The 114,772-nt window shown below is 37.9% G+C and overlaps 19 protein-coding genes and 2 long non-coding RNA genes across 33 annotated transcripts; 12 read left to right on the plus strand and 9 right to left on the minus strand.

Moving 5' to 3' along the window:
- Positions 1–14,544: 14,544 nt before the first annotated feature.
- On the minus strand, positions 14,545–16,945 carry LOC118434548. Its single transcript, XR_004834102.1, has 3 exons — positions 16,829–16,945; positions 16,238–16,765; positions 14,545–16,168 (listed from the first exon to the last, which is right to left on the minus strand). It is a non-coding gene; the product is annotated as an uncharacterized LOC118434548 (long non-coding RNA).
- A 661-nt stretch (positions 16,946–17,606) lies between these two features.
- Positions 17,607–18,753, plus strand: LOC110844063 (60S ribosomal protein L35a). The gene is made up of 4 exons (XM_022090176.2): positions 17,607–17,746; positions 17,973–18,297; positions 18,410–18,571; positions 18,652–18,753. Exons 2-4 carry the CDS (start codon positions 17,992–17,994, stop codon positions 18,673–18,675), a joined length of 492 nt encoding a protein of 163 aa, XP_021945868.1. The 5' UTR covers positions 17,607–17,746; positions 17,973–17,991; the 3' UTR covers positions 18,676–18,753.
- Positions 18,750–20,716, minus strand: LOC110844062 (mitochondrial chaperone BCS1). The gene is made up of 7 exons (XM_022090175.2): positions 20,491–20,716; positions 20,198–20,409; positions 19,978–20,117; positions 19,719–19,913; positions 19,409–19,642; positions 19,229–19,346; positions 18,750–19,157 (listed from the first exon to the last, which is right to left on the minus strand). Exons 1-7 carry the CDS (start codon positions 20,599–20,601, stop codon positions 18,842–18,844), a joined length of 1,326 nt encoding a protein of 441 aa, XP_021945867.1. The 5' UTR covers positions 20,602–20,716; the 3' UTR covers positions 18,750–18,841.
- A 95-nt stretch (positions 20,717–20,811) lies between these two features.
- On the minus strand, positions 20,812–28,281 carry LOC110842917 (tetratricopeptide repeat protein 14). Its single transcript, XM_022088786.2, has 15 exons — positions 28,127–28,281; positions 27,564–27,910; positions 27,123–27,250; positions 26,966–27,042; positions 26,574–26,902; positions 26,261–26,413; positions 26,004–26,195; positions 25,563–25,685; positions 24,958–25,469; positions 24,798–24,878; positions 24,308–24,725; positions 24,119–24,217; positions 23,904–24,040; positions 21,389–22,008; positions 20,812–21,253 (listed from the first exon to the last, which is right to left on the minus strand). The coding sequence occupies exons 2-15, from the start codon at positions 27,821–27,823 to the stop codon at positions 21,077–21,079; spliced, it is 3,306 nt and encodes a 1,101-aa protein (XP_021944478.1). The 5' UTR covers positions 27,824–27,910; positions 28,127–28,281; the 3' UTR covers positions 20,812–21,076.
- On the plus strand, positions 22,035–24,282 carry LOC110842918. The gene is made up of 4 exons (XM_022088787.2): positions 22,035–22,197; positions 22,263–22,764; positions 22,822–23,168; positions 23,233–24,282. The coding sequence occupies exons 1-4, from the start codon at positions 22,147–22,149 to the stop codon at positions 23,887–23,889; spliced, it is 1,557 nt and encodes a 518-aa protein (XP_021944479.1). The 5' UTR covers positions 22,035–22,146; the 3' UTR covers positions 23,890–24,282.
- Positions 28,282–28,766: 485 nt separating the features above from the next.
- On the plus strand, positions 28,767–34,480 carry LOC110842632 (G2/mitotic-specific cyclin-B3). 3 transcript variants are annotated; one of them, XM_022088401.2, is made up of 11 exons: positions 28,767–28,883; positions 28,964–29,107; positions 29,194–29,274; positions 29,692–29,867; positions 29,949–30,400; positions 30,475–30,736; positions 30,827–30,964; positions 31,080–31,139; positions 33,062–33,157; positions 33,236–33,516; positions 33,593–34,480. In XM_022088401.2, the coding sequence occupies exons 4-11, from the start codon at positions 29,703–29,705 to the stop codon at positions 33,642–33,644; spliced, it is 1,506 nt and encodes a 501-aa protein (XP_021944093.1). In that variant the 5' UTR covers positions 28,767–28,883; positions 28,964–29,107; positions 29,194–29,274; positions 29,692–29,702; the 3' UTR covers positions 33,645–34,480. The 3 variants fall into 3 exon arrangements, with proteins under 3 accessions (XP_021944093.1, XP_021944094.1, XP_021944095.1); XM_022088402.2 differs by lacking the exon at positions 28,767–28,883 and having other exon boundaries at positions 28,960–29,107; XM_022088403.2 differs by lacking the exons at positions 28,767–28,883; positions 28,964–29,107; positions 29,194–29,274 and adding an exon at positions 29,420–29,551.
- LOC118434564 lies at positions 31,136–33,025 on the minus strand. Its single transcript, XM_035848355.1, has 4 exons — positions 32,897–33,025; positions 32,674–32,836; positions 31,991–32,610; positions 31,136–31,917 (listed from the first exon to the last, which is right to left on the minus strand). Exons 1-3 carry the CDS (start codon positions 32,900–32,902, stop codon positions 32,270–32,272), a joined length of 510 nt encoding a protein of 169 aa, XP_035704248.1. The 5' UTR covers positions 32,903–33,025; the 3' UTR covers positions 31,136–31,917; positions 31,991–32,269.
- Positions 34,481–34,735: 255 nt separating the features above from the next.
- Positions 34,736–40,072, minus strand: LOC110842634. Of its 2 annotated transcripts, none has more exons than XM_022088404.2 (6): positions 39,923–40,072; positions 36,354–36,481; positions 36,198–36,281; positions 35,850–36,128; positions 35,686–35,734; positions 34,736–35,265 (listed from the first exon to the last, which is right to left on the minus strand). In XM_022088404.2, exons 2-6 carry the CDS (start codon positions 36,472–36,474, stop codon positions 35,133–35,135), a joined length of 666 nt encoding a protein of 221 aa, XP_021944096.1. In that variant the 5' UTR covers positions 36,475–36,481; positions 39,923–40,072; the 3' UTR covers positions 34,736–35,132. The 2 variants fall into 2 exon arrangements, with proteins under 2 accessions (XP_021944096.1, XP_021944097.1); XM_022088405.2 differs by lacking the exon at positions 39,923–40,072 and adding an exon at positions 36,595–36,763.
- A 2,923-nt stretch (positions 40,073–42,995) lies between these two features.
- On the plus strand, positions 42,996–46,440 carry LOC118434222. Of its 2 annotated transcripts, XR_004833838.1 has the most exons (4): positions 42,996–45,195; positions 45,269–45,364; positions 45,458–45,670; positions 45,794–46,440. It is a non-coding gene; the product is annotated as an uncharacterized LOC118434222 (long non-coding RNA). The 2 variants fall into 2 exon arrangements; XR_004833837.1 differs by having other exon boundaries at positions 43,001–45,364.
- A 3,814-nt stretch (positions 46,441–50,254) lies between these two features.
- LOC110842931 (transcription initiation factor TFIID subunit 9) lies at positions 50,255–51,863 on the minus strand. Its single transcript, XM_022088806.2, has 5 exons — positions 51,713–51,863; positions 51,206–51,373; positions 50,997–51,133; positions 50,664–50,892; positions 50,255–50,590 (listed from the first exon to the last, which is right to left on the minus strand). The coding sequence occupies exons 2-5, from the start codon at positions 51,360–51,362 to the stop codon at positions 50,475–50,477; spliced, it is 639 nt and encodes a 212-aa protein (XP_021944498.1). The 5' UTR covers positions 51,363–51,373; positions 51,713–51,863; the 3' UTR covers positions 50,255–50,474.
- A 71-nt stretch (positions 51,864–51,934) lies between these two features.
- On the plus strand, positions 51,935–55,741 carry LOC110842929 (nibrin). 2 transcript variants are annotated; one of them, XM_035847612.1, is made up of 11 exons: positions 51,935–52,238; positions 52,310–52,440; positions 52,537–52,649; positions 52,716–52,769; positions 52,869–53,281; positions 53,377–53,499; positions 53,578–53,902; positions 54,207–54,363; positions 54,446–54,811; positions 54,890–55,376; positions 55,462–55,741. In XM_035847612.1, the coding sequence occupies exons 1-11, from the start codon at positions 52,202–52,204 to the stop codon at positions 55,650–55,652; spliced, it is 2,397 nt and encodes a 798-aa protein (XP_035703505.1). In that variant the 5' UTR covers positions 51,935–52,201; the 3' UTR covers positions 55,653–55,741. The 2 variants fall into 2 exon arrangements, with proteins under 2 accessions (XP_035703505.1, XP_021944497.1); XM_022088805.2 differs by having other exon boundaries at positions 52,537–52,645; positions 52,712–52,769.
- Positions 55,621–59,207, minus strand: LOC110842774 (ALX homeobox protein 1). 2 transcript variants are annotated; one of them, XM_035847613.1, is made up of 6 exons: positions 58,121–59,207; positions 57,085–57,392; positions 56,867–56,931; positions 56,722–56,792; positions 56,589–56,658; positions 55,621–56,516 (listed from the first exon to the last, which is right to left on the minus strand). In XM_035847613.1, the coding sequence occupies exons 1-6, from the start codon at positions 58,544–58,546 to the stop codon at positions 56,041–56,043; spliced, it is 1,416 nt and encodes a 471-aa protein (XP_035703506.1). In that variant the 5' UTR covers positions 58,547–59,207; the 3' UTR covers positions 55,621–56,040. The 2 variants fall into 2 exon arrangements, with proteins under 2 accessions (XP_035703506.1, XP_021944265.1); XM_022088573.2 differs by having other exon boundaries at positions 55,621–56,498; positions 58,121–59,200.
- Positions 59,208–63,917: 4,710 nt separating this feature from the next.
- Positions 63,918–64,634, plus strand: LOC110844193. Its single transcript, XM_035848504.1, has 3 exons — positions 63,918–64,077; positions 64,162–64,320; positions 64,384–64,634. Exons 1-3 carry the CDS (start codon positions 64,047–64,049, stop codon positions 64,524–64,526), a joined length of 333 nt encoding a protein of 110 aa, XP_035704397.1. The 5' UTR covers positions 63,918–64,046; the 3' UTR covers positions 64,527–64,634.
- LOC110844192 (nicotianamine synthase) lies at positions 64,619–65,901 on the minus strand. Of its 4 annotated transcripts, none has more exons than XM_035848501.1 (2): positions 65,778–65,901; positions 64,619–65,548 (listed from the first exon to the last, which is right to left on the minus strand). In XM_035848501.1, the coding sequence occupies exon 2, from the start codon at positions 65,525–65,527 to the stop codon at positions 64,688–64,690; it is 840 nt and encodes a 279-aa protein (XP_035704394.1). In that variant the 5' UTR covers positions 65,528–65,548; positions 65,778–65,901; the 3' UTR covers positions 64,619–64,687. The 4 variants fall into 4 exon arrangements, with proteins under 4 accessions (XP_035704394.1, XP_035704395.1, XP_035704393.1 ...); XM_035848502.1 differs by having other exon boundaries at positions 64,619–65,558; positions 65,753–65,898; XM_035848500.1 differs by having other exon boundaries at positions 64,619–65,558; positions 65,778–65,890.
- Positions 65,902–66,807: 906 nt separating this feature from the next.
- LOC110843829 (very long-chain specific acyl-CoA dehydrogenase, mitochondrial) lies at positions 66,808–70,745 on the plus strand. Of its 2 annotated transcripts, none has more exons than XM_022089874.2 (11): positions 66,808–67,205; positions 67,628–67,780; positions 67,869–68,175; positions 68,252–68,377; positions 68,454–68,649; positions 68,709–68,944; positions 69,012–69,114; positions 69,195–69,355; positions 69,434–69,602; positions 69,677–69,867; positions 69,938–70,745. In XM_022089874.2, the coding sequence occupies exons 2-11, from the start codon at positions 67,695–67,697 to the stop codon at positions 70,286–70,288; spliced, it is 1,926 nt and encodes a 641-aa protein (XP_021945566.1). In that variant the 5' UTR covers positions 66,808–67,205; positions 67,628–67,694; the 3' UTR covers positions 70,289–70,745. The 2 variants fall into 2 exon arrangements, with proteins under 2 accessions (XP_021945566.1, XP_021945564.1); XM_022089872.2 differs by lacking the exon at positions 66,808–67,205 and adding an exon at positions 67,256–67,480.
- Positions 70,746–70,900: 155 nt separating this feature from the next.
- LOC110842777 (SET domain-containing protein SmydA-8) lies at positions 70,901–72,650 on the plus strand. Its single transcript, XM_035848499.1, has 2 exons — positions 70,901–72,329; positions 72,401–72,650. The coding sequence occupies exons 1-2, from the start codon at positions 71,015–71,017 to the stop codon at positions 72,622–72,624; spliced, it is 1,539 nt and encodes a 512-aa protein (XP_035704392.1). The 5' UTR covers positions 70,901–71,014; the 3' UTR covers positions 72,625–72,650.
- Positions 72,651–72,763: 113 nt separating this feature from the next.
- Positions 72,764–82,071, plus strand: LOC110842781 (GRIP and coiled-coil domain-containing protein 2). Of its 2 annotated transcripts, XM_022088586.2 has the most exons (16): positions 72,764–73,279; positions 75,331–75,457; positions 75,533–75,679; positions 75,769–75,932; positions 76,027–76,336; positions 76,427–76,922; positions 77,040–77,246; positions 77,322–77,807; positions 77,905–79,779; positions 79,853–80,369; positions 80,439–80,492; positions 80,584–80,958; positions 81,021–81,223; positions 81,299–81,430; positions 81,507–81,767; positions 81,841–82,071. In XM_022088586.2, exons 1-16 carry the CDS (start codon positions 73,082–73,084, stop codon positions 81,893–81,895), a joined length of 5,607 nt encoding a protein of 1,868 aa, XP_021944278.2. In that variant the 5' UTR covers positions 72,764–73,081; the 3' UTR covers positions 81,896–82,071. The 2 variants fall into 2 exon arrangements, with proteins under 2 accessions (XP_021944278.2, XP_035703040.1); XM_035847147.1 differs by having other exon boundaries at positions 76,427–77,246.
- On the minus strand, positions 82,003–90,719 carry LOC110842782 (protein ELYS). 2 transcript variants are annotated; one of them, XM_035847146.1, is made up of 16 exons: positions 90,564–90,719; positions 90,211–90,473; positions 89,844–90,136; positions 89,482–89,776; positions 89,190–89,397; positions 88,906–89,110; positions 88,405–88,834; positions 88,127–88,317; positions 87,725–88,040; positions 87,436–87,647; positions 87,135–87,352; positions 86,819–87,064; positions 86,630–86,742; positions 86,197–86,547; positions 85,450–86,105; positions 82,003–85,380 (listed from the first exon to the last, which is right to left on the minus strand). In XM_035847146.1, the coding sequence occupies exons 2-16, from the start codon at positions 90,344–90,346 to the stop codon at positions 82,267–82,269; spliced, it is 6,984 nt and encodes a 2,327-aa protein (XP_035703039.1). In that variant the 5' UTR covers positions 90,347–90,473; positions 90,564–90,719; the 3' UTR covers positions 82,003–82,266. The 2 variants fall into 2 exon arrangements, with proteins under 2 accessions (XP_035703039.1, XP_035703037.1); XM_035847144.1 differs by having other exon boundaries at positions 90,211–90,453; positions 90,564–90,712.
- A 68-nt stretch (positions 90,720–90,787) lies between these two features.
- On the plus strand, positions 90,788–92,022 carry LOC110844051 (60S ribosome subunit biogenesis protein NIP7 homolog). The gene is made up of 4 exons (XM_022090162.2): positions 90,788–90,970; positions 91,056–91,281; positions 91,371–91,511; positions 91,604–92,022. The coding sequence occupies exons 1-4, from the start codon at positions 90,915–90,917 to the stop codon at positions 91,721–91,723; spliced, it is 543 nt and encodes a 180-aa protein (XP_021945854.1). The 5' UTR covers positions 90,788–90,914; the 3' UTR covers positions 91,724–92,022.
- A 4,129-nt stretch (positions 92,023–96,151) lies between these two features.
- LOC118434478 lies at positions 96,152–100,428 on the plus strand. The gene is made up of 7 exons (XM_035848147.1): positions 96,152–96,881; positions 96,943–97,250; positions 98,511–98,782; positions 98,842–99,030; positions 99,110–99,179; positions 99,279–99,349; positions 99,437–100,428. The coding sequence occupies exons 1-7, from the start codon at positions 96,835–96,837 to the stop codon at positions 99,533–99,535; spliced, it is 1,056 nt and encodes a 351-aa protein (XP_035704040.1). The 5' UTR covers positions 96,152–96,834; the 3' UTR covers positions 99,536–100,428.
- A 5,128-nt stretch (positions 100,429–105,556) lies between these two features.
- On the plus strand, positions 105,557–107,915 carry LOC110844410. Its single transcript, XM_022090602.2, has 5 exons — positions 105,557–106,241; positions 106,334–106,704; positions 106,806–106,973; positions 107,296–107,442; positions 107,568–107,915. The coding sequence occupies exons 1-5, from the start codon at positions 105,908–105,910 to the stop codon at positions 107,688–107,690; spliced, it is 1,143 nt and encodes a 380-aa protein (XP_021946294.1). The 5' UTR covers positions 105,557–105,907; the 3' UTR covers positions 107,691–107,915.
- The last annotated feature ends 6,857 nt before the right edge of the window (positions 107,916–114,772 follow it).

Raw genomic sequence — 114,772 nt, forward strand, 5'->3', positions numbered from 1 at the left:
ACAAACATCGACCCACCAGACCAACATAACACCGAACGAACCGAATTTTACCCACCCAGTCAACAGCAGCACCCGGGTATTCTACAAACGCTATGAAGGTTAGGTTTAGGTATTGGTAGAAGGGTGACGTGACGACTACGATGGTGGCCCATGTTTTTGCTTGATTTGCAAGAAAATAGATATTGCTTTCACCTGGTCTGCAGCACGTATGTGTGTCCTTTTGTAGTGGCAGGTAAATACATGAGTTAGAAAATAAAATATCGACCCGATCTATTTTAGGTGCATATGAACATATCGAATAGGTTGGCATATGTATGAAACTCATGAAATTTTGATACAATTATTACGGTGTCACGATAATTTTACAAATTTTATAAAGTCCATGTAAAATTATGTCTTTAACCTTGTGTTTTTTCTAAATAATAAATATATTTTAAAATGTGAAACCAAACCACTTCTCCTCCAGAGAAGAGATGAAGTTAGTAGTTTTTATTCCATTTTGGTAATAATAATCTACACTAGAATCATCATCATCATGGAGTACGTAGCCTTCAACTTGAACATTTTTTAGTGGTCAAACCACTTTCAGCTTTTTTATCATCTAGTCGTCTACTTGTAGTCTCTTGATCCCACCACCATTCTCATTTTCTTAACCAAACCAACCAACGCATGTGTGTGTAGGTAGATAGATAATAAAAATGATACTCGTTTTATCATGGTACCTGCCCTACGTACCTGCATGTGTACAATCAGAATAATTGGTTTTTACAGGAAATCCTCACAATTTCCAGAAACAGATGGTTTACTCGAAAACGAACGGGATCCTCAACTCGTTTTAGGTGTTGGATAACTTGTAATTGAACACACTTTTGCTACTTCATGATAACAGATCTGAGTCCCTGCACCATTGTGTGCAAACAATTGAATAGTTGTATTTAACACGAATATTACAATACAATGGTCCAGCCAGAAACACCCACCCACTTCTTCTTATACACACTTTTGTGCTCTTTTCTACCAAGTACCAAGTAGTGAGAGAGGTAATTATCACCTCCAGCCTCGAGGGAGTGGCAATACCTGTCAATGATGAATACAAATGGAATCTTTAAATCTTTTAACTACCAATTACGCACCTGGAAATTACAAACATTGCATCATCATAACTTACATAAATATATTTATTTATTATTACTCGTCATAAACGACACCACAAAAATGTATTTAGAGTTTAAATTGAGATCTGCTATTTATTTAGCATTGCAGAAGTAGAAGCAATCTATTTTTATTTATTGGAGATTGACGTTAAAGTCAAAATGAGCAATAAGGAAAACAACCTCATTGTAAAACAATAAAGAAAATATGGCTTATTATCAAATAGCAGCTAGTTAAAGGAAGGTAGTCTCGTCATAAAATTAAATGGTTATGTATGTACAACCCAACATAAAAATTTAATGGAGAGAGAAAGAGAGACGTTTAATGCGGAATATTTTTTTTCAATTATGAAATGGTTTTATCTAATTTTTGAAAGTGTTAAAAATATCGTGGCAGAGAGAATTATAGGATTTTTGAGGAGGAATAAGGGCGGTTAAATGTCAGTCGTGGGTTATGGTTATTAGACAAATTATAGGTTTTCTCTCATAGTGTTTGCTCAACACTTCAACATCCCAACTCATCAAGTATCTAAGTAACCCAATCGGAGAAGGAACGCCCTTGAGGGCCATTAGCGATACAGATTATTAACTTTTACTACCACATCTCTCAACTAAAACTAAACTCACTCCCCATAAACACACACATCTTTATTAACTAATTATGCAAAAAGCTAACCTTATCAACATTTTTTTAGCCCCACAATTAAAAACGAATCCTCAAAAAATTCCTAACTTGATCTAAATTCCAACTCACTCTCCAGCTAAATTGACTTGTGTCCGCAAGCTGTGCTGCAAGTTAAACAAGTTGTGCTGCATTGCTCATTTTCCTTTGTGCACATAATTAATGTGTGAGATATGGTCCGTAAATCATAAAATCGAGGTAAAAATATGGAGTAGCAGCAGGAGACAAAAGAATTAATCGTTTTTTTTCATATTGTTCCCTTCAAAAGAATTGAATAGAAGATAGATGATTGTACTTCGTCTTGACTTGGAGTTGGAGAATAAGAACAACACAATACATATGAACACGGCGTGGATGAGTAGATATACTCACTCACTTGTTAGCTATTCATATCTTGTAGCACTTCTTCTTAGCTACGGATAGAAGGATCCAACGAAGGGACATGACAGTTAAGGGTCTCTCCAGAAATTAAAGACCTCCTACTGCTTCCTATTCTCCCAAGACTTTTGACCTCCTTCAATCTCTCTCTCTCGTACCAAGTACCAACCACACAACTAAATATCCTGGCATGTTATCCTCTACGTATGTGAACCAACATAACATATTTATACACGTACACGTACCGATCTTCGCATAACTTAGGTTCGAAACGTACAGAAATTCAAAATAGACAAACACTCTGGTTAACTTTTTACTTTACGAGCATCATTTCTCATTATGCATTGACTTTCGATTCATATTACAGCCACGTCGTCACAATGGGTGCGAGAATTTAATCGGCAAAAAGAAGAAGGTAAAAGTGAACACAATGGTCACGGGGTTTACTGTTCTTCTTCTTCTTCTTCTCCGGTTGGTCCGTAAATTAAGCAAGAAGAGCAAAATTCTCACGGTTCCTTTACGCACTTCCTATCCATGAGAAGAACCATTTATTTTATTTTACTGAATAGGTCAAGTGTGCACCAAGAATGGGATGAAAGTGTAATATCCATCACCCATTGTTGTGTCATCTTCGGTTGCCAAACTTAATTTTACATTACGTTACGTTATGGGTGGGAGGCTGAGGAGTGTAAGTAAGAAGGTGGAGATTTCTTATGTTATGTATTTCTGCCTATAATTTTTTTACACCCTTCGTAAACCTCAAGAAAATCTGTGGAAAACGGTTTCCTTCGGCTTGAATGCACTCTTTCATACGACGGTCAAATCTCCTCTTCTGTCATGTCAACCCTGCGATCGCTAATCCACATCTTGTAGCCAAACAGTGAGAGATGAAATGAAACAACGTCTGTCACTGTCTGTCATTTCAATCAGGTTTAACATCACGCAACTCTACAACGGTTTAGAAAAGTGTGTAACGAGATGAGGACGTATGTGCATGCAAAGTATTTGTAAATGAAATCTCGATACTTTTTGAAGAACTTAAAGCCTACGCACTTGAGCTAACTATGCGCTTCAGATGAAGTTGACGGTGAATGGTGGGTGACACATTTATTTATGGATTATGTAACACATCACACTAAATTATTGCGTCTCATTGACTGACAAAACAGTGGACAATGACACGGCTTGAATTCTAAATTATTCAAGAGTACATGAGCTGGAATTTGAAAGAGTTGTGCATGCATCTAAATAAATTGTGTGCTATTTCCAATCAATCAAAATTATTGCTCAACGTGTTGAAATGGTTGAAATAAATGTAGTCCTATGCCTTCTGAACCAATCGATCATCATTTATCCCATCATGGATTCTGTAGATTGAAGATTTCAGCAAAGTTTTTTCTCATCTCGGTTTTTGAAACGAGACCATTTTTTACTTTTTTTTCTATTATCGTCATCATTGACTTGACCTATCCCAATTCACGTACATAGTTTTAACTAACTGCACAGGTGAGAGGCAAGGTTTGAGATTAATTGTACCAGGATAATTTGACAGAAAAGAGCAGAGGGGCTTACTACATTCCTGGTCAAATTTCTTGAGGATTCCCCCGTGGTGTCTGTCCATTAGTCAAAGTTCAACCTTTGCTGCCTTGTTTTGTGGGTCTTTACGAGTTGAAATGTTATGTTGTCTTCTTGTCTGGTCAGAGAAAGGTGTAATGGCATCAAGTTTTGTCCTTTGAGAGATATTACGATGTACTTGTGGTCCATCCACTCCGTACACCTCAATTCTTGACCCTAGAATATTGCGGAATTGGTGTAAAACATAGCTGGATGTTCCCTTTGTGTATTTTTAGCTTTATCCCAAATGTGCAGGAAAGTAAAAATAAAATAAAAGTCAATCTCTAACCAACAACAACAGCAAGGAGGAAAGGAAACGAACGGGTTGCGTGGACTGGACTGCACATGGCGTTTGGAATTTGAGAATTAAATGAGAAATTCCACTTTATAGTTCATTTTATACTTGTTTTATGGATTTCAAATGGAAAGGTTGGAATAAAATAAAATAAAAATTTCTTCTCCTTAAGAAGAACACAGGGCTGATGATGCATGCATTGGAGTACTTGAGTTCAGGTTTAAAACCTAAACCACACCTGATTTCGTATATAATATTAAGATTATAAATGCATGGAAAAAACATAGCAGGGAGTCCCCAAATCAAAATTTTATCATATCCTGCTGAGTGACTCTCTTAAAAACTCAGTTAAGGCAAACTGCTCTCCATCGAAATTATTTCAAATGCTCTTTTATCATCTTACATATACTCCTTTCCTTTGATTTTGCTCTTTCATCTCGGCACAAAAACTAATTACTACTATTTTGTCTTAAATTATGAAAGTTCGGAAAAGTCTGGAAATTTCTTAAAAACAAAATGTGCATTAAGTTCTGTTCTGAAGGAACGAAAATCTCCCTTAAATAAATAACTTACCAATTTTATTAATTCTCAAAAATCAGACTCCAACAAATGGACAAATGCAAAACCAACCCGACCAGCTAGCTTGTCTTTTATGCCAACTTTTCAAATTGATCCACATACGTACACACATACATCGTGAGGTACACATAATATAGGATATGAATTATGTCTGTTGCGTGATCTTCTCCTCTCCAGCAGGCCAGCCAATAAGATGTGAACATAAATAACCCTTCCATTTTGAATATCAAAAAATTCTTGTCCGTCGTCCGTATATCCCACCTGCCCTCCCTCTTCTCTCTCTCATTCATCCATCCACACCGGAATACGTAACAGGGACAGTTCGTCCAAAATGCTATAATGAAACTAAACCTAATGTTCATCAGCAGCAAAGCCAAACGCTTTTATCCATCCAATCCACCATTGAACCAAGTTGGATTATGTATTTTATAATTCAACCATGCACACGCATTGCATCGGAAAAAGTGTACAACTCGGCTGGATTTTTCGACAAGGACCACCATTCGAAAGTCTCGTCACCACCACTATCATCATCCAGTCACATAAAATAATATTTAATCCAGGCCAGTCCAGCCTGCGAGAAACAGATGCTGGTTTTTACGTATCTACTTCTTGTTGAATATTAATATGAAACAATCAATTTTAACGTGTATGTAATTGAACAGGAATGGAATAAATTATTTTTTAAAAGAGCCACACAATCTTATTTATTTACAGTTTCATTATTGTCTTTACAGATTTACTCACTCATCATTTGCTTTAATTCATGATGTAAAAGTTAATCGAGCATTGTAAACTTCAATAAGTGAATTACTTACATACATGTCCCAATATAATCAATCAATTCAGCATGGCTAAATCCTATCCCAATATTTAATACCACCACCACCAACGAGTATTTGAAGCTAATAAGAAAAAAAGGGTTAAGTTAAGGTAAGAAAAACACCAATCAATCCATCGATTCACGATTACATCGATTGAAGCAGCACATCCAACGGACGATGGCGATCCAATCCAACCAAACTGCATCCCGAAAGAAGAAGGGTCTGAACATAAATATGTACAAAAAACACACAAAGTCATTGAATCTCTCTCATCCCGATCAGAATATGTACAACGTCATCCCGTATCAAGTTCGTTAGTCGATTTTTTCCACAATATTTAATAATTAGGGGATGAAAGGGTTCTAAATTAGCTCGTTTGACAAGTGATTAAGTCAGGAACAAAGGGAAGCCTGCGACAACAGGCATGGAAATGGGAGCCGATACGACACAGCGTATATACATACACCGATTTATTTCCATTATCATCCATCCATCCATTCTTTACCGAATTATTATTATTATCATATTTACGACGACGACGACCCTGATGCAAAACAAAGTCGGGAGAAACAATAAGAAAGCTTGAGCGACAGGCCGCGATGGGACGCGTTCGTAAATCTTTTGTTTAATTCGCTCAGATTTTTTCCATGTAAAAAAAAGAATTTTAAATGAATTGAACAATTCATTACGGGAATATGGGAAGTAGACCTCGATCCAATTATTGCACATATTCAGGTAGGAAAATTTTGAAAAAAAAATAATTATGCATAATCATAAAACGAAGTATGTAACGCAATCGTGATAATTAAGGGAGAATTTAATTAACAATTTTCATACCATGTATTCTACTCTACTTTCACCAACCATGATAAGCATTGAATTACATATGCATATGCATAAAGTCTGGACACGCACATCCTTCAAGGTGGACGTTTCTCTCTCACGGATGAATTTATTTCCACTTTTCTCAGCCAGCGTCACGTCAAGTTTTCCAAGACGTCAAAGGCAAGTCAACAAGGATGACATGGCATGCCAAACCAAACGAGAAGAAATGGACGACGATGAAGATTGGAGATTTTAGATTGGTTGTACTGCTTTGGGTGTCAGTCACTCGGTTTAATTTCCGTCCGTCGTCCATTCTCGACTTCCATTAATGATTAATTTCATTTCTTACACGTAAAGGTACATACCCAGCCATGCCATGCCATGCCTTGCCCTCACTTCATTGTTTGCTCGTAATTGGATCAATAAACCTGAACTTGAATAATGCAAGTAAATGATTCGAGCTTTTGAGTTAATTAAAATTTTAAATTAAATCCCATCCAATCCACCACTTACTTAACTTGTTTTGAATATGAACTCGTTTTTGTAGTATTTTTGTTGTTATTATTTTTCTGACTGCAACGCATAATGGACAGTTTATTTAATTCTCTGTATATAATCATTCATCATGCAAACAAAGAATGTAATGTAAACCAAAGGGAAAAAGTATTGCATAATTAATTCCTCCATTGTTTTCATCCATCTTGTAAATACAAGAACGACTTTCAGTCGTAAAATTTTTATAGCAAAATGCGACAAGAAAGACAAATAAATAATCAAGAAAAGAGAGGCAGAGATAATAAAATACACACTTTATGCATTTATTTCCACCACGAGAAGAACTGCAGCTCGAGAGGGAACATAATGATTTCGAGAATGCGATGAAACAGTGCAGAGATAATAAAACACAGCGTGATTTTCCCGTTGTAAATTGACCCCGACAAAACCAAAGACTGCGGGGAAAAGTGGTGGCATGGGCTTTGCTCGGAGTACACAAAACATGGGGGATGAAAAGCAAAAGCAATGTGGGGAATAATTTTTTTGGAAAAAAACTAGCGCAAAGTCTCAACTTTCGTACTGTTTTGGAACATAATTTTGATATCATTAATTGTTTGTTACATAAGTCGAGTCCACGATTTGCAGTTGCAGAACTGTACGAAATTCGGGTAAAAACCCGCATCCACCTAAAACAGACTACGTATCTGGTTGGAGAAAATACGTACGTATTTACAACAAACAGCCCACCGCCATGGATGCCAAACCCACAAAACTACGAAACTTATTTACTTTCTCCCGTATATAACTTTGCCGCAGGAGGAGGAATACAACCTTTTTCCTTACTTTAGCCCTAGTAGACCACTTACTTGGCAAACTTCCATCGTCGTTGGCGGACGTTGCCGTGTATTGATCGGGACGACGCGAAACCATGCGACATGACATCACGTTCCCGTAATAAGAACACCTTTTACTCAAGAAAGCCAAGTTTCCGGGGATGAAAAAGGTTGAGAATTTGGATGAAATGAAAACCACGACCAAAAATAAATTTTTATTCTTGGATTAAACTCAAACCCATATTTTATTCTGGTGTTTTTAGCTAATGGGAATAAGACAAGATAAGGTCAGTCTAGCGTAGTACTTAATGTTTTGTAACAAACAAATGTATTTATTTAGATACAAAGTTTCGGAGTAGGAGATAAGTAAATACGACTAGAAAAGAAAAATTGGAGACTTTTCTCTTCTTCTTCTTGGCCCAACCCAGTGAGTGATAAGTATTCCTTCGTTGTCTTATTTCACACATAACTTATCGCGGACTATTCCATTCTGTCGACAATAATAAGGGATGGGCCATTTCCAGCCAGAAACTTTAATGCTTGGTCTCCCCCTCGTATACGTATCATTTATTTTGTTTCCCTTCTCCTAGCCAAGCCCTGTATCAAGCGATGGATGGAAAATTCGAAAAAAACATATTTATTAATACAAATTTCTTATGAAAAACGATGATTTTCAGAAAATTGTAACTCCAAATTCAAAGTCACTTAGTGGATGAGTCGCAACAGATTTTAACACAAACATCAATTTCAGTCCAGATTTTGATTCTACGGCCTGATGGGCACTAGTCCTGCTTCGAGGCGACATTAATAATCCTGTTCCTGTCGATCAGCTCCGATTGCGGAGAGTGTTATTTATTGTCCGATCATCAGCAAAGGTAGGGCCATGCCATAATGTATGTATTGCTTGATGGATGTCATATACACACAGGTAAGATATGAACGAAAAGGTAACTATGTAAGTACGATAAAGCAATACCATTTTTTCCAAACAGGATGAAGATGAGAGAGACAAATGGAAAACACTTATTCAAATGCACAAATAAATAAATGCATCCATTGTTCCATCATGAAACAAATCAGACATGACTTTAGGACTTTTAGATTTATTTATTTTCCCCCCAAAGATAATTGAAAGTGGCTAAAAATATCTTTTAATAAGAAAGTTTGCTACGATGCAGTCATCTCATTTCGAATAAAAAATGAAAGTGTTCGGGCACTACATAAATGAATTTTTGCTGATTAAAGGAAAAACCCGCATGGATCATCTTGAAAAACAGTTCCATCACATAAAACGAGTGTACATTCATCCACAGAAATGCATGCAGTTGGCTGGATGGTTGTGTTTCTAAATAAGTAAGTAAGCAGAAGAAGAGTCAGAAATTCATGACTCTTTTTTTCGATTTTGTCGCAGCAGGGCGTCATTGCGTTGCATTATTGCATCGCTCGCTCGAATCCCATCCGTCCGTCCGTCGGTGATTACGACTCTTCGACTTGGATTCTCGTTGTGTTGGATGTGCATCCAAAAAGCGAGTAAAGTTATCCAGCCATATATTTCATAACTTTTGTGCCTGCTTGCCTGATATATTATTTATTCTTTTGTTATACTCGTATAATAATATTTATACTCTTCTTCGTTTAAATAATAATATGGGGCTGGATGCATGGCGATGACGGGTCTAAGTAAGCGTTCCGCTAGTTTGATAAATAAATTGAACTCATCTCCATCGTGCGTCACAGTAAAAGAGCGGACTAAAATAAGTACAATCTTCTCCTTCTTCTTAAGTCGTTCAATAATGTGAGATTACATTTTGAATATTTGCGTTGCTATAAAATATGTAAGGAGTAAAATCAAACTGGGTTTGGTTTTAAGAAGAGATGGAATGACATAATGTACAAAAAGAGTTTCTTTTTTCTTATTATCCGTTCCATCCGATCGTGCCGTGGTCATTTAGTTTAGAAGAATCAAAAAGTCAACTGGTATAAGGATAAGGAGTAATATGCGTATAGTACATGCACTTTGTTCAACGTCGCCTTTTTGTATGGATGTCCATTGTGGGGTATGGATGCTTGGCGTGAAGAAATATGTAGGTTGGACGACGACAAAGTTTGGTTGGTTGGATGGATTGAGGTTCAAAGTCACAACATTCAACTTGAAAATGTGTATATTTTTCTGGTATATTACTTATTGCGTTCATAGATTGCTTTATTGGATCATCGCGTCATGTCAGTGTGGAAAGGTTCCTTTGGTAAAGGGTCCATTGAAGGGTCCACAATTGACGGTATTGTCCAGCCTATAAATTAATAAGAGTCAGTTGAGATATCACTTCATCCGTAATATCATTTGAACAAATGTTTGGTACGTACAAAATTGCGAAAACCGACTATCGTAGCGTAAGTTCAGTCGATCAGTCTCATCTTAACAAATAGTATCGTAGTATCCTGAATTCTGCATACATAAGTGCAGGTTCCCTTCAATTCAACCCTCTTTGTTTGCCTTGACGGGTAATTTTTTCAGTTGCTGAAATAACAAAAGAGTTTTAAAAGTTTGTCTTGACTTTTCGGCAGAATATATGACTTTCTCCCCATTCTCTCCATTTCCTTCCTTCTTTTTCTAAAGAAATAGAAGATATCGACTGGTCCCAAATCCCCTCATATATTTATCCAGATAGCTGCGTCATTCAGACGTATTACTGGTTATTTTATCTTTATCCTATTGAATACATACACTCCAGTTGGTACATAATTTCCTAAACCTTTGGTCTCCCTATTACCTATCCAGGTTGGGTATACAGTTTTCCGTGAACATGACCATTTGTGGATACTTTACTCCATTGTGTTGATACTTTTCAATTTTTACATCACATTTCATCACACAAAAACTATCCAAATATCTGTATTTCAAATCCAACAAACAACAATCAGCACCACTCGTACGTACGTACGTACGATCTGTGTATAATAATAAATAAAATGGGTATTGACTTTTATACTTTCCTTTGTATTGTGTGTGGATAAGTGCCACTTAAGTTAAGCTTTGAGCACAAACGCAAATATATAAACAGAGAGGAGGACAAAAAAGAGAGGATAAATGGTAAATAGGTGAATTGTAGTATTCGTACATAGTAAAAGTCAGAATTTGATGTATAAATCACCCACTAACATACATCACAGGAAACGAAACAAGGTGACATTTTTGGCTTGTGGGAATTTTGTGCAATATGATTTCATGAAATAATTTTGCAAAATCAGTGGTGTATGTACAAAGTGGTCGTATATTGTAGTAGCAATTCTGTCTCATTGTCATCATTAAGCCCAAAGGGACACTTAACTCGATTTAATGTTATCATGTAGGAGGGGACCCTGTTGTAACATAACTTTGTCCCAAATCGGTTTACTTGTGGTTGGTTGTTTTAACTCATTTAGCGTCCCTGGAGAGAAGTCCTCTCAAACTTCACAGTTTACCCTTCATCATATTTACGTGTAACAACGAGTTGACCCAACTTTCAACTCGGGATCTTATTGTTTGTCTCGTTCTCTGAGATTTCATTTCATTATTATTGCTTCTTCCCTTTGAAATTAGATGACTGCCTGACGCAGAAAAAAAAACAAATTGCCACCTCTAGCCAAATTGAATTCCTCCTTGTAAAACAAGTCCCATAAAGTTAATTAATATGAGGAGGATTGACTGACGTATCGTTATCGTATGTATCGTAAACATTTACAAAAGGCGACTCATCCTAAAGCTTGGAGAGTAATTATCTATGTACGTACGTACATACAAACCTTTAGATTATGCAGTAGCAGTGGTTTTCCGCATCCAAAATGGAGAAACGTAATAAAAGACCAGACCACCCATAATTATTATTGTCTCCAAAACCAGTGTCACCGTTTTATTCCAAAATATTCTAAATCCTCTCCCACATACAATAGTTTGAACTATTTATGATAATTCCGAACAGGAAGACGCGATACATAAATAACTCTCGATGGCTTAAAGTGTTCCAACTTTTTTCTAAAAAAAACTTTTCCATGTAAATATTTAACGTTAAAAAGTAGGAGAAGATCATAACACGTTTTGAATAGCACAATGGCCACGATATCACATCACATCACACACGGGAGGAGAATGTAAAATTCATTTTTCTGAATTGTCCCCGCTGTGATGCGCTTGTGCTCAGCTGTGACCTTCTGACCTCATGCTGGCAAGGCTACTGTTAAATGTTGAGGTAACTCTGGCGTTGGCACTACTGACATTGAATTCTCAATGAATTCATGTAATAATGTGTGTGTGTGTAATGAAATGAAACCACCAACCAAGGAGGACGGGTCAGAGGAGAGGCATCAATTTCATGTTTTATATCATTTATTTAATTCAACCCGAAAAAAAAGAGTGGAGACCAACTGGAGTGAAGATGTGAAGTGAATTGATTCACTGGTATTGCATACTTGTAACAAATATGTGTGCAGTAGTGACCTTTGACATTTCATCCACTTTTAAATTCTATGGCTTCTGTGTGGTTTCCCCAAATATTCATATTTTTATGGAAATATGCACCAAATGTAAAAGGTTAAGGTTTTGAGATGTGTGGTTGCATTTTCAGGAATAATGGAGGCGTTTTGTTGAATGGGAAAGGTGACCACTGGGTGGACCTAGGCTCCATGAAGTTGCCAACCTACCACAGGGAGGCAACAATGAGATTCAATCGGGGGCTAAGGAGGGGAGGTTGTGTACTATCAACTCTCGGATCTCGATGCCCTTTGGATATTTTGTAGTGTCCCATGAATGAACAAGAACCCTGAAGTGGTTTAATGCCATGGCCACATTTGCGCCCGCCACACCCACTCAAAGGTGCCCAAAAATCGCTTTCACTCTAGCTTTCACTCATTCGAAATAACGCCAAACATCCAATTTTACTCCGATTTTCAAATTTCTTTCACCATTATACTCCCAGATAGTTGATCTCTTATATACAGCATCAAACTCAACTTTTTTGATGATTATCTCGCAGAAATAATTTGTTTTGTTGATTTCTACAACAATGCTCATTCAGAATTTTAAATTTTAAAAATACTAAAAATTCTGAAAAATATCCAAAGGGCATCGAGATCCGAGAGTTGATAGTACACAACCTCCCCTCCTAAGTTAAACGGATCAATTAACTGACAAATGAATTAGTACAACAACTCCCACCCATCACAGCGTGAATGCGCACCCAAGTTTCATCGTAACGAGACAATCCTAAAGAATATACTTTAAATACCATTGCTATTTTGAATAATTTTATTAACGATATTGCATTTGCACCAAATATGTGCTACATTTTAAGTGAGAAAGAGAGGAAATGGATAATTTCGTCGCAGTATAAAACGAAGCTGCAGCATCTAAAGTGCACACTCTCCCCGATAAATAATGACGAGGCCAAACTTCCTCCAAAAATATAATGCACAAACAACCATAAGACCAATAAATAAATGGCTTTTGTCTCCCTTTTCCACCACCCCACCAACCGACCAACCAAACATCACACCAGAACCACCCCACCTCCCCATCCGGCACAAGAGTGAGTGAGTAACAATGTAAAGTCACACTTCAAAACGATGGGTTCCAATAATAGTGGGATGCATACATATTTACAATAAGCCATATTTTTAAGTCATTCACTTCCGAATTTTGAAAGTCAACTTGTGTCTGGTTTCTAAAATCCAGTCCAAGAATTATAACATAAATGAGACAATTCAAGTCAAATCTGTCCTTTGATTTCGTGTGTTGATGATGTAATAAAAGTGCGGAAGTAGAAAGTGGTGGTAGGTGAAAGGGACCAAGTACCAAAAGTTGGCCGGAGAGCGAAATTACTTGATTGTACTTTGTGTCGCTCATCTCTAAAATTCGTGTTCTCTGTTCTTCTTAAAGGGGGACGAACGGACTGCCGATCTGCCTCGTTGACTACTTCCTCTTCTCCCCTCCTCCTCCTCCCCATCATTATTGTCCCGGGTGTGAGAGGAGAAAGTTAGTGAAGCTGGTGAAATAAGTGTGATTCTGCTGATGATTATGTTTTGACTGCAGTACGCATTTAATGCTGCTGCTCCATTCTCTCTGTCCCCACAATTCGGTCAATTTCACAAAACCGAGGGTTTTCTGTGTATAAATAAACGTTAAGGGCGATATCTGGAACGGACGAAGGGAAAATACATGGGTTGGGATACAGTCGTATGAATAGCTTTTAATGGGACCGGATAACCTTGGTTTGATTTATGAGAAAAGTCGAATGGCAGAGAAAATATGTATATATTGAAAATTGCAAGGTTCTTAGAAAGTATGCAGAACACATAAAAACATAGTAATTAAATATGTACTCAGTCAGTAAAAAACGCCAAAATTTTGAACTTGAACTTGAAGTAAATGAGTTAATCGAAAAATGCATGCAAAATATTAGACAAACAAACCTTCTATGAGATTCACAGAGTATGAGATTTACAAAATTATCTCTAAATCCCCTTGGTCATATTCAATCCTGTCAATTTAACATCCTAATAAAAACGGATGACCCGCATTTCACTACTAATCCACTCCGATAATTATACATAAATCCGACAAAGAAAAATCCATCGCCTCATTTAAATACGACTCACACAATGCAGCAGACGAGGCAATTAAGACCTTTTTCACTAATACATACATTATTCTTGATGTATTTAATCCCTATCTCCGAAAATCAAATAAACTTCAATACATATTTCTTCCAGCCTCGTGTTTGTGTGCGGTCGGGTCTCATTTTAGAATAAAACAGTTGGAGATCCCAGTGACAAAAAGTAATGCGAAATAATTAAATAAACAAAACTCAGCACACGTTTTGCGTGGGGACGATTTTATTAGATTTCATATTACACACGACGAGATTCATGTGCCTTTGGGATTGTCAACCAAAAACGGTACGACGAGGCGAGTTTATAAAATCATTACAGGATTACATTACAGGCTTATTGCTATATTTACTTTGAATATTTTATTTTATTTAAGTAAGGCACACAACACTCGCCGAGAGTCAAGTCGTCGTCGTCAGGCGTGCGTTATCTTCCTTCCCCTCCAGATTGCTTGATAAAATCATATTAGCGTTGTGTTTGCTAGTTTATGATGCGATTCCGGTGGTTGAATTGTATGCAGGCAGCCAGAGGTTTAGCTTTTCTCCCTCCTTTCTCTCGCCCAGATTTAATCAAAAGGCGATTTGGAGGAAAAGTGAATTTTCATTATGTGTACACACAGATCAACACGAACAATGGAAATGCAATGCACTCCTTCCTTCTCTCTAACCCTTCCGGATTTTCTGGCTGAATTTGACTGCATATGCACGAGAACGACGCCACGCCACACCAGAGACCAGACCACCGAGCAGATGAAATCAATGAGACGAAATCACACCGAAATTTAATAGTAGAAAGAACTCAGAACGATCATTCAATTTGAATTACACATGGGAATTATTTGATGCTAAATTGTTTGCAAAAAATTGTTACTTATTTGCAACACGCAGATACATTTACGGGGAGGACGTGACCAGTAATTCAATGAGATTATCTTCCCCCAAGATAAATTTATTCATTTGTATCCATTACCACGAAATGAGTGAAAACTGTCAACCCAATCCATCAGATTGGAATTGATTGCATGCACAGATAGGGTTCAATAAACGGTAGTGGGGTAATATCAACATAGATATTAACATATTATTGAATACTAACTAATACGTGTTACTGCGTACATACGTCGAAAAGAAACTGCCTGCAACAACTAACTAAAAGCTTGATTATACTGATATTTTACACGCATTACTTCGACGCATAAACAAATATAGCATTGGTCACTGGCTTCACGAGGTCCTTGAAAAAGTTCCAAGGCGGTTGCAGTTGCATCTTCATAATCGTCAATGAATCAGGATGCAGTCCCCCCGAGTGAGAGTGCACCGTGCAATTAAAAATGTTGCGTTGAATCGGAAATGAAAGTCTCCCACTGCGCTCCCCATGCGTCGCGGTGGCGGTGGCGCAATATGGACCAGCAAAAAAACAGGTGAGAGAGATCCAACTGCAACTGTTTCTTTCTGCCTGGCAACTTTTTTTTTACTTTTACATCTCGTCCGTGTAGTACATTACATTGTGTAAATAAATTCTATTCTAGTCTGGAGGAACAGATTGAGAGAGGCGTGTTTTGTGTATCAGCCAGGACTTCCAAGAATAGTATGCCACACTTTCAAAAAACAATTAACACACACATCATGAATATGACGACAAGGACAGAATTATGCGTGCATAGTATTATTGATGATTTGCTGACGAAACGGTTAAGTTGACATCTGCATGATTTGGTACAATAGGACTTCTCGAAATTATGGATTCGAAGGTTTTGATGCACGACGGGGGGATTTTATTTTGCCTTTAGTACCTTTCGGTTTAGTGGGTTTGGGTTTAACTTTCTTTTTCTTGTAAAGTCCGTGTTGAATCTAAGAGCAATTGATGGAAAATTAAAATTAAGTATTTTTTAATGGCATAAAATATGTAATTAACCGCACCATATACTTTCTCCACCATCGTTGTATCTTTCTACAACTGTAATACCTCCGCATGTGCTGAATTCTTTCTAAACGTTCCTGATTTTTCTCTTCTTCCCAAGGAATCAGTTCTTCAATTTGTCGGTGGATCTGTGTAATGGTCAATTTTTGAGTCTTAATTAAAGAAATATAAATTAATTAAAATTGGTACCAATTCCTCCAAGGCTGTAATTTTCTTCTCCTGCTCCGCAATGCTTTCCTCCTTTCGTGCTATCTTTCCCTTCATTTTGCTATCATCCAGTGCAAATTTTTCCTTCCATTGGGCAATCTGCTTATCCAACTGGGAGCACTTGAGCTTCGTCCAAGCCACGACGTTTTCGTACGCTTCGCAATCTCGTTCTTCGTACTCGCTGAGGCCCTCGATTTGCAGTTTTCGGTCCAAAACCTCTGACTTTTGGAGTCCGGAGGTGAAATCGTTGCGAGCTTTGAGCCAGACTTTGGCGAATTGTGAGTCTTCTTCTCCCTTTTGTTTGGCAAGATGAATTTGATCTTGAGGGAGAGAGGTTAATTTTATTAATTTAATTTTAATGATTTTCGAAAACTTTTAGATACCTTTAAGCTCGTTTAGAAGACAGAGTTGGTCCCTATTCCTGATTCTGCAATTTTCTTCTTCTTCTTGAAGCCGTTTCTCAAGTTGTTCCTTTATGGCTTGCATTCTTCCGATGTCCGATTCCAACATGACTGATCTGTCCTGACGACGTTCTTCCTCCTCGACAGCAATGCGTAAGGTGGAAAAGCTATTTTTATTTTCCAACTCTTCTCTCACATTTTCCACCGTTTGCGTGAGAAATTCTAAATCGTTTTTGAGTTTTATGAGACTATTTGTTCCCTTTTGCTCTACATTTTTACTAGCTTGTTCATCTTTTGATGCGATACTTTGATCGGAAAAGTTAATAATATTTGAATCGATAATGGAATGGTGGAGGCCTAATTGGTCACTCAATTCGGAGAGAATTTCCATCAAGGCAAATGATTCAAGTGGATTTAATTCCGTTTCGAAATGATTTTCAAGGTTATCCATGATTAAAATTTAAAATAGTATGAGCGACAAAGTCAAAATTATTTTATAAAACTGTTTGATCAATACGGTCTCATCGTCCCTTCCCCCAAATAAAACTGTGAATACACGGGGGAATTGTTTCGAGGTGGCGTATCCCGCAGACAAAAATTTCAACAGAGCATCATTTTATTTCCAATTAATTAAAAAAAAGTGTAATAAAAATTTTGAAAATTCTCATATTTTGATAATTTCCACAAAAAATATCAGAATTGATGGCCGTAATTCCCCACGGTAGACTGGAGCACCATCTTTCATCCAGTTCCGCTGGTCTCAACTCGCCTTCGTCGCCTCCCAGCACCACCTGCGCCACCACGACGCACTAACAAGCCGACCAACGTGCTCACTTTCAACTCTCCGCTCGTGTGTATTCATACCGAAGTGCACGTCTTTTTATCCTTTCCAGCATTTCGGTAAGTGTCACCGCTTTTTTAAATTGGTCAGATAAGGGTACGGCTAACGATAAGTGGGTGTAACGTTAGGCTTTGTTGGAGAAGCGCATATTTTGTTGCGGTCGCATCTTAGATTTATTTTTGTAAATGGTTTAGTAATTCTTGGTTTTGGTATCGATAAAAGGTTTTTGGAGATGGTAATAAAAACGAGAAATTAATCACTGCTATTTTTTCTTGTTGATTGCAGACGTATTTAGCCCTTAGAAATGGAAGACACAGCGAAGAAACCGGCCGGTAAGAAGGCCCCAGCCGCCAAGGCGGCCGCTCCAGCAAAAAAGGCTGCTGCCAAAACGGCAAAGACAGCCGCCGCTAAGAAGCCCAAGGTCGCAAAGCCTGTGCTCCCCCGTCCCCACTACAAACCAGGGAGGATGTACGCCAAGTCTGTCTTTACCGGATATAAGCGAGGTCTCAGGAATCAGAGAGAAAACACGTCGCTTCTGAAGGTAGAAGGAGCTAAGGACCAGAATGAGGCAAAATTCTATGTTGGCAAGCGATGCGTCTATGTCTACAGGGTGAGAATTATGAAGAATTGTGCATTTTTAAGGGGATAAATAGTGGATGAACGTTTGACGCAATTTGGGATTTGTACGATTGACTATAAGTGAATGTTTGTGTTTTTAACAGGCCAAGGTAAAGAGGAACGTCTCAGGAAGAAGAGATAAGCCCAAAACCACCACCAGACTTATTTGGGGAAAGGTCACACGAACACACGGATGTTCAGGATCTGTTAGAGCGAAGTTCCGTCGTAACCTTCCCGGTCAAGCTATGGGCCATCGTGTCAGAATTGTAAGTAGCTAATTTAATATTTAATTAATGCATAGTCATTCACTCCTCAGATAAAACTGATTTCATATTCATTTTTGCAGATGTTGTACCCTAGCCGGATTTAAAACATTCAACTTTTTAATAAATCCTTGTTTATAAGTTCGGGAAAAAATAAAGTCTTGTAACGGAGATGAAAAAATTAACTTGGGTTCTGGAAGTTTTTTTTTATTTGTCATTCATCGTATAAAACAAAATTCCTTGATTGGACTATTAGTATAATAAATTATCAACTCATTGACTATTAGTTAAGCTGCTAGCTATACTTTTTGCCACCATATGAGACGGAATAAGCAATCTAATTTGTTCTGCACCATCAACTGCAGAATTTGGAGAGTTTTTATGCATGAGAAAATGTCCTTGTAATACTGCAGGACTAACTCTAGAGTCCAGGCCGAGTTCTTTCAACTTGTTGATAAAGTTTTGTGCTTCCGACTTGCTGCTTTCGGGATAAAAATTATAAAACAGGTCTTCAATCTGTTCATGCGTGCAGTAGGATATCAGGGCTTGAAAGTCGATTCGACCAGGTCTAATGAGGGCAGGGTCCAACCTTAAAGATTACCAAAGATTAATAAATTTTAATATATCTCTTATTTATAATGCATTTTTGTTTAATCATACCTGTCTTTATAATTGGTCGTCATAAATAATATACGACCCTCTGACGATGCTACACCGTCAAGAACATTAAGAAATCCACTCAGCGTGACTCTATTCAGGCCTTGGTATGCCGTTTTTACTGAAATTCATGAACCGTAATTAGTGATATATTTACAAAAACTCAATGAAAAAATTTCATACCATGCTCCGTATCCTCTCTCGACACAAATGCAGCATCCACATCTTCTAAAAGAACAATGGTTTGTTGGGGAGCAGAAGAAAGTAAATGATTCAGTCTATCATCTGATAAACTACGATCTGATAAGTTTAGAACACAAATTCCGAGGTCCAAATGCCCAGCCAGGGCTGTGATAAAAGACGATTTTCCACAGCCGGGGGGACCATACAGCAAATAACCTCTTCTATAAGGGATCCCTAAAAAATCAGACAACAAATAATAATGTTTCCATATCTTTCAGAAGAAACTCAATTTTGTGAATGTGTCATATACCTCGATCATGGTACCACTGAGAGGTTTTAAGAAATTCGCTAATATCATCAGTAATCTTTCGACTAAGACCGGGCGCTAAAACCACAGATTTGATGGGTCGCTTATTCTTTGGATGTCCAAACTGCCTCCACTCTGATCCAACTGCGACATAAGTTACCGTCTTTCCTTCGAATTGTTTTAACGCAATGACACGAGCTACAAGACGGCACGAGATACGTTAGAATCGTAACAGTGAAATTATACCCAAATTAAGTAGTACCTTCTTCTAGCATGTCGTAGAACATTTGTCGATTTCTTCCAATCGCTGTGAAGGTAACCGTTTCCCATGGAACGCCCATGTGGAGATCAAGCGTGTGCTGCTCTCGCGTCCTTTCGACTCGAATCCAATTACCCTGATACCTATTTGATCAATAATTCATGAACCATTAAAAAAGCTATGTACACACTAAATATGGACTATTCAACAAATGTTTCAATACGTGAAAAAATGTGTCCCCACACTGGGCACGAAGGCGAATTTGGTCAACACCTTTCCCGTCTCCTTCTGTTCGTAGGACGTCTCGACGGATAAGTGCTGCGTTCCCTTCGCCCCTTTTGTCGTCAGCCAGTTAAGAACCCAGGAGTAGCTTTTATCCCGGCAAGGAATTTCCAGCGTGACCATGTAATGCCGTCGGAAATAGATCATTCCAAACTGTGTCAGAAATTAAAATATTTAACGTAATCTAATCTGCGCTCCCTTAACTATAATTTGTGCTGTATAAATTATGCATACCTGAGTAAACTTTCGGAACACGGCCGCACCCACGCCGACCCCAAACAAACCAAATCCAGCCCCAAAATAGGGGTTCTCCGATAACCCGGTGACCAAATCCGTTAACCCCATCTAAAAACTGACTAGATAAAAATGCAGTAAATAAATAAATATGATGTGAAATAATTTCTATATTTTTGGTTGAGTAAAAATTGCCGACTATTGCATGTGCTTTCCAACCCGCCGTGGATCACTTATGAACCAAGTCGAAAACAGGTTGACTATGAGAATTTTACATGAGAAATAAATATCGGAAAGTTTCCGACGGAAACTGAAGAGATAGCTTCACAACATTTATTATGTAAATTAACTTTTATTTAAAATGCTCATCTATAAGAAGAATAAATCTAGGACAATATAAACTAAACAGTTTAAGAATACAACAAGCGAACGCGACAAATTAATTAACTATTATGGTAAGAACAAATTATGAAAGTGTAATCACTAGCAAAGGAAAAAATGAATTATGTGTTACCAAATTTTTGTATGTAGATAGTTCTACCACTCAACTCACAAGTCATCAAGTCAAAAGATTCTACTGCTATTCCTACTTTCGAAAGAATTCAGGATTACTCTTCCTCAACTCTTCTTTCTTTTCGGCATTTCTTTTATCAAGCAATTCCTCAACATCAGACGCCTTTGTGGTTGTTAATTCTCCAATCTGAATTTCACTAACTTCATCTGCACGACTTTTATCTTCCCATGAGGCTTCGTCATTATTGTTCTAAAATTGTTAAAATTTAAGGGGTCTGAGAAAAATAGTTAACATAGCATTTCATTTAGGGATCCAACTGTGCAAGTGTGTAAGCACGATTATTCATGTAAAGTTTAATTAATTCCTGAATTATTAAGGTTCTACCTTCTTTTCCAATTCAACAGAGTGACGACGAGCATCGGTACTACGTTCTACAGAACGGGACCTTGATTTAGACCGAGAATTACTCCTTCGATCACGACGATCACGAGGAGACCTTGACCTGGAAGGGCTATGACTGAATCGATTTCTAAACTTGCTATCCCGAGGTCCATTAGGTCGATAGTCTCGCCGCCCTCTTCCTCTTGGAACATATGCTCGCCGACTTCCACCTCCACGATTGCTGTTAAATCCTCTAAAAAATCGAACTCCTCCTCGACCTCGATCCCTATAATCACGACGATCGTAGTGATCACGGTCATAACCGCCACGTCGATCTCCTCTGTATCGGTTAGTATTTCGACTGCGGGGGGAACGACTCCGACTTCGGCGTGGTGAACGAGATCTACTCCTGGAATACGAACTTGATCGTGAGCTGCGAGAATGTGATCGTCCACTGCGACGATGACCACCACGACGAGGTGATATTGACTTCCGTCCACGATAGTTTCGATCTTTATTGTTGTCATTGTCAAACTTTTGGACCTCGAATGGATTTCGAATGGCTGGCTTAGCAGGGGAAGCCGCTTTTGGGTCGTCATCTTCAGCCGGGCTTGGAGCGGATCCTAATGGTTAAAAAAAATATAAGTTAAGTTGAGTGAGTGCCATAGAGCTGTTCAACCGGGAATAGTAAAAAGTCGAGTCAACTCTGTGTTTTTTATACTTTTTAACAAATATTATTGACATCAATTCGCAAATGCACAATGTCCTCGAACAAGGTAACCACACCTTCTCCTGCGAATGAAACTGATAAGGTAAGCCAGATAAGGATAGGGTATAATACAGAAATTATCAAATAATAATAATGTTGTCTTCATAGGTTTCCTCCTCCTTCTCTGCAAAGAAGGCAAAGTATTCATGGGAGATGCTTCCACAAGAACCACCAAAAACTGATGACCTCCCACCGCAGTACAAAGACCGGACCATTGTTGTGAGAGAAGTAAGAAAGGAGTGGTGCTCAGTAGGCAAGATCGTCAACATGGATAAGAGAGTAAAGCGTATGGACAAATCAGACAGTGGGGTTGAAAAAATAAGGAACAAATTCTACGCTCTTGTTCGTCCAGAAGAAAAAGAGGAGGAATTTGACTCTCCCGAATTCGACAAATGTACTCCAGAAGGTTATACCGAGAAGGTGGTGGAGCCATTAAGTGACGACGAGAAGCAGGAGGCGACCAGGAAGATCAAGGCTGCCAAAGGTGGAATAAAAGTGGACGGAACAAATTTTCATCTCGTTTGGCGAGAAATTGCTGGTTACGAGAGACTAGTTCTGGATGATAAGACGAATGACCAGACTGGAGGGAGAGTTGTTTGCACGTTTGAGGGTGAGAAATTTGGTTTCTGTTTAAAAAACTTTATTTTAAGTATGCAATTGATTTCAGACTGTTTCAAATATCTTGGGACGTCTGGTGTAGCCCCATTTTGTAGCGCCCATAGGAGTCACTGGGAATATGTGGTGTCAGATTATGAAGATAAAGGAAGCATCACTCCAATATTTTTTCACTCCATAACCCCCTTTACATACGAAAATGAGGAAAAGAAGGCTGAACGAGCTAGTACGGCTTTGAATAAAGCAATTTCTACCGGTACCGATTTGACTCCCTGGGACTGTTACGCTAAAGAATTTACTGATGCCAAGCTACCTCCTCCGACTTATACTGAAATTCCTGGTCGTAGACGATACTTTACAACAGAACAAGAGGCCAACAAGGTTTATGCAGCCAGACAGGTACATAATTTACACAATTATGATTAGCTCATTCTGTTGTTTAATATTTTGTATCGTTTTGCAGTATGTCACACTTCTACGGAAACTAGTCCCAGCCACATCAACATTTCGATATTTGAACAAGAATGTAGCATTGCCAAATGGAGCAGAGACAGCAGTATTAGAAGAGATGAAAAATTGGGGAATGCAGATCGGTATCTCCAAGTACTTGGACCGTGAGTCCAGAGCCTCCCTCCCATACCCATTCGGTAAAGAACGAGAAGGAAAACAAGTGGCTTCCTCAATGGTGGTGGCCAAAGAGCATGGGGTACTCTACGTCGTGTCCAACCCACATATCAATTATTTTGGGAAGACCCTGACTGGTGATAAGCTTCATGAAATAAAAAACCAGAATGACACTGTTGCCAAATACAGTTTGATGGAAGGTAACCTTCCCTGGGAATTGATTCCCTTGTCATCTTGTCCTGTGGATGAATTGGAGGCCAATGAAGCTCATCTCCACCTCGCCAACTCTTTCGCCGACCTTCTTCGTATACATCAACAATTTGTCTCAGACCCTCCTTACACTTCTCCAGAAGGATCCACTCCTTTTGACGCCTATCCTATCTGTCTCAACAAATTCACCAATGCCAAATACTTTGACGATACTTCTTTTACCAAAATCAATCAGTTTATGTTAAAGCGTTATGGAGTTGAGATCTACATTGGTCCAACGTATTAATTTTAATGTTTTACCTAACGGTCTCCATTTGGATCCTTGCTCATTTTCCGACTGAGGAACCACTGCATTCGCTTTAAATTTAATTTCAAACTTTATAGGCTTCGGCTCTGAGGAGGTAGGTTCTGAGGTAGTATTGAGCACAGTTCTCACTCTGTAATTTAAATTAAAAACATTTTCTAGATTATAGTTTCCTGCACAAATCGTCAAATTTAGAGATCAATATGAATACATTTTCTCGGGTTGAATATAATTTCCATAGTCATCAGTGCGCAGCTCAATCTTATTTCCCCCCTTTCCCCCATCATGCCATCCTCCACTGTTGTATAAACTAGAAAATAGAATACAATTTGTTTGAACACCAATTAAAAATCCAAGACTATAACCACCTATTAACTAAAAATTAGTTATTAATGCTTACTCGTGTTTTAAGTCTGCATTAGATTTCATCTCAACTTTTCGAGCGGGTTCATTATACGCATCCCTGTTTTGTTCCCATCCACCACTGTTGTTTCTTTCAACAGTTATCTTCACGGCTTGTGGAGGAACAATAGGCTCGAGTTTTTCATGTTCAATCTTTGAATAATATGCGCTCAACTTGGCCTCCAAGTCTCCAAGGTCAGGAATAACTGAAGAAATACTGCCCCCCAAATTAAGAGATGTATTGGCTGACGAAAGTTTTGAGGATTTCCGTTTGTCCTTAATTCTCGCAGAGTCGTCTGAATCAGACTCCGAAGAAGATGAGGAATTTCGTCGGCGTTTCTTACGCTTGTCCTTCTTCTTTGATCGTTTCTTATCTTTAGACTTTTTACTCGATCGTTTTGACTCGTCGTCAGAATCTGAATTAGAAAAAAGTTTAGTTTATATTCGCATTTGACACTCAAAGTGAAATGGAAATAAATAAATTATACCATGAACTTGATGTACTGTTTGCTGCTGCGATAATCCTAATTGTTGACCCCATTCGGAGAACGAGGATTCATTAAACCCAGCTGAAAGTTATACGTACATTGTTTATTTGATAAATTGGCAATTTTTAATTAGACTTTTTGTTAATATTTTGTTAATTACATAATCCAGAACCTGACACCCCTTGTCCGCGGGGATCCACAAGGCGTTTAGAAAATGGACTTAACGACATTGGTCGCGCCTCCTCTCTCGACTTTTTACTTTTCTTACTCTTTTTCTTCTTGCTTTTCTTACTCTTCTTGCGCTTTTTCCCCTTGTCCGAGTCATCAGAAGAGTCTGAATCCGACTCCGATTCACTAGTTGATGAAGTAGAAGAGTCATCATCAGAAGCCGACGACTTTCTACCCTTTTTCCTTTTGGACTTTTTATCTTTTCCTCCAATTTTTCCCCCGTCCAAATTCATCCTCATTTCAGTCTGCAGTATTAACTTTAACCTTTCCTTTAGTTCAGCAGCCTTCAAGGCGGCGGGTGGAACGAGTTTCGTTAGGTCGAGTTTATTGGTTCGATCGAATAAGGATAACAGAGCGTCCCTTGCTTCTTTGTGGTCCTGTTTAACCGCGAGACATTTAGAATAGGAAGAGACTGCATCCTCTAGTTTGGCAGCTGTTTCTTGTCTATTTCATAGTCAAATGATAAAGTTAGATGCATTACAACTAAACGACTTTAAAAAAAGTAAAAAAAAAAAATAATAATAATTAAAAACTTACTGTTTTCCCAATGCAACTAAAGTTTCTGCAAGATACTTTCTGGCATTGTAATGATTGGGATTAAACTTCAAGGCTGCTTCAAAGTCTTCAATGGCTTTTTCAAACCCAGCGTTGTTGGCATACCTAGAACAAGGTCAAATTAGGCAAACATAAGATTATAGTGATCCAACAACTAAATAGTAATAGAAGATGATTTTAAACCATAAAAGGAGTTCATTCTCGTCGTTCTTAAATCTTTCATCGCATCATCATCATTTGTTTGTTTGTACCTCCCTCATCAATTCATTCCCATATAACATTTCTTTCATCATTTCCTTTCATATCTTTGAGTTTGATTTCATTTTCTCATTATCTTTACCAAATTAATATAATAAATCATCAGAATTTGAATTGTATAAAATTCAAACCCATGCCACTACTAAAACTTTTAGTTCTACTCACAATGCGCCTCGTGCAACGAGTCCTTCAACATTCTCTGAGTCGATGCTGAGAGCTTTATTCAAACATTGGAATGCTTCTGTAAACTTTCCCATCTTAAAATATTTTATCCCATCTGCCACATTTCCATGTGCCCATTTTCCATTTTGGATTCGGCGAAGGTATGCGGCTCCCTCCTTGACTGGAAATTCATTCCTAGAATTTAACCCATCAAAAAAAAGTTTAATGACGAGTAAGTCCAATAAACAGCAACAACTCACCTCAATCCAACCATCAAACTGTTTCTGTTGCTCAAAATTCCCATTGTTGATGCTAAATGACCGATATTTGTTGGATTTTGAAACCCACTGCTGCGAGTTAACATATCTTCGTAGCTCCTTCTATATCGCGAGTCAGAGTCATTCGTTGCCAGCCTGCAAAGGCAAACAGAGGCTCAAGATATATATTTTTTGTACAGATAATCTGGCAATATATTTTCTACTAGAAATGAACCAATTGCTAGTTATCTCCACAATTTACAAAAAAAAAACAGACAATATGTTAAAAATATTTCGCCAGGTGCTGTTATCATACGTGAATTGACGAGGAAAGTCGTGACGACTGATTTTTCCGAGGTGGAAAGTGTGTTGCATTTCTGGGCTTAACGTTACGCCTTTCATCCCACAAACAAGTTTTTCTGAATCGGCTGAAACTTCGAGTACTTCAACTCTCACGGTATCTCCAATTTCGTAATCATTCTTCTCTCGAGGAGGAACTGTGTGACTCGCTGGGCAAAACGCTTTGATTCCGAGATCCTCTAATACGATGTGTTTTCCACCGTCGGTCGATAAAAGTTTCAAATTTATCCCAGAGTTATTTTTGGTGTAAACTGAAGCTATCAAAATGTCACCAACTTGTAGGTTCTGAAACAAAAAATGATAGTATTTCTGAGTAAAAGTACATGGGTTTTATAATAAATCAAATACTTGAAAGAAATAGCTTCGAATTTCTGGACCATCAACGTGGAGATAGTGATCCAATGATGGGACAAGTCCGTAATGATCTATAAGTCACATAGCAATGTTTAGCAATGAACCAACCTGCTGGAACATAAAAATGCACGGAATGTTGTAAATTAAGTACCTTCGGAATTATGCTGAAATCCTTTCACTTCCGCGAGAGGCATTTCATCTGCCGTCAACGGTTTGAAAAGCAAGTCTTTTTTTCTCGCGATAAATTCGTTCATTTTTAGATTCAATGAACGCTCCAATCTGACAATCATTAACATAACTGAATATTAAAATATTCTTCCAAAAAAGCAAACACAAACACAATTTGTCAAATTGTGTTTGTGTAGTAGATATGCGAGATAGTACGAAGACTAATAAGCTGAAAATTAGACAAGACGAAGTTTGATGAAAAATCGGGTAGTTTACAGTTTAAAAGTAATACTTTTAAGCTTTATAGGATAGTTTTACAGAAATAACTTCCACTAACACAATCGTGGCTCAATTATGTAATATGTATAATAGTCCCCAGCAAAACAGAATAGTTAGCTTATAGAAATATCAGCAAAAGTCTCACCTTCCATCACTCCCTAGTCCGACAGTGGGCGAAGCGCCAGGAGGGCCGAGACCTCCTCCTCCACTCTGCATCACGTTCATCCAGTTAGTCGTTTCCCCATTTCCTCCTCCTGAAGAGTTTCTATGATTTAGGCGTGGGTCCCCAGGTGCCATTTCCGGAGGTGCTCCTCCCGAGAATCTGGACGAAGAGTTGCCATCCCGGTTTTTCAATATTCCCCGTGGTGGTGCGCCCCCACTGTTACTGAAATGATGGTCAGCCATTTCACATTTGCGATGTATTGTCTTTTCCTTCAATTATGCGCAATGTTGCGGCGTGAGTGTTGGAAACTGTGAACTGTACGGGAAAACCTGTAATTTTAATAGATAAATATAGACAAGAATTCATACGAAACCATCAATATTGAACTTTAATAGCGCCTAAACTACAAGCAACGTATGCATTGTTGACATTTAATTTACCATTTGTAATCTATCAAGCAAACAAACAAAAACAATGCGGAATGTTGAAATAACAATTAACCACCTCCAGAATTTCGCAGTAAATCTTTTCAAAAAGCAACTTACCACTTGCACCTTAATCTCTATAATTAAATGGCACGATACTTTAACTTTTGTTATTATTATTTTGACAAGTACATTTTACGAAATTTCCGGAAAACCCGTGTATTTATTTTCCATGATCTGCTTCTCCACAAATTCAAAGTTGGCGCGAGTTGTGGGCTCGTAGCATTTCTCCAGTTGCCCATCTGTCACATATTTCTTATTGCATTGCATTCTCATTTTCATACATTTTAATTATGAATTTGTTTTATAAAATACCAAAAAGAAGACAAAGTTTCCAAAATTTTATGATGAAGGTTTATGAAAACCGAAAACGCAATATTTATACGATGCAAACGACAAAAACTGCTCTATACACAAAACGTGCCGCAATTTAATGCAAAATCCTTAACCATTCATTAATTATCACTGCAAATTTCAATTTTGATTTAAACTCATAAAAGTACTCTCAAACTTTTCATTTTTATCGGAATTTCTTTCATTTTTCATACATTTCCATACAGATTCTCAACTGGGACATAGCCTGAGATTAGCATCGATGAACGGAAAGCCCAGCCTTCAAAAGGCGAGGTTTGACAAGCTGCCCAATGGATTTGTGGAAGCGACCGTTGATTTGAGCTTGAGCTGATGTTGGGGAATGTGGACCGTTTCTACTGGTTTGCATAGCACACTGACTTTCAACTGCTGCTGCTGCTGCTGATCTGCAATTAGGAAGGGTCCCTTCTGCTTCTCCACAATAGAAGGCCGATAAGATAAAAAGGTAACCACAAAAAAAATATTTAGGCAACCAACGGCTCCATCCATCCATTCTTACAGTTTCTTTCTTCTCTTCCAAGCCAGGTTTGAACTCGTCTTTCTTCTTAAAAGTCTTCGGTTAGGTGACTTGTCTATTTCCTGCCTGGTGCAAAGTCAAATTAGGTAATTTTGCATTATCAATTAGCTGGGATAATCTACATGAGACGCGGTTGCTAGTGTGTAGGAAAGGTAAGGAAAGATCTTGATTTTTGCTTATCTAAAATCTAAAATTGGTTTGTAGAAAGACGCAGGTTTAAAGGTTTTGACTTTTGTAGATAGGACTAGGACCGAGACCAACACATCCTGACCCTGACGAATTATTTGACTAAGCATCAAACACGCCAATCTCCGGCAAGGTAAGTAAAATTCGGTATAACTAAGCCAAGACATAAAATCTGTAGTGTTTCGTAAGTAATGCACGAGTAAGCAACTTTTGGTCGGTTTATGTAAACTTGACTAGTTGCTCTAAAGTTGAGGATATGATACCAAATTGCATAAATGTGTGGTCGTACATTACCTGTTCCCAGGCAGTCCTGTGATATTCAAAATTGTTCACCATTTACATAGCATTGCTGGCTCTAGTTTAATTCCTCATGACGACTATCCTTGCACCTTGAAACTACGAACTCTGTGGTATTTCACTTTGATTTATTATTATTTGTTGTGCAATGAAAGCCTGACTCTTATTTGACACTATCATTTAAAATTAAAAATATCGACTAAGCCAACGAAACAAGTGCTCAACAATTAACTACATAAAACAACTTTTACAGATTTCAACTATATGTTTTCCAACCTCAATATGAACCGTTTTGGAGGAGGGTCCAAATCAACATCGACAGGAGCAAACAGTAAAGCGGCCGGTGGGGGAAAGAGGAAAGCTGAAGTTTCGCCACGAAAAATGGAACCAATAACCAAGAAACGATCCGCCCTAGGAGATTTGACCAACGTAAATATATACTTATTATTGATGGATCCACTAATTCTTCTTTTAATCAGATTACTAAATATGAATCCTAATTAATTTTAGGCCGTCAAGAAGAAGGCTCTTGGGGGTGGAACAAATAAGGACAAACATGCAAAAGCAACATTAGCAGCAGTAGCAGCAGAAAAACCCGTTGTTCGAGTCACTCGCTCCAAGAGTTTAGTTTCCGAAGAACCAAAAGAAACAGCTCAAGTTGTCGCCCCAGCGAAAAAGGGGAAAACCAGCCAAACTGTCGACAAGGATGTACCCGTGCTCGTCAAAGCCAAAATCATTGTCCCAGAGAAATTGTCTGTCGGTCCTTCCAAATTGCCAGTCAGACAAACCAGAGCGAGTCGTACTCGGATTAGTGAGGAAAAAGAAAATTCAACAACAGTTCAAGCCCGTCGTGTTACCAGAAGTTCTAATTCTAAACCTACTGTCCAAGACTCATCCACGTCCGCTGACGATGAAGAAGATTCTTCTCTATATAAAACTGCTGTCAGTACCCCGGAGTCTGAGTAAGCTAACTTCTAATATCTCGAATGATGTTGATAAATGCAACTTAATTTATAAATTCACTCATTAATCGTAGTTTAAGTCAAAGCGTTGAAGACCAAAATCGTAAGAATGAACAGCTTTCACTCCAGAAAAAATCAAAGTTGCCTCATGGCGTCGTTGACTTTGATGCTGAAACGGTCAAGGATCAGTATCAAGTTGGGCTGTATGCTGAAGAAATATTTGCGTACTACAAACGACGTGAGAATAGGTTTCACGTTAAAAAGTATTTGGATGAACAGACTGAACTTAATCGTAACATGAGGTCAATTTTGGTGGATTGGATGGTCGAAGTTCAGGTAAGCACTTGTAATATCATTTGAATGCATATAATAATATCTACATTTTGATGGTACAATTCAACTAAATCTATCTTAATATGATTCCAGGAAAGCTTTGAGCTCAACCATGAAACAATGTATTTGGGCGTTAAAATTGTCGACTTGTTTTTAAGCAAGACAATCGTGAAGAGAGAACAATTGCAGTTGGTTGGAACTACGGCTTTATACATTGCAGCAAAATATGACGTATGGAGACAATAATTAATTTCATAATAATTTAATCATTCATTCCATGACCTCAAATCAGAAAAAAAGTGTTTAGATATTTCACTAATAAAATTGGAAAATTAATAATCAACAGGAACGCTGTCCTCCAGCCATTGATGACTTTTGCTACATTTGCGACGACGCTTATCCTACGGTAAGAGTTTTATTTAGATTTATTATTTTTTTAATACAAAGTTAAAACAACCTATTTAACAAACTTCCAAATGATATTCCCATCCTCATCCTTAACCACCGGTGGGATCTCTACCTCTACAACTTCACCAAACAAGTAACCAAACACATCGTCAAACAGAGATTTTGAAAAAGAATCATCGAAATGGGAAAACTTTTGAGCTATAAAAATAATGTCGTGTCCATTGATTTTCAAACCCAGCATCCGGGTGAGTAGTGACGAGACGTGTCCGAGTGTTTCGACGCGCTGAGCTTGTTCCTTCATTTCATCATGTATCTTTTTCTCCTCAATTGACAACCTGGTGAAAGTCTTCTCCTTGATGAGATCAGCTTGGGGGTGAGCAAACTGGAAAACCCTCTTTATCTGGCTTTTGTCAAAATCCGTCAGCCCCGTCTTTCCTCTTGTGTGGCTGTATGATCCAGCACTTCTTCCCCTCCCCATCGCCCACTTAACCCCAGAGTATTTCGCCGGTGTCGTTGTCCCTTGCGAGGTACGAGCTGGACAGATAGTCGTAGGAGACTGATGGGTTGAGAGACTGAGGCAGAACTGTCGTAGACTTCTTGTCCCCCGTGATTTTGAAAATGAAGCCATTGGTCTCAAAAACTTGTCCCAATTTCACGAAAAAGTCCTTCTGGAAGCCATCACCGTAGCGGAAGTAAATCTCCTGATTGATAAATTTTACTCGATCTTTCACATTACACACCGAGTTGTGCCACGTGGTCATGATGCTCATAGCGACCTAAATGATTAGATTATGACAATATTTATGGTGGTGGTGGTGGTGATTATGACAATATTTAATATTTGCATACCATGTTGTGAAGATTCCCCTCTCCAGCTAACAAGTCGTTTGTCAAGTAAACCAAGTTATGGAATGACCGAAGGACAGCACTTTTATGGGAATTCATGTAGTAGTAGAGGGATTTCGAGTTGGCCTCGGCAGTTAATGATTTCGAATAGACTTGCAACTCTTTGTTAGTGTGTCCTTCTAGTTTCTGATTATTGGGAATTATTATTGAAACTGTGGTGACATCAGCTTTAACGTCCCGAACAAAATACACCGTTTTGTCGCCGTGAGTCTTGCAGTAGTTCTACGCTGGCGATTTCTCATCATTCCAACAGAGATCCAATTTACATTTATAAATGTGTGACCCATTTGGGCGTCCAGTATAAGGGGTAGAGTCATGAACACCCAACCGTGACCGTTTCTTGTCCCATAACGCGGTGAGAGTGGCGCCTTTGAAAATTGTGGTGATCGGATTCTTCTTGAGCGACTCCATCGCCACTTTAAACTGAGAATCTTGAACTAAATCTTTATCCTCCCCCCCAAATGAGATCCTTATTTTGACTGCCTCCCTTATAGATTTCAAACGTAATGTTGGGACAATAACAGCAGTGGTAGCAGCAGTGGTCGATGGCCCAGCTTTGACAACTGCAACCACAGTTTAATTTATTATTTTAAATAAAATAACAAGACAATAATAAGACAACGTACCTTTTTTATACTTTTCATCTCTTTCATCAATTTTTTTTAGGAGAATATTAAAAAACTGGGTCGTTGTGGTTTGAGAGAGCCCACCCTCATCGATCTTCCTTTTCAGTTTCTGGGTCGACATATTCTCGTACTCTTCGTCAGAGTCGGATTCTGAATTGTTCCTCTGCAGCACAATAACAATTATTAGATATTAGTGTAGTAAAAAATTAAATGAAAACCTTACCTTCATTCTTCCGGTGGGTGTGGTTTGGGAAATTTTGAAGAAAATATATAAGAGAGATCAGAGAGAGAGAAAGCTAGATGAACGACGGAGAAAGAGAAACATGAGTTGTTGTCGTGCTCTTGGTTGGCAAGGTCATTGAACTTTACATAATTTTCTAATTTACAGAAAGAAATCATCAAGATGGAGATGATAATTTTGCGATCTCTCAACTACGATATTGGCTTTCCATTGTCATACCGCTTTGTTCGTCGTTATTCCAGAGTGAGTTGATTTGAAACAAAAATGCAAATCAAATTTATAGTATGCCATATGTTTACCATAATTCAATTTTAACCTCAGTGTGCCAAGTTGGACATGGACACTCTCACTCTTGCTCGTTACATTTTGGAAATGTCGCTCATGGAGTATGACTTTATTGACGTCAAGGATTCCATGCTTGCCGCAAGTGCTCTGCTTCTTGCTCTGGTAATGAAGAAAGTGAAAGCGCCATGGAGTAAGACGTTGGAGTACTATAGTGGCTACAATAAGGAAGATCTCTTCGACTTGACTCACCGCTTGCATGAGTATCTCACAAACGTTCCAAGTCATCTGAAGACTATACGATCTAAATATTCCCACAAGTGAGTCAAATAACAAATTCGCATTTCAGTAGTTCTCCCATTTCAATTTATAAACTAATTCATAAATGTATTACAGAGTGTTTTATGAAGCTGCCAAGGTTCCACTTCCGGATGAATTGAAATTATAAAAGTATACATATGTCCTGCATGAAAATGTTAACTACTGCCTCCCTATTAAATTCACAAGTGTCGTCGTCCCGAATAATTGAACTTCTTTTCTAATTTAAAATAGACAAATATTCTGTGTCGCCAACATATAAGAAATCGTGTCTCGTAATGCAATTATTTATCTGTTATGATACAAATACGTTGACGATAAACATATTTATGTACACGCATATTCCTCAGGATTTTATCCCATAGTTGGTTTCTGAGCATTTCCGACTATTGTCTTATTCACTGTACTCCAAGAAATGGTAAATAATGCAATAATTTTATGAGAAGATGAAGATGAGTTATTAGGAGTTGCCACTCATGGATTGTAATAATTTGGCATAACTCCTTATTTTTAAAGTTCGAACGGCATATACAAATCTAGAAATGTCATGCATTTAAAAATAATTATGTAAATTCAGAGTTGGAGATTGCTGTCTTGTAGCTAAAATGATGTATCGTGATGTCTGGTTTTTGAATAATAGAATAATAACCTGTCTCCTACATATTTTTATAATTGATTTAAACCCTCTAAATTCCCTTTTACCAATTAATTGAATTTTTTTTTCGATAAGTTGTGCTCTCTTAACCGTACAAATTCCTGGTGATCTTTGACACAGGAAGATATAATTCTAATACATTTCAGCACTATTTATTCAGATTCAGACAAGTTTGTTATTATTTTTGTTTTTACGTATACCATTGATTGGTTTTGTGTTATGCAGGAGTTGTTCCTGTTCTCACGTGAATATTCTTTATTTCCAGTAAAATAAAGTTGTATGGTTTTGTAACAAATGACCAATTTCATGAATGAAATGAGAACTGATTTCCAACCTTTTTACAAAAAATATACTTTATTACATATTTGACAACACAGCAATTTGCATACACTCACTAATTGATAATCACAAATCCGAGTTTTAATGTTGGTTAGTAGTTTGTATATTTTATTTTATGTACATTTAACACATCCCTTCCTTCTTATCATCTAAACAAATTTACTTTTTGGCATGCTGATGATAAGCAGAGAAAAATATGTGATGACGATACATAAAAGTAATGAAAATTCAATGAGTATTATCATTTTTTTTTATTAAAAAAGGAATTTTATTTTTTTCTTCATCAGACTTCGTTCGCACACAAGAAGGGTCTCTTTTGTATTATCAATAGTCAACAACAAATATATAATTTAAATAGGCAATTTTTTTATAAGTAAGCAAGATAATAAGTTTGAACAAACTGAGCAATAAAATTAAAATAATTATTAATAATCAACAACAATCAATAATAATATAAGCAACAAGTTCAACAATCAATATCATGAAAATACATTTGAGGCTTGATGAGACCGTGAGTGTTAAATATACGCGTTTCCGCACTACTCGACATCACCGATCTAACATATTTCCTTCTTCTTAGGTCTTCGTTAAATTAGAGTTAGTTAGTTAAGAGTGGAGTACTAATTAGTTCGTGGCCCATTTTCCGACTTTATCGACCAGGGTGTACGTACAATCGGGGTATTGGACGGCACAATCCTTTTGCTCATCTGCGGCAACGACGGCATCCTTGTAAAAGTCCATGCTCCTCATTTGCTTTCTATAAATTTTTTGAGAAAAAAAAAGTGTAAAAATTAGCAACATTATTAAATTAGCAACATGATTGAAATTTGAAATTATGAGCAAAAGTCGAAAGTCTAGTTGCACAAAAATTTGGGAAAGTTGGTCAATACATTTTGTTTCATTGTATTGCCTGCCAGCAGCCGAGTTATTAAAAAAATCAGATATTGTTAAATAAGATGAAGGTACGGCTCAATTATTAATTCTTTGTAGGTGGGAGTGCAATGCATCACTCATTCATGGTGATGGTTTTAAGTAATTCGAATGAAAAAGATTGGCCATCGTTCAATAATATACTATTTTAGGTCTTGCTTAGCTGACCAAACCATAACCAAGAATGTTTCTAATATGGGGCAGGAGGAGGATGTACTGTTGTTTATGAAGGAATGTAGATATGTACCTGAACCATCCCGTGGCGTAGTTGAAGATCTTGTTACGGCCAGCGGTACCTGAAAATAACACCGAAAAGAATGTCATTGAAGATCGAATAAAAATTTAAAAATTTGATTTTTGTCGCAAATCATATTTCAAACTAATTTCTAAAAAAAATATTTCTGAACTTACGCTCCATTTCGCACGCAATTCGCTTACGGCACCCATCTCCTTGGATCTTCATGACGGCGAAGGTAGTGTCGACGTAGTCGATGGAGTTAAGAACTCGGGACATGAGACCACCATCCTTGACAGCGTCGAAATAGGGGGAAGAGTTGGATCGGCCCCATCCGTCACCATGACCGTCAGAGAGAAGTGGGGACAACAGCATGTAGACGAGACCACCGAAAGCGGCCAAAACCAAGAGGTTCAAAACGAGGGCGACGATATCAGCCAAGGCTGGGTAATCTCCTAATATACATAAAATCCTCATGGTTAGATTACAAATTCCCGTTTTGAATTTCCATCAGATTTTCGTACCATGTCCACCTCCGGTAGATGCTCCCCATCCCCATCCTTCTCCACCACCACCACCCCCACTTCCGTGACCACCGACATGAACGACTATTCAAAAAAGTAATGAGTATTAGCTGGATATCTTAAACTTTTTTCTCATTTTCCCAGAATTCTTCTTACCTTCTGGGTGAGCGTCATGCGTTCCGATTCCGAAACCTCGCTTGGAAGCTCCGGATTTCGTCTTGGTGGCTGCCGACGCGACGGCAACACACATAAGTGTGACCAATAATATCTTATTCATGGTGTATCTGAAGAATTCAAAAAAGTAAAAATAATAATTACACTTAAATCCTCACAGTTAAAATTCTTCAATACGTAAATAAAACCCCAAAAATAAATTATAGATAATTGAATTGAATACGATCTCTTGAAGAGCTTGAGCGAGCAGAAGTAGCGTTGTCAAAACTGTGAGGTTAACACCGTGTTGAACGATGTCGTGTTGTCAGACCGAACTTCAACCAGCGTTTGAGGACGGAGTTGACTTTTGACTTTTCGAATTGGCCATCAGGTAATTGACTCGTATTGGTTTGGTTTGGTTTGGGTGGTTGGTAGTAGTTTCAGATATCTCGTCTGGTCACTATTCTCCTCGTAAAGGGGTGGCTCTCTCTCTACTTGGTCCTTTGGTGGTGGTCTGGTCGTGGACTACTTTTCCACGACCAAGCTACCAGTTTCATAGGCAGGAGAAGTGAAAGAAAGCAGGTTTTAACTAGGGTGAAGGGTGGTGCAAAGGAGTCGTTTGGCTGGTCTAGCTGGTCCTTTTTTATCGCGGAGGAAAGATGCCACATTTCATAATTTTGTTCATAAAGAGAAAAAAAACATCTTCACACAAACAGGTTATCATCGAGCATAAGTACACCAGGTGAAAGTGTCACCCTTGACACTGGCACGGCATATGTCAAGTCAATCAAAAAAAATTCTAGCCATTAATACTGCAACCAAACCAAACCACCACCACTAAAAACTTTCTACTGTGATTTCATTCACTTCTTACAAGAAGTAGGAGGAGGAGGATGTAAAGGTAGCTTAGCTTAGGGAGGAAGGTGTCTGACCATGATATGAATATTGTACGTGTGGCGTTCTTATTATTCTTCTTCTTAGCTGCACTACCATAACTCATCATCATCAAAAAGTGGATGATATGCGTGGATATGAATTGTTTACAAGCTGTAGAAAATTAACTAGAGCAATTTCTCTCACGTATTTCACCACCAAGTAAAACACGTATACGACTCATATGAGAAGTAGTTGCTTATTCAGGGTGCATCTTTTAATTTGATTTTGATAAGTTTTTTTTATACAATTTTTATTTTTCCTTCTTTCTTTTAGCTTATGCTGCATTTTATTGTCGTTTTTATCTCGCGAGATTTCTTTAATCTAAATATCCCCGTAACGTAACCACCTAGGATGGGATAGCGTTCGTACGTTTTTAATCAGATCAGTAATGCAGTGACTGCATCTTCTTCATGCAGCAGGATCGGTCTTAATAAGTGGTTTGGTATGATGTATGCGGTGATTAAATGCTTCAATTCGTTCATGTAGTGGACTACAAAAAAAGTTTTAAAAACAGGGCAGCACAACTAACTAAACTAAAACTCATTTACTTTGTGCCCATGCCCACCTTCCTCACTTATCTTTGAACTTGATCACTTTTTCTCTTTTTTAAGACAAACATACTCATATTCCAATTTTTATTAAACACCTGAACTCCCCAAGTTTTAAATGGTGATAAGTCATTATGTGGTCTAATAACTTGGCTTCTCTTTTTTATGATTTTTCTCCCTAAAATCATGTTCAAATCGTACAACATCGACATCATTCCTTAATTTTTTAATGGGGATGGGAGCATCGAATCAACACCGAGACCGAGAGAAGGTTATGGGTCGTGTGTTACAAATTCTGTACGCTCATCAAATCCTATACTATTTATTCCATGGTCAGTTATTGGACCAACTAACTAAGTAAAGCTGACGAATTTTTACACATGTCTGACGCTAATCTAATTAAGAGGGGCAAAGATAATCCGTGAAAAACAAGTAACAGTTGTACATACATCGATCGAGCTGAATGATTATTCCGTGTAACAGAATTTAAAATATTTGTGTACATAACTGCCGTGTAACAGAGTTCCGACCACTTTTTGGAATGCTACCACCTTAAAACTAACTGTAATTGCAAATATGTATGCACATCATGAAAAAATCAGAGATTCTACCGAACCAATAAATGTCCTTTGTGCAACTACTACCCAAAAAAATGATCGGTATGTATGCAAATGAATCCTTGTTTTTTCCATCTCGTTTGCATCATAACATTCACGTCAAAAAAATTGTACACGTTGAAGGAATGAATAAGGTAAAAGGTAAGGTGTGTGTGGGTCGACGGATTAAATGGGCCATGAGGTTGCACCACCACCACCACGGTCACAACTGGTCAAACAGGAAACCGACGTTCTTATCCCAGTCTTCCCTGCATCTCAGTCAGTTTTTTTGTGTGCCTGCCTGCACTTTTTACATGGTTGAGACTCGACTTAATAATATTTGCGTATATGGGATGAGCCACATTATGGGGGCACAAAAAATGAGAAAATGCTTAATAACGAATTCTGCACATGCAAAGCTAAACGGAACGAAATGCTGAAATTTGTACATGTCTAATTTGTGAATTGTTTTTCTTATTCTTAATTTTTCGTTTGATTTCTAGCCGTACAAATTAGCTAATTAGTTAATGGGGGACGTTGTCAATTATGGTAAATAAATCTTGTCCTATAATCTGGGTCCCTTATTGAATATGATGCCGTTTTTATTTAAATTCAATCTACGAAGTATTAGTAAAACTGGCCCGAGAAAGAAAAGAGGATCTATTACGACTTGTTAATTTGTAACTGCTGCAAAAAAACAGGGTTCTTCAATTACGGTAACAATTGTGTGATGACTTCACTATTTGGCCTGCCATAAACTACAAAAAGTTGCAAGTACAGGAAATAAATGCTATTTGAGTAATCGGAGCAATTTTCTATGGGCATCCTATTACAGATATAGGAACGTGATCTGATTCACAATTATTTGATTAGGATAATGACAGTTGGCATCAAATCGGGAGGTGACCTTTACTTCCAAACCGGTATCGAGAGTTAAAACTGTCATGCTTGCTATATATCTTTCTGAATAAATCGGCAACGAAAATATGTTATTGAGCCGTCTTCGCATTAAAATAACACGATTTTTCTACCCTTCTCATATCCTGTCATCTATCCTCGATTTATCCTACCGATCAAAACACTAATTCCAATTTAAGCCTTCAGCACTTGGATTGATTGATCCATCACAAAGAGAAAGCTGCGAACGAGGTGAGCCAATATGTTGAGGCAAGTTGAGATTCTTGAGATCCCTCAACTACCCAAACCTCTCTTTCTCTAAAGAAAGTACCAATATGTAGTAAAACCGAACCCAAATATCCAATCCACCGATAAAGATGATCCAATTTTTAAAATTTTTTCCAGAAAAAGTCAACTCCAGTCCTCCAGGTTCCAGTCCAGTCCAACAACAAACAGTTCAACACACACAAAACTTGGTACATAAGTGCACTCCCACTTTTTCCTTGACAATGCTACCCGATCACTTTTGCTTTCAATGCGTGTATCGTTTCGAAAAGTTTTATGAAATGAAATTCATAAACGACCAACGACTTACGATTTTGGTTTGTTGATTACGACAAATGATAAGCCTGCCTGTGTGCGAGGAACGAAGGAAAGAACTCAACTGAATCAATGAACAGATGGATGAACACCTTTTATATGGAGCAACGTCTCAACGTATCGTTTCTTACACGGAAGGGTCTCCTTCATCCCCACAAACCACCACCACCACCAGAACCATATCCATCCCAGATAATCCCTTATCCTTCAACTTGAACCCATACAAGACCAAGAAGAAGACGGACGAAGGGGAAAGCAGACAGGTTATGGTGGAGAAGGAGATGGCAAAAATAATGCATGTTGTAGAGAGGAGGCGATATCCTATTAAATTACACGGTTATCATGCCCACAATCATGGGTTGCTTTAGGTGCATGGCTGGCTTGGCTTCTTCATAAGCATTTTTTTGCATTGGTTCTTCGTGGTGCGATTTCCCATCATGAGAATTCATACATTCTGCAAGCAATAATTCTGTCTTGTTGGGTAGGTAAGGTATCTGTAATGATGAATCAAGTTCGGCCAATGCAATGAAATGAATGAAGATTTTTTACAGGATTCGAAAACTATGCAACATTTGATTAGAAATCGCAAACAAAATCGCATTTTGCATTAAAAATTATAGATCTCTGTGTCCAAGAAGATTTTTAAATATGCAAATTATTTCTCTAATCTATTAGATTTTTTGAGGAAATGCTACTTTAAATTTTAATAGATTAAGTTGAGAATCTATGAAATGCTAGTTTGGGGAAAATGAGTACTTTTTGTTTCAAAGTGGTTGGGGAAGGTTTCCATTAATTTAATTTGTTAAGGAGATATTGACCCTTGGGAAATTTTTTAGACGCCATAATTTTCTAGGAATATTTTTAGATTATCCGAATAAATTTTTCATAAATAGTTGTCTCCAATGCATAAACTGTAATAACTGCACGTGCACATCCTGTACTATTCTAGGCATTAAATTACTTGAAACAATTATACATAGCATTCAGTATATTTACTGAATTAACTCTGTTTTAAAGGTCTAGAGCAATCTTTTGTGCAGCAAAAGCCAGTTTTTGCACTTTCCTCCTTTAACACAAGAAAGAATCACACATTTCATATTTCATATCACCTCAAAACCTTCTTTCATCATCAAACCTGCATAAAACATGCATCCTCGTATAACGCTAACAAACCAACCTACAATCCCACATACACATAATATTTCTCCCATACTCGTATACTTATTTGAATTCGAATTCAAAACCGACTCACTGAAACAAAGGATGATATTGTTGTATGTAACATCATTCTCATACGTATCGCTACATCCTCCTCCCTGCTTCAAGATATGTATGTAACTTGTCTGTTGACGAGTCGGATAAAAAATTGCTGCTGCAAATTCTCGGCGTATTTCATTAAATAAAGTGAATACAAACTTTAAAGAAAAGGGAAACGACATACGAAAACGCATATATTTCTCGTCTTTTTCGTCATACATATGTGCATGTAAGGTGAGACTTGTAAGATGATACGCTTGAACAGAATGTAATTAGCATGTTCGTAGGTGGGGTATTTACGACCCTTGTACAGCACACGTTATCATGAAGAAACAACACTTTAGCCACATAAAATGGTTGGTTGTCGAGTTTCCTCAAAAATATTTGAAATCTTTGTCATGTTTTTTATCCCACTTTTTCCGTGTAATATATAATGTAACATTTGGCTTTGGCTAGGCGTCGATGCGTTCATCAACCTATGACCTCTCTCACGTACCCACCAACCACGCATGCGCATACATATGTAGGGAAACATTGTTGAGTAAAAAAACTATTCCGTGTCAACTAAAGTAAAAGTTACATACATTGAAGAACAACTCCCAGTTTCACTAAAAACTAATCTATTGATTTTTTTTCGTGCAAGATTACAACAAAAGTCAGCGAGTCACTAGAGCAGGAGACGAGACAGGGTCTGGTAATGGAAATAATCACACTAATAACGACGAGTATTAAACTTGATTGCGTACTTTGGGAGGACGATTAATAAATAAAAGGTTTGCCCATCATCGACCAGAAGAAGAAGAAGTTGAACAGGATGAGGATACAAAATATTGAGGCTAGTAAGGACATAAAGTGTATGTACATATAGCAAGTAACACGTTTTTATGCCAAATTATTATGAATTGAGTGAAAAAACGAGTATTAATTTTAATACGTTTAACTCACTTTTCATTGGGAAAGAAAGTGTAAAATCTATCGTTTAAGTAAGAGACCATCATCAGCGGGGTCATCATCATCTTTTGTCATTAAAGGTTTTGTGTAAATAAATATGTGACGTGCTGTATGTGACACTTATGCAAAATTGATAGGATTCGTAGAATCAAGATAATTTCTTACGAATTTTTCGAAGAAATTCTGACTAAATTTCTGAATAACTGATTTTAAACAGATCATTTTCGTATCACTGCAACTGAATTTTCCGAGAATTTCCTACCTAATTTTTAACAGCAATCATCTGACCACCAAGCGCATAAATACATAGATGAACTTCTTCTTGTTACACCACATAATTACCCACAATTAATGGACCTCTCATCCATCTTGTATCTGCATTAGTGTACTAATTACCGCAAAGATTTTGATTTCATTTCGCAAAATTTGTATGCTCTTGTTTTTGCACTACTTTTTTTAATCGATTCGCAACGGTGTATCAATGAAAGCATTGGAGCAACAACCTTTTACCCAATTATTAAAAAAATATTTAGCAAATATGCACACAACTTTCTACGAGGAAAAAAACATTACAAAAATGTAATAGTAGATTATGACAAGAATTAGATATTAGACTTAAAGCCATTAAAAACCATTTATTGGCTGAGCTCATCGTTTATTATGCAAAAATTACGAGTAAAAGTGTATCATTTTCATTTTATGTATGGATTACGGCTATGTACATTGTGGGGTCATGTTAGTGCAGAAAGTGGTAAACATAAGTACATACCGATAGCAATTGCTATTTAAATTATACGTGATCGTGGGTTGACATCAACTTTCAGTCAACATTTTCTAAGATGGAGAGGGAGGGAGTCGTTGTCTACATATGTCCAAATCATAATATAATCCTCCTTAATTTCATGTTATGTCTTCATTTGCAGATTAAAATAGAGACGTACATGCGCCAAAGATGCCTAAGTAATTTTAGTATCTGGTGATAACGCTACCAGACCACTAATCTCATTGGGTGGGTTTTATGGTAGTATCACCCTGAACGACAAGATAATTAAAGGGTCAATCCCAACAAAGTAGTTAAATATGCATAAAAATGTATCCTTCGTCGGAAGGAAGTGGATTTTGATTACTTTATAAATATTCATGAATTGCTTTTTTGTCTCGAGTTTCTATAATTTCTAGCCATCCTCCTAATCGTTATTTTGCAAGATTGGGACAAAAATTTGCAGGTGTCCTGCTCCAACGTATGCATAAACTGAGACCTTAATATGCGTGCAAGAGAAAACATTACTACTTTTTTTCAAATGACATCTCTAATTGTTCTTAAACTTTTTGGTGGATTATAACAACAACCAACCAGTAATCGATGAGTAGTATTATGCAAATTTTTTACATGCAAAAAAAGTCAAACGTACGTATGTAATGGTTGTTAACCTGTCTGTGACTTTCCAATTTCATAAAGTTTACAAGAGAAGTGCAATCAAGGTACAAAATATTATTGACCTTTTGGCTGTAATTTTTTTTGATCCGATTGCCTCATCACTTCTTTCGTATTACCACCACCACCAATGCTAAATAATAATAAGTGAAAGTTTTATTGTGTTGGATAATGGGATTAAAATTGTTATAAAGTTTTCTCAAAATTAGATTTATGTATGTATGTACATACATCCTTCAATAAGCAGACAAATAGTGTTGGATTTGAAATTTGTTATTTCCCAGCTTATCCGTACTTACATATAAATATTTTGTATTAAATAAAGTGGGATGTACATACATAATTAGCTATTAAATATGTTTAATTTTTGTCATTCTTTTTCCCTGGGAAGGGAATCGAAAGTGGTTCCAATCCATAAGTGTTCAAATTGTAGAATAAAAAAATTTGCAATAAAATACAAAAGTGTGAAAAAATACGGAAAATGAAAATTATTTATCACGCAGTAAACTATGTACAGTCATGTCAACTTTTAGCATATTACACATTGTTGTATTGTAAGATGAAGCCCAGAGTTTTAGCTTTTTCATGTAAAAAGCACATATTTTTCAGTCTCAGCTCATCAAGTAATCAAGTAAATAACAAGGACAACAATGGAACGGTGTTGGTGTGTGTGTAAAGAAACAAATAAATAAAAAACTGTTGTTATATTCAAAGCCTAAAGGTTGGTTTGTCGGTGGGAAAATATTGTTGCGAGTTTCTAGGTTAATTGCAAATATGTGTTTGTTTGAAAAAGTGCAATGCGACCTTCCTTTTTCTTAACAATAAGTTCCATTTCAGTCTACGCCCACGCAATGCACGTTTGCAAATGCAAATTCTGTCATTTGTTTTCACTTGAACTTGTGCATGCATTCCCATAAATATCGTGTTATTAAAAATATAAATATGTATGTAAATTAACCAAAGACCGAAAGGTATTTCCGGATAATAATTGTTTTTGTTTATAATTTCTAAATAACCATTATCAATTATTTGAAATATTGAGTGCATTTTAAGGATAATTTCTGTAAACAATGCAAAACTTGCTTAAATGTATGGAAATATGTATTTAAAGCGTAAAATATATTTTGAAAAATTCGCATGAAATTTGCGTAGATTTGGATAACAAAATTCTGTAGAATACCCGGTAAGCCAACGGGACTGCGTAAGATATTAAATTTTGCATCTTTTTTTCGCATGCAAAATTTAATCAGCTACATGTTTGACGTTTTTATTAAAATATTTCACGCTTAACTTGATCTTGATTAAATGTATGTAGACACGCTTTGTTACGGACTCATTTCATCAGTGACAAAGACGCTAAACTGCAACCTAGTTAGCTTAGCTTGAAGTGACACATCATCGTAATTCGAATATGTCGAGTTAACTAACTAATTTCGTGATTTTGATCACAAAATGACAATGCTTAATTTGCTTTAACATTACACACGCGCAGTTTTTGATTGGATGCTCACGACTCTGAAATAATTTAGTGACATAAGTGAGCCACACACTTTTTGTTAAAAAAATTAAATGGAATGCCTCAAAATTTGTAGAATTACGCATGATGATGGATGCTAGGAAAATGGGTACGCATAATTTAACAAATCACTAAAACAATGGGATGGCCAGGTAAAAGTAAAACCGTCTTTACTCGCAAAGTTGGAGGAGATGATGATGGCAATAAAATTACTTCCCCTTAAAGCGTGAACTACATAATAGCGGCGTTTCACATGAAGATCAAGTGCATTTTCATATGTATGTATGCATTCATATGTATTAAGAATGTCAACATTGAGACGTTTTTTTCCTTGGTTTTTTTACACCTCTCTTCCGGTATGTATAATCTAGTTCATCATTTTCTTCATACCTCTGCTGTGAATTGAAGTTCATCTCTAGATTCAACACAGATTCTCATTGTTCCCATCTTATCCGTGCTTCTCATCAGAGGAGTTGTAGTAAGTTGATTGTAATACAATGAGGATAATTTGTGTTTGTTTAAGCAGCAGATTGTTATGCATGATGCACAAGTTTATGGAATCACAGAAATATTTAAAAAAGCGGGTATTCTATCAATTTTTTATTTTTTTAGGAAATTTTTAAAAATTTTACAAATTTTACTCTGTCTGTAGTGGTAATATAAGTAATTAAATGACACTTATCAGTATGTTACCCCCCGATTTATAGCAAATCCGGCATGACCATAGGCGAGTTTAAATCCTTTCGCTGCACAAACGTAAGTATGACTGACCCAATTATTTCAAGCAAAATGATTAATTACTAATTACAAAGTCAGGAATTTAATAATTCAACCGAGTCATGATTCAATTGAATACACGAGGAATTTGAGGTGAAACTGGTACCTATATACATATGGACAATATAATTTATGAGTATTTTTCATACCAAATGTCAAACAAAGTCGTCTTGTTTTCATTTTTACAAATATGCGTATCCCATGAAGTTAGACGTATTTACATATGTCGCACTGCGACTGAATCAGATAAAGAATTATGATTTGCTGCGAGTTGCATGTCTGCATTTCAATCTTTAATCGGAGTAGGTATTTTTTAATAAGTCTGTAATTTCAAAATAAATAATAAAATAAATAATAAAATAAACCATGAGTTGACGGACTTTTAAAATTTTCACTTCCGTGAAAATCTACGTATTATAGTTTCTCCGTCTGTCTCATTTTATTAAAAAAGTAGCAGCAGCCGCAGCAGGAATTTATTTATTTTTTATCACAACTTTGAATCAGTCTTGATTTATACTCACAAGTTTAGAATTTATGATTATTTTTGCCAAGCTTTCCATTTTATTAACCTTCCTTTTACTCCATTTACTGTACGTTAGTTGGTATCAATTGATTATTATTATATTCTTATTAACAATCAGATATGCATGCAGTTCTCATCCGACGATACAATGTTGTTATTAAATATAAGATATGAGATTTTACACTCGTCGTGAGAAAGTATGTATTGCAGCCAGCCGAGTATATTTTAAAATAAGCAAGGTCATAAATTTTGCTCTAATTGTATCACACAATTAAAGGAAGTCTTCTTCGCCAGAATGAAACTTTATTTGTGGAAGAGCAGAAGAGTGAATAAGCTAATTAACTAATTAATATATCACTTTACGTTCTTCTTCTTCGTGCTCTACCAGCCCATTACATCTTTACTTTACTTTATTTACACACTCCTTAATTGACTTTAATGCCTTAATTTACTCTAATTTCACATAAAGTTAAACAAGCAAGTTTAAAATTTGAAACTACATTTAAGTTGACATTGATGACACTTGAGCTGGATTAAAGAAGTAAATAAGCGAGTAAATAAAAAATGACAGTTTGATATACATAAAAATTGTAAAAAAGTCTCACTTTCATAAAACGAAAAGTATATTTTTTTGCAAGAAAGGTATCGCATTTTTTTGGCTTTGGCTGTCGTGAAACTTGTTAAAATTACAATTATGGAAAACTACGTATGCAATTTTTTTTTGCAGATTTTTGTATACACGCTTATTTTATACTTTGGCTCACATGATACATTTTCGAGATCATCATCAGAGTGTTAAAGTATAAATTGGTGTTTTGGTCGTTATTATTATCTTTAATTATAATGCATGAAATGCAATGCTCATCATCGTCGTTATTTATTTACTTATTTCACGAACTCTTTGACCTTATGTGTTATTCATTGTTTATTTTTGTCAGATTTGTATTTATGAAAAATCGCTAAAATGTATACATATTTAATATTTGCAAAAATATTTTTTACGAAATCTGTACGAAAAACTATATAAATAGTAATTTATTCAAAATCTTTATTCTGAATTTAATGCTCTGGATTTTTTTAGATCGAATTTTTTTGAGGAAAAAAATCGTCTCACATCATTGAAATATTCACAAAATTATGTCTTTTTGAAAAAAATATGTAAAAGATTTGCGTATTTTTAAAATAATAGCGACCATATATCCGCCCTCTGTACATGATTTTTAAGGGCTATCGACAGTAGACATGTAAAAATAAAATGTTCGAAAACGTAAAAATTCTTCAGAATGGTGATCCTGAAATTACATAATTTCTGCACTGAAATTCTCCCATTTAAAGTCAATCCGACAAGTTTTTGATATCGAAAGTTGTCGAAAAAAGTAGCAACTACACGCAAATTGAAGGGTGCCAAGTAAATAAATAAGTGCAGAATAATTTTACAAAGTGAGTGAACTTTACAGATGATAAAAATGTGCCCCATAGTCATGTTTTTTGTTAAACGATCATGAACTAAAATGCACTAGTTTTCATTTCAACAAAGTTGCTTCTTGCAGTTCATTTCATTAAATGGACAAGTTTTTTTTTCAGACGAGAAGAACACAACGTGTAACTTTCTTTTAGAAGAGAAGAGATTATCGTTTTGTATAGTCTTAGAAGATTCGTGTGTCAATTTCGAAACCAAAAGTTGACGAGAAGAATCTTTACATATTTTTAATAGATCGAGTAACTGATTGTTCATAAAATTGATTTATGACCTAAACTCGTCCCAATTATTGTCGTATTACGTTTAACTTACAAATTATGAAAATTGAACTGACCACCCTGATACATACGCAAATATTGCTGATTGATTGAATCAAGTCTCAAAAGTTTTACTTTTTCATGTTATAGAATTGTGATGATGAAAGGTGAATTTAAGACGAACTTGGTATAAATATCGTACTTTTTTAACTGAGGGATAATCACGAGAGGAGAGAATAACTAAAAAATAACCAGTTTCGTCACTTAATTCTGCTTCATGCCTCGTGAGACGCGAGTAAATAAATATGTGCTCCTCCGTCTTAATTGTTAATTACTAACTGCCGAGGAGATTTCAATGCCTGTAAGCTACAATCCTTGTAATGAATGAATAATAACAAATTTTTCCTATTTGGGATCATCCGGTTTAGTTTTGCAAGCAATTTTAGAGCGAGAAAGAGGAGGACGTTTGCATATTCGATCAATTTCTCGTGGTCACATATTCATTCATGTCGTCGCGTATCAGTTTCATTTATATTTCAATCTGGAGAAATATGCCATTCATTCATTTCTTGAATTTTGCGTGCGAAATTAATTTAGTGCAAAAAAATGAATAAAATAAAATAACTGCACTAAATTAATCAGGAATTTCCGAAAACCGTCTGCGCACTGCATACAAAGATTATCGTGCCATGAGGGTGACACAGAGCTGCTCGCAAGTCTAATTGATTCTGCTAAAACAAGGTCAATTTACATTAAAATCGAGTTTGACGAGTAAAGAAGTACATTTCTCAATAGGTCTGGTATGCAGTTCCTGAAATGACGGTGAAGGATTAAGAAGTCTCATGTTTGCATGTTTTCTCATTCCATACCATTGATCACAACATTTCCATGCTACAGATGTATGTAGCAACCCTATTAAAAGTGGTTCATGAAATTAACCTTAGCCTTTTCTCGTCATTTTAATTTTAAAAGATAATTTGTGAGGGCAAGAACGCACCCACGACTCCACCACCAAAAGTTCAGGTTAAATTGCATGTTATTGCAACCAAAATAACAACAATGTCCATATTTTTGCAGTAACACCAACCACGAAGCATTGTGTTGCAGGACGTCAAGAAACATGATTTGAATTATCCTGCTGGTTGGTGGTTCATAGGTTGCAGATTCAGATTCAAGGTAATAAATAAACATGTCAGAGTTGACACACTGGCGAAAAGATGGCCGATCTCGGGGTATAAGGTCGCTCGGCGTGGTTTAACGAAAATGGAAAACGCTTCTCATATTTATTATATGAAGCGTTAACTTGTTGCCATTATTTTGTGGTGGAGTGGAGGTGCATCGATTTGATATAATAGCAACAATAATATGCATGTACGATATGTTGCGTTTCTCTCGTCTAATAAGTAACTACATATGCTTTTTCATTCATTCATCATCCACCAATTTCTTTAAAACCGATGATGACGGAATGACACGGCTGTTTAAAAGTCCAAAATCTGGTTTTGAGGATGGTCTTAGTAGGGAAATAGGTCAAATCATGAACAAGAAGAGTCTTGACTTGGATTTGAACTATGCATGCGCTGCATTTGTAAACGCATTGCAGAAGAAAAATAACAAATTAATGGTCACATTAAAACTAGGCATCAATAGCTAATTGAGATGACAAAACCGAAAATGCACAATTGGTGAGCAACATTTATCTTTTTATCCTATTCAGAATGTCTTCAAATTAATATTAAACAACTTTTTCTGTTGTGGGGCTTACAAAGGATGGAACTTGTCGATTATGATAAATTGCACTCACGTAAAGGTTTAAAATTCTATAATCTGGCTAAGCAGGAAAGAGTTGAAAAGTGTTATTGTTGCAGAGAAGCCAAAACCAGATTCATAGATATTTTTGAAAGCAACAATACTTACTTTTGTTCATACATACATGGTTTGTTAGATCTTTTTTGTATTCGTCAAAACAATTGATTTTTTGACAGGGGGCATCATATTGATGAATTATTGGTGATGATAGAAGTGTAATGAACTGTCGACTGATTATTAGAAGAAAGAAATCTCTAAAATGGTTGGTTTTGAAGATATTTGCAAAATTTGGATTGAGGTAGGTTGTGGTGCGGCAATTTTGCTCGGACAGTCATCATCATTAAATGGGAGAAAATGACCCTAGTTTATTACAACCATCACGAATATCATACATACGTTTTTTAACGTACAAATAAATTACATATAAAATTCGCACAAGGCGATGAGCTTTATGTAATTCGAATTATCCTACAAAAATTCTGTCTTACAAAAAATTACATGATACCCAGAAAAAGGAGTTAACTTTGGTACAAAATTAAATTTCAAGGGGTGGTCCACGCATCATCGTCGGTCAATTTTCTTTTAACTCCTGCCGTTTGCAGATGAGACGATAATGAACTAGGTGTTCCATATTGGATAAGTGGGGGATTTACTCCACCTAATTAATAATAAAACAGTTAGGCAATGAGCAATGAATTATATATAAACTTAACGTTTAAGTTAACACTAACTAATAATTCTTCCAGGATTTTGAGGTGTTTTAAATACTGAAGACCCAGGTAACCGGACATTTGCTGAAGGAGGGTGCGAATTACTGCTTGCGACAGCTTTCTTGTAAAATTCCAAATGATAATTGGGCTGTGTTAGACAGAAACGGTCGGGAGGAAGGCGAAGGCCTGAAGTTGATTTTAGCAATGGGAGTGGCTGACTATTTTTATTTTTTGCAAGTTCTAGCAGCATCTGCAATTAACAAAGTGCAACAATGAATAACAATAGTGTTACAATTAGATGATGTAAAATTTTGGGATGCGACATTTTTTAATACAAATTGTGACACATCTTACTTCTCTTGGGGGAATAGTCGTGAATGATTTATTCGTCGTCATTTTCACTGCAAGTTTTATGTCGTCTATATCAATCGACTTTTTCTTGGCGTAAGTAGAATAAACTCGAGCCTCCTCCACAACATTTGTTACGTATCCTATACAAAATTATAATTTATACTGTTATCATTGTCCAACAGCAAAATAAATAATATATAAATTCTTCTTACGATACACAAAATCCAACATTTGGTTTATCACTCTTGGTTCGTGTAGGGTTACACCCATTTCTTTGAGAAGGCTCTGCATCACAATGGCGTCCCTGGGCAATTGCTTCGTTGTCGTTGAATGACCGGCCGCCCCTGGACCAGGATTTGACGACGCCATATTTATCCCGTCTACACAATCGAGACCAAAATAACATAATTAACATTTTGTGTTTCATTTTTATAGATAATTTTGCCCATTTTAAATTTAAATCCATAATACGAATGCCAATTGACAATTAAATTTTAAAAATAATTTTAAATATCACTCTAAAACGTTGTTTGAGAATTCCACAATCAATCCTTCATTTCAAATTTGAAAATATCAATGCAAGAATTTGATTGGAGTTATATTTAAATTTGTGTAAGTGTAAATTGAAAAAGTTCTGCAATAAATTCGAAATTTTAATTTTAAAATGATAAATTAATTTCCAGTTGAAATTTAAAACTGCAGCAAAAACTGAATCTTACCACTGAATTTCTGCACAGTTTCTGGATAATTTTGTTGCACTCAATAAAATTGTAAATATTAAATTTGATTATTTTTCAGAAATTTCGGAAAAATCAAAGTTTTCTTGTGTTGATTTGGCTGCCCCGGAGCATTCAGGTTTGATTTGCATGGAACGCGGTAGAAAGTTTTGTGCGATTGTGTCGTTTGATGCGTCTCCTCTGCCTGTGCATTCGAGAACACGTTCTTCTCTCCGGTCTTTGTTTTATTTCACTCTAATTTGACTAATTATCTCCCAAATAGTTAGCAAATAATTAACAATTTAGACTTATCTGACAATAGTTATCTGAGTAGGGAATCTCACTCACCTTTAATCGCATGACTGACTAAATAGACCAGTTTTCTAGAAACTGGTGGTGCTTGATTGATTAATAAGTTTGCGTAGACAACGAATATTCGTACGGAAAAGTTTTTCGAACAGTTTTCTGCAGGGCAGAACATAGTTAAGCAAAATGCTCAAAATAATATGCACGAGCTCAGAAAAACCAAGTAAGTACAAGTTTAGTTCGAAATTAAAGCATAAATATTAAGGCATTAATTCACATTTAATTAATTTGTAGGACAATTTGTCTTGACGGTCGGTAAAAAATACAAAGTTGGGAGGAAGGATTGTAGCATTGATTTTCCAGATGATCAGTCCATCAGCCGACATCATGCAGAAATTGTTGTTGAGCACCCCATGGCGAATATGGTAAAAATTACAATTTATAATCATTATAAATTATAATATAATGTAAACAAGATCGTATTGAGTTTAGTATTCAACTGTTAATGGACAATGTTTTAGACGGACCCACTTCTCACGCCCACCGTTGTCGTTACAGATGTGGGAAGCAAGTTTGGAACGTTTGTGAATGATGGAATTGAGAAAAAGTCAAAAATGGCTATGCGAGAAGGTCTCAATCTTATTTAACAACATTTATTAACAATTTTTAACAGCAATTTTTCACTGTTGTTTCTAGGTCTCAATCTTTCGCCAGGCGATCGATTCAAATTTGGATTGCAGTGGAACGAATACCGGTAATGAATTAATGCATTAATTAGTTTTAGTCATGTTAAATTAATTAGTTAATTAATTTGGAGGATAAGATTTTCATGTATTTAGCTTGTTTCTTCTAGAATTGAATATACTCCACTAATTGCAAGCGTATCGGGATGCAAGGGGGACGAGCTTCACAAATTGAAAACTACAATCATGACTCTCGGTGGACACCTGGTCCCTGAATGGACATCAGAGTGCAACCTTTTGGTCATGGACGACTTAGAGTTGACTGCAAAAGCAGTCTGTGCTTTACTGGCAGCTAAGCACATCGTCACCCCGGTTTACTTTCAAGACTTGTTGATGGCCCTAAAAAATAATAAGAGGCCTCCAAATCCTATCGACTTTCTTCCACCCAAGGGCGACATGGAATTAAATGTTGACGGGACTTTCGAGCCCATAACGGGACGGTCAAAACTGTTTGCCGACAAGGTTTTCGTCTTTGTTGGGGCGAAACACTTTAACAGGATGTCCGCGGCTGTCGAAGCAGGAGGTATTTTTTAATTTATAATAATTATGCTCAATTAAAAAGTACAAGTAGAGAATCGGTTGTTTGTTACTGTCATTCATTCTTGGTTTCATGTTTAGGTGGAACTGCTAAACTATTTACAGATGTCACCATCAAAGATCTTTTAAAAGATAACTACATATTGATGAAGCCTAGTGACACCCAAAACATCATCTCTGATTCAAAGGCCAAGAGTACAATAGGTTCGTATAAATTCAAATTATACCAATAACTAATATGCGTAGCTTTTATCATGACTCGAACAATGTATTTATTTCTAGCAATGTACCAGAAGACGAAACGGTTGATCCATGATTCAGAACTAGGACTGGCAGCTCTGTACTTGAATGCAAATTGGCACTGCAATCCATACCATGAATTCAATGATAATGAAACACTTCCCAAGCTACCACAGACTCAAAACTTGGATAAAAATCCCGTTCTTGTTCCACCCACGCAGGATATGGAGACCCAGTTATCGGATACTACAAAATCTAATAGACGCAATGTCGTGGAAGAAACTATTCTCGAAGACAAAGCACCTGGAAGAAACCCTAAAGTAAAAACAGAACGGACGACGGAAAGCGAACCCCCATCGAAGAAAAGGTGCGATTCTAATTCTGATTCTTCTTAAAAACATTTGGTTTATTTTATAGATTTGTCACGATATATAATTATTACGTGTATTAATAGTTATTGATGAAAATGAAAAGACTTCCTTTAAATAGTAACAGCGTTTATATTAATTTGTTATATCATGTTATTCTTTTTCAAAATAATAAATCGAATTTTGAGCTGTTGAAATTCAAACTTGACCATAGAAAAGTATAATTAACGGATTCCTTAACATACATTACATTCTCATTCATTTTTTATCATTTCCTAATTTGCTTTATGTTCTTTACTTCAGACCTGCTGAAGAATCATTGCCAAGAACCGCTAGAGAGAAACGTCTTCGACAAGCAGCGGCTCCACGAGGATTAAGTTCCATATTTGGATTTAGTGATGATGAAGACGATGACGAGGAAATTATAATTCCAGACTCTCCACCACCACCAAAGACTTACGTATTAATAACTTATTCAAACTCATTTCCATGTCATATTTTAGCTGTCATAATTCTCATTATCATTTATACATGCTATGCAGAGTATTATGGAGTCGTCTATGCAGGGAACTCAGGAACCAGATAATTTGAATACTTCTGACATCGCTCATCCACCGCCTCGTTCTCCTGACATGTTTGAAAGCCATCCTCCAGTCTTCAAATCTCCTGAGCGAAGAGCGACACGCTCAAGTGCTCGAACTTCCCCACAAGTCGCAGTAATTGAACCGGTCGTGGCACCCACATCACCCGTATCCAGTCGGTCCACTGGGCGAAACAAACGAAAGATTGATGTGTCCCCAGAGACATCGCCCGTCAAAATTGAACCTCAATCTGGGAACAAGAAACAAAAGTCAAGCAAGAAACAGTCAAAGGTTGACAGTGAAAATTTGGTAGAGAAAGCAGAGAAGGTGATTGATTTGTCATTATAATTTCGTCGGTATAACTTTATTTTAGTTATAACTAATTGGTTTGTTTTTTTTATTAAGTTGACAATTAAGTCAGATATTAAGGATGAAGAGAAGAATGACGGTGACGATCTGCCCAAGCCTGTCGAAGTACTCGAGCGGTTGCTCAAAGGACCCAAGATTAAACCAACACTTCAAGTCGTTAATGGAAAAACTATCCTGAATTTCAAACAGTTTAAAAAGGTTTTACCACTCGGAATGCAGCAAAACAATGCAAGCACTGCCAGTGAATCGTCGCGATCGTCCCGATCATCGCGTCTGGCTGGTGGGACGAACGTCTCCAATCGAAGCTTCCAATTGACTTTCGAGGTCTTTGAGTACTCTCCACGACCAGGTGGCCACAAAGATGCTGACTCTGATAGGGGAGATCGTTACAATGACTACGACGATCGAAACGAACGACAACCGCCTCAAATTAAACGAAGAGTAACGCGAGATACAGAACCTGCCGAAGAAGTTGAACAAATGGACGTTTCTCTGCCCCCGTCGTCAAATGAGAACCCTCCTGGTAATAAGTCATTTACATAGAAATTATGCTTTTAAATAATTTGTATAATCATTCAATTTTATTAATGCTCATAATTATTTTACAGATCCAAGAGCTAGCCGAAGAACAACTCGTGCCACCAAACCAGAGCTGCCACCACCAAAAGAAGAGCCACCGCAGAAGCCCAGCGAATCGGGACGAGCTTCACGAAGTCAAACCAAGAAGGCCATTGCCATTACACAAGTATTAATCTCCGATGACGAAGATGAAGCTGGGGATGATTTGTTCCAATTTTAGCTAATATTGATAAACAAACTAGGCATATCTATATCATATGTCTTACTACTAAAACTCGTGCAAAAATAAATTAAACCTCGCACCCCGTATCAAAGACTTGTAAATTATTTTCATTAAATTTACTACTTAAAACATTTATTTATGACACAAATAAGGCACTTTTTGGCATACATCTCTGACTATTATTCGTACAGAGGACACGTTAAGCGGTAAAATATATGTATATTGATGATGCTTAATCTACATATCAATTATGTACATCATCCCATTTACTTAATTATATATATTGCTATTATTGTAAATTAAGTAAAGCTTTATATTTCTGTTACAAAAATGTATCTAGGTAGGTCGACTGCTGTATGTACATGATAAGAGAGGAACAAACAATTTACATGGAAGGCGAATTGTTCGCATCCTTCGGAGACGACCCACCACCACCCGGATGACTTTCTCCATTAGATCCATCATTAAGTATCTTCGACTCCTCCTGAACCATGTAGGAAATCCCGTCGTGACTCGTCCCCATTTGCTGCCCCGTGGGTGTGGTTGGTGAGCCGGTGTAGAACGTGGCATTGCAGCCACCCCCAGAATCTGACCCATTTCCAGACACAAACATACCAGAGTAGGTCGCATACAGGTTTTGGGGATGATGGTGAAACGAGTAGGGTGGCGTTGGTTGCTGGGGACCCCCACTGCCAAGGTATCCCTGTGGGGACACCCCGACAACGTCCTGTCCCCCATTGTACCCTCCACTGCTGCCGTAGGGTGGCCACTCGTTTTGCGGTGGGGGAGGGAGCAGGGTGGTGTGCACGGGGGCAAAGTTATTGAAACTGAGGGAGGAACCACCTAGAGAAAAATTGAGGTCTGTTTTTAGAATTTGGGGTAAAGTTTTTATTATTGGCAAAGTCCTCAACGATATCATTCAGATACACGCACCTGGATTGGTTGCGACATAAGTGGCCGACTTTCGGGGTGGTTCTCGCTTTCGCCATTTGGCTCGTCGGTTCTGAAACGGTAAGATAAGATATGGGTCACTTGTCATAAAATGGATAGGGAGGTGGTTACCTACCTGAAACCAAACTTGTACTCTTGATTCGCTAAGGCGAAGTCGTATTGCTAATTCTTCTCGGGCAAAGACGTCTAAAGGGGAAGGTGCAAAAAAGTTGCGAATTGAGTCCTGATTTGAGTTTGCATTTGGCACAATTTGTGCTTACCTGGATAAGGGGCTCGTTCAAAGGCACGTTCCAATTCTTCCAACTGATATGCAGTGAAAGTTGTCCTGAAATGGTAATAAAATCGCAAATTATAACTTTCTCCATCGTAATACAAGATCGATCTAATCCTACAGTGAAAGTTAACGAGGCAAGTTGAGACAGAATTCGACAAAAATGAAGACTGGGGTAAAGTGATAATTGTCTCAATTTGAGCTCACCTCGTTTTCTTCTTCTTTGTCGTATTGTCCACTGATTTCTTTGATTTCTCCTTTTTATTGGAGGACGTGTTGGTTTGTGGGGTTGGTCCTTGTTGTTGCTGTTGAAGTGATAGTGCAGAAATACTGCTCAAATATCCGTTCCCCATTGAGTCCTGCATCAGTCCGCCTCCCTCCTGTTTTATCATTTGGTACGGAAAGTGGGCGAGGTTGATGGGGCTGCCGGACGATTCTTGAGAAATGTGACCTCCTCCAGCTGAGGGAGAGGTTGTGTTGGGGGTCATGAGGGGCATTTGGGAGAGGTCGGGATACTGCAAGATAATAAAAAATGTTGAGAAAAAATAGATTTCTCAAAGTGCCCCCATACATTTTATATAATGATCGTTAGTGTTTCATGAACAAACTAAATATGCTGTTTAGTGTTTCATTTTGGACGTCCTAAACTACTTTTGGGCTTGACATCGTCAAAAATGTCCAAAAGCGTCAACTTTCTAAAAGGGGTGCAAAATGTTACAAGTTATTTCTTAATGACTTTTTTGCAAATCTATGGACAGATATGCAAAATCCCATTAATTTTGAGCACTTCGTTTGGTGCTTAATACCACGAGATTTTGAAAAACTTTTGTTTTAACATGTTTTCTTATGAGAAATTAGGAAATTGCCTAAACCATGCCGTATTTGACACCAAAATGCTCAAAATAAATCCGAGGTTACACGTACATAATGTACATGTCATTATTGAAGGATTCGATAATGACAAAGATTCGATAAAGCTTGTAAAATTTTGCCCCATTTTATATTTTGGACACTTTGGACGTCAATATTCAGTGTCCAGAACTGGGTAAAACCGGTTCCGGTCAGAGTGGTTAAAACCAAAGCGAAAGCCTGAGTTTGATAACAATATTGTTAGTAACTATATATGCCTTGGTAATCTTCACTAATCACAATTCTTAAATAGAAACGGTTTTAAAAATAATCTTTCTAAAGAAAACACAAAATTCATGAATCCAATTACAGAAATCTAAGTAAAATTCCTTACTTGGATAGTATGAAATCCACCTCCATTATTGCCTCCTCCTCCACCACCCCCCTTATTATTCCCACCCGCCATGAGACACACGTTGACGCTGACGTGGCTATGTTCCAGGTCATGGTGACCCATGTGGTACAACTTTCCCTCATTATTCCCCCCGTTCACCTGTTGTTGGGGATGGTGCAGGTGGTGATGATGATGATGATGGTGTGGTGGATGGCTTTGATGCTGCTGCGGGTTCGGCGAGACAGGTTCGACAAGGTCTTGCTGACCGATGGAGATAAGTTGATGATGCGTCACGCCATGTGGTGGTTGTGGTTGTGGCGGCGTGGGAGTAGTCGTCGGTGACAAGTTGTGCCCATTAATGAAACTGTGACTTTGTTCCAGTTCGGGGAATAGGTTACAATTGTCGTCCAAGGAATGGCCTTCCATAATGTAAATTGTTGCTGAATTGATCAGAATTAAAAGTTCAATTCTCACTAATTACGAGTGAGGAGGAGGACTTATTGTTGAATGCACTATATTTACTTTACACCAAGTATTGATGAATTGGACTAATTTACGCTGTGTTATTTAGCTGAGTGATATATAGATCGGGTGGCGTGGATGGATGGGTGTTTCGCTGATTGAAGGAAGTTAGTTAAGTTTAGGTTAGTTTAAGCAATTATTTTGATTATTTAGCAGGATTATGATCCCATTTCGTTTCCCTACAATCAAATCAATTATCGCCAATCAGACAAATTTCAATCAGGGGTAAGTACTAATAATACGAATTCTTCGTAATAGATACGATGGGGTAATACTAGGTCTTCTTAACTAGGACTAGGAGGACTGAACTTAACGATCAGGAGTGACTGACTGATTACTCAAATCAAGCCAACGAGGTCTAAATGCTTCTAATCAGTGACCAACTCGCTAAATATGGAACTGGTGGTCACACACAAGCCATCTCCCATAAAAGTCGGGCTGCTGGAGGCGAGATGAATTGGCCCCATGATGTTACATGTACGGAAAGATCACTGTGATCATTTTTGTTATTGAAGAGAAAGGCACACAAAATGCAGGATGATGAGACTCTCACTTTCTCACCAGTTGCACATATGCATAGTGAAAGTTGGGCAGAGTGGGATGGGAAATGGGCGTTGAACACAAAGAGAGTCCAGCCCTTTGGGGGAGTTGCATGGGTACAACGGCGTGAGCAGATTTTCATTTATTCGTAAAGTTGAGGATTTCTTTTACTTTCACTTTCGTAAATGGAGCATTAAGATAATTCATTAATTGGTGTATATTTAAGGATGTGTTCTCAAAATGGGGATATAATAATTAATAGAAATAGCATGAATTTTATGTAATATTCCATTTCAAACTCGAGTTTCAATAGTTGTAATTCTTTTTCAGAAACAATACAGTTCTATTTTTATTGTGTCTTGTGTAGAAGGTTCGATCCGTCCTATTTTTTGAATTTGGAGATTTGTTTTATAAAGCTGACGAACAAAGTTTTGGGAAAAAATATTGGAGGTTCCTCCACTTGCACCAGACGAAATTCATACTCTGACCAGAACGTTCTAAAGGAAAAGTTCCTAGTCAGTCAACTACATACATTTTTGTACCAATTGTACGGATACAAGACTTAATTGGTGAGCTCATTGAGCCAATTAAGCTTTCGTGGTATATAAATTGACAGCAGCGACATGCCCAACCGAGATGCATCATGTCGTAGAGAAGAGATGCAGTACTGTCGACGCAGCCACCCTCCGCGTAAAATGCTGTTGTTCATCATTACATATGTACATTGTTCAATTGGTTTATTGGCATCCTTCTCGCAATTTATGTTTTGAGCTTACCAGTTAATGGACACAAGAAGTGTCTAGAAAATTTTCCATATTTCATCCTGCCCTGCCAAACGACGTGTGCTGTGAGATTGTCTGAAATCGTTCATAATGTCTGGAATACGCAGGAAGGAAGATTTTATCTTCCCACAGAACCATGGTCTCAAAGTTACATAAGTACAGATTCTGTATTTAACAGTGCATACGTTGACTGGGGATGAGTGATGGATACAAAATACAGAAAATAAACTGAAGTGGTCACTTGTTGTCGCATGTCTCTTTTTTTCCTCGTCAATTGAAAACTTCCTTTTCCAACTTACATATACCCAACTTATATATATTTTTGATCGCGCATATTACGTCGTCTGCGACTGTCGACACACGCTTCAAAATTATGAAATGTAAATCAACATGTTTCTAGATTTTAAAAAATAAATTCTACAAATAACAGAATTAAATATATTATTTATGTGCCTTAAAAAACTGAAAGGATTAATATATTTAATTCCTGATATTGATAATTACAAAGTCTCATGAAATGTCCACGCCAGAAAAATGATGTGTGCAACGTGACAATATCAGTGATGATCTGACATTTCACCCTTTCGCCTCTCTGAATGAAATCCTCTCCTCTAAATCCGATAATTTCATCCGATTTTGACATTTCATCCGTCATTAGACAATAATAGGGTTTAGTTTTTTTAGGTGTAAACGGTTGCACTTTTAGAAATCGCATCAAATCATCAACCACACTCAACCTCAATTAAATATCAACTATGCTTGATCTTTTAAACTCTTTTTTTTATAAAAAAGAGAAGCATGCAAGCACGAGTTGGAGATGGATCTTAATCGAAAGGGTTGATTTGATGGGTGGTGCTTTTTAAAACCAATAGTTCCAAACTGGAGCATTTCACTCCCCATTGACGAATGTACACACATTTCATGGGATGAGAATCAGGGAGAGTGAACTTTACTTATTTTAGTGGACACAATAATTGATGATGAAAAACATACGGTGTAGACTTCATTTAGCCCGACATTTTTGTCCGAATGACCGAAAATAGGTAGGGGTTTCACTGGTTTTTCAAAATTTTCTCAAAATTTTCCTACTTTCACTTCAGAAACTTTCATTATAAGCCATTATCAATCTGTATGCCAAATTTCAGCTTTCTACTAGTAGCACAATTTTGAAATTTTGTTACATAATGCCCCACCTCCTTTACATGACCCCACCGGTCAACCCCTTGACCTACCCCTTTTTTCATCTTTGAACTTAACGCCTACCTTTGTCCAACATGCCTTTGTGCAAAATTTGAACTCAATCCCTTCATCCGTTTTTTTCCTATCGTTTCCTCGGACGGACAGACATGTCGATTCCATAAGCCCTTCCTCGAGCTAAAAACTTATCATGCTAAAGTAACCTCTGGATTAAATCTGATTTGACTGATAGTTGTGGAAGGGGTGAGCCCACGACAGGATTCATTATGTACGTCCGAGTGTGAAAGATGCCAATGACTGGTTCCCTTATTCCACCGACACCACCAGCAGAACGACTGCCATCAAGTAGCCAATTTACCAGCATTTTTACCCCATTAAAAGAACACAATGTCCATGTCAGTCAAGGATCCCTTTTATCAAGTCAAGAGTAGAAAAGAGCCACGAGCAATTTTTATTTCACACAGTCTGCTCCCTGTCACCCTTCTCCCTCCGAGGGCCCCTTACATAACACGACTTTAACCAAGTCCTCCCTACTGCTCACTTCATAAAATGCTACATCCATTGGTAATAAATGATCTTGTAAAAACAGTCGATGCGTATGTGTGTGGTGGTAGCCCAATTTTTTCACTCGTGTAAAACAATGAAGCAAAAAATCCTGTTTAATGATCCTTAATTGTGGATGAATGCAGAATACGTAATTTGATCCTGGTTAACCCCAGTGCACGCGTTGATACAATTTATTACTGTTGATTGAATAACTGGCAAAAGTTAGTGAACCTTTGACTGAAGAAAATTTTACTCATGAATTATTTTAATGTGAACCTTTCAACATTTATGACCCAAAGCAGGAAACATTTGCGATTTTTTCCTAATTTTTATATTTTCTGGTATCGATGTTCCTTCCGGTTAAGGGGATAAATAAAGTTTGGACAAGTTTTGCTGTCGGGTATAAACTTTTTGGTTCGAGAGGAGCAAAGAAAAAAATATATGCGCAAGATCGCACAAAATTCCCACGATTTCTCCATCCAGTAACAACAATACCCGTACTTGTACGAAATACGCATCTACTTAATTGTAGAGAAACACGAGACCAATAGATTCCATTCTTCTCATTAACAATAGATTACATCAAGAGAGACACGAGCAGCTCCTCTCTAAAATCATGAAATCTTATCTTCTCCTCAATCCTACAACAATAATTTATCCTGCACCAGCGAAAATGTAGATATTTAGTATCTCATCCACCCTTAATAGTTCGAATCTCACTAGGATAATAATGTCTCATCCGTACATTTGAAAATTAATTGATGAACTGCGACACGCTTTGAATAATAGAAGGAAATATGTACATACGTACATCTTCATCATGTGTAGTTTGTCCCCAAACTATAAACCGGAGAGATCGTACCTTTGATTTCAAGACCAACCCACAGTAGTCATCTCACGAAGATAGTAAAATGGATAAAATTGAATACTACAAAACATGTACATAATTGAACAATTTGACCCATGTCGTACCACTATTATTGAGCTAAACTTGAGTACACTTTTTATTTAAGGGGACAACAAGGGTCCTCAAAACCCAGTAGGAGGTCAACTCCGAATCCCATGCATGAACAAAGTTTCCAACCACTTACAATAACAATACTTGAAGTGAGACGAATTTATGTATAAACAATGTATACACGTGTATGTACAAACTCTTAATAAGCATCTAGACTTAAAAAAACCTGCAAAAATTCATAGCATGCACGTAAAAACTTTTAAAGGTTTCTGCAACTCTTCTAACTGGCGATAAATTTGCAACTCTTCTAACTGGCGATAAATTTGCAACTCTTCTAACTGGCGATAAATTTGCAACTACATAAATACTTGATATCTCTGCCAAAGTTCAGCATTTTGACGTTTACAATAATATCTTGGGTTACGTACTTGTCAGAGGATAAGTGGTTATTCACTTGACACAATAAATCTAAAGTTTCTCGTTTTGATCTGATTATGAAAGAGTGAAGGGCTTTTATTCATCTCCATCCCTTTTGTTGACTGTGGGAAAGGACACGCGACCCGGCACGGGGATCAACAAAGCTGGTCGTTCAAAGCCACAGCCACATCCGATCCTCCGATCCACCTTTCACTCTGTTGTCCCATCTCGTTAAAATTCGATAATGTGATGTAATAACTAGATAATTGTTAGAAACGAAAATTATGTAAGGAAGATATTGGAAAAATGGTATGAAAATATGTTTTCGAGAAATGAAATACCACGTTGGTGAAGGTTAAGAGGTCTGCATAAGACACATTTGTAATGGTGGATAGGTTGCTATTATATACAGTTTCAATGTGAACAATGGTGGCAACGACCTTTGAAAAGCCCTTATTAAATAGTTAGGAATGGGCATTTAAAAATAGTCTTCCTTAAGTTGTGAAAGCCATATTTATGAAAATAGAATCGGGGTGGCTTCATTTTGGTTTAGTTGACTTTTGGATGTTAGCAACTAGCATAATCGAGCAAATCATTTTAAATTGCATATTCCAGAGATATAATCACTGTCGGCGAATTATCTTAACATCACTATGTGTTTCAAGACATACGAAGAAATTCAGGTATTCATCTCATTTCTAAAATGCTAATTGTAGTGGAGCCAGTCTTCAGTCCTATCATTTATTGCAAATTCATAACTAGATGTAATATAGTTTTCACCATGTATGCTATGATTTGCCTCATTTATAAGGTATTCATGCAAATTGCCCAGCCATGGTTTTGTGGAAATGTGAGCATTTTATTGCCAGTCTTCCGTGAAAACTCCTTTAAACTACACACTGCGGTTTTGAAAGCATTATATTACTTTTAAAATATTACTTTAAAAAATAAGGTTCCATACACGATGGCAAGTGTCATTCAGGAGATTCGATTACGTACGTTAAGCATTATAGACTTATATATACGCATATATACATACATACCTTGGCAATATATAAGAATGTATTTTTTGATACTAGGCATCCAACAAAGAAACACTGCTGCCAACGCTGCTGCCAACGCTGCTGTCAACGCTGCAAGAGTGGCTGAGAGAGTTGCACAGCTCAGAGAAATTAAGGCAAAAATCAAGATCATTGCTGATGAAGTTACAACTCTGGGCAATCTTATACGATTCACAGGTATGTATTTTGTTATCAATTATTTATCTTCCTTTTCTCCAAATTGAATTTTTATTGTTACAGATGATAATAAAACCAAGAAGGACCTCCTGGCGGAGAAAAAGTCCCTAGAGGATGAAAACACAACAAACATCAGTGATAAAGAAGCAAAAATTGCAGAGATCAAGATCCTAAAAGCGGATTTCGTCGATTCAGACGAAATCTAAGCACTTCATATGTATCACGATACTTAATGTAAGAAATTAATGAAATTTTCCTAAATAGTGTATAAAAGTTGGAATAACATCTCCGAATTTGCTTAAATTTAAAACATTTACTTGATTCGTCGTTTTTATTAAAATACATTCTTTACATTCATTAAATCATCTTAATGGTCTAGAAATTTCCTCCCTAGAGCTATAGAATTAATGATAACCTCATTGTCTGGATCATACTGTTGAAACTGTTCGAAATCCCCAAAATCCTCTTGGCTAATTGGTTGATAGATAAATTCCCGAAGTCCAGTTGAACATCTTGCAGCCAGGATTGCCCCAGGTTTCATAATTTTGTAAAGATGACTTATAATTTCCCTTTTCTCCTGTGCATTATTTCCAACAAGGGCCGCCATATAGACAACATCCGCATTATGAAGGGTCTCAATATTCAGAGCAGTGCATTGCACAAAATTAACCCTGTTCTCCAAACCGTACGACGCTACGATCCCCGCCCCCATGACATTGGCTTCCTCGTTGTGATCATAATTAACAATTTGTGCTGATTGGTGCAAATGCTGCAAGACAACGATCGACGTAAGTGGCAAAGGTCCCGAACCCACGATGACGATTTCCGCAATTTCATCAACAATTTTTAACGGAAAAATGTACTCGGCTAAGCATTTCATTTCAAATTCGACGAGGAGTTGATAATTTTCATAATACATGAAATCACTCAGCTTTACGCCATACAGGATGACACGTCTTGCAAATTCAACTTCAAGTAAGTACTCGGCCACACTGCACTTCTCGACGACAAGGGGTTGCAAAAACTGGACGGTGGGATCCAGCAAGATTTGAGACACGTCGAAAGGGGGAAATTCTCGAACGATGTGGACCAGTCCACTGAAAAGGGCGTTGGCTATGGGTCCTGGAGCTAGGTCACGATCCTCCAGTTGAGATATGGCTGTGCCCAGTTTGATTATGTGTTCCAAGTACCAATCCTGGTTTTTCATGGCAAAATAATGCGTAAAATTCTGTGGTCAACTTTGGTTTTATAAAGATTTCTGTATATCCCGAACTATAAAGTGCATAATTGTCGAGTTTGTCAAACTGTTTTATCAAATACAATGATTTTTCATTTTGAATCATGATTTAACTGTGCAAGGTGTAATATAATATCAATTTGAATTTGACCACAGTGACAGATTCGAAAACTAAATAGATCGGGATATACATACGAAACGGAAGGATGTTCTTTGATACTTTGTTAATTAATGTATGATTTTGCGAGAAGAGTCGATTCTGTACGTGTTACACCGTCAAATTACAGTAAGAAAGAACAAATAACAGGTAAAAAAGTTCTGATACGTGAGCTCAACATACATACATAGGCAGACCGATTTTAAACTTAAGCCTTATCTTAAGTCGGGTCTGGTATTGGTATATCAATCAACGCAAAGTGGAGTAACTTTACCTTAATTATTATATATGTACACGTGAACAATGAGCATACAAAGTTTCATTCAAATGCAATGGATTTGTGGGTCAAACCTTACGCATTTTTTAAAAAGATAACAGAGTTTTTAACATGATGTCTGGTCTGCAATCCATTTAGCTGGAAAAAGGTGGACGTGAAGTGCATCACATAGTCGAAGAGTCAAAGCGTCACCACATTTCTACATCGGCCGATTTAAAATGCAATGTTTCATTCTTGCTATAGCTAATATGCACAATTAAAGATTGTCAGTTCAGTACCTTTATTGTGCATATGTACATATGTACATATTCAACTTTTGTGATATGTACCTAAACATTCTGTGGCTTACAGCAGCGATCACCATTACGCTAAATGATATGTATGATAAATGCTAGTATCCATCTCATTAATTGGAACCTAATTAATTACAAGATTTGTTGAAAATACTCTTGCAGTTGTAAGATAAAATGTACCTAAGAAATTACTTATTTTATGCGATCCTGAACTACTTCCTTGACTCCATCCAAATCTTTGTAGGCAACATTAGATAGTTTTATAACCATGAACATTTACCTTCATTTACACACCATTTATTTACCACTTACTCGTCAGTAAGTTTTCAAGGCAGTTTAAAGGTGCATTTCATGGGAACAATGCAATGCTTAATGCAATTCCATTACACAAAGTGAAATGGCATATTGTCAATGAATGAAAAATAACCCTTTCTCATTCGTGAATAGCAAAGGCGGAGCAGCATATACCCAAAAATACGGCTCAAAGTCCAATATTATTGCCAGAGAGTCGTCATAGCACATTTTATATCAGACTTTTAATAAGGAAAACCGTTTTTTGATCAGTATAAAAAATTGCATCGTATGAAATTCACACTCAAACTAACCAAAAAACAAACAACCCGTGCAATTTTATTTCATTACGCACTTTGCACATTGGACTTTGTACTGTTTTCCGCTCATATTTTACATATTAACATATCATCACGTAATCAAGTAAATGTTGCGTGCTACACAACAAGTAAAGCAAAGTACGTAAGCAAGTTTGCAACTATTTGCAAGCAATATTATTATTAAACCCCACGAGGAGTGAAACTAAAGGTTAACATACTTTTTGCCAACCAAAATACATTACTGGCATCTTGTTAAACAAGATTTGGACTCGACTCAATAACGTTATAGCGAGACCCACTATTCAGTCAGGTAAGTGCAAAGTACAAAGTTCAGTCGTAATAATAACAACAATTGTCTGGCAATTTGCATGCTTCACATTTTGCACAAACTAAATAACAGTCAGTTGACCAGAATAAGTCGGACAGATTGGTATTCTCGCAAATTTAGTGGTATCTGCTATTTTCACTGCAAAATTTAGTGATTGAACTCAGTTTAGTGAACTGATTAGACTAAAAGCCATTCATTGAGTTGTTCATTCATTCAGTATTATACAAGAGGGATAGCAAAATAATACGAGTTATCGGGTACATAGTTCAGTTATATTAGCTTGATACGCACAATTTGTCGTGTTAAATACTTTCTGACAATAAGTTACACAATTTAGTGTGTAATAAAATTGAAAAGTTTCGAAAGCTAAAGTTTTCATTATTGTTTTTCTGTCTGTGTTTCAGTTGGGTGACAAAAATAAAAGAAACAAACGACTTTTTGACTATACATTTTTAATTCACTTGCGGAAAAATGCATCGCTTCCCCAGTTCCAAGTTGGTCTACGCAATGCAAAATGCAGTTTGCAGGAATCAAGTAGTAGTGGTTGCATCGTCAAGGTATGATTATATTAAAAATTGCAAAACCTCATTATTTTTATGGGTAATAATTTTAATATATAAGTAATTAATCTGAAATGTATTGCAGATTGGCTTCCACTTCTCCTGCAATCGACGACAAGATGAAGGCAAAGGCGGATAAAATGTCGAAAAAGGCTCCAGAGTCGAAATCATTTGCTGTTAACATGTTCCGAGGGAGTGTCGTTGCAGAACAAGTATTTCCATATCCGGACGACATCATGTCGGCTGAACAACGTGAGACGTTAGAAATGTTGGTGACACCGACGCAAAAGTTTTTCGAGGAGCAGAACGATCCTGCCAAGAATGACGAAGCCGCTAAGGTTGCGGATTCTACGATGCAAGGATTAAAAGAAATGGGAGCATTTGGTCTTCAAGTAATTAAATTGATTTTGTCGTCCTCGTCAGTCATGCAATTATTAACTGTATAATTTTTTCATGTAATTTTATTAGGTTCCAACCGACCTTAGTGGACTCGGCATGAGTAACACGCAATACGCCCGATTAGTCGAGATTGTTGGAGCGCACGACCTTGGCGTTGGAATTACCCTTGGGGCACATCAATCTATCGGATTTAAGGTATATTTAAATTAAATGCGATTAATTATTTGTATAAAATTGACCAGTGTGTTAATAATTAATTCAATTTGCACAGGGGATTTTATTGTATGGAAACCCAGAACAAAAGAAAAAGTATCTTCCTGATGTCGCTACTGGACGCAATATCGCTGCTTTTGCTCTCACCGAACCGAGCAGCGGAAGTGACGCTGGTTCCATCAAGACACGTGCGGTCCTTTCGCCAGACGGAAAACATTACGTTCTTAACGGCAACAAGCTATGGATCAGCAATGGTAATTTTTGCATGTGCAAATATTTTTTGCGATGTCTAATATTGCAATTATCTCTCCAGGCGGATTTGCCGAGATTTTCACCGTCTTCGCCCAAACGCCCGTGAAGAATGAAGCGACTGGAGTAACAAAGGAAAAAGTTACGGCTTTTATAGTGGAACGGTCGTTTGGTGGAGTTACGAATGGTCCACCAGAAAAGAAGATGGGTATTAAAGCGTCTAACACTGCCGAAGTGCATTTTGAAGAAACTAAAATTCCAGTAGAAAATGTGCTTGGCGGAGTGGGCGAGGGTTTCAAGGTGAGTTAGGGATCGGTTGGTTATTATTATTACCAATTAAATATTAATGTTAAATATAATATGGTAGGTCGCAATGAACATCTTGAACAATGGTCGCTTTGGAATGGGAGCTGCTTTGTCTGGTACAATGAGGGCTGCTATCACCAAAGCTGTGGACTTTGCCACCAATCGTGCGTAACATTTTTAAAATAGGTTCCCAAAAGGTTTATATTAATTTTACGAATAACTGACGATGCTAATCTTTCCACAGGAGTCCAATTTGGGCGTAAAATTGACACTTATGGCGGAGTTCAGGAGAAAATTGCAAGAATGGCAATGCTTCACTACGTCACAGAGTCGATGGCATACATGGTTGCTGGAAACATGGATAGAGGGTTTCAAGACTTTCAAATTGAAGCAGCTATCAGTAAGGTATGGATCATAGAAAAATGGTTAAATGTTCACTATTATTTCCGTATGTTATGAAATGATATGACGTCTCTTGTGCAGATTTTTGGTTCAGAAGCAGCGTGGCATGTCGTTGACGAAGCAATTCAAATCATGGGAGGAATGGGGTTCATGAAAGAAACGGGATTAGAACGAGTGTTGAGGGACTTGAGAATATTCAGAATATTTGAAGGCACCAATGATATTTTGAGACTATTCGTTGCTTTGACTGGTACTTATCAGAATACAACTTTTTATACACTGCTCGAACATCAATACTAACTGAAATTATATCCTTGTTAACAGGAATCCAATTTGCTGGAGCACATCTTCGTGAGCTGCAAAACGCCATGAAAAATCCTACCACGAATATGGGACTTATTTTAGGAGAGGCCACAAAAAGAGCTTTTAAATCAGTTGGTTTAGCGTCCGTTAGCAAAGAATTAGTGCCCTACGCCCACTCTAGCTTATCCGAACCCGCTGGCCTTGCATCTCAGGTAAATACACTTATAGACTACTTTAACTTCTTATGCAAGAAATTTAATTTAATTTATGAATCATTATTAGGCCGTAGCAGACATTGGAGTAGCAGTAGAAGGAGTGTTAATCAAGTTTGGAAAGAACATTATCGAGGAACAATTTTATCTAAATAGATTAGCCGAAGCCATCATCGACGCTTACTCCATGGCCGTCGTTTTGTCGAGAGCTTCCAAATCAATAGAAAGAAATCTTCCCTCCGCAGCCCATGAAACCTTAATGGCCCAAGTTTGGTGTAACGAAGCTTATGACAGAGTTCAAAATAATTTGGGTGCAATGTCCGCCCCACGAAGTCAGAAGAATTTTAAATCAATGTCTCAAATCGCAACTAATATTTGCAAAGAGGGTGGAGTAGCACATCAAAATCCACTAGGTTTCTAAATCTCTGAAACCACAATTTTTGACCGAATTAGTATAAAAATCGTCGAGAGAGCAAGAGCCCCTTGAATTAGTCTGATTTGTTACCTGTCCTCGAAACCTTGATATGTACAACCATATACATTTTGTACCACATACACCACTAAAACAATGAAGACGATTTGTGCTATATTACAACAATAATCGTATATTTTTGTGTCTTGCCATTAGCAGAATTGTATGCAAAACTGTTCAGCGTACTTATTATTACAAGTACTTCCAAAGATGAGTGTATTATCTAAAACCTTCTAATTTTTACTTTAACGCATCCCAATATTTATTTTAGCTCTCATGCATGTATTTCAAAAGCATGAATTTTAAACATTATTTATATAGGATCCATATTGTAGTGTAGACGTAATTATATGATGCGTTTTTTTAATAATGTAATAAAGAAATCATTTATTTTATGAAATGCTAATTATTTATTGCTGCAGAACTATATTTGCATTATTTAGACCATGAATATGTATTAGGGTAAATTCATGATTCATGTATGTTGTAAATTCATGATTTGTACCAAGCCAAAACACCCCAAAAAGTTCCTTGTTGGTGTCAAGCTTTGCCAAAATCTGCAGTAAACCGGGAACATGTTATTTACATGTGCACAGGCAATTGAAATGAAATAAGAGATTTTGTCGGTAAAAAAAATAAAATTAAAAGGGGCCGCAACTACCGGATAATTGCAAAATGAGTGGCAAACCTTACAAAATAGGTGAGAACGCCACCCTTGGCCGGTACTTGGTCGCAACGCGAGACATTCTCGCTGGAGAAAGCATCATTGACGAGCTTCCAATAGTCACCGGACCAATTTGCGACCAGTTAAAAATCATCCCAGGCGAAGTTGGATCTTGTCTCGTCTGTTGTGTTAAAATGTTTCAAAGCACGTACGTCTGCACCATATGTGGACTGACCTTATTTTGTTCCGAACCTTGTGGAAAGGATGAATCGCATCTCGCCCAAGAATGCAAAGTGATACAAAAATTAATGGTTCGGACCACTCTAAAATTTCCAAGTGCAAAAGAACTGCACAATTTCGTTTTGGTAATCCGTTGTTTACTGTGTCGTGTTCAATGTGAGTCGAAATGGAGTCAAATCCAGACCTTAGAGTCAAAGGTGAACGAGTTGGAGAAACTCGGCGCTTTCAAGGAGATTTCGCCTTTATTTGACCTTTTAAATTGGGAGGACTTTGATTTTGACTCGACAGAAAGTATTACAGATCTTGCGAAACATTGCCTCGGCGCTATGATTACGAATGCGTTCAGTATTTTTCTGCCTTCTTTCTCCCGACAAGGACTTTACTTCTTATCTTCGTATATGTCGCATTCATGCCGGATGAATACGGATCGACAGCTCCACCCCAAGAAGGATGGGAGGATGGTGACCAGAGCGGCGAGGCTTATCCAGGCTGGAGAACCTATAACCACATCTTATCTTGCTTGTCTTAGTGGGACGCATGAACGGTGGGTGGAGACGACGACGGGATGGAGGTTCACGTGTCGATGTGACCGATGTACAAACTCCGAACATGAAGTTGGGACGCACGTATCCACGATAAGATGTCCCCGTTGTGGAGAGCTTTCACTATGCCCTAGTGTAAAAATTAGTGGGGAAGATGGATTAAATTGGGCTTGTGTAGGTCAAAATAAGAGCTGTAATTATGGCATTGTTCAATTAAATTATGCCGACACTACGGATGAGACTTTCCCCTGGAAAATAGTGCAATATATGGAAAACATGAAGCCGAAAGATGTCAACAATTTGGACGAAGTGGAAGCATGGTTGGACAAATATTGTGACAAATGTGATGATAAGGACAGACTAATTCATAAGGATCACTGCCTCTTTATCCAGGTAAAGTTGTACCTGTTGCAATGCTATGGGCGGAATTTGGAGGGTGGGATAACTTCGTTGGATAACGTTAGACTTGTGAGAAAGTTGAATTATTGCGAAGATGTGCTCAAAATTGTGGATATCTTATTCAAAGGACTATACGAAATGAGAGGTGAGCGACAAAGTATTGGAAAATATTAAAATCATTGATATTCATGTTTTACATAATTTGTTGGATTTCAGGTGTCATCCTCTTTGAGATGTGGCTAAGTCTGAGGGAAATTCGTCAAAGACAGGAAAATTGTCAGCTAGCAAGCTATACTGACGAGAATAATCAATTTGTGGACACTTCCGACGCCAAGCTTTCCAAAATCAGTCACGATTCTGTGGAAATATTAAAGTACAGTTTTCCAGATTCACAGGAAGCATTAATGTTAGAAATTATGCAGAATTATTATTCGCAATAAAAAGTATTTTCAAATTAAATTCGAAACCTTTGCATTTTATCTTTTTGCATCATTTTGTTTCATAAAGAAATGATCACAATCGGTAAATTATTTTTAGACAAGTTGCACTTTCCCTTTGTTTTGCATTCTCAACAGCGGTAAGTATTTGTTGTTTGTTGTACCGGCAATCTCGTCACAACAAAGTTTTATATACACGAATTTTTATTGATTATACACATTTAATTTTGTATCATGATTTATAATTTAAACACTAACTTATCAATAAGTAATGATAGAAATGTTGCTAATAAGAAGCAGTTATAATAAACAGTTGTACAAAACACGTATCCATATACGCCAAGGAAGAAAGTTACGAGACGACAGAACGGAGCATAATCTGATATTTAGTAGAACTTGAGTTTTTAATTCAACAAGAATAATTATCGACATTAATTACTTAACTAGAAACTGATAAAGTATGGGTGGTGATGGTGATTCGACTGTGGGTGGCGCGGTTGTGGGGTACGGACGCTTACGCCGTGAGCTGGACGACGCTGGGTACCGAGACGTGTTACCATTGGAAGGTCTGCCCCTCGTTCAGCACATTTTTTACGACCTGACCAAAACGACGCAAAGTTTACAAAAGGCCATCAAGCAGTACTCATACTACAAAAAGGTTGGTTCAGGAATTTACTAATTTTATGGAATGCCTTATTGTAGATGCTTCCCATGAATTTAGCTTTAGCATTATTTTAAAGTGCTACACCTCAATTTAGCATATCTTTTTTTCGCAAACTTTTATATGTAACGTTTAAAAATCATACAATGCGAATAGCGGTGTTTTACACGCGAGCATTCTTAGATTTTTATAAGCTGTGTCATTTTGCAATTGTCTGACGAGTTGTTCTTAGCCATTTGGTCTGTCTCACGATACTTTTACCTTAACAGATTGATCAATAGTTCACACCTGAATTTAGGTCTAATGCCTACCAATCTGACCAATTCTCACAACATGTTCGTACGACAGTTGACGCTGTATAGTTGGGCAAATTAGTTCACATTTTATACTTTCACCACTTCCATGATTATCAGTGTAGTATTCGTTATAAAAGCGAACTTTTATTAGTACTAAAATGTTTTTCTCAAAAATTGTATCATCGGTAATCAGATAATCTCACATTACTAAATCAGATTACATGCGAATAAAAATCTCAAATTACAAGTAATCTGCCCATGTATGGTTGAGAGTATAGTTTGCTTCCTGTCCAGATTCCTGATAAGACTAATGTTGAGAATTGGCGAGCCAGACGAAACTGACAGCTTATGTCTGCCTGTCAACCTAATTCCATTTTTTGTCCTAAATAAAATATGGGATCGAACAAGTATCTTAAATAAATTCACCTGCATATTCCCCTTCAAGTGAAAATATGCATAAATGCTGGATTTATTTTATCGGTTTATCCACAATTTAATCAATACTACTAATTAGTCTAATTTTTTACACTCGCTGCCCACATAAAAGCAAAATATACGAACTGCATGGCATTCCATACCACCGTGTTCCCGACTCGTACATAATTACTTACGATGCCATGAAAAGAACACAAAAAAATGCCCGTGTCATACTAAACTAATTAGCTTTATCTTCTCGTCCATTTCATAAAAACATGAGTGAAAGGTTTTATGTCAGCCATCATTTCCGGTCAGTTTGTTCAATTATGCGTATATAGTTTCTGATTCGTCTAGACATCCTCGTATAAAAGTAGATGCATGCAATCGTAATACTCCAGCTTTTCCAGAATAATAAAGCCAAACAAGGAAATGAGCACAGCTCGCTGGGAATCATCTATTATCCTGTTGGATTTCATTGTACCATCGATTTTTATCCATTATCTAACAAAAAGAAGAATAGGCATATGGCTTGGACCTCACCACTATGGTCTTTTGTATGGTCGTTTAAATGAATGAGATGTCGAACACATAATAGTGTTGCCTAACGTCAAATCTTTTGATAACTTATCAAACTACACTGTGTACATGTCCAGCCATGTTATCTGTATTTATTTTGATAAATGTATTGGAATTCGATAATATTATGGCAAGTCCTGCATCTATATGCAGGAAAATTTCTTCACAAACTATTATTTTGAAGAGGAGAAAGTATAAAAAATGCAGTAAACTTTTATTTTTTCCGTGTTTTTGACAACTTTCACCATTACTTGTAGACAAGTAATCAAGTGGGTGTCTGAAATATTGTCACTCTTTGTCGTCGTTCTCTACTACCTAATATAATTTAAGCCTTTGATTTATCCGTCCGTGTGTGTTGGTAGGATCGATACGCGTGTGTGTTCTTTGTGTCTCAAGTCGGAAGGACACACACATCCACATTATTATTGCTTTCTCCTCGTTATCCTTCGCAAAAGTGCGTTATTTATGTTATTACTTTGGCCTGACACCACTTTACTCGCCCTACACCACCACTCGAGACAGAATCACAAGCCATGTTGATTTTGACGAAATGACATCGAATCAGGCGAGCAATGGGGTTTTTGAGAGAGTCTGATTATGGAAATAAGAAAGTGAAAGTGGTTCCAGTCGAGCTCTAGTGAGTGAGTATAAGCGTATTTGTTCCTCGCTCTTGGAGGGCTTTCATTCATTTTCTTTCTAAAAGAATTATAATAAATAATAATAACTAACACTACTGTTTTCTTTCTTTTATTGGGGAAGATTGCTTTGGAATTGGAAACCGGCGTGGGTCCATTCAAGGAAGAAAATGTTCGACTCATTCGTGAAAACAGCCACCTTCGGATGGCTGCCGTCCGAGCGTCGGAAGACTATGAAGATCGCGTTCGAGGTAAGGACGCGTTGTTATGGCAGAGTATTTTTTTGAGGGGTGTTGGTTTAATTTTTACCCAATTTGTTTTTGCAGGCATCCGAAAAAGAGTAGGAGAGTTGGAGGAGGAGAAAGTTGATTTGAAACAGCTCGTAAAACAACTTTCGCAACGGTTAGAGATTTTGACTTTTGAAAAGTCGGGAAGGAGTAAGTTGGAAGAAAAAGATCAAGTGCATGATTTCGGTAAGATATACAGACTTGAGTTTGAACTAAATATATTGAATTTTTGTGTAAAAATAGTCATATTTTGTATTCTAATAATTCTGTTAAAGATGATTCCGGAAAATCTGTACTGAAAGATAAAGAAAATTTGGAACAAGACATGGATTATGAATGCCGGCTCCCGTTCGACTTACCAGATCCGTGCCCATTTTGTGTTCGTGTGAAGAACCAAAATAATTATGATGGGGATAAAAAGGCTGCAGATTATTTTAAGGTTAGTGGAACATATAGAGCGCTTAAAGTTTTAATTGCCTGCATACTTTCTCTTCTGATTTGGTGTCATGTATATGCACATTTGCTTTGTTCAGATTACAGATTCCAGAATAGAAGCTCTCCAACTACAAATTCGTGCTCTTAAAGATGCCGAGAAGGATAAGAACCAGTTGTTGTCAAGTATGAAGTCCAAAGTGGAAAGTAGGGACCGAGAAATTGAAAAACTTCGTCAATACGTGACCATCCGACCTGGCAAGGATAATGTAGCGAATGGAATGAGTTCAGAACTATTATCCAATAACGAGTCTAAGGATTCAGAGTTACGATTAAAATCTGCTCAAATGCAATTGGACATGTTACAAAAGAGGAATATCAATTTGGAAAAGAAGTTGAAATCGTCAATATGTAAAAAGGATTTATTTCTTAAAAAATTTGTTAAAATTTGAGTCCTTATTTTTTTATAAATAATGAATTGTGCTCTTTGTTTTTGTCTAGTACAAGAACACGACGACTTCATGATGGGAAGAACAAGGACTCCAGCCGAACGAGAGCTGCTCCGTAGTCTTGCCGCATTGGACGTCGACACCTATCCCACTCATCCCGAAGCCACTTTAAATGAAAAATTGCAGAACTTGGAACAACAACTATCCAATTGTTGTAAGGAGAAAGCAGCACTTAAAGCCGCACTGGAAAAATGCGAAGCAAGACATCGCCATCATCATCAAGGAGGAACTTTGGTGGTCAGTGAAAAATCCAAATCGTCCAAAGTACCCTCGGCTGATGACTTGCCATCTTCTCCCTCAGCCACACATGACGAAGAAGGCCAAGAATCAGTCAGTGATGGAGAAGATGGGCATGGTGGCAATAGGCGAGAGTCTGCCGAAGAAAATAAACGACGGGATCAAAGACCAAGTCAAATTGTGTTCCAAAGTGACGGCGGACTGTTTCGTTATCCACCCGCAGGTCACGGAGGGAGAAGTGGGCCGGCAAGGTCTATACTTAAATCTAAAACAATGAGTGTTGTTTCGTCCAAAAAACCAAGTGTAGTTCCTGTTCCATCTTCAAAAAAATCTAATCATAAATCCCACGTTTCTTCTTCCCGTTTCAGTGCAAAAAGTAGCAATGTAGTTCCTCCAGTTCCTCCACCCAAAAAGTCATCGAATATTAGACCTCCTGGTGCCACGAGTCTACCGGATAAAAGTGTCGCTAGTGATCAAAAGTTAAATGTAGGTGCAGGAGCAGGACCTGGAATTCGTCAAACAATGCCAAGAATTACAGGGTCCAGCACTAATCCGGGATTGGATTCAATAAAGTCGTAAGTTATCTAACTAATTAATTATTTATGCATTTTATTGTATAATTTAATGATTTAGTTTTTGTTGCTAATCAGATCGCAAACATCGCAACACAAGTCGACCGCTTCTTCTGAACGCCAAAGTAAATCTGATGTTGCAGTCAGCAAACAAAATTTACAACAGGACTTGCGAAGCAAATCAAGTTTACGTCCCTCTGAACCTATTGTACTCGCTGATGATTCTGATATCGAAGAAGTAGACCAAACTGAAACAGACTCTGAGTCGGATGAATTTCTGGATAAAAAATCAATGCTTGTAAATGCATTTAGTACCCCAAAGACTCACTCTCCTTCAGGCAGACCCGGCGCAGCAATCGCAAGGTCAAAGGGAACATCGAAATCTGAAATTGGAATGGGTAGATCATCTTCAAAAGAGGCTATCGGGTTGTCGACAGAGTCATTGACGCAGCAGAGTAAAAACAAGCTGAGATCAAGTGATGAAAAGAGGTCTATGCAGCGTATCTCGTCCTCTGGGGTGACTGAACGAGACAGTGCTGCTGCAATGCAACCTTCATCACAAAGGTAATTACTTATGTTGGCAATTAAATTCTAATATATGATGCTTACAATGCTCTGCAATTAATTAATATCGTCGCTGTTAAACATAATTTGTGTGCAGATCATCGGCAGAATCGATTAATAGTGACAGTAGAGCCACTAGCCCCAGCCCATCAACCGACGGAGAAGATCGTGTTCATGATTCAGATCTTGACAGGCAAGCATTTGATGACCACAGGGACGTTCATTATGTTGAAGTCCGTACTACTCCGCTAGAGACGAATGGAAATGGGAAAGAAAAACTGGATTTTCTCTCCTCTAAATCTAAACAAGCTAGCCGTCATGGTGCCAGTCTGAAAGGAATTGAAAAGAAGCCGTCCTCAGAACGTCGAATAGAAAATGTCCAATCTCAAGATCGTGGTAGATTAAAGAAATCTCAAAGTATTCATGTGCAGGAGGGAGAAGACGAAGAAACTGAAACTAAAAGTCCACAAAAATACCAAGAGAGAGCTGAGCCCAAAAAAAGTCATCAAAGAGGAAAACATCGTGATGACGACCAAAGAGAATCCCCAGCTGCTGTTGTTTCAGATTTAAAAAAATCTGATCACAGGAAAGGTCGAACTATTACTCCGGGTTCACAGCAACAACAACAGCAAGTGTCTAAACCTTCACAAATCCGAATGGAAAGTGTGGATGAAGATGACAAATCCTTGAATGGTATAGAATCTGAAGATGACGATGAAATAATTGCATTAAAACGACCAGGGCCAGATAGACAATCGACATCAACAAGAAAATCTGACCAAATTAAATCTGACTCCACTAAAAGTTTAAAGACCACTCCGACTCTAACAGGAAAGACGAAAAGTGGAGCAGCTACAAAGTCCAGCAGATCACAAGAGAGAAGTCGAGATGAAAAAAGTCGTGAACGTGAACGAATGTCCACCGAGCAGGAGAGGGGACCTACCTCAAGTCATGATAGAACAGCCACATCCTCAGACAAGCAATCTGCTAATGGGCATGACAAGCGATCTCCTAAAGAAACGCCTATGCGTTCTCGGGACCCTACTCCTGGGAGACAAGAGGGAAGATCGGGACTCATCAGTGAACTATCATCAGATAAGACGCCGGTTTCTAAATCCCAGCACCCATTAGAAGCACAAGTTTCCAACTTACAACGAGAATTAGAAACCAAAAATGTCAAGTTGGCCAGCATGAATCAAGCCTGTGATCAACACATTAAAGAACTAGCTCATCTCAAGGCCGCCCTGCAATCTGCTGAGCAACAATTTGTCCGCTCATCATCGAAAGAATCCGGATTCGAGCAAGAATTGGAAATTCAACGTTTAAAACGACAAATTACCAATCTGCAAAAAGACCTGGAACATTTGGCAAAAGAAAGGGACGATGCTGTCGAAGAATGTAGGCGACTTTCGAGAGAAATTTCCATTGAAAAGAGCAAATCTGAGAATTACAAGTGGTCTTCACAAAATCTCCAGCCACCGTTTTCCACTCAATCTTCTTCCCGACCTCAAATTTCACAAAGGGATGAACTCGAAATGTCACGCCGACTCAGAGAACAAGCGATGCGAGAACAAGAACTAGAGCGTGAAGTTTCCCGATTAAAGTCCAACATAAACGCTTTAGAAAGAAATAAAACTGAGCTAAGAATGGAATTGGACCACAAGGACGAGCGGCTTTCCCGTTTGAGTGTGGAATTGTCTAAAACACAAAAATCTGGCCGGCCATCCGAGTACCAAAGCATTGGGCCTGGCGTTATGCCCACAACCAGCATTGCAGCCAGAGAGCAAGAACGAGAAGTTCAATATTTGAAGCGACAAAACGAATCTCTTCGGCAAGAAGTGGAGGCAAGTAGGAAGGAAAGGGATGAGGCTGTCCGAGACGCTAGGCGGCTTGCTCTTGCCACTGACCCCACCAGTGGTGTAGGAGGAGGAGTAGGAGGAGGCATGATGTCTACCGATGTTATTTATAAGAGGTACACATTACAAATGTACATGTAGATCTTGTACCATTTTAGGCAATGTAACTATATATTATTGTGATTTTAGAGCATCCATGATGGAACAACACACCTCAGTCACGTCTCAACTCCCTCAACGAGACCAATTTGAAATGGCTCGTCGCCTCAGACAACAAGCCGCTCGAGAACATGAACTTGACGACGAGATTTCTCGTCTTCGCTCATCTGTAGGAAAACTTGACCGTGACAAGGACGAAATGCGAGCTGAACTTGACCGCAAAGATGAAAAGATGGCCAGGATGAACTCAGACTTTGAAAAGCAATTGGCCGACATGTCCAAACTTCAACTCGCCTTGAAGAACACAGAGTATCAACTCGGCCACACTGGTGACACGGCACGCGAGCACGAAAGAGAAGTACAACTGCTCAAGAGGCAGATTGAGTCGTTAAGAAGAGATTTGGAGGTATCAAATAGTGAACGGGATGAAGCTGTCAAGGATTGTCGACGACTTGCTGGGGCAGTTTCTAAAGAGGAGATTGAGCGAAGAAGTTTGAATGTCGAATATGATAAAAAGAGCAAGGAGGCAGATGAGTTGAGAAAACAGGTAACAGGAAAATATGATTATTGACACGAATGTAGTTAATTTAATTAACTCGATTATGTAATTTTTCAGGTTCAAAAATATATCGAGGAAGTGCGAAGAATTGAAGACTTGTTACTTCAGAAGGTATAAACTTGTGCCTCACCAAAAACAAATTTTCTCGTGCTTTGCCCATTTCCATGCATTTCATTAATGATGCTTTCTTGCTTTCTTTTAGGAAGAAGAAATGGAAACATTGATTGAGCACTACAGAACTTTATCACTAGAAAAAAACAATTTGGAAACGCAACGAGGCACCCTCGAACGGGAAGCAACCTCCATTCGAAGCGACGTGTTGGAAACGGTGGACCTTAATATCACCATGAAGAACCAACTCGTTTCCCAAAATGCTCTGATTGTATCATACGAGCAGGAAATTGAGAGATTGACACTGGCCTTATCAACAGCGGAAAATCAGTTGGCCAATGTGACGGATAAAGATAGGAGCTCAGAGTCTGATATAAAAGCTGCGAGGGATTTGATTTACACAATGGAGACCAAAATGGATAAATTGAAATTGGATTTAGCTAATGCTGAGAGTGCTAAAGCGAAGGTGGGTTTCGTACTTGTATCAACTATGCAAATTAAATATAATTTTATATTTTTTGTTCCTAGTTGGAAGCTGAAAACCAAGAGTTGAGGAAACACATTGAGCTTTTAGAGGAGCAATTACAAATTCAGATCGAAAAGGAAAAGACACTTCAAGAATTTATCGCCAGCTTGAGGGAGAAGGAATTTGAGGTGGAAAGAAGTTCACAAGATCTCTCTACTGAAAAGGACAAACTGGCAGATCGGCTAAAATCAATGCAAACCCGAACGTGAGCGACCATTTGATTATTGTTTAACTTCAAAAACGAGCCCATAATTCATAACTTAACTTTAATTAAATTTAGTGAAGCACTGAACGACGAAGTCGCAAAATACCGATTGAGGTCGACCGAGCTTCAAAATGAGCTGGATAAAACACGAAGACAGCTTCTATCTGAGAAATCCCAACGTGAAACTGCAATCGCAGAGCTGAGACGGTATTATTTCAAGATAATTAACAAATGTGACCTGTTCTTAAATTATTAACAATGTAATTTATTGTCCTTAATACAGTGTTCAAGAGCAGCTAAATAATTCTAGTACGAATTCCTTACTAAATGCTGCATTGGCTGGAGGGACTTCTTCCAGTTCAGCGGAGGCTGGAGCTCTAGGGTCCAGATTTGGAGGAGCAGGGACCTCGTCTGGCACAGGGGCAACTGTTCTTCTTCCTCATCCTCCCACTGGCAGTGGCGGCGGGGGTGGTTTAAATACATCAGGGTCAAGTGGCGGAGATTTGCCATTTTCACCAATGTCAGAGGCTTATTTGGACTCTCCGTAAGAACGAATCATTTGAGTTATGCAAATTGTCAACCCATGTAACTATGTTTTGATCAATTTGATAATTCAGATTGGGTGCATCTACTGCCAGATCTGGCCGAGACATTGATGAAGATAAGCTGTAACCCGGTGCAAAATTTGGATATTGCCAAAATACGCTTATACATATATTAGTCCGTCCTGTGAAAAGTTGCATGTTTTTAAAGTGATTTTTACCAAATGTTTCATAATCTATTTCATAATCTCAAATTTATTTTTCCAAAAAATTCATGACATTAAACAAGTTTTTCTGAAATTTTAATATGATCCATCCTACAATTTATTTTCAGTCGCATTAGAAAAGATCAAGTATATATCGTCACTTTACATTTCAATAATTAAGCTTAATTAATTCTTTCTGAACACCATCATCACAAACTTAATTGACGAAATAATTCACAATCTGATAATTAAACATTAATTACAATTCTACTAGTGCCATGCTTCATTTATTTACCTATTGACAACTCGCAGCTCGCGTATTCCTCGAAGATGCTGAGGACTTTTCCTTCTTTCGATTACTACGTGACCGCAAGCTCCTAGTACTTACAGTGCTTCGAACATCAGAAATATCTGATCTTGAATCGGCATCTTCCGATTCAACTGGTTTGATTCGACGAGTCCGTTTTCTTGGCATATCTGATTCTTGCTCTTGTTCGTCATGGATTTGTGGTGACAACTTTGGTGGTGGAGAAGCAACTTTCTGTCGTTGCGATAAAGCTTTTTTTGAAGTTGACGGAGTCACTAAATCCACTTCCGAGTCGTGAGATTCAGACCGAAGTCCTCTACGCCGTTGTGGTCGCAAAGTAGAGTTGAGAACAGAATCGTCCCCACTCGCCGAGACATCTGCGAAACAATCTGCATCAGTCGTAGATGTGCCAGATTTTGACCGTGTCCTAACACCCCTCTTTTTAGGCTGTTCAATTATTACGACGTCCTCCTCCTCTGTCTCTTCCACGATAGAGGTTTCCATTCTATAACTGCTCGGCAGGGTACTCTCCAACATTGGACTGTGTCTCCTAGCAGTGGCAGATCGTGTCTCTATTCCTCCAACTGATGATGCTAGTTGCGATTGCGATAGAGTCGCATTCAAAACGGAAGAGTCTATCAACGAGGCTGAATCTTCATGTACAGTTGATAATTCGGGGGCAAACCCTCCAACGGTACGCTTTGCTTTACGAGTTGCTCTCACAATTGGCTCTGCCTCTGCTTTTTTGGGTCGGTTCGGTTTGACAGGGTCATTTGTCGTTGATATTTCAAATACGTTGCTAGGTTCTGCAGTTTGGTCAACCATAGAAGCATCGAGGTCTAGATGTACCGGGGTCTTGGATCTCGACCGACGCGTCGTTTTCTTGACAGTAGCCAAAGAAGGTGGACTAGCAGTATCTTCTGCTTCGTTGTCATTAATAATGATAGATTGGTCTAGTAGAGTGGGTGTCTTTCCTCGTGGAGATCGTTTGGGCGTAATATTGACATTTGGCTCAGGTGGTGGTGGTTGTTTGTCGTCTGGTGCTGGCGTCGTTGATCTTGATCGACGCGTTGTTTTCTTGACACTAGATGATGAGGACGAAGCAGCCACAGTATCCTCTTTGGTGTCAACAATGCTAACAGATTGGTCTAATAGGCTTGGCACTTTTCCTTTGGGGGACCGTTTCGGCTTTATATCTACAGTCGGCTCAGGTGGTGGTGGTTGTTGTTTATTATCGGAAGTATGTATTGGAGTCTTTGATCTCGACCTTTGCGTCGTTTTCTTTCCACTGGGTGAGGGTGGAACAGGCGCAGTATCTTCATTGGTGGCACCACTACTCACAGATTGGTCTAGGATGGGTGTGGGTGTCTTTCCTCTTGGAGAACGTTTCGGTTTTGTATCGACAATTGGCTCAGATGGTGATGGTTGTTCTTTGTTATCGGAAGAAGGTAGTGGAGTGTTCGATCTTGACCTACGCGTCGTTTTCTTTCCACTGGGTGAAGAAGATGGAATAGGCGTAGTATCTTCTGTGGTTGGTGTCTTTCCTCTTGGAGAACGCTTCGGCTTTATATTGACAGTGGGTTCAGGCGGTAGTTGTTCGTCATCTGAAGCAGGCTGTAGTAAATTACTCAATTCCGCCACTTTTTCATCTCCGGACTTACTTGCATGGGACGTGTCCATATTATCCTCAAAAGACGTAGCACCCACTTGAGATATGTTAGCACTATTAATTGCCTCATTTGCGGGATCAGAAGCACCTTCTTCCTCCTCATGGAAATCTTGGTTGGAATAATTTAAAATGCTCATCATGAGACTTGGAGAGGTCACTGTTGGCTCAACTGGGTCGATGACAATGCTGGTCTTTTCATCCTTCGTGTCGCCCTGATGTGGCGTTCCTAAATTATCCTCAAATAATTTTTTGCGAGGAGTACATGGCACTTGGGAAGGATCCTTGGGTGGAACATCAGAAATGTCTGACCCTGCGTCGGCATCTTTTGACTCAACTGGTTTGATTCGACGAGTCCGTTTTCTTGGCATATCTGATTCTCGCTCTTGTTCGTCATGAACTTCTGTTTCTGGTGAGAGTTTTGGTGGGCGAGGAGAGACCTTACGCTTTCGGGGTAAACTTGCAGCTTTTGTTACTGTAGACGGTGTAACCAAGTCCATTAGTGAATCATGAGATCCCGACCTAAGTCCTTTACGACGTGGTGTTTGCAGAGTAGAATTGAGAACAAAATCGTCCCCAGAGGCATCAAGTAATAAACTACTAGCATCATTTGCAGATGTGGCAGATTTTGACCGTGTCCTAACACTTATCTTTTTAGGTTGTTCAATTATGGAGTCCTCCTCCTCCGTCTCTTCCACTATGGAGGTTTCTATTCTGCTCGGCAGGTTACTTTCCATGATTGGGCTGCGTCTCCTTTTACGGGTTGGAGTTGCAATAGACTCAACCTCGACTGATTTGGATCGCCTTGACTTGACCGTGGGAACAGGAAGTAGGGCAGATTCGTTTGCTGTTGATATTTCGAATATGTTGCTAGATTCTGCGGTTTGCTCAATTATAGATGCATGAAGTTCGAGAGGTACTGGAGTCTTCGATCTCGATCGACGCGTCACTTTCTTGGCACTACGTGAAGAAGTTGGAGCAGCCGTGTCTTCTTTCGTGTCAACAATGCTAACAGACTGGTCCAATAAAGCTGGTGTCTTTCCTCGAGGAGACCTTTTGGGGCTAATATCGACATTCGCTTCATGTGGTGGTGGCAGTTGTTTGTCATCTGAAGCAGATACTGGAGTCTTTGATCTGGATCGACGCGTCGGCGTCGTTTTCTTGACACTAGATGATGAGGGCGGAGCAGCCACAGCATCTTCTTTGGTGTCAACCGTGCTAACAGATTGGTCGTCTAATCGAGTTGTCATTTTTCCTCTGGGGGACCGCTTCGGCTTTATATCGACAATCGACTCAAGTGGTCGTTGCTCTTCGTCATCTGAAGTAGGTTTAAGCATGTTACTCAATTCCGCAATTTCTTCATCTCCTACTTTCGAATCCATTGAAGTATCCAAAAATCTGAGCTCCATATTTCGACGAGAAGTGGAATCTCTCTTCTATATAATACAGAAATATATTGTTATAAATTTATTGTTACCCATCGATTTATTAACATTTTATCATACCTTCATAATTGAGTGTAAATTCTCTCCTCCGACAGAGCCAGTGGAGAAATATAGTGGTCGATTTGCAGAACCGATTGTGGACATGGACTGACTCAGTAAAGGTGTTTCCCCTACAATGGATATACTTTTTCTTCCCTCTTTATGATTCACCACTGGAGGTTCCAAGAAACTCTTCAAGTTGATTGGGCTCGGGCTCGGGAAATAAGATTTGTTTTCTCGGGATGTGTCCATACTATCGTCAAGAAATGAAGCATCTACGTGAGATATGTTGCCATTGATTGGCTCATTTGCTGGATTATACTCTTCATCTTCGTCCTCCTCCTCAGGAATATCATCTTCATTGGGATAATTTAAAATGCTTATCATGAGACGAGGAGCGGGTGTCGGCTCGACAGGATCGGTGACGATGCTGGTATTTCCATCCATGACACTCGTATTGCCCCGGTGTGGCGTTCGTAAAACTGACTGCAATTTCACAGCATAACGACGCAAAGGACTTAACACGCCGCCTTGTGATTCCTTCAAACGTTGAAATTGGAGAGGAAGTTTGTTATAGCGGTTTCTAACAATGCAATCTTCCTCCTCGGAAGGTCTAGGTGGCGGAGTAGATGGAACTTGACAAGGACGAATGACAATGGGTGGAATTATCGGCCGAGCTGAAATAAAAAATGATCACTTATCACTATCTTTTTCACAGATATTCATATATCTGTGTGTGTATAAACGAAAAATTATATGGTTACGTACCTATTGAAGTCGCTGACGATTTTTTATCACATTTTCGAATAAAAGCTAAAACTCCACTTGATTTTGACTGCTCGGTATCCAAAATGCTTAGCACTACCTTCTCTCTCAACATCCACCGCAGATTTTGCTCATGATTAAGTAATCTACTCTCGCAAAATTGCTTCATCCGATTGTACTGCATTTCCAGATTCTTTATGTCTCCTGTATGACAATAGACCGCGAGGAGCCAGTCGTAAAACTCGAAACTGGGAGTTTTGTTTAGAAAGTCGATCAAAACTTGGACAGCGAATGGAGGGACATGTCTCAAGGACTTGGCAATCAATTCCCCAAGGAATCCTTTTTCGTATGCAGCTAGAAAAATTTTAACAGATAATTGTTCTAGTTATAACTTTAGCTCAAATTTTGAATGATTAATAAATTTAAATTAAATTACTTGTAAAAACTGCTACGAGAAAGTCCTCGTCCCGACAGAGAGTTTTAAAAGCAGATGTGTCAAACATGGAGGAAAAAACTCCAGCACTCGTACTCATCAAGTTGACAAAAAGTCTGTAATAACATTTTCACAGCATTTTCTTAAAAACATGGTCAGGTAGGAAAGTAGCAGTAAAATAAATACACTTACTGTGACAGGACTAAAGGACAAGATCTTTTCAAGAGTTGCTTAACCGATTCTTCCATCCCAGTCGCAGTAAGAATCACGGCCACAGCACACCAGGGTAATTCGTATGAAGTTAATCGACCAGGATGCGTAAGGAAAATCATCATTTCTTCTCCATAACCCTGATCCATTAACCACAAATGGTAGACCTCCGCTTCCTCTTCGGCTGTTAGTTGCATCACAGAGAGATAATCGCCGCATAGCTTGTCCCTGTAGAAAAAAGATCGATGGGTGATTGATAACCTTATTAGTTTTTCCTACTTAATTTAGATGAACATACTTTTGCTCAGGAGTTACAACGTCGCGAATATCCAGCAAGAAATAGGCAGCGATACGGGCCACATCTTTTGGATCGATTTCATCCAAAAGAAACAAATTGAGAATGTATCCAATATGCTTTGGAGGATAGACAGGCTCATTCGGTTCAACGTGCCATTGTTCCCTCAATTCATCCTCGTCAAATGTTTCCAACAAATAATCAATCATCATTGGACGAACCTATGTAAATAGACAGAAATTCTGTATCACTTCTCCGTTCGTTTATAAATGGAATTCTCGTTTAAAAATAACAATTTACGTACACTTCTAAATTCGGGACCCAACAAGTCACAATCCTGAAGAGCTCTTTCAACATTCTTTCGTCGTTTCAAGTGATCCTCCATCATTAAGCTGATTATATCACAGTCTGACTTTTCAGGGAGAACTTGAGCATTGAACATCATTCTCAATGCTGACGAGTAGCGAACAATTTTGTTCAATCCAATTGAGAGATTATTGATAAATTCTTCGCGAACTAAATTAGAAAATATATACATTTCATTGATTGAACCAAAATTCAGTTACATTAGATTTTTATACACAAAAACTAACCTAGATAAACTTCATCTGGTCTTGTTATTGTTGTAAATATGGCACGAAGCGATTCCCACGCAAAGTTAGAATAGTAGATAAAGTGTTGCGTCTCTGGGGCAAGAAATTCTAGATGACATTGATGCAAGTGCGTCCAGTGGCTGGTTGCCACCACTCTTAAACTAAAAGTGTAGGACGAAATCCAATTCAAGATCAAATCGATGGTACATCCTACATTTGCATATCCACCGTCCAACCAAATTCCAGCCAGTTGTATGATCATTGCAGGGCGGCGATTGTCGAGAAGGGAGGAAAAAATGTAGAATCGATCTGCCATCTGAAAAAGTATATCGAATAAGTTAGCGTGTAAATATTACCCTTAGGAAAATTTCAGGGAAATTCATGAGAAATTCTCTTTCTTACCTCTTTGGGAACACTAGAGTCATAATTTTGAGGAAGGATTGGTCTTACTCCGTATGTTTTAAACATGTGCCTAATGTGGGCTGGTTGTATCATTAAATTTGTTCCGTCGTCAATCAACTTCCGAAGGAGTTTCTCTTGCACACCGAAAAACTGGAATGAGGATGTGGCCGATTGTGACAATGTAATCGCTTCTACAAAATTAAATTAGGAAACATGTTTACTTGTGCAGTAACAAAACCAATGAAATTACTATATCGAAATAGTGATATCTATTTTACCAAACGACAAGGAAGCCGGATACATATGGATGTCCAAAGTGCAATGTGGATTTCTCCATCGTTCCAAGGTTGTAGGAATAATTTGAACATCACATACTGGAATAGCACGGTATTGATCCGTAGTTTCGACAGGAATTGCAACCCAGAAAGGACATAGTTTAGTTACGTCCATGAAGCATAACGATTCTGGCATTCGGCTTGAATACCACTGATTCAAGTCGAAAACTCCAACGTAGTAAATTCCAATTCGAGCCGACTCCCAAGCGAAGAATGTCAATTGTTTGCTATTAGGTCTCGATGGAAGGTTCCAGATTTTCAGTGGTCTCACGTAAAATCGACCTTCGGCATGGTCATTGCCTTCTCCGCTGATGGCGTCGTCGAATTGGTCTTCCAGTTTGAAGGACAGTTTCTTAATGCATTGTACAAAACCCTGGAATTCATGAAAGATATATAATTTTAGTTTTCTTTAAAATTATTAATTTATATGAAGATTCAGCTAACCTTGTAGATATAGCCCAAATTTCCCAGAGCTGGCTTATCCTGAAATTCAATGCAGTATAATTCCACGTTCGAGTGGCCCATTTCCAACCCGGCCTTGCCATACATGACCCACAAATAACAGTAATTCTTGGGATCATCAACCGGCTGAGAGAAAGAGAAACCAAACACGCCGTTACATGGACGGGGTGGTATTGAGCTAGTATATCTGTACAAACAATCCATTGAAAATAATTCATTAATCATTAAGCAATTATAATATTACTATTAAAATTTATTAAACTCACACTAACTGCAACCTATCCACACGCCAAATCTGAAATCCTCCGAAATCAAATCCCACAATGAAAAGCCCAATCTGCGATACGTATTCGACTGCAGTAACGCGAACATTTCTCTGGAAAAACGTTCTAATTTTTGTCTTATCCGGGCGAGAAAAGTGATAGCTGGCAGTATTCCCTTCCCTGGTATCCAAATCGTCTTCATCCGATGCATCTGAAAACATTGAATGAAAAGATTTCATTACACTTTTGCTACACTTGAATTTGTACGTTATTTATATCAATTTACAACACTTACTCAAAACGCTCAGTCCGATTACTTTCTTCTCCCCTATCAATTGATGCCTCTTGAGAGCAATGTTTGGCTCATGTGGTGTCACAAAGACAGGTTTGTAGGGTCGTTTTACAAACACATTTTTATACTGAGCCAGACTAGAATTTGGCAATTGATCGAGGCCGAGGTCCAGAATAATTACTTGACCGCCTCGCAATCCAACCGCCACAACGCCAACCATCGCCATCATGGCTTCATTAAAGAAATGACTGTTGAATCCGGTATCTTCAAAATGGCTTATCACAGTAATACTCGTCACCTACATATACATTTTACGAGTGAATTTATTGATCGATTTACTTTTTCATCAAAATCCAATTAATTACCGCTGACGGAAGCATGACCAATTTAATGGGCTGGGCCTTCATCGGATCAAAGATGACGAACCCCCCTTCACAGTTTCGAAAGTTCAGTCCAATAACGAGTCGTGAAACTCCGTTTGTAACTCTTGGGTTGTGAAGTGTTAGTTCCGTAGCACAAGTGATGAAACAATCGTCAGGAAATTGGTACGGTTCTGGACAGACAGCGAGAGGTCCTTGCGTCATCGTGTACTCATCAGAGACCGGGAGTGGGAAGCATCGTATCACTGACTGACTGTAGGCCCAGCCCCACTCACAATCTGTAATTAATTAAAAATCATAATTAAGACTTAATCTTAATATCTAAAAAATAATTCAGTTTGTAAGTTCTTACTGTCTGATACATGTCCATTAAAATGAACTCCTGTGAGAAGGGTAGGCTTTCCAGGGATGTCCCTTGGCAGAGCATACTCATCCCCATAGCTTATCGGTGCGAGGAGACTTTCCAGATTTCCAACTTGGGACTCCATCTTCAATCTTATTGCTTATCAGCCAATGTCGAATTTATTCAAGAATTCCTCGCTTTGAGTTCAGTAAACCCAATTCCATTGATGTAAAGCTGCTGCAGCCGTACTCCCTGAGCAAATACAAAATTAACTGACTTTCAATTATTTTTACAATTGCACAGTACAATTTGTGTACACAATAATTAAACTAAAAATTAAAAACGACATAGAACTAACTTACCTGCGAGTCACAGGTGTCACAGATCGCCAAAAAAAGAGTTCTCCTTCGTAGCCCTTAGCTTAACAAAGCTTAACTCAAATTGAGTTACTCAATCAAATAATTAATTACATTAATGAACAATTAAAATCTAATAATTAAATCCAAAAGATATTTATTTACTGCAACTTTTATGTGATTCCGGTGGAAGAGCGGGCCCGCGTAACTCAAATAAACACGTGAATGCTGTTCTCGTGTCTCATTCAACTCAATCTTGAATACTATAAAAGCTTGCTGAAAGTTAGATTTAATTTTTTACCACTTTTTGACAATACAAAATAATAATTGGCAATATCATAATTTGTATTTGCAAAGATGAGACCCTTGACAGAGGAAGAGACACGAATCTTTTTCGAAAAGTTGGTGAAATAGTAAGTATTTTAAGCTTTGACATTTTGATTGTTTTTAATATACTCGGTATTAAATGAATAGTATTAATTTGCTTTAATTGTCCAGCATTGGAGAGAACATCAAAATTCTGATTGATCGTCCCGATGGTCCGTACTGCTTCCGCCTTAACAAGGAACGGGTATTTTACGTGTCGGAAGAGATTATGAAGAAGGCTGGAAATGTGGCCAGAGAAAATTTAGTCTCGCTCGGAACTTGCATGGGGAAATTTACAAAGAGCAAAAAATTTCGACTCCACGTAACCGCTCTGGATTATCTTGCGCCATATGCACAGGTATTATTAATGGGTTATGCTAATTAGTAAGGTCCTAAATGTTTAAATTCATACCTAGTTAATAATTATTTAAATATTTTAAAATTCAGGGAAAGATGTGGCTCAAGCCGTCGGCCGAACAGCAATTTTTATACGGACACAACGTCATGAAATCTGGACTAGGTAGGATATCAGAAAGTGTGGACAGATATCAAGGTGTTATCCTCTATTCTATGAATGATCTTCCATTGGTGAGTGTAGCGCTAGCATTTATTTACTTGCATATCCTGTAAAACTGCATCCATATTGTTAATTGTTAACAAATGTATTCATTAAATTGCAGGGCTTTGGTACCGCAGCGAAATCAACATCCGACTGCAGGCACTCTGATCCTGGGACCATTGTATGTTTTCACCAGAGCGACATTGGCGAATATATTCGAAGCGAGGACACCTTAACGTAGTTTAAACTTTATACTTAATCAAATAGTTTTGATAAAAAAATCTATCAATTTATTGTAAGACTTGTTATAATATTCAAAAGTTTTATAAATGTTATCCCTAATTTCCTTGATTTTTCGGTTAGGGTTAACATTGTAAATATGCATAAATTTATACATTTCAGACAGAGTTTATTTGATTCTCAAGTTTGCTACACACTTGTAACGGGATGTTCATTGTTTATTGTTTTTAAGTTTAATTCGTCTTTTCCTGTTCGCCAAGAAAGAAGTTGTTGCACCGTACGCAACACGCTACAAGAATACCATGCAGTATTTATGGTCGTTATTTCTTTTCATGGGGAAACTCAACTCAGGCATTTCTACATCTTTAAAGAAAAACATCCAAGTTTGTAGATAATGTTTACTCTCAAAATATGTCATTTCTTCTTCACTTTGAGTTTTATTTCAGTTTAAAAGTTTCCGTCTCAAGAAAAGCAGACATTACATGCTTGTTCCTTCTCCTGAAAGTCTGACTGATCTGCTCGAATTGTAGGTTGGTGGTTACTCTTCACTCTGTAAATAATCATGCTGTTCTTCTCTCTGTCGGTTTCTGTATGAAAACCTTTTACTTCCGGGTGGAAAATTATTTCGCCCAGAAAAATCCTTTAATCTCGGATAATGCGTATGTACCTTTGGCCTAATTACGCCGTGTGTAATTAATTATGCTGATGTTCAATGTCATGCTCTACGTTGTGCATAATTTTCTCACACAAAACTCCTTTGGTGAAAGTTGTACTAGATAATTCTTACTTGCTAAATTTCCCATATTTATCATTTCGTTTGGCAAGCCGGACGCTGACGATTACGGGCATAATTCACTGTAAACGTAATATATAGATAAGGCAGAATGCATATTTATGATCATAGGTACCTGAAACCATTTAAAATAATTAGTCCCCTGGTTCAAAGTAAATCGGTACATATCCCCGCAAATCTGAGACGCAGCAATTTTTCCGATAAAAGTATATTTAAAGTACCTTTATCACTAGAAAATCTTGCCTTATTAAAATGAGCTCCCATAAATTATGTGTTCCAAAACACGAGTACAAAATGTCCTACGTATTATTAAAACCCCATTTTACTGATACGGCTCATGTTCATTTTCATGAATTTTCAATACATCCTGCTATTACAGTTTTACTTTTCTGCACGTAACAAGTGAGCATGAATGGCAAACATGTATTTATCTACATATCAATTGGGGAAAAACTTTGAACTAATTTTCTCCTCACCATTTCCACCCATTTTTCCATGCCAAACCAAAACCTGGCCCGCCTATGTAATTAATTTAATGCGACGATTTTATTTATTACGTACAGAGCATAAATACTCTTTAGCAGATCCAATAAAGATAGAAATAAATAGGAAAGTAGGCGTCCAAATCGGCAAATTCCTCCAATCGATCGAATAACTTGACCCAAAATTTTTTCTTTTATTCAACAACCAGCCAACTACGCATCTGATATCTCACGAATGAATATGACCCTGGCATACATGCCGCTGTACCATAATTAATTGCAAAGATATTTGAGTGGGTGTAGCAAGTTAAGCTTCCATTTGCGAGGCTTATGCCGAATGAATGCTCATCACGATAACTTTCACCGTATTCCGTCCGTTTCTTCATCATTCCGTATATATTATTTCATAATAAATACAAAGTCCACAATTGTGCCCTTGTTCATGCTTACCTAGGACTTATCCTGGGACGTAATTCCATCAAACTTTGATGGATGTAAATATGTAAGTTTCATATGAAACGTGCTCCCATACCACAAATTCGGGACTTGCAGATTCGGCAAAAGTTTTCCATCCATCCCAGAAACACGTACATACATTAGGGAAAAGAACATGTTTTTCTGCGAATCGTGTTGCAAAATAAATAACAGGTGCCACCCGAACAAACGGACGACCACAGGTGAAAGCGAGAGAAAGTTGGTCCAACCAAATTGTAGCTAGCTAGTCATTTCCCTCAAGTATTTCGGAAAACAAAAAGAATAATAATAATATTGAGCCGAATTGCATCTCCCATTTGTTTCCCATCACGTAAATAATCTAATGGAAGGCAAGAGCCAAATAATGCATTTATGTATGTATCTATCTTTGTATGCTTCGTTATCACACAGGCAGGCAGCAGAGAAAGTAGGCAGGGTTGTGGTCTCGGAACGCCACCCCAACTTCTTTTTTTTACATGCATTCGCCAATATCTGCAATCCATAATGAACACGGATTTGGCAAGGATAGCACAAAAGTGGTGGAATGAAATGAATGTAGATACGTTGTATGGTTTGGTTTCGGATTTAGGATGAGACCACTTTTTGGATCAATATTTCCACTTTTCTGTCAAGTCATCCATTATTCTACAACACTGTTTACGCCATTGACTAACTAACAAAGGTGGCTGAATTATTTGAATATATTGCGTTTCACTCTGAACAAAGTCATAAATCTGAGAAGAGTTCCGATCTATGAAGGGCTGCTTTCCCAGTAAATGTCAAATGATCAAGAGTAAAATTTTCTGAAAAATATCGATCTTTTCTATAGTGATGAAATGAATGAATGTCTCCTCTAATTGGTGACAGACTTATTCATGACGTAATTAACTTAATTGTTTGTCAAGGTCATTCATTTAAGTAAATTGACATCGATTGATACACAATGTTATTAATTCGGCTCGTCGTGACACACTAATTCGAACTTGGTTCCTAACAAATTTTAGGCTTTACGTGTTTACATGGTGGTGAAAGCATCGCGTTCAATTTTCTCCTTATTTTCGTGGCTCTTGGTTATTCGCGTGTCGTGTATGCATGCAGGTTTTGTGCGTATGTGATTTTCCCATCAGTTGCTGATTGACAATCTACTTAAAGATAAATATATCGACATGCATGCAACTCTGAACTGACGACGGGCATGTGTTGCATAAAATTGCGATCAACAAATCAATCAGAATTTCCACGCGAGCCAACTTTTACTTAAAAATCCTGACAAATTCCTGCATACTTGGTTCATTAATGTTTAAAGCTTCTTCGTTTATAAATAAAATCTCACATTTTCTACCTTTCTACGCCGCATGTATTCAATTCTATACGAATTTTTCTCCCTTTCTCCTGTCTAAACGCAACAAAAATGAATAAAACAATTTCCACACCTTCCAAACCGAGCAAAGGTTGATGTCTGTCTAGTCAAAACTATTTCCAAAGAGAGAAAAGAAAGAAAACTCATCAGTCGGATGAAAAGCGATGCTCCATTGTCCATTTTTTTCTACGTGGGCTCATCTTTGTTTGTTGGCCTGCTTTCATTTCACCTGTTCAATTCACATCTCATCTCTTTCTGCGTCATCCACACTTTCACAATATCCTGGCTCGAGGTCTGAAATGAATTCACCCATTAAATTGAGTTAGTGAATTTTACGACAACTTTTGCTCTCATTCAGATCATGCGTCGGTTTATTTGAGACGGAAAAAAAAGAATATTCTGCATTCCCGATACGGAAGGAAGGAAGAAAGGCCAACCTGGAATAGCAACGAAGGAGGAAATTCATCCTCCGACCTTCGCCATCAACTCCTTGTTTGTGAGGACGATGATGATGATCCATCTCACTCTGTCGTCGTCTCAATTTATTTCATGCCCACAAAAATGACGACGAGAGGCATGAGGATGAGTAATCCGGCGTCAACCAAGCATGCATACAAAACCGCATAGAAAATCCTCCTCACCAACCGACGTATGCACACACTTACTTTCACTAACTCACATTTTGAGTCTATTTTTCTTAACCGCAAAATTTTACTCAGCCATCAACCACGACGAGGACGAGGAGTAAGTAAACCGAATCAAGTAAACACAGGAGAAAGCAGTGAAAGTTTGCAATATTGGAAAGCTTCCTACTTGAAACCAAGATTGGTTTCTGGTTGGCTTTTGAAAGCATTATTATTGTGGTGAGAGTCAAATGGAAATTTCATCGAAATTTGGATCCTTTCTATTTCTCCAACGTGTCGGAATAATTGGACCTCTTATTTATTATTGTGTATGAAAATGACGCAGTACTAAAGTTTTGTATGCATTCATTATTTCTTTGTTTTGCAAATTTGATCGACTTTCTCATTTTTTTCGTGCTCATACGTTTCTTACCGTCGAGTTTATTTCTCAGGACGTTAAATTCAAATTCATTTCCCCAGCCTCGTAGTCTCTCTCTATCTCTGTTATAGCACTAGCATACGAATTGAGAAGACGCAATTTAGCTAGTTACTATATGCATGGGGTAGTAGTGGTATTAGGCCAACAACCCATTCATATTGGCGAAACTACTGCACATTCTCTACCCAAGTAAACTAAGGTTTTCTCTCCGGTAAGCCTTTTACCCGGGTGGTTTGCTGTACAACTCCGGTGTGCTCTCCGTCCTCCTCTCCGATTTACTTGCCTGCCACTGCTTTCCGTCTGCCTTGAGCATATAGCAAGCCTACCACGTACATTCAGCATTCATGGGAACGGATGCACGGGTTGGGTTGGTTGGGATGGTTTGAGACGAAGATGAGGAGATGAAAGTAGTTCTGCTAGCTTCAGTTGTCTACGGATCGATACTTGTCCAACACGTTTTACTGCTCTCTCCATCCACCAAAGGACTACTGCTAGGCTGGCTTTCTTCAAACACGGTACGGTGAAAAAGAGTCTTGGCCATTCAACCATCCAACGAGTTGGCAGAGTCTTCTATACACCCTGGTCAAAACAAGACTCAAATCCCACTTTCTCCAGAAGTGAAAGCAAATTTTGGAAAAAACAGAGGAGGCGTAATTTTCAACAGTATTCATTTTCCAGAGAGAGAAAGAGAGACTTGGTGGGGAGTGAAAGTTGTGGGGAGAATGTGAAAGTGATTCTCGTACTGGAGTAAGGAGAGAGAAAAATGGTACAATTAGGTGTACAATTGTTGTTACTCGTGGTGTGATTTGGATGCCAAATTTTTAAGATAAAGACTTTATCAAATATGTAACTTGGGAGAAAGTTGGGGAGAAAGTTTGCCATATTTTTAACCGAATTTGATACTATTTACATATTTTGGGGGTAAAAAAAATAGTACAAAAATGTATACCAACGCGATCATCGGGAGTTATAATGCGATAGCCAACAGGTAAAAGTGTAATTTATTCATACGTGTAAGGCATGATTTAATATTTAAATTCACTCTCCAGCGAACATCACGCCATGATCATGAAGCCACCCAACGCACGTCGCAATCAGCCGAAGAAGTCGCACAGTAAGGAAGGTCACGCTCCGACGACGAGGGGAAATTCTGCGGAGGAGAATAATCCTGTCGCCACGACGGCGTCGGGTGCGAACAGTGTCAACTCGGTGTTGTCGCCATCCTCGGTCAAATCCTCGCTGAATTCCCCACCCACCGGTCCAACCCACCCGCATGGTCATCACACTGGTCCACCTTCCCTCCCTGGACTGGAAGTTTTGGCAAATGTCTCCTCCGTCCTTGTCCAACCTGATAAAAGTTAGTGATTGGTTTTTGTACATAATTAGTGTTTGTGATTTTCAGAATTTAGTGGATTTTAGTATTTTAAAAATGGAATTATTGATTTTTGACTATGTGGTTCGGAAATTTGGTACTTTCATATGTTAATTCATCGATTAATTGTGTTCAATTTGTGATGGACAGATAGATAAGCGAACATCAAAATTGCATTCATTATCGGTACTGGAAAGTTTAGACGACTATTTTCAAGTAGGTGCATGTATGTGCATACACGAATTTATTCGCAAACTTTTCGCAAGAAATTTGCAAGATTTAAATACAATACAGTTTCCCATCCGTTAATAACACGTAGCAATACCCTGACTTGAGCCTAGTATCAAATCTACTACGAAAAGTAGCAGATCTTCAAAACTACGTAGTCTTTTTCCTCCTGCCCTCGTCCACTCCATCCATCCATCCAGGTAAAAGTAGAATGATTGGATCGCTCCCACGAGACCAATTCCGCTATCCCCCTCCTTCCTTTCCCCTGTACAGAAAAGTGTAACTTTCCCTTAAATATAAATGCGTTCGCAGAATCTCAAGTTGAAGTTGATCCCTGTAAATATAGCGCCACATACTGCGTACATCTTTTGGTCTGGTTTAGTTGCAGTACTTGTAATCCAATCCAATCCACGGGAGACAAATCTCAATCCAACCAACTTTCACCTGTTTCTTCAACTTTACATTCCTACTTGGTCCGCTACTTTCCCCCGAAAATAAATTATTCCTGACTTTGGGTTGAACTTTGAGATTGAGTGGCGTTCTCCTAGTCCGACTGGAATGGAGATAAATACATTCATTTCCATAATGTTAATCAACTCCTACTTATTGTTTTCTTGGGCAACAAAGTTTCCACTCGGTATACTGATTATACGGGTAGGCACTCGTAATGCGAACCAATTTACTTCCCAACCAGTCACAAGTTTTCTCCAAGGAGAAAAGACAAATACGCGAGGTGTGCCGCATATTTGGGACAAAAGAGGATTTGCATGCTATAAGTATATCGTGGCTTAACTATTCATGAGTAAAGTAAAGGAGGGAAGAATTCCCAAAACGCAGTAATTTTAAAGGTCACGGAGGTAATTAAGCGTGTCATGTAGTTTACTAGGAAATTAACGCAGTACGATAAATGTCAACTTGTTCAGGCATGCGTGAATGAAATTATGTATGTCCCTCTTCGGAATATTATTATCTATTTAATGTGTAATTAATTTACATACTTAATTTGTTTAATTGCAGTATTTTCACCCGAAGTGAGCAAAATCGGGTTTACAATTTCGGTCGGAGATCTTCCCACGAAGGCGGGCGCACCTACGTCGGAGGTCATCACGACCTCGCCGAAAAGCGGGAGTTGTCACGAGGTGAAGCTGGAGATAGAAAATACTCGCCCCTTGTTGAAATGCGTCCCCTCCGAGGGGACGAGTTCGAGGTCGCTGTCTCTCCAAACGTTGGAGGGAAGGTCGATACTCCAGCTGCACACGATTACTCCGTACTGTTGCTCGTGGTATCAGGTAAATATTGCAAAAAGTGTGAGAAATAGGGGTTTGATTTTTTTTGCTAATTTGTGCAGAATTTGGAAGCTAAAATCTCGCTGACGAACGGGGATAACTTTGGATCTATAGTAAAGACTGCGTTCGGACCTTGTAAGTGTAATAGAAGATTTGTCCTCACTTGTCGGAAGGACGGGGGAATGGGGGATGAAAACAGTGAAAAAATCCAGTTCTCGGTGGAAACACTTATGACACATTCTGAACTTTTGGTTAGTATTTACATAATGGCTAATTTACATATTAGGAGTTATTGGCAAGCTTTTATAACGGGATTTGTACGCATTTCAGATTAAAGAAAATTCTGAAGTTGTCGCTAAAGTGTCCACGATTGGATTAGACTGTCGAACGGCTTACAAAGGTAAAATTAGTGGACAGTGCATATGTAAACATAAATATGTTCCTCCAAAAATCCACATTTAAGTACAACCAACCGCACTATATTATTCTGTTTTTGCAGTGACCTTTGTAAAAGAGACCGAGCTCAGTTCCAATTTTAAGGCTCTTTTCATCATATTTGCTATAAATCTCGTGAGTGCAACTTACCAGAAATAATTTATTCATCTTATCCACGACATTAACTGCATCATGTCACCTCTTTTTGTGTCTTTAATTTAGCACATCGCATTCGCCGAAAAGTTGAACACTTGCTTTGGAATGTGCCTCTGTTGTATTGCGGGCTCTTCTGTGGCGGCGTGGATATTGTGTCTTCTATAAAAAAATATCCTCAATGCGTCGTAGATACATGGCTACAAACCCCAAGAAATACATACACACGTCCATGACAAAACTATACCTTACATGCCAAAATGACTCACTCACTCATTCCTTAAAACAATCCTTACTGATTAAGAGACGACGACGAGGAATTGAAATAATACTTAATGATTACTAGAAAAACCTACTTATATAAATATTTACTATACTTGAAGTGAGTTAGTTATGTGCTGTGCGAATGGAGCTAAACTCACGAGAAACCCTAGTCTCAGCACAAGGTACTTCAGGAGGCCGTAGGTTTAAGCTCCACCCGCACAGTACATAACTCGTTCACTTTATGTATAATAAGAAATGCTCTTTACTTACTTATCGATGTTCCAACCATTCCTTCCTGTTCGAAAAAAACTAACTTTCACCTACTAATTCTTGCACCAATATGTAGATATTTATTACCTTTAATCATCAATCATCAATATCGTTGATACATTTAATATCCAGTTTACTACACTTTACAATTCCGAATCAAAATCTAACCAATATTTGACTAAAAAATTGTACTGTGTTCAAAATGTGCTAAAAACAAATTTTTGATCAGACTTTATCAAAATTATTCGACCTCTTAATATCCATGCCTCTATATTACCTTACATATTACCTCTAAAATCTCTATCCTAATAACGAATCCAATAGAACAAAGTCTGCCAGTTACACAAACAAATCCCTAAAAAACCAATACGAAGAATGAAATGCAGGACAATTTATTCCACGTGAAGAAAGGAAAACTGAGATTATGCCATAAAATAATACTGTAATTCATACATACATATTTATGAGTCACAAAAAATATATGATAATTTTTCGGAGCTGGTTAAAAAAATATTTGATAATAAAAATAATTTGTACTGATGGACGAGTTGGTGAAACAAATTGTGCAACGGAGACGAAAAGTGTGCAAATATTTGATTTATGCTTAATTTTGTTAAGAAAAAAAATTTGTATTTATTTGTCAAACTACTGAATCATAAATACTTGAAAGAAAATTGTTACTATAAATATATACACACAAACAGTTTATGTAAAACAAGAGTTAACTATGCAGGAAATAGTTTATATATATAAAAAAAAATAAAAATAAATTCGAATTCAATCTTTACCATGTTTTGTAAAGAGTTGAAGAAAATCCGAAATAAAATACGATTCGCATATAAATTTATGATTTTTTCTCCACTTTTCTATCCCCGAACTGTCCTGAAGTCAAGTGTTTTTCTCAATTTGCTTTCCCTCATTGTTTCTTCGGTTCGGGCATTTTGCCCACATTCTGAAAATGTAGTAGTAGTAATTCTAGTCCAAAAGTAAGTGTCCTGTTTGTATCGGGACGACAGGGAAAGCGACAGACTGGCCAAATCACTTTTGTTTTCATTGTTTTTTTCCCTTCTTGTTTTGTTTTATCATGTCAACTCGTGTTGAGAATAAGAAGGAAAAAAAGAAGAAGACCTTGTCCCCAGATCACTTCCCTTTTCCTCCTTGTGAATAGAAAATGTCTTCCTGTCACTCGTGCAGAATGGAATGAAATGTGTCGCAAAATCCCATCTGATTACGTAAAATATGGCAGGCAAGATACCATTTTGTTTGTGTGTGTGCGTCATATTTATGTTTTTCTTTGAAGAAATAAATGTCTGACCATATTCATATCAAGGTGAATGAAATATGATAAAGTGTCCTTTCTGATTTTATGGTCAAGAAGGGAATCTCATCATGAAGAAACCTCATGATTTCCGACATGACATCATCCACCCAGTCAGTTCGGGAGCAGATAAATATACGGAACAGCATATCGTATTAGATTACATTTCATTCAATTTTATACTCTACGTAGCCTCATCTCATGAAGGCACGCTTGTGGTGGTGATCGTCTCGTAAATTAGGTGAAAGTCGAGTCAAGTGTATGATACACATAACCACCACTCAACCATTTCCTTTCTCCAGAAACTTTCTCTTGCTCTCTAGTCAAGTGTAAAAGGTTCCACGACTTGAATACCAGCCAGTTCACCGCATCATCGTCCCTGCTATGTGCCCTTATTGTGTGGCTGTTATTCGCATATTCTCATTCTCATCATGAGAGGAATGCACGCCTCTCTTCCGGAGAGAGGGAGGAGGAAAAGACCTTTTCTCTCCAGGGAGACATTTTACTCTGTTTTATTTTATTGAATCTCTTTTTTCTCCAATCCAATCGACTACACTTTAATGTTTAGAATTCTGTTCCATCTTCTTCTCCTAAGCGAGAGGCAGAGATGAAAGGAGAGAGCATACGAGTGGAAATTGCTTCTTGGAATTTGCCCAGAACTGAGTGACATGAAGCGTGACGCGATTTGATGTGACCTAGCTTCGTCCAGAAGACTGGACCTTTGCGAGACCTTTTTTTAAAGCAGATGGTCCAACTTAACGAGGCGGAGAGAGCACAATTTTTTTAAACTTTACTCCGATCTCATTACACATATTGAATCAAAGAGGGGAAGGGGACGATATAAAATAAAAGTGGACGAGACCACGTATGTTCTTATCGTCAGTGGCGTCCGGCGGGGACAGAGGGACAATGTCCCCACGGTTATTCGATGTCCCCATCATCTCCCCATGTTATATAAACCCCTCTCTCCCCTATCCTGCAATGTTAATGCCCCCACAGCTTCCGCGGCCACTGCTGGGATGGGATGAGATACGTAAACAAGAATAATATAATAACCCCGTTATCTCCTGGAAGGGTGGTCAATTGAGATGAAAGAAAGCGAGAGAATCCGTGCAGTTATTGCATTCAGGGAGAGTAAACTTGTGTTAAAACATTGCCATAAATGTAATGTAATGACACGCTATCACCATTATGGGAAAATGCGAGGATGTTTTCTCTTCTCCGGAAATGGTGCAGTTTTAGTGGAAGTAACGAAACGAAAAGTAGGGAACTTTTATAGGGATTTGGTACTACTTTTAGATTTTGTAAATTGTGTCATTCTACGATTTCAATTGTTCTTATCATCCGGTGATAATCGAATGCGTACGTAATTGCATTCGTGTTTACGATTAGAATATGCATTATCGTGCATAACTTTCCCTTCCACGCCGCCTAATGACCTTTAGTCTTTAATTGTATTTAACTTCTCATACTGCTCAATGCCTTGCAGCTTCCACGGGTGCTTACATATGAAGTTAGAATGATGATGCTCACTATATCCAGGGCAGGTGCACGGTGTGCCGAACATTAGGAAAAACGGACAAATTATTTTCAGGATCGAGCCCCAGTCGGGGCATTATTTTTGTTTGTATTTTTGTTAACTTTTTAAGGGTGGAGGGTTCAGAAACCACTATCCCTTTGCCCAATAACGACCTGGTGGCCGTGTGTACGGAACGAAAAGTACGAAAATTTGATATTTCTCACTTTTCGTTCCGTACACACAGCCACTAGGTCGTTATTGGGCAAAGGGATTGTTGTTTCTGAACCTTCCACCCTTAAAAAGTTAACAAAAATACAAACAAAAATAATGCCCCGACTAGGGTTCGATCCTGAAAATAATTTGTCTGTTTTTCCTAATGTTCGGCACACCGTGCACCTGCCCTGGATATAGTGATCATCATCATTCTAACTTCATATGTAAGCACCCGTGGAAGCTGCAAGGCATTGAGCAGTACTTATTGCTGCATGTTTACATAGACTAAAATGTGATAATGAGTAGGTTGGTAGATATTGGGGTCTGAGGCAATAATAGGTAGGTTGCGAGTTAGCGGGAGTTCACGTAAACGCTAACGTAAACGTAAAATTTGGCGTTAACGTTAACGTTTACGGGGTGTACGAATTTTGCGTGTGCGAATTAACGTGAACGTAAACGTGTGCGCTGAATTTGAATTTCATTTCAATGGTTTGTTTACATTCTTCATGCAATATTTTGCTTATTGTAATTATTTAATTTATCTTATTATAAACTAGCTTGAAATGCCAGTGTTTTCAAAACAAATAGTAAATTTACTCTCTGAATTGACCGACTTCGAAATAGAGGACATTCTTCCTTCAAATAATTAAAATTAATCAATTAAAAGAATTAAAATTTTTAAATTAAACTCAATGATGAACGAGTTCTTTTTCCTTAACTTTCGCTTTTGCAAAATAAGTTTGAAACCTAAATGCGCCCTTAAACTTCGGGGCGGGATTGCTTGTCGGCGGAGACCCTTTGTGCATTACTCTAAGGATTGCATATCCCAACAGGTAAGGGGACCATATTTTATCAATCTAGAGCAAGTCAATTCACTAAATCAGTTAATTATTTCATTCACAGATACGTCGACTTGATGTAACTTTTTCCTCCTACTCATTGTAGTCACGGATTTTTCATCACGGCAGCCAAACTTCGGATAACTTTTGTGAAGCAATGCCAGATCTTGAGCATTATTTATATTTTCCATGAAATTGTGTGTATAAGAAAATCTAGATGCCATGTACTAAGGCTTTATTTCTGTATTGTATAAACAATAAATTTACTTGTTTCTAATTAATTCAAATAATGCTTTTGTTATTTCAGCTCTTCATTTTGTGTAATATCATTCACTTTCCATACTTCCTTTCCTCCATCGAAGCTTGACGTTGTTTTAATAAATAATACTATAATAAATTACATAATTACTAATTAATTTCTTAATTTGCAAACTGCTACAAAAGCAACAGAAGATTTATTTAGTTAGTTTAACTTAAAGCCTCGTCATTTTTTAATCCTTTCATGAGAAATTATCAGTTTACTTTTGTTTTAATGCTTCAAAATTAGTTATATATCACTTCAATTAATTATAAGCATATATTTAATGCATTTATCAATAATTAACGCAAAAAATACATGCCTGTTGTTCATTTTTCTTAAATTTGCATGGTGAAAAAACTTTACGTAAATCGTGGATGGTTACGTTAAACGAACGCTAAATGGGCTGATTTAACGTCCAAAATAACGTGAACGTAAAGAAAATTCACGTAAACCTTAAATGGGCGCCGCCGAACAGTGGCGGGAAGCAAAATTTTACGTTTACGTTAGCGTTTACGTGAACTTCCGCTAACTCGCAACCTACCTAATATACTTTTTACACACTGCACTGCCATCATTTACATACTTAAGCATGTACAAACAAACACATGTATCGTCGTCACCCTTAAGTAAATAAGTGACGTTTCCTCTGCGGACTGACTGAGTCATAAACCACAATAATCCTAAACCAATAACACAATCACTCCCATTCTCACACGAAATGATGGTCTTCGTGTGTAATTGGGTCATTAGGATGACACAAAAATATTTATGTAGAAATGAACAGTCCTAAATATCACATGATGATATTTACAAAGGAAACTTATGATGAACATTTGGCGTAATGAGTTTTGTCAATTTTTCTGCAATTATTTTCACTCCTACAGTCCACCAATTTGGCATTCTGTCATGCTTCTTATTTATGTCCATACGCGTTACATGGAATTAAATGAAGTAATGAAATTACTTACTTTATGCAAGCGAAACACTTGTGGTGTGGTTTTTTGTACTACGTGATATTAATTCAAGTCTTATAATATCAGATTATCCGAATTAAGTAACTAAATGACACTGTCCAAGTATGGAAATATGTAAATAAGTATAAAGTCTAACCACAATACAAAGCTGCACTCCTTACACATATGTACATATATACATAGCATTGTAATACTGACTTGCATTATTATTTTCGTGGCTAACTAACTTGTTGCACATGGTAAAATAAAATGAGCAAGTAAATAAATAAACAGAAACTACTTATCCTTATCTCTTGCATTGCATTGCATTAGTCATCATCATCATCATTGTGATGAATGAATGGCATGCATGCATACACAGGAGAATAAGAACTGGTTAAAAGTCAACCCACGCTAAAGAAAAGGGTTATAACAACAACGAAACGACTAGTCGACCGTTTATGTAGTTAGTTAGTTACGAGTCGTAGTATTATCATCAAAGCAAAAAAAAGCTAGTTGTTCATTCGAGACGACACAACTGCGTGGTTTGGTTTGATGGCTGCATAAGGACGTAAAGTTTCCCTTGCAAATCTCAAGTTTATAGAGTTTAGCATAGTTTGCACATAATACATAATTATGATGAGGGGTTGTACGTACGTACTCTGGTGTCTGTGTCCTGTGTAACAACACTCAGTTTTTGCAGAGTTACTATTTAGTGGTGAATGTGCATTTGTTTTGTACTACCAGCATAGCAGCGTAGATAATAATGCACTATCAACACAGGTGTATTTACCCTTTTAAATATTGACTTTGACAAAGAATCAATTTATTGGAACTAAAATTTCGAGCTTTATTGAGTCGAAATGCTCACCAAACTAGAACCCATATCTGAAGTGAGGGAAGAAGATGACGAAGACAACGAGGAATTGTGCCATGTTCTCATCACGGAGAGTGATCCCTATAAAAATGGCAAGTCTCAAGTGCAAATCGGGTCCCATAACTTAAATGTGATTGTTTGTCCTAAAAGTTGTCGGAGTGTGATGATTAGTGATGCTAAAACTGACCCAGATACTAATAATCGTATGCGTTTGTCTATTAATGGGTTCGATGAAGGGGAAAACGCACCATTTTTAGACGACCAAAACTCATCCTTACTCATACTGGACGAATTTGTACGATTTGATCTCATCCGGACAGGTATGCAAAATTTGCATTGCAAATATTTTAGCACAGGATATTTGGAAAACAAACACAATTTTGTAACATGACCACCGGCACTAAAATTTCAGGAGCTTTATGCTGCACCGGGTACAAAGTGAGCGTGCAATACGAGGACGATTTCATGCTTGGGAAGCATCGCGTCTCCCAATCCGAGCTGAACTTTTGTTGCCAAAATAATCCTTCATGGTCATCATCCTCGCCGAGCTGTTGCCTCTTATCACCTTTCCTCCCGTCGACGAAATCAATCCATTTTTTCTCCCGATCTTATCCCCCCGAAAATGAAATGACTGAGGAAATGGAAGAATTCGACGTGGCAAGTAAAACCGTCCAGGGAACGAAATCTACTCAAAATGATCTCAAAATACCAACAAAGAAATTTAGGAATTCAGCATTTATCCTCGAATACCCGTCACTAGTGGCATGTTTTAGAACCAATAAAGTGGGTTTACCAACAACCACAACGCCCGAATTTTAACAACCGGCTTTTATTTTCATTTTATTTGGAATTTTATTTTATTTTATTTCACGTTTTATGTCTAGAGACGGAAATTCGGGGTGAAAGCGTCCTCCTCGCAGAATGAGATTGGTTGGATTGAGACTCATTCCGATGTTTTACTCCCGATAGAAATTTACCTTAGGAAGAGAGACAATGATCTCTCGTACACTCAGAAATTGACGTGTAGGAAGATTAGAACGACGGCATTTCTGGTAAGGAAAAATATATTCGAATAAAATTTCGTATCCTGGTTTTAGCCCGAGTCAGGGCTTATACGCCCTTCATGGTTGTCCGTCTGTCTGTCTGTCTATCGATTATGCTCGTAAAACTTATCTTATCGATTTAAAATTTTGCACACACGTAGAACATGCAAAAATAGGAGTCAAGTCCGAAGATGAACAAAATGTGTTAAAAAATACAAAAGTTGTAGTGGTCGTATTCTACCCACCTCAATTATAAATAACAACCTGACTCGGGCTAAACGAGCCTGCCCTGTGAATTTTTCTCTAGAAAATAAAATAATTTTTTCCCCAGATTCAAAACGAGGCCGGCGAAAAGATGGGGACGATCGAGCTGTTCCGCGGATTTCGTGGCGATGTTTCCAGCTATGGCGTGTCAACGATTGATGATTCCCTAGGACCTGAGGGTAAAGCCGTGTTGATCTCGGCAGCCACTGCTCTGGTGAGTCAGATGATGATAATAAATCATGAGCACAAACCTGATCCGAGAAAGCCTTACAAAATTACACAACAAATCATACCTACGTAAACGTACTCTTCTTCTTACAATGTACAATGCATTCGCAGGACGTGGAGGAGCGTGAATCCGAACTAAAATGTACATTCTTCTGGACTCCCGTCATTGTTGTGGCTGTCATCGTCCTTTTCAGTATTCTGCCCTGGATGCACTACTACAAGAACAATTTGTGAGTGGGTCAAGAAACGACGTGTGCGGGGCGAGTGCATTATTATACGAATTACAAATGTGGACGTGGGGTAAATGCCAAGATTGGTTCGTTCTATACTTGGGAAAATCACGTGCTTTTGCTGCGATATAGATATATATGTAACCAAGAGTTTTATGGGTTGACTTATTTATGTACCTTGACCAGTAATAAAAAAAATGCGCATAATTTTTATTCAGCAAATCTCAAATTATCTGTAAAAATTCAGTTAACGTGCAGCTTTAGTTGCGTATCAGTATATGATTTATTGGGCTTTTTAATGATTCAGGTTGAATCTTGATCGATCTAAATTTTCATAGACTTCTAATGCAGAATGCAGAATCGCATTATTGGAAATCTACTAGATAAATAATAGATTAAGTTCTCTATTCATGAATGCGGACCACATTTCTCAAATTTCTGCAAACAAATCTCAAAACTGCGAACTTTTACCAGCGCATTTCTTCATCCACTTCACATCAAGTTTTCAAAATATGTTTACTACTTACTTACATCACCCAGATTGCCCTTCAGTTATGTAATGGTTGGTAATATGGACAAGAAGAAACTACTTGTGATAAATACATTACGGAACAGAACGCTCTGCATGTGTACCTACATTTCATTACGTTCTCATGTTGGCGGAACATTAGTCTACTTCATTTGGTCCAAGTCCAGTTCAATTTTGGGTTTCATTTATTTTCCTGCGTAACAAAGGGTGTGGTTAATGTGTTGGAGAAAAGTTGAGCAGAAAATGTATGTGCAAAATTTAAATTACTTTCTTTCTGCATATGAAATTCGCTTCTTCTTTTGAAAATTATTACATGAATCCCAACCCAATTGAGGGCAAGATCATATTTCAAAGAGTTGCAAATATTGAACATTCTTACAGAAAAAGGGTTACATATTATCGCAAATTTGCTCAAAATGTCAAACATAATTAAATTGCGAGGATCTCATTTCGTTCATTTCACTATTGCAAAACTTACACAAAGCATTGTGCCATTCCACTTTGGCGAGGAAAATTTTCCAAGAAATAAAAGTTCACAACATCCCCAAAATGAAATGAACATGACTAAATTAATCAAATATTGATACTGACTGACTAACTGACAGATGAACACATTGAATTTCACAATTCGCCGAAATAATGCGGAGGATGCGTCATTTTACAGTCTTTTCATCGAGATGAGAGTGAATTGAAATGTCAGCCCCACCCACCCACCTGCCCGACCGAGTGGCTGTTGTTGTTGAGTCTGAATGAAAGCCTGTGTTATGTTTACATTAAAATTGAAAGCCTTTATACTTTGGATTTGAAACAATAACCAACCTGGACTCGTAGAACCACTCTCTCCTCTCTCGACTACTTTGTTCTTTGACTAAAAGGGAGGAGGAGGAGGAGGCGGCGAGTAGTGAATGCATGCTGACACTTTTGCCGTTAAAATTTGTCAAAATGAATAATTCCCCGAAAATGAAATGGATTTACATTACGTCCACAACACCACATGCCTTTTATCTCACTCGGGATTTAATTAATTTGAAGTGTATCAAAGTCAAAATCTCGGAAAGCCTGTGTTTGCTCAGGCCCGAGTTAGCAAGGCTTGTTTGCACTGTTGCGGCAATATTGTTAGATATGCATTAGGATTTGACTGTAATAAGTCATGTATGCACAAGATTCGGGAGAAAGCATGTGTACATACATATGCCCCATATTTCAAAATTTAAATAAAATACGTACCGAAAATTAACCGTTGTGTACACACAAATCTCGAAATATTTACCGTGCAATGTACACAACTGGTAAATATTAATAAATTGCAGGCCCACATTTTCTGCAATATGGGATAAAATAAATTAGTCATTTATTACATGGGTTCCAATGTCCACGAGGGTGGAAAAACCTGGTTGGTTGGTGCAGGTGGGTTCTTAGGTTCAAAATAGATTTTAATTACTTTTGCACACCGGTCGGTTCTTGTGGTATCGAAAATGCCAAGCAACTTACGCGGCTCATTAATCCGCCTCAGTTTTATAGAATTACTTTCACCCACTACGACCTAATTGTTTTTCATGTATTGAATACATACATAAAAGCAATAAGGTCAACAAAGGTGACTCTACACGTACGTAACAGCAAGGTAAACTTATTATTATTACGTCTTCGAAACCCTTCTTGACATCGATCCACTCGGTGTGAAAAGCAGCCCATTATTTTCATCTCAACACCACCACCACCCAAACTACGTAAACTACGCCGTCAAATCAATAATCACCGAAAACCAAAGTTCTATTTCTACCTTCTCTCCAGCAACCCCAGAGACATTTTAATCAGTCGAGTTGGTCCCTTTTTCTTGATGAAAGGCGAGCGAAAAGTTATTATAACGGAGGATATAACGATTTGCCGGGTTTACTTATTAACTTCATTAGTCCCTCGACTACCTTCCTTCGTTGGTGGACTAACGATATTTCGTGCCCCACACGAAACTCTACTACGGCTACATTTTAGCCGAGATGGAAATGAGTAATGGGATTACGGACTTAGCTTCCCGAGAGCACATCTATTGATTCAATTGATCAAGATGAAATTTAGAAATTACGTTTTTAGTCCTTTCTCTTACCCGCCCACGAGGCGAGGACGAGGAGTTTCCTGTTTTCAGCATTTTCCACCCCGACAGAGAAGAAGAAGGGAAACACGGCTGATTAAATTATGCTCGACACTTTCCCCACTAAACGTACTACGTATGTACATACTACCGCCTAATTTTAATTTATTATGCAAGGTAGCATATACGAGTGAAATGTATCTCTACTTAAAAGTGTAGTGTAGCTATCTCAAAATAAAAGGATGGAACTACTAAAAACGAAAAAAAAATGTGTTGAGTATCCTTCATAAATTTTACTTTGTATCTCTCTGGTGAAAGTTCCGGTGAAAGTACGTAAGTAGCAGCACGGAGAAGAGACTCCTCTTCCCTTTCTTATTGTGCATACATACTTACTCGGCACTTTTACCCTGCATGTTTTGTATGTATGTCTGCTTGCTTACTCTTCCAAGTAAGCAGAAAAGGAGAATATAATTTAAAAGAGATCTGACAAGAGGGGGGAAAGTAAACTAATTATAATTCTCATAACAGTACAATACATAATTCTTCAAAGTAAAATATCCCTGCTAAACTAAGCGAAGGACGGAGAGAAAGTGGGAGAAAGGGATGAAAGAGTTTCTCTCCTTCAGAAGAAGAAGAAGCAGGACAAAGCTAAGTAGAACGGTTAAGTGCTTCTTTACACATGGAGAAAGTGGAGAATTAAACCGGGTAAGCTCCCAAAGAAGAAGAAAGCAAGTAAAATGTGTATATGTAATGTAAAGTCGCTGTATTTCCTTTTCCGTCAAATGACCATACCTTACTTACTTACGTTGCATGCACAGAACACCGAAATTTCCTGCATTAGTGGAAGAGTAAAACTCTCACACAGGTGTAATTCCAAGTCAGGTGCATAGATTCAAAGTTGGTCTTCGTCTCTTCAGAACCTCTGGAGGCGAGTTAGCCCCAGAGCTCAAACTAGATTTTCTCCTCTCTCATCCATCCGGACCCAGCGTCTCGAGGGAATGCATCATGTAACTCTTCAACCTTCGTCTCAAAAGGTAAACAAGTCTCGCTCTGCCTAAACCTCCTGCGACGTTACTGTGCTTTCATACTTTTGTATACTTACTTGATTCCAAAACCTCTCCAGCCATCCAGCAGCCACCTCTCTAAGTAAGTGTAGATGAGAAAGATAACGTGTCCCAAATACAAATGGGGGAAAGGAGAAAGCAGTGCGGAGACATTTTTTCCTGCAAGATTATGTCCTCCTCCTCCTCCTCTTCTTCCTCTGTGTTGATTAATACGGATCCTGCCAAGGTCATATAATAGATTGGATGAGTTACTACTGACGAAGAAAAAAACTAAACAAATCAAATCAAATGGTAATTGCCACACAGGAAATGTCACCCTTTTCCGGCGTGTAGCACGTCCCATGGATGAGACAAAAGTCTTATGCAAAACAGTACACCCCCTTCGTTTGAAAGGTTTCTCATGTATTATTGATAAAACCAATTTCCTCGTAATGTATGCAAAGAAGAAGAAGAAAACAAGGCTACAAACATACATATGCCTTCCTCCTCCTCTTTTCGTTACGTATGCATGCATTTGCTTACCTAGATAGGCTGATTTGTTGTGTCGTTCGTGTTATAAAATCAGTTTGCTTTCTCCCTCTTCATCTCTTTCTTTTGTGTCTATCATTGTGTAACCATTGTTCCGTTGTGTACGGAATCGACTCGAACACAACGCAACACAAACTAGAGAATTGACAAACGGACGGAAGTTGAAGTTGGTTTGTACACTGGAATTGGTGACTGAAGAGAAATAAATGGAGCACAATTCCACCCCACTTTATTCCCACTTTACAATACTCTTAACTTTGACCTTTTCTAAGAAGAGAGAGAGAGAGAGAGGAAACATCACTTAAGTTGAATATACGTAGAAGATGGAGACGATCTTCTTCTTACTTTTTTTCTTCTTTTGGACATTGCTTAGTTGGATAGATATTGGAATACTTTTTTTATTTCTCTTCAACATATTTGACACAAGTACTTTACATGGTTTCCATCCATCCACATTTTTTTCCTCCCCGAATATAATGCCTGCTCAATATGTCGCAGTCAGTAAAATGGTTGATGCTGGTGCTGGGGCTGCTCACTTTTTTCCTGTATCGGCTCAACCATACAATAATGTTGGGATTACAATGGGCAGTCGGCGGAGAGGAGAAGAAGAAGCAGCGAAAAAAAAGCTTTTTTGATTCTCGATACAAAATCCGACCCATTACTTTCTCCAGAGGGTCTTGATTTTTCCAAGGGAGAGAAAGTCCAACCACAGATTGCGGGGGGAGATTAATTGTCCCGGGTTAACTGAGCATTTAATTTAGATACATATTTAAATACACATTCCTAATTAAAAGTGGGTTTTTCGACCATCTGTGGATCCTCTCTCCTCGCAATATGTGAGTTATTGATGGAACTAGATTCATGTTACAATTGCAATTTCTCCCTGTCACGAATTTCCTTGGATGGGCTTCGTTTTATATTTCCTCTCATCTCAACTCTCTCCTGTCCATCCATTTTCGGTACGCTTTCACCTAAAAATACACTCTCTCTCTCTCTCTCTCCCCATTGAACTGACCGAGGAAGGAGCAACAACGAGCGAGAGAAAAGGAAATGTTATAAATCAAGGGTTAAATTATTAATAGCATTTTGACCCGTAATGTGTTTCGTGACCATTGATTTAACTTTAACTCCACCGTCCACAGTCCATCGCTTTCTCTTCTCTCGGTCACGGTAGTAGTAATGCACGTGGTGTGGTGCCGAGTGAAAGCAGCTTTGTACAGGTACATTTCTGGTGATTAGATCATGGAATGGATGGATGTGCGTTTTCTCTCGGAGCGAAAACTAGATTGAATACTATCATCATTTCGCTAAAAGTTCCGTTTTATCTTGGTAGGTAGGAAATTATGTCGTGTTTTAAGTAAGGCAACGTGCTGTATGCTCTTTTATTTTATACTAAATAGTGCAGAATACATAGTAATTTTCCTCGGGCCGTTTTATCTACATACAGGTTTATGTGCATAGTTTTGGACAAAAATGCCAGACCACCACATAAATACTTTACCGAGCAGCAGCAGCAGCAACTAACCCAATTTATTGTTCGCTACTACCGAGTTGCCGAGTTTTACATAAAGTCACATTTTTTTCTCTATGTACCCGAAACAAACACGGTTTGAAATGCCGGTTTGCGGAAAAAGGTCCCTCGAGCCGGATTAATTCTGCATCATTTCCCACGCTTTAATACAAATAAGGCATGAGAGCGAGGCTGGATTTGGTAATCTCTCTCCGTATCCGGCCGTTCGGAGAGAGAGATCAGATCAGCCAAGCCAACAAGCTGTCGAACAAAACCGGTGGCTGCGGAAGTTGGATCAGTCGACCACCAACCAACCAGCCAGCCAGCCAGCCACTGTTCATTTCATACATATCGACGAAATCATGGATTGCATAATATAGCAGAGGAGGAGAAGAACCATTCCAATTTCACTCTTCCCCGATTATTAAATAATCCAGATAGTACTTTCACCCATATTATGTATACTTTCTCTCCGACATGCACATATTGGCAGATTATTGTTACAGATTCCATGCAATTTTAAACCAAATATTCGCACTAACCACATACACCCCAGATATTTTATCCACCAGCCATCGGGCCTACCTACTTAAATGTGTAGGTTAGAGACGACTATCTCTATTTGCTCGGTCTTCTTCCCCGCTAAATATTAATATCCTCCTGGTTCACCCAAGCAGAAAAAATTCACAACTTCTTTTCAATTTACATTATCCATTTCATATTGTAACCGAGGCAGGGAGGCAGGCACCTTATACCAACAATTTAATCCCGGATGTTCTTCAGGGTCTTGTCTCGTGATGTGCAGAAAAAAATAACCTGCTTGAGGTTTTTCTCTAACCCTTTAGCCCTCTCCCAAATTTGATGTATATTCCAAAGTGGGATTAAATTCTGGACTAAATTTCCAAAATGAAAGCACGAAGATGGAGAAAGCAGGGGAGAAAGTCAAGTCAAGTGGAGCCATTTCATTTTCTAGCCTCCGGGGGTGGGACGAACGAGCCTGAGAAGAAAACCCACGCCGAGAAAAGAAGATATAATCCGTACACGAGTCCGTCGCCCGGCGCAATATTATACTTAACTGCATCACAGTTTAGAGAGAGACCGACCCCACAGATTTATTACGGCCAAAACGAGCCCACCACAGTCTCCAATTCAAAATGTAACAAATCTTATACCACAAGAAGAGTAAAGTATTTGCTCGCCGCGAGCTTCTTTATTACGTACAACATATTTACGTGGCTTATACATATTACGCCGCGACTCACCTTTCCCTCCAGCCAGCCAACCGACCAAGCAAGGCAAATAAAATAAATCACGACGTGTGTTCCGTGAGATACGTGTAACGTGATGTGATGGATGAACAAGAATA

The sequence above is a fragment of the Folsomia candida genome, unplaced genomic scaffold, assembly GCF_002217175.1.
Source record: "Folsomia candida strain VU population unplaced genomic scaffold, ASM221717v1 Fcan01_Sc002, whole genome shotgun sequence".
In the NCBI taxonomy this organism is placed as follows: domain Eukaryota; kingdom Metazoa; phylum Arthropoda; class Collembola; order Entomobryomorpha; family Isotomidae; genus Folsomia; species Folsomia candida.

What these genes read in the sequence shown, in the direction of transcription:
- LOC110844063 (XM_022090176.2), top strand. Translation starts at nt 17,992, where the DNA reads ATGGAAGACACAGCGAAGAAACCGGCCGGTAAGAAGGCCCCAGCCGCC. An exon ending in GATGCGTCTATGTCTACAGG is followed by an intron (nt 18,298 to 18,409) that starts GTGAGAATTATG and finishes TGTTTTTAACAG; the next exon opens with GCCAAGGTAAAGAGGAACGT. An exon ending in TGGGCCATCGTGTCAGAATT is followed by an intron (nt 18,572 to 18,651) that starts GTAAGTAGCTAA and finishes TCATTTTTGCAG; the next exon opens with ATGTTGTACCCTAGCCGGAT.
- LOC110844062 (XM_022090175.2), bottom strand. Translation starts at nt 20,601, where the DNA reads ATGGGGTTAACGGATTTGGTCACCGGGTTATCGGAGAACCCCTATTTT. An exon ending in TCAGTGGTACCATGATCGAG is followed by an intron (nt 19,643 to 19,718) that starts GTATATGACACA and finishes CTGATTTTTTAG; the next exon opens with GGATCCCTTATAGAAGAGGT. An exon ending in GAGAGAGGATACGGAGCATG is followed by an intron (nt 19,347 to 19,408) that starts GTATGAAATTTT and finishes CATGAATTTCAG; the next exon opens with TAAAAACGGCATACCAAGGC.
- LOC110842918 (XM_022088787.2), top strand. Translation starts at nt 22,147, where the DNA reads ATGTCCTCGAACAAGGTAACCACACCTTCTCCTGCGAATGAAACTGAT. An exon ending in CTGCGAATGAAACTGATAAG is followed by an intron (nt 22,198 to 22,262) that starts GTAAGCCAGATA and finishes TTGTCTTCATAG; the next exon opens with GTTTCCTCCTCCTTCTCTGC. An exon ending in AGTTGTTTGCACGTTTGAGG is followed by an intron (nt 22,765 to 22,821) that starts GTGAGAAATTTG and finishes AATTGATTTCAG; the next exon opens with ACTGTTTCAAATATCTTGGG.
- LOC110842917 (XM_022088786.2), bottom strand. Translation starts at nt 27,823, where the DNA reads ATGGCTGACCATCATTTCAGTAACAGTGGGGGCGCACCACCACGGGGA. An exon ending in AGTTTGATGGTTGGATTGAG is followed by an intron (nt 26,196 to 26,260) that starts GTGAGTTGTTGC and finishes GTTAAATTCTAG; the next exon opens with GAATGAATTTCCAGTCAAGG. An exon ending in CTCGTTGCACGAGGCGCATT is followed by an intron (nt 25,686 to 26,003) that starts GTGAGTAGAACT and finishes ACCTTGTTCTAG; the next exon opens with GTATGCCAACAACGCTGGGT.
- LOC110842632 (XM_022088401.2), top strand. Translation starts at nt 29,703, where the DNA reads ATGTTTTCCAACCTCAATATGAACCGTTTTGGAGGAGGGTCCAAATCA. An exon ending in CCCTAGGAGATTTGACCAAC is followed by an intron (nt 29,868 to 29,948) that starts GTAAATATATAC and finishes AATTAATTTTAG; the next exon opens with GCCGTCAAGAAGAAGGCTCT. An exon ending in ATTGGATGGTCGAAGTTCAG is followed by an intron (nt 30,737 to 30,826) that starts GTAAGCACTTGT and finishes ATATGATTCCAG; the next exon opens with GAAAGCTTTGAGCTCAACCA.
- LOC118434564 (XM_035848355.1), bottom strand. An exon ending in AGATGAAAAGTATAAAAAAG is followed by an intron (nt 32,611 to 32,673) that starts GTACGTTGTCTT and finishes CTGTGGTTGCAG; the next exon opens with TTGTCAAAGCTGGGCCATCG.
- LOC110842634 (XM_022088404.2), bottom strand. Translation starts at nt 36,474, where the DNA reads ATGAATAAGATATTATTGGTCACACTTATGTGTGTTGCCGTCGCGTCG. An exon ending in AATTGCGTGCGAAATGGAGC is followed by an intron (nt 35,735 to 35,849) that starts GTAAGTTCAGAA and finishes TGTTATTTTCAG; the next exon opens with GTACCGCTGGCCGTAACAAG. An exon ending in TACGCCACGGGATGGTTCAG is followed by an intron (nt 35,266 to 35,685) that starts GTACATATCTAC and finishes AAAAATTTATAG; the next exon opens with AAAGCAAATGAGGAGCATGG.
- LOC110842931 (XM_022088806.2), bottom strand. Translation starts at nt 51,362, where the DNA reads ATGGCGTCGTCAAATCCTGGTCCAGGGGCGGCCGGTCATTCAACGACA. An exon ending in AATGTTGGATTTTGTGTATC is followed by an intron (nt 51,134 to 51,205) that starts GTAAGAAGAATT and finishes AATTTTGTATAG; the next exon opens with GATACGTAACAAATGTTGTG. An exon ending in AAATCCTGGAAGAATTATTA is followed by an intron (nt 50,591 to 50,663) that starts GTTAGTGTTAAC and finishes ATTATTAATTAG; the next exon opens with GTGGAGTAAATCCCCCACTT.
- LOC110842929 (XM_035847612.1), top strand. Translation starts at nt 52,202, where the DNA reads ATGCTCAAAATAATATGCACGAGCTCAGAAAAACCAA. An exon ending in AGCACCCCATGGCGAATATG is followed by an intron (nt 52,441 to 52,536) that starts GTAAAAATTACA and finishes ACAATGTTTTAG; the next exon opens with ACGGACCCACTTCTCACGCC. An exon ending in GAACCCCCATCGAAGAAAAG is followed by an intron (nt 53,903 to 54,206) that starts GTGCGATTCTAA and finishes TCTTTACTTCAG; the next exon opens with ACCTGCTGAAGAATCATTGC.
- LOC110842774 (XM_035847613.1), bottom strand. Translation starts at nt 58,546, where the DNA reads ATGGAAGGCCATTCCTTGGACGACAATTGTAACCTATTCCCCGAACTG. An exon ending in ACAAAGAAGAAGAAAACGAG is followed by an intron (nt 56,932 to 57,084) that starts GTGAGCTCAAAT and finishes TTACCATTTCAG; the next exon opens with GACAACTTTCACTGCATATC. An exon ending in TGAACGAGCCCCTTATCCAG is followed by an intron (nt 56,793 to 56,866) that starts GTAAGCACAAAT and finishes CTTCCCCTTTAG; the next exon opens with ACGTCTTTGCCCGAGAAGAA.
- LOC110844193 (XM_035848504.1), top strand. Translation starts at nt 64,047, where the DNA reads ATGGCAAGTGTCATTCAGGAGATTCGATTAC. An exon ending in CATTCAGGAGATTCGATTAC is followed by an intron (nt 64,078 to 64,161) that starts GTACGTTAAGCA and finishes TTTTGATACTAG; the next exon opens with GCATCCAACAAAGAAACACT. An exon ending in CAATCTTATACGATTCACAG is followed by an intron (nt 64,321 to 64,383) that starts GTATGTATTTTG and finishes TTATTGTTACAG; the next exon opens with ATGATAATAAAACCAAGAAG.
- LOC110844192 (XM_035848501.1), bottom strand. Translation starts at nt 65,527, where the DNA reads ATGAAAAACCAGGATTGGTACTTGGAACACATAATCAAACTGGGCACA.
- LOC110843829 (XM_022089874.2), top strand. Translation starts at nt 67,695, where the DNA reads ATGCATCGCTTCCCCAGTTCCAAGTTGGTCTACGCAATGCAAAATGCA. An exon ending in ATCAATCTATCGGATTTAAG is followed by an intron (nt 68,378 to 68,453) that starts GTATATTTAAAT and finishes CAATTTGCACAG; the next exon opens with GGGATTTTATTGTATGGAAA. An exon ending in ACTATTCGTTGCTTTGACTG is followed by an intron (nt 69,603 to 69,676) that starts GTACTTATCAGA and finishes CCTTGTTAACAG; the next exon opens with GAATCCAATTTGCTGGAGCA.
- LOC110842777 (XM_035848499.1), top strand. Translation starts at nt 71,015, where the DNA reads ATGAGTGGCAAACCTTACAAAATAGGTGAGAACGCCACCCTTGGCCGG. An exon ending in AGGACTATACGAAATGAGAG is followed by an intron (nt 72,330 to 72,400) that starts GTGAGCGACAAA and finishes GTTGGATTTCAG; the next exon opens with GTGTCATCCTCTTTGAGATG.
- LOC110842781 (XM_035847147.1), top strand. Translation starts at nt 73,082, where the DNA reads ATGGGTGGTGATGGTGATTCGACTGTGGGTGGCGCGGTTGTGGGGTAC. An exon ending in AGATCAAGTGCATGATTTCG is followed by an intron (nt 75,680 to 75,768) that starts GTAAGATATACA and finishes ATTCTGTTAAAG; the next exon opens with ATGATTCCGGAAAATCTGTA. An exon ending in ACCGATGTTATTTATAAGAG is followed by an intron (nt 79,780 to 79,852) that starts GTACACATTACA and finishes TTGTGATTTTAG; the next exon opens with AGCATCCATGATGGAACAAC.
- LOC110842782 (XM_035847146.1), bottom strand. Translation starts at nt 90,346, where the DNA reads ATGGAGTCCCAAGTTGGAAATCTGGAAAGTCTCCTCGCACCGATAAGC. An exon ending in GTGGATAGGTTGCAGTTAGT is followed by an intron (nt 89,111 to 89,189) that starts GTGAGTTTAATA and finishes TTGTTTGTACAG; the next exon opens with ATATACTAGCTCAATACCAC. An exon ending in TGTCCTTTAGTCCTGTCACA is followed by an intron (nt 86,743 to 86,818) that starts GTAAGTGTATTT and finishes ATGTTATTACAG; the next exon opens with ACTTTTTGTCAACTTGATGA.
- LOC110844051 (XM_022090162.2), top strand. Translation starts at nt 90,915, where the DNA reads ATGAGACCCTTGACAGAGGAAGAGACACGAATCTTTTTCGAAAAGTTG. An exon ending in TTCGAAAAGTTGGTGAAATA is followed by an intron (nt 90,971 to 91,055) that starts GTAAGTATTTTA and finishes TTAATTGTCCAG; the next exon opens with CATTGGAGAGAACATCAAAA. An exon ending in ATCTTGCGCCATATGCACAG is followed by an intron (nt 91,282 to 91,370) that starts GTATTATTAATG and finishes TTTAAAATTCAG; the next exon opens with GGAAAGATGTGGCTCAAGCC.
- LOC118434478 (XM_035848147.1), top strand. Translation starts at nt 96,835, where the DNA reads ATGTATACCAACGCGATCATCGGGAGTTATAATGCGATAGCCAACAG. An exon ending in ACTGTTGCTCGTGGTATCAG is followed by an intron (nt 98,783 to 98,841) that starts GTAAATATTGCA and finishes TAATTTGTGCAG; the next exon opens with AATTTGGAAGCTAAAATCTC. An exon ending in TCATATTTGCTATAAATCTC is followed by an intron (nt 99,350 to 99,436) that starts GTGAGTGCAACT and finishes TCTTTAATTTAG; the next exon opens with CACATCGCATTCGCCGAAAA.
- LOC110844410 (XM_022090602.2), top strand. Translation starts at nt 105,908, where the DNA reads ATGCTCACCAAACTAGAACCCATATCTGAAGTGAGGGAAGAAGATGAC. An exon ending in CATGTTTTAGAACCAATAAA is followed by an intron (nt 106,705 to 106,805) that starts GTGGGTTTACCA and finishes TTTTATGTCTAG; the next exon opens with AGACGGAAATTCGGGGTGAA. An exon ending in TCTCGGCAGCCACTGCTCTG is followed by an intron (nt 107,443 to 107,567) that starts GTGAGTCAGATG and finishes ATGCATTCGCAG; the next exon opens with GACGTGGAGGAGCGTGAATC.